A 133,205-nucleotide genomic window follows, 5' to 3' on the forward strand; every position below is an offset into this window, starting at 1 on the left:
GTTCAAAGCCCTGGACTTGCCTGGTCAAGGCACATATGGGAGTTGATGCTTCCTGCTCTTACCCCTTCTCTTCCTCTCTCTCTCTCTCCTTCTCTCTCCTCTCTAAAATGAATAAATAAGGATATATATATATATATATATATATAATTTACAGAGACAGAGAGAGGGATAGATAGGGACAGACGGGAATGGAGAGAGATGAGAAATATCAATCATTAGTTTTTCGTTGCGACACCTTAGTTGTTCATTGATTGCTTTCTCATATGTGCCTTGACCGTGGGGCTACAGCAGACAGAGTAACCTCTTGCTTGAGCCAGTGACCTTGGGTCCAAGCTGGTGAGCTCTGCTCAAACCAAATGAGCCCGCGCTCAAGCTGGCGACCTTGGGGTCTCGAACCTGGGTCCTCCGCATCCCAGTCCAACGCTCTATCCACTGAGCCACCATCTAGTCAGGCTCTTAAAAATATTTTTAAAAAATAAAGTAGTTTAGACCTGACCTGTAGTGGCGCAGTGGATAAAGTGTCGACCTGGAAATGCTGAGGTCGCCGGTTCGAAACCCTGGGCTTGCCTGCCTGCTCAAGGCACGTATGGGAGTTGATGCTTCCAGCTCCTCCCCCTTCTCTCTCTCTGTCTCTCCCTCTCCTCTCTAAAATGAATAAATTAAAAAAAATTAAAAAAAATAAATAAAGTAGTTTTTGGTCCTAGCCAGTTGGTTCAGAAGTTCAATTCCTGGTCAGGGCACACAGGAGAAGTGTCCATCTGCTCCTCCCCCTCTGCTCCCTCTTGCTTCTCTCTGTCTCTCTCTCTTCTCCTTTTGCAGCCATGGCTCTATTGGAGCAAGTTGGCCCCGGTTGCTGAGGATGGCTCTATGGCCTCCACCTCAAGCACTAACAAGAGCTCAGTTGATGAGCAACTGAGCAATGCCCCAGATGGGCAGAACATTGCCCCCTAGTGGGCTTACTGGGTGGATACTGGTCAGGATTCATGTGGGAGTCTGTCTCTGCCTTCTCTCCTTTCACGTAATAATAAATAAATAAATAAATTTAAAATTAGGGTATGTACATTGTTATTTTAGATATAATACCATTGCACACTTAGATTACAATATAGTGTAAAAAACTTTTTGAGAGAGAAAGAGAGGGAGAAGAAGGGAGAGAGAGAGAAGGAGGAAAGAGATAGAAGCATCAATTCATAGTTGCTTAACTTAAGTTGTTCATTGATTACTTCTCCTACATGCCTTGACAGGGTGGCGATGCTCAAAGCAGATCCACTGACTCCTTGCTCAAGCCAGCCACTTTGGGCATCAATCCAGTGGCCTTTGGGCTCAAGCCAGTACAGCGACCTTGGGGTCATTTTGATGATCTTGCACTCAAGCTGGTGAGCCTGCGCTTATGCTGGAGGAGCCCACGTTCAAGCCAGCAACCTCGGGGTTTCCAACCCGTGACCTCAGTGTCCCAGATTGATGCTCTATCCACTGTACCACCACCAGTTAGGGTAAACATAACTTGTATATGCATTGGGAAACCAAGAAATTACTGTATCTGCTTTATTGAGATATTGACTTCATTGTGGTGGTCTGGAATCAACCCACAATAATATCTCTGTGGTATGCAAGTTGTTTTTTGTGTGTGACAGAAACAGAGAGAGAAGAAGAGAGAGGGACAGATAGGGACAAACAGACAGGAGGGGAGAGAGATGAAAAGCATCAATTCTTTCCCCCTCCCCCACCCCCAATGCCCGACCTTCCGAGTGTCTAGAAGTGCCCATGGCATGAGCCTACTGAGGCTGTGCTCATTCCTCTGGGTAAATCTTCTAAGGTGCTCTGGTCCACAAGCGAAACCTCGCAGGCCACAGGCCGACCAGCAGGGATTAGGATGGACCAAGCATCAATTCTTTGTTGCAGCACCTTAGTTGTTCATTGCTTTCTCATAAGTGCCCTGACAGTGGGGCTACAGCAGATCGAGTGACTCTTGCTCAAGCTGGTGAATTTGGGCTCAAGCTGGTGAGCCTTGCTCAAAACAGATGAGCCTGTGCTCAAGCTGGCGGCCTCGGGGTTTCGAACCTGGGTCCTCTGCATCCCCGTCCGACACTCTATCCACTGTGCCACCGCCTGGTGAGGCTGCAAGTATTTTTAATAAGGTGATATGTGTTAAAGAGAAAAATAAACCTGGGAAGGGGGTCAGGGAGTGGAAGGAGAATGTGAGATTAAATAGGGTGGTCAGAGAAGGCCTTGCTGAGGCAATGACATTCAAACAAACACTTGAAGGAGGTGAGTGAGGGAACTATTGGAATATTTTAGGGAAGGGTGTTCCAGGCAGAAGGAACAACCAGTGCAAAAGCCTTGTGGTGGAAGATGCTTGGGGAAATAGCAGAGCCCAATGGGTAGAATAAGTGAAGGGCCCTTGGCCAGATAGCTCGGTTGGTTAGAGCAGTGGTCCCCAACCTTTTTTGGGCCACGGACTGGTTTAATGTCAGAAAATATTTTCACAGACCGGCCTTTAGGGTGGGACGGATAAATGTATCATGTGACCGAGACAAGCGTCAAGAGTGAGTCTTAGACGATGTAACAGAGGGAATCTGGTCACTTTTTAAAAATAAAACATTGTTCAGACTTAAATAGAAGTAAAATGGAAATAATGTAAGTTATTTATTCTTTCTCTGCAGACCGGTACCAAATGGCCCACGGACCGGTACCAGTCTGCGGCCCGGGGGTTGGGGACCACTGGGTTAGAGCATCATCCCGAAGCACAGATGTTTCCAGTTCAGTCTCCACTCAGGGCACATACAAGAACGGATTGATGTTCCTGTCTTCCCCCCCCCCTTCTCTCTAAAATCAATAAAATAAATATATATAAAAAAAGAGTAAGTGAAGGGAAAAGACAGACTAAAGATGAGGTCTGGGAGGTAATGAGAGCCAGATCACTCAGAGTATAATGAATCATGGTGAGAACTGTGGCCTTTACCCTGAGTGGGATGGGAAACATGGAGTGTTCTGAGCGGAGAAGGGTCATGATCTGATTTACAGAAAATACTCTTACTTCTGGCTCCTTCTCCAACATTCCAGCCTCAAAAGCAAATTATATCAGCCATTGGGACCAAAATCTCAGACTTTCAATTAGGCTGGCCTGGGTTCAAATCTATACAAGTTAGACATGTGATCTTGGCCTTTGCCATTCTGTGTATCTGTATCCCTGTCCATAGATGATGGTGATCTCTATCTCACAAGGTATGGGGTATAAAGTGGTAGATACAGTGCATGGCACAAAGCAAGTGCACAAGTATTGTTGTAAATAAATAAAAATTCCCATTATAACCTGGTGAGGAAATTATTATTGCTATTTCTTTTTTACAGATGAGGAAACTGAGGCTGAGGAAACAAGTCTGTTGGATCCAGGATTTGGCTAGGTATCCTAGCTTCAGAGTTAAGGTCCTGGCTGCTTTGCCTCTCATCTAACTGTAAGGTTTGGGTTCAGGGTGCCTTTAAATCCAGAGCCCCCACTGTGAGGTTGTAGTTAATTGGCTTGCTATTCTCTCATTTAATGGCTTCCTGGCCTTCACTTTGAAATGTAGCAAAAAGTTTATCTGCAGAAAAGTCAGGAAAAGCTTACATTGGGAAGGGACCTGACCATTAGGGGAGTTTAAATCACAATAGTTGTTTATAAAAGCCTAGCCTCAGGCCCAGAGGCTCTGTCTTCTGATAGATCAGCCCCCTCCCCATTCCAAGGGCAGTGCAAACCAGTGGGAGGAGGAGGATACTGGCAATTTGAAGCCTCAGCCGGTCTGGCCTGCCCGGTACCTTTTGAACTAGCCCAGGACTCCTTTAGACTGTTGAGCCGGGAGATAAATAATTTGGAGAAGCTGTGGCACCACTGCAATCCACAAACAAAAAAATATTACTTTGTACCTATAGAGTCAGAGACAAGGCAGTGACGTCAGCCGCCTTTCCCAAGACCTCTGCCTAACTTATAAAAACCCTACTCCAACCCTCCCCATTGCCAACATGGCTTCGGTTTGTCTTGGTATGCTTGCACCCAAGGGTTTTAAATAAATTTTCCTTTGGAACATACTAGCCTTGTGTTTTCAGGAAGGGGTTTAGCCTGTCAGCTATCTCATATGGGATAAGGCAGTCCATTGGAGTTCTCTGCAGGTTTGACCTGGTTTGGGGTTTATACCAACCTGCCAGATGTCAAAGGAGACTGACAATAGGCTTTCCCCTTCCCCAGTGCACACTGGCCACCCAGCTTCAACCTTTCACTACCCTCCCTTTGACAAATACTTTCACTGCTCTGGGCCTCACAATTTCCCTTTTGATAGAGTGCTTGGCTTTTGTGGCAATGAATACATAAAAAGATTTTATTTGTTTTAGAGAGGGGAAGAGAAAGAGAGAGCGAGAAAGAGAGAGGGAGAGAGAGAGAGAGAAAGAGAGAGAGAGAGGTAGAAGCAGGAAGCAGCCCGGAATTTTGAACTGGCGATCTCAGCATTCCAGGTCCACACTTGCTTTATCCACTGCACCACCACAGGTCAGGCCAAACACACATTTTTCAAAAAGAATTAACTAATATTATGTATCTTCATTTTATAGGTGACAAAACTGAGCCCGGGTAGGAAGCATAAGTCACTCACTCAAGGTAACACAGCTAGGAAGTGGCATAAGTGACTCTCGAACTCACATCCCTGAGATTCTCAAGTCTTTGGAACACAATGCCTAGGGTGTGAAGAAAGGGCACGCTGGCTGGACTGGTCTCCGAGAGTCATAGTGACGCTAAATTGGTCACTTGAGAGTGTAGAGAAGTTAGGTTAGTTGTGGGGATCCAGGGAGGGGCCCCACTGGCCAGCAAATAGGACCTCAGGGGGCTCAGACCCAAACCGGATACGAGCCGGGCGTCGGGACCGGCGTTGGGAACCCAGCCCCTCGGGGTAAGGGAGGAGGGCGGACAGGCAAGGCCCGTCCCCTTTACGCCACGTCCTGTGGGGCGGGGCCTCGGGGTTTTCTCCGGGAGGGGGAGTATCGGTTAACCACTGCGTGGCCTGACTGGCTGGAGATCCGCGGGCCGGAACCGCGAGTCGGGGCTCCCCAGCCACACCCCTCGTGGGATTTAAAGGGCCAGGAGGGGCTGGGTTGGGCCGAAGGCCGAACCAAGGGAGCGGGCATGAGACGCTGCCCGTGCCGGGGAAGTCTGAACGAGGCCGAGGCCCGGGCGCTGCCGGGGGCGGCCCGCATGGGGCTGGAGGCACAGCGAGGGGGGCGGCGGCGACAGCCGGGGCAGCAGCGACCTGGTCCTGGCGCCGGGGGCCAGGCGGGTCGGCCGGAGGGGGGCGGGTCCCCGACCCGGACCAAGGAGTCCTGCCTCCACTCAGAACAGGAGAGGGCCGGCCTCGGGCCTGAACCGCGGACAGACAGACAGGCTGAGCCTGAAGCAGCTGGCCTCGGAGCGGAGATAGAGCAGCCCAGCCAAAAGACGGAGCCTGACAGGTCCAGCCTCCGGACACATCCTGAAAGGAGACTCCACTGGTCAGAGCTGGAGACAGATGGTCTCTGGACGGAGACTGGAACAGATGGATTTTGTACTGATCCACGTAGGTCCGAACTCCAGTCTGAGTCAGAGAGGGTCAGACTCTGGACCCAGCCAGGCGTTGATGGGCCCTGGACAGAGTTAGAAATACGTGGGTCACAAACGCAGCCAGAGAAGTCCCAGCCCTGGGCTGATAACCTCTGGAACCACCAGAAGAGGCCCAGCTTTAGGACTCAGCTGGAGGGGACCTGTCCCTCAACAGAGCCAACTGTTGATGGCTCCTGTAAAGAACTATACATTGATGGCTCCAGGACACAACAGGATATTGAAGGGCCCTGGACAGAGCCTCACACTGATGGCTGCCAGATCCAACAGGATACTGAAACGGCCTGGCAACCGGTTGGCACTAATGGTTTCCCAACACCACAAGCTACTGATGGCTCTTGGACACAGCCTGACACTGATGGTGCACAGACACAAGATACTAATGGACAAGAGTCTGTGATGGACTACCTTTTGGGGGAGTCCAACCAAGATGGCCCATTAGTGGAACCGGAACCTGGGGAGTTGGTGACTCACCTGTACTCTCACCTGGAGTATAACTCCCAGACTCCTGTACCCCGCCTCATCATCACTCCAGAAACCCCTGAGCCTGAGGCTCAGCCAGTAGGACTTTCCTCCCGGGTTGAGGGGGGCAGTGGCGGCTTCTCGTCGGCCTCCTCTTTCGACGAGTCTGAGGATGATGTTGTGGCCGGGGGTGGAGGTGCCAGCGAACCTGAGGAAAGGTCTAGGGTGAGTGGGACCCATCCCGCCCTTAAGCCACACACCCCTACCCCTTATTCTCCTGCCTTTGCTTTGAGAAGTTCTCTAGCACCTACCAGCAATTTCATCTACAGGCACCTCTTCCGTCCACTTACCTCCTCCCTCTGACAGCTGGGTTACTAACCCACTGCAGGCATCCTCCTCCTGGGCCTCTTACCTCTTCACCCACTGCCTCCCTTTCCCCCTCACTGGTTGCCTCCAGTCCTGGAGTCTCAAATTGATGGCCACTGGCCGACTCCATGATGCTCAGGAATCATATGATAGTGTAAATCTGTGCGTGTATACCCAGATTTTTAAAATTTTATTTTACTGATTTTAGAGAGAAAAAGAGAGAGAAAGAGAGACAGAAAGACCCATCTGTTTCTGTATGTGCCCTGACTGGGGGACTGAACCAGTAATATTTGCATATCAGGTTGATGCGCTTACCCAACCTGGCTATCCAGCCAGGGCATGCACAGATATTTTCCAGCAAAGGTCTGTGACTTCTGTTGGATCTTCTGGACCATGATATGTGACCCCAAAACCTGAAGATCACTAGTATAGGGGGACAGAAAAGGTGTACTTCATACCCCAAATTTCTTAGGTCCTGAACCTTCACCACCATTAGCCCATTCATTTTTGTAGAGAGTGAGCCCTAAGCTTTTATCATTCAAAAAGGGCTGTGTAAACCCAAAATGCTAAGCCCCCAACCTAGCCACGGATCCTCCAGTCTCCCCACTGTCCCCCAGCTCCCCTCGGGGTGCCTGCAGACTCTTGTTTACATCCTCCAGTCTCACCCCCCAGCTCGGGCGCGGTTCTCCCTTGGTGAATCAGGAGGGTTGGCAGGACAGGTTTGGGAGGGAGTCATCAAAGAAGCAGGTGTGAGAGCCTCCTGTGGGTCCACCAACTGGATCCTCCAATTGTTCTAGATTCCCCTGCTGGAGTCCACCCTGAGCCCCCCTCACCACACGATCCTCCCTTCGGTACGTGCTCACACATGTGCCCACAGATTTGAGAGACAGGCCTGCCTCAACCTGTCTATGCCAGAGCAAGGGAGTTGACCCATGGGCTGTCTGCCATTGCTGTTCCCTCTGCCTACTCTCTCACCTCCCTGGCATCTTAGAACAGCTAAGCTGGAAGTGGGTGAAAAAACACACTCATTTCCAGTCCTGTGTTGTTTCTTGCACGTATTGACTCATTTAATTCTCAGAGCAGCCTGACCTATGGTGGCGCAGTGGATAAAGCGTCGACCTAGAAATGCTGAGGTCACCGGTTCGAAACCCTGGGCTTGCCTGGTCAAGGCATATATGGGAGTTGATGCTTCCAGCTCCCCCCCCCCTCTCTCTCTCTGTCTCTCCTCTCTGTCTCTCCCTCTCCTCTCTAAAATGAATAAAAAAAAAATCATTAGTAATTCTCAGAGCAGCCCTAGGAGGTAGATACTATTATCTCATTTTATAGACAAGGAAACTGAGGCACAGAGAGGTCAAGACACTCGTTTAAAGTCACACACCTTTGGAAGACAGAGCTGAGATTCAGACCCTTAATACCAGATACTTTTCTTAGGGCTTTGTTTGTGTTAACTCTTTGAATCTCTGTTAACAGCCCTGTGAGATGAGATTATTATTATTTCCATTTTACAGATGAGGAAACAGGCGTAGAGAAGTGAAGTCACTTGCTTAGGGTTGGCCAAGTCTGGTTCAAGCCAGAACTGAGGATTCTAACTCAGTTCTGGCTGAGTTTAAGACCTAGTTATTTTAATGGCAGTGGTGTGTGGTTCCATCCCTAACTTACTTTCCTCCTGGGTCTCCCTGCCTCCAGTTTTATTCTTATTTTTCCAGAATCTTCCTCCATGGCCCACCTTTGTTCAACTTTTGAACTTTGCCGCTCCAGCACCTCTCATGGCTCCCAGGCCCTTCCTGATAGCGATCAGGAGTTTAGTTCTGTGTTCAGAGCTTCCTGTCTCCAGGCTCCTTCCCATGTCAGCTTCCCTTCTCCCCCCACCACCCTGCTGTAACAAAACCAAAGTACATGCTGTACCTTGAACACCCTGACGCCATCCTGCCTCCACTCATTGCTCAAGCTGCTCCCCCTGCACAGAATACCCTTGCTTCCTCCTCTCTTCACTTTGGAAACCCATCTGACCTTAAAGTTCCAATTACTTTCTTTTCCTCCCTTCTTTCTCACATCCATTCTGTCCTCCTAATCAGATAACAGACAGTACATAGCCCCTACTATGTGTCTGGCCCTGTGTTGGCTTTGCTGGGGACACGGCTGTTATCGAGATAGTGCCCTCCTGGAGCTTCTAGGGCCGTGGAGGAGACAGACCCATCACTAGGCTGTGACAGCTCAGAGTGGTCAGGACAGGGATGGAAGAAGCCCAGGGTGTTATGGGAGTCCAGAGGAGGTGACCAGCCAGACCTGGGGTATCAGAGAGGGCTTCCTGGAGGAGGGTGCATGTGAGCTGAGACTATCATGAAACCATCTGAGAAAGCCCAGATTAACCATCAGATCTAAGAAAAAAGAGAGAAGATACTGAATCTGTTTATAACTTAAAAAAGATGGTTTTAACCAATCTCCTTTAATCCATGCAGTATTTTTGGAGCACCTATTGTGTGCCAGGCCGTTGGCTGGGACACAGTCATAAAATCATGACAACCCTAGTCCCTGCCCTTAGAGCTTGTCTCTAGCAGGGGTGTAGTAAGTAATAAGTAAGCCCAGGTCAGGGGGTCAGACCAGAGGTGGAATGGTGTGATTTAGGCAAGTGACTTAAGCTGACTAAGCCTCTGTTTCTTCCTGTGTAACAGTCAACAATTCTCCTGGGGTTGTGTGTTTAGGATTAAGTAGGTTATGGCACACAGAGTCTTTGTCATTATGCATGGAATGTTCCAGGTGCTTAGTAAACAGGAACCTTTATTAATCACCTCCTCTCCACTCCCAGCAGCTGAAGAGAGTAGAATAGCTCTTCCTGAATCCTGCAGTCTAACACCCTGATTCTGCTTGACGTTCCCACTTCAATTAGAGATCTCCTAGGTAGCTGGGTTCTGAGAAGTTTGGAAAGAGCATGGCTTTGACCTTGGGATTGTGGGGGGTATGGGGGATGAGCAACATAGCTTCCTTTTCTAGAGATGACCCATTCTCTCAATACTTGCTAAGAGCCTGCTGTGTTCTTGGAGAAAAGAATGTATTCGTGTGTGTGTGTGTGTGGGGGTGGTATGTGCACGTGCGCGTACACACGTGAATCTGATTGTAGTCTCTAGAAGCTCTTGGTGGTTGAGTCAACACATACAACTAAATCCTTATTCTCTCTTTGCTTCTCAGGTTTCCTATTGGTCTCTTTCTTTAGTTCTCTACTTGTATTATCTTCAATTTTTTTCTCTTTTGATAACTCTATCTGTTATTTGGAATAGGTCAGGATTTGCTATAGTAACAAATAACCTCCAAAACTTAATGATTTAGAATAACAAAGGATTATTTTTGTTCATATTTCACATTGACCATGGTCAGTGGTGGGTGAAGGGGCTGAGGAAGCCTTTCTTTCTCTTTCTGCCCTTTCTACAATAGGGAAAAGAACATGAAAGTCACGTGCTGGTTTTAAGGCTTCCACCCTAAAGTGATACTTCTGTTCATATTTCATTGGCCACAGCGAGTCAAGAGGGCAGGGACATATCTATGAGGGGGAGAAGCAGGAGCTATTTGGTAAGCAGTTCTCATAACTGATGCAGTCTCTGTCTTTGCCTATGTCCCTCTGTTTCTGTCATCATGTTGTCATCTATCTCATTTTCTCTCTGTGATTTGGCCTCCATCCATCAACTCCTGCCTCTGTCATTTTCCCCAGAAGGTCTGACTTGGTTTTGGGACAGAGATGAGGCTTCTGGGGTGTGTGTGTGTGTGTGTGTGTGTGTGTGTGTGTGTGATAGAGAGAGAGAGAGAGGGAGGGAGGGAGAGGGGTTTGGAGGTTATAACAAAACCGGGCCTATCTTTACTCGTTGGTGATGGACAGAGAGACACAGATACAAAGGAATTGATGACAGGGAGGAATGAACAGAGGCTCTTCCCTACCTTCGTGGAGACCTTTGATGGATCTTGTGATTGCTGGAGTAAGTGGGCTTGGCTTACCCCAACGAGCTTGGGAGCAGTGATCCCAGGAAAACCCTTGGCCTTGGAGAGGCCCCAGGTCCACCTTCATTCCCTCTCATGGCAATACGGGCATCCCCTTCCCTCCTTAGCCTCAGTCCTGACCCCACCCTGCTCTGCCCCACACAGAACAAACCCTGGAAGAAGCTGAAGACAGTTCTGAAGTATTCGCCCTTCGTGGTCTCCTTCCGAAAACACTACCCTTGGGTCCAGCTGTCCGGACACGCTGGTGAGAGCAGGGGGTGGTGGAGGGCAGGGGACAGGCAGAGTTGGGCAGAGATGCCTAGGCTGGGGATAGAAAGCTACAGAGTTGCTCTCTGTACTTTAGTTTCCCCATCTGTAAAATGGGCTTTGCGACAGCCCCCATTTCATGGGATTGCTATTGGAAATGTTTTGGCCTGGGCTGGGCCATTTATACATCAGGGTTAAGGGCTATTCTCTGTTATCCCAGTGTCAGTGTGTGTGTGTGTGTGTGTGTGTGTGTGTGTGTGTCCGTCCTCAACCCTGGGGACAGTGGGCCTGGGCTTAAATCCTAATTCTGATTTTTAAAAAAAATTCTGCTCTTTATTGGTGGGTGACCTGGGGCAAGTTACTTTATTTCATTGAACATCAGTTTCCTCATTTGTAACATGGAGATAATTGTTCTTCCTTTGCAGAGTTAACTGAAGTGTTAAAATATATATTGAGACCAAGACACAGCCTTCTCATACATTATCATTCCCTGTCCCCACCCCATGTCCAGAGCTTAGTAGGCCCTCAGTAGACAACAGCTGTAATAGTTTCTCCCCAGGGCCTGACATAGTATCTCCAACACATGGTGGCAGAGCCTAACATATATCATTTTTTGTAAAGGGCTAGATAATAAGTAAACTACTCAACTCTGGTAGCAGCATGAGAGTAGCCACAGATATACATAGACATGTGAGTGTCTCTGTGTTCCAATAAGCCTTTATTTACAAAAATGGGCAGTGGGCTGGCCTGACAAACCATGCCTTCCAGCAAAGAAAGAGGAAGGAAACTCATCTTCTTTGTTCATCCTTAGATCTGAGTCAGAAAGGCAAAGCCTCTCTGAAACTGTAAATACAGGCCTGCCATCCACATATGAACTAGTTACTATTGCTGAGTTTGAAAAAAACCCCAAAAAACAGAAAACTCAAAACTTAGTGATAGTTAAAAAACAACAACTTAGTGCCCTGGCCAGAGAGCCTGGTTGGTCAGAGTGTTGTCCCGATATACAAAGGTTGCCTGTTCTATCACTGGTCAGGGCACATGCAGGGACAGATCAATATTTCTTTTTTTTTTTTTTTTTTTTTTTTTTTTTTTTTTTTTTTTTGCATTTTTCTGAAGCTGGAAACAGGGAGAGACAGTCAGACAGACTCCCGCATGCGCCCGACCGGGATCCACCCGGCACGCCCACCAGGGGCGACGCTCTGCCCACCAGGGGGCGATGCTCTGCCCATCCTGGGCGTCGCCATGTTGCGACCCGAGCCACTCTAGCGCCTGGGGCAGAGGCCACAGAGCCATCCCCAGCGCCCGGGCCATCTTTGCTCCAATGGAGCCTTGGCTGCGGGAGGGGAAGAGAGAGACAGAGAGGAAGGCACGGCGGAGGGGTGGAGAAGCAAATGGGCGCTTCTCCTATGTGCCCTGGCCGGGAATCGAACCCGGGTCCTCCGCACGCTAGGCCGACGCTCTACCGCTGAGCCAACCGGCCAGGGCGAGATCAATATTTCTATCTCTTTCCCTCTCCCTTCTTCTCTCTAAAATTAATAAATAAATAAAAAATTAGTGAGCTTTGCCCAGTGGCAGTATCGTAACCAATGAGGTTTATCTGAGGCATGATTATTGCTAATTGAAAACTTTTCCCAATACCCCTTCATGATGACTTGAAATATAGTTGACATTGGCATTTTTGACAGTCTCTATGGAGACTGAATTGAAAAGAAGAAACAACTTAGTGAGATAAAGCTACTGTTTTATTATGCGCACAGGTTTTGGGATTTGGGAATGCAGACAGGGCAGGGCAGGGACGGCTTGTTGCTCCATGGTGTCTGGGAACTCAGCTAGGACTACATGAAGGCTGCAGGCTGGAACTTTTGGAAGGCAATTCACTCACATGCCTGGCAGTTGATACTGACTGTTGGCTGGGTCTCAGTTGGTTCTGCTGGCTGGAAAGCCTATATGTGGCTTCTCCATGTAGCTGCTTGGGCTTCCTCACAGTATGGTGGCCGCAAGTAGCGAGATTTCTTACATGGTACCTCACGACTACAAAGTGTCTCTGCCAACAAAGTGGAAGCTGCATTTCCTTTTATGACCTAGACTATGAGCTCATTGTTGTTGCTTCTGCCATAAGCCTTCCCAGATTCAAACGGAGAAGAATGAGACTCCACTTCTTGCTAGGAAATGGCAAAATTCTAGAAGAGTATGTTGGACAGGAGCATTGTTGTATCATCTTTGGAAAATAAATCTGAAAATTCAGTCTGCCTCAGTAAGAATTGTAATTCTAAGTGCTGGCCAGTTAGCTTGGTTGGTTCGAGCATCATACCGATACACCAAGGTTGTGGGTTTGATCCCTGGTCAGGACACATACAAGATCAACCAAGAAATGCATAAATAAGTGGGACAACAAATTGATGTCTCTCTCTCTTTCTCCCTCTTTCTCTCTCCTCCTCTCTCCCCTCTCTCTAATATCAATACAAATAAATGAAAAAAAGAAAAGAAAAAAGGAATTGTAATTCTAATATATACTAACTATCGGCATAGTCCAGAAAATGCTATATTTGTAAATTAACTTAAATAGGCCCAGTTAGTATTCTGGGACTCCAGGCAGAAGCAAGTGCATATCTCCTTTGGAGAGTCAGGCTTTTGACTCAGATCTTACAAAAATTCCCACAGCTGGTTGTGACTTCACAGTCCAAAATTACAAAACCAAAAAGGACACAATCTGCTATGAAGAGGACTTTATTTTTATTTAAATTTTTTTTATTTATGAATGATTTTAGAGAGAGATAAAGGCAAAGAGAGAGAGAGACATAGATCTGCGTTATTTATGCATTCATTGCAACCAATTCTTATATGTGCCCTGGCTGGGACTCGAACCCACAACTTTGTCATATTGGAATGATGCTCTAACCAACGTAGCTACCCGGCCAGCCTGAAGAGGAACAAAGGGCACAAACAGGCCCTTCCCCTATGACCACTGGCCAAGATTTTGAAAGTTTCAGGGAGAGAGAGAAAGTATTGCAGAAAGGTCAGGTGAAAAGACAGTGGGCAGGATCGGATGCATATAGGAGATGGGGGATTCTCTTGCTAATACAGTTTCTGACCCTCTCATTGACTGCCCTGCTTATAGGGAACTTCCAGGCGGGAGAGGATGGTCGGATTCTAAAGCGTTTCTGTCAGTGTGAGCAGCACAGTCTGGAGCAGCTGATGAGCGATCCTCTGAGGCCTTTTGTGCCAACCTACTATGGCATGGTGCAGAGGGATGGCCAGGCCTTCAACCAGATGGAAGATCTCCTGGCGGACTTTGAGGGCCCCTCCATCATGGACTGCAAGATGGGCAGCAGGTGGGGTCAGGGATAACCATGAGGCAGAGGTGGAGGGTCAGGGGTGGGCTTTTTTGAAAATAGTGCTAAGTCAGTCTTTAAAGTGGTTGTACATACGTTCCCACCAGCACTGTATGAGAGTTTCAGTTGTTCCATTGTCTCATCAACACTTAGTATTACCTGTTTTATTAATTTTAATCATTCTGGTGAGTGATTCATTATGGTTTTATTTCTGTTTCTCTGATGACTAAGTAAGTTGAGCATTGACTGGGCATTTGAAAAGTGCCTGTTTGAATACTTTACCTATTTTTCAATAGTAGGCTTTTTTTCTTTTCTTTTTTTTTTTTTGCAAGAGAGACAGGGACAGACAGGAAGGGAGACAGATGAGAAGCATCAATTCTTTGTTGCAGCACCTTAGTTGTTCATTGATTGCTTTCTCATATGTGCCTTGACCGGGGGCTCCAGCAGACCAAGTGACCCCTTGTTCAAGCCAGCGACTTTTGGGCTTAAGCCAGTGACCATGAGGTCATATCTATGATCCCATGCTTAAGCCAGCAACCCTGCACTCAAGCTGGTGAGCCCACAATCAAGCTGGCGACCTCAGATTTCAACCTGGGTCCTCTGCATCCCAGGGTGATGCTCTACCCACTGCACCACTGCCAGGTCAGGCTGTCTTTTTCTTTTTGACTTGTAATTCTTTATATGTTCTAGATACTAGTCCTTTGTATCCAGAATCTGTGTCCTATACACACACATTCTCCAACCTCCTATTTTTCTTAATATTGTCTTTTGATAATAAGAATACTTTTAATTTAGTCCAGTTTGTCCATTTTTTTCACTATGGTTAGTAGCTCAGTATTTAAGGAATGCCTACATTGTTACATACTCTGTGTGCCAGAACCTACCTGGAGGAGGAGCTTGTGAAGGCTCGAGAACAGCCCCGGCCCCGGAAGGACATGTATGAGAAGATGGTGGCTGTGGACCCTGGGGCCCCCACCCCCGAGGAGCATGCTCAGGGTGCTGTCACCAAGCCTCGCTACATGCAGTGGAGGGAGACTATGAGCTCAACCTCCACCCTGGGCTTCCGGATTGAGGGCATCAAGGTGAGGTCCAGGAGCTATGAGCCTATCACTAGAGGGCTGGACACGAGCCTGTCACTAGAGGGTTGGACACTAGATCTAGGCAGGGCTTCTTGGGGAACATGGGTGTCAGGGAAAACTGAAAAGAAGCAAGATCTGGAGAGAGAGAAGACTGCAGAGGATGAAGAGGTGAAGCTAGGAGAGGTCCTACTTCTCTCACCTCCATATCCATCAGCAGCCAAGGTTTATTTATCTCTCTGCCTAAGCATCTCTTGATTCCATCTTTTTCCCTCCTGGGGGCCCTTCCTAGCCTGGCCCTGTCTTCTGCCCCAGCTTTCTCTGATCTCTTATCCAACACAGCAGCTGGAGGGATCCTTTCTCCCCCTTATGCAGAAAGATTTTCTTTTTTCAGTCCTTCATTTTTTTCTTTTTTAATGATTTTCTTTATTGATTTTAGAGAGAGAGGGAGCAAGATCCTAGTTGTTTCAAGTTATTTATTTATTTATTTATTTATTTTTGAGTGAGAAGAGGGGAGATCGTGAGACAGACTCCTGTGTGCATCCTGACTGGGACCCACCCAGCAATCCCAGTCTTGGGCAGATGCTCAAATCAACCAAGCTATTTTTAGTGGCTGAGGCTGCCGTACTGGAACCAGCCGAGTCACCCTCAGTGCCCCGGCCATGCTCGAACTTTTGAGCCACTAACTGAGAGAGAGGAGGAGGAAGAGAAGGGGGAGTGGGAGGGAGAGAGAAGCATATGGTCACTTCTCTTGTATGCCTTGACTGGGAATTGAACCCAGGATATCCATACGCCAATCCTACTGGCTAGGGCCAGTTGTTTCACTTTAGTTGTTTATTCATTGCTTCTCATATGTGCCTTGCCTGGGCAAGCGCTGTGTTTCAAACTGGTGACCTCATTGTTCTGGGTCGATGCTCTATCCACTGCACCACCACAGGTCAGGCTCACTTCTTTTTTGTGTTTTTTTTTTATATATATATTATTTATTCATTTTAGAGAGGGGGGAGAGAGAGAGAATAAGGGAGGAGCAGGAAGCATCAACTCCCATATGTGCCTTGACCAGGCAAGCCCAGGGTTTTGAACTGGCGACCTCAGCGTTCCAGGTCAACACTTTATCCACTGCACCACCACACAGGTCAGGCAGGCTTTCTTTCTTTTTCTTTCTCTTCTCTTCTTTTGTCCATCCGTTCTCCCCCCCCCCATCCCTCCCTCCCTCCCTCCCTCCCTCGCTCCCTCCCTTTCTTTCTTTCTTCCTACCTTCCTTTTTTCCTTTCTTCCTTTCTCTCTCTCTAAATTAAATCTAATTGTTTGAATAAATATTCAGCCTGACCTGTGGTGGCACAGTGGATAAACTGTTGACCTGGAATGCTGAAGTCGCTGGTTTGAAACCCTGGGCTTGCCCAGTCAAGGCACATATGGGAAGCAACTACTGCGAGTTGATGCTTCCCACTTCTCTCTCCTCTTTTTCTCTCTCAGAGTGTCAACCTGGGACACTGATGACCCAGGTTCAAAACCCCAAGGTTGCTGGCTTGAGTGCAGGCTCATCCGGCTTTACCATGGGATCACAGACATGACCCCATGGTCAGTGGCTTGAACCCAAAGGCTGCTGGCTTGAGCAAGAGGTCATTGGCTCAGCTGGAGCCCCCGCCCCCCAGTCAAGGCACATATGAGAAAGTAATGAATGAACAGCTAAAGCACCACCAGCAACAAGTTGATGCTTCTTATCTCTCTTCCTGTATGTCCCTCTCTCTCTCTAAAAAAAAAGAAAAGTATTCAACTGTTTAAAAGTCAAAATAGCCTGACCTATGGTGGCGCAGTGGATAAAGCATTGACCTGGAAATGCTGAGGTCACCGGTTCGAAACCCTGGGCTTGCCTGGTCAAGGCACATATGGGAGTTGATGCTTCCAGCTCCTCCCCCACTTCTATCTCTCCCTCTCCTCTCTAAAATGAATAAAAAATAAAAATAAAATTAAAAAAAAAAAAAAAGTCAAAATAACATTATAACAGGGTGATAGGAGACATCTGTCCCCACCCCCGCTGCTGTCCTTGTATTCTTTCCACCACCTGCCTGCTCATGAGGAACTACTTTATCAGTTGCTTATATTTTTTCTTGCAAATACAAACAAATGCAATTGCATATCCTAAAACTTCCTCCTTTCCTTACATAAAAGGTTGCATAGTCCTGGAGAGTTTTTCATATCATTCATAGAAAGAGTCTCCTCTTTCAGTTCTTTCTTTTTTAACTGTAATAGCTCTTTGTGGATGTGCTGCAGTCCCCTGTAGATGGCCACCTTTGTTGTGTCCTTTTTTTTTTTTTTTTTTTTTTTTTTTTTGTGAGAGAGAGAGAGGACAGACACAGGAAGGGAGAGAGATGAGAATCCATTTTTTTAAAAAAAATTTTACTTATTGATTTTACAGAGAGAGGAGGGATGGGTAGCAAGAAGGATCAACTTATAGTTGCTTCATTTCAGTTGTTCATTGATTGCTTGTTGTATGTGCCTTGACTGGGCAAGCCCAGGATGTTGAACTGGAGACTTCAGCGTTGCAGGTTAGCGTTTTATCCACTGTGCCACCACAGGCCAGGCAGGCTGTTTCCATTTTTTACCATTACAAACAACACCTTAATGGATCACGTTGTATGCAAGACATTTTGCAGGTTTGAAGGTTTAGCTGTAATTTAAATTCCCAGAAGCAGTACTACTGGGTCAGAGATGGAATGCATTGGGAATGTTGCTAGATATGGTCGAACTGCTTGCCTAGGTGTTACAACACTGTGCATTCTGTCGGTGATGTATAGAGTGCCTGTTTCCCCATGGCCTTGCCAGCATAAGTTGCGTATCCAACTGTGTTGTTTTTTGTTTGAAACCTTTCCATGGCTGCCTAGGACCCTCAAGAGATGTTTCCTGACCTAATGGGCCCTCCAGGGTCTAGCCCTATCTCATCCCTCTTTTCCTCTTTGCTGACCTTCAGGTCATAGTGAAGCACTTCATTGTCTTGAAAGGGTCCTGTTCCCCTGCCACAGAGCCTCTGCACATGGTGTTCCCTCTGACAGGACTGTTCTTCCCTGTACTGTTCCCCTGGTTGGCATTTATTTTCCTGTCTCCTTTTAAATTTCACTTCCTCCAGGAGGCCCTTCCTGCTAGATCAGAGCTCTCTTTTACCTCCTTATAACTCTCTATATTCCTTCATTATTCTTATTCCCCTTTGTGATGCTCTTATTCAATATCTGTCCCCCTTATCTGACTGTGTTTGTCCTGTTACCTCCATGTTAGCATTGCCCACCAGGCACATCATGGCAGTACGACTCTCTCATGGCAGGTGGCTCTCTCAGAGATAAAAAATAACAGTCTCATTTATCAAATGCTTGCTTACTACATGTCAGGCACTGTGCTATGTGTCCTACATACCCGATCTCCTCTAATCCTTACACCAGCTTTAGCATGGGGATACGAACACAATTTCTATTTTCCAGATGAGGAAATTGAGGTTGAAACAGGTAAAGTGATTTGCTTAAAGCTGTCCAGCTTGGAAGTAGCAGAGTCACCATCCAGAGCCAGATTTACCCTCCTACCAGATTTACCTGGCTAGACTGGCTCAACCAGGGGGTTCAAAGTTATACGTGAAAGGACTAGCTGCTCAGGAGTGTGACTTGGAGCTGAGTTGGTCTGAGCTGGGCAGGTGAGCTGACTTCTGCTGAATAGCAAGTGAATGTAGAGGCAGACAGGTGGCCCTAGGAAGTGCCAGAGGCTGGTTGGTGTTGGGTGTAGAAAGGAAAGGTGTGACACTGTGTCTTCAACCTTTGCCCTGCAGAAAGCTGATGGAACCTGCAACACCAACTTCAAGAAGACACAGGAGCTAGAGCAGGTGACAAAGGTGTTGGAGGACTTTGTAGATGGTAATCATGGAATCCTGGTGAGTAAGACACCATGCCCCAAATTTAGCAGTTTAGGTCCACCACCATCATTGTTGTCCCATCAATGGTCTTTTGCTAAGGGCCAAAATTGGCTGATACTGGCTGGTGATCTGTGGCCAGCAGGTGGGTTGGTCTGGGATGGCTGGTCTAAGATGGCCCCGCTCACATGTCTGGTGGTCTCAGATCATGACTTGGCCACTAGTGTCTCATGATCCATCAGGCTAGCCTGGACTTGTTCTCATGGTGGAAGCAGGTCTCCACAGAACAAATGAAAATGCAAGGCCTTTTGATGGCTAAGCCACCATCATTTCTGCCATGTTCTATTGGCCAGAGAAAGTAATGACCAAGCTCACAGATTAAAGGGAAGCAGACTCCACTTCTCTTTTTGAGCGAGAGAGAGAGAGAGAGAGAGAGAGAGAGAAGAAGAAGAAGAAGAAGGAGGAGGAGGAGGAGGGGGGGGAGGAGGAGAAGGAGGAGGAGGAGGAGGAGGAGGAGGAGGAGGAGGAGGAGGAGGAGGAGGAATAATAATAAAAGAATCAACTTGTAGTTGCTTCACTTTAGTTGTTCATTACTCATGTGCCTTGACCAGGAGGGGCAAGCTGAGCTAGTGACCCCTTGCTCAAGACAGCAACCTTGGGCTCAAGCCAGTGACCCTGTGCCCAAGCTGGCAAGCCCATGCTCTAGCCAGTGACCTCAGGGTTTTGAACAGGGACCTCAGTGTTCCAGGTCGATGCTCTGTCCACTGCACCACCACAGGTAGGGTAGACTCCACCTCTTGATGGGAGGAGCTGCTAGGAGTTATGGTTATTCATATAATCTACTAACCTACATTGTCTGTGCCACCCAACGTATCCAGCCTCCTCTCCCCTTTTCTCCACAACTCCTTTATTTCATCCTGGCCAGGTCTGGGATGAGGTCAGATCTCATGATGGGTAAGAATCCACAGAGTCCCTATGCTAACCAAGAAACTCCCTCTCAAACAGGGAAAGTATGTGGCACGCCTAGAAGAACTTCGTGAAGCTCTGGAGAACTCCCCCTTCTTCAAGACCCATGAGGTATGAGCCCTGGCCATCATGGGAGCAGAGGGCCCTGTGTGTGTGTGAGGTGAGGGTGGGTTGGGGTCCAGGTTTCACTGAGGAGAAATCACGAACAGAATTAAGGCTAAAGCAATTTTTTTTTTATTTTTGGAGAGAGAAAGAGCGAAAGAGGGACAGACAGGGACAGACAGACAGGAAAGGAGAGAGATGAGAAACATCAACTCATAGTTGTGGCACCTTAGTTGTTCATTGACTGCTTTCTCACATGTGCCTTGACTGGGGGGATCCAGCTGAGCAAGTGATCCCTTGCTTGAGCTAGTGACCTTGGGCTTCAAGCCAGTGACCATGGGGTCATGTCTATGACCCCACACTCAAGCCGGCAACCCCGTGCTCAAGCTGGTGAGCCTGCACTCAAGCCACTGTCTGCACTACCACCTGGTCAGGCTTTTTGTTTTATTGACTTTTTTTTAGAGAGTGGAAAGAGCAGGGAGAAGTGGGATGCATCAACTCGTAGTAGTTGCTTCCTGTATGTGCCTTGACAGGGCTAGCCCAGGGATTTGAACTGGCTACCTCAGCCTTCCATCCACTGTGCCACCACGGGTCAAGGCTAAAGCAATTAAAAGAGATCCCATGTTTTGGGGTTTGCTTTCTTAGGGTAGGCAGCACAGGGGATTTTATTTTATTTTATTTTATTTTATTTTTTTACAGAGGCAGAGATAGACAGGGACAGACAGGAACGGAGAGAGATGAGAAGCATCAATCATTAGTTTTTCATTGCGCGTTGCGACTTCTTAGTTGTTCATTGATTGCTTTCTCATATGTGCCTTGACCACGGGCCTTCAGCAGACCGAGTAACCCCTTGCTGGAGCCAGCAACCTTGGGTCCAAGCTGGTGAGCTTTTCACTCAAGCCAGATGAGCCCGCGCTCAAGCTGGCGACCTCGGGGTCTCGAACCTGGGTCCTTCCGCATCCCAGTCCGATGCTCTATCCACTGCGCCACCACCTGGTTAGGCAGCACAGGGGATTTTAGGGAGGTGGAACAGTTACGAGCATGAACTTAAGCCAGAAGCTTGGGATAAAGCTGGCTCAGCTATGTTACCTCTCAGACCCTGGTTCCTTCCTAAGGTAGGAAGAACAGTAATACCTTCCTTACCGGGCTGCTGAGGTGTGAGATGTGCAAATGTCAACTGCCATTTCGAGCTTGGAAGTGCATTTGACTCCTAGCTCTTAAAAATTATAATTATTTACAATTATTATCTGCATTCCTTGTTCAGTGGCTCTCTCCTTCCACCTCCCTCCCTTCTGCAGCCCGTCTCTTTGGAAACATTCATCTCTCTGGGGCTGTCTCAGAAGGTCTGGGAAGTAGTGACAACACTGTTTGGATCCTCTCCTCCCCTTCTCTGTCCAAACTCTCCCCGCTACCTCCACCCCAAGTCCTCTCACCTCCTTCTCCTGCTATCCCTGGCCTCTGGGACAGCCCTGGTCTGGGAGTCCGGCCAGCCTGGGTTTGGACCCCAGCTCTGCAGGCATGTCTGCTGTCCGCAGGGCGTGATAATGGAGCTCCTGCCTCCTGGGTGACGTGATGGTTCAGTGGATTAATGTAGGAAAAGTGCAGCCCATAGTACACCTTCAGTATGTACCAGCTGTTACTGTCATGTTTCTTATTAAACATCACAGGTTGTGAAGACGAGGCCTGGGGAACCCATCTCAGATGTTCTTGTGATGGTTTCACTTGCTTGGTGACTTAACATTTTAAAAGATGAATTGCCAACATTTAAAATGTGAGACTTCACACCAAAATTGGGATTTCTAGTTTCCCTTGTCACATTGGAAGATGTGGTAACATTGTGCCGCTTGCCAAATGACAACAAGCCGTATAGAGTGGGATGGCATCTGCCTCTTCTCACAGGCACCCACTCGCCTGCCTCATCACCTGGGTTCCCTGGGGACAGTGCGGTTTGAAGCCTGGTTAGGAAAAAGGAGGGATATACAAGCATGGAGTTAGTTGAAGGCAAGGAGACCACTATTTCTTTCTTTCTTTTTTTTTTTTAAAGATTTTATTTATTGATTCTACAGAGAGAGGAGAGAGAGGACAGGGAGCGAGAAGTATCAACTCATAGTTGCTTCACTTTAGTTGTTCATTGCTTGCTTGTTGCTTGTCGTATATGCCTTGACTGGACAAGCCAAGGGTTTCAAACTGGTGACCTCAACGTTCCAGTTCAAGGCTCTAGCTCTACACCAGCACAGGCCAGCTGGAAACTACTATAGGAGGTCTTCAGGTTACGACACAGTTCCATTCCTACAACAGTGATGTAACCTGAATTTTGGTGTAATTTAAAACACAACCTAGCCTAAGTCACTTGTTGTCCCAGTAGAGCCCGAGCTTTACTTTGATCAGGCATCTCTGATTTGACTTCCCCATGCAGTGGGACACTCCTGCTTATCAGCAGGGCTGGCAGCCTCTTCGAGAGGCGGCTATGAGGATTCTACTTATTAGTATTGAGACCAATTGTCACCGGAGGAAAGACATGACTGACACACAGGAATCACACAGGCAGTTTATTACTTACAAATCCTTATGGTGTGCCTGGGTACAGGTTAATGGGGCCCCGTCGGCGTGTTCCTCTCCACTGTCCTTGATCAGAGCAGCTTGGAGACAGTCCACATTCAACGTTGGAGTCTGGGCGACTACTACAGCAGGGAGGCCCTTTTTCTGGCATAGGCCTTCTAACAGGTGTTAATCTATGGGATTATCACGTCAAACTATTTTGGGAGTTCCTAGCAGGGAGCCCTTTTTATGTTAATCTACAGAGTTGTCACATCAAGCCACTTTTAACCTATATATAATTTAACACACACACTAACTGGGCCCTGTGCAAAAGCATAGTCTGCCTATCACATCTGTACACACTAGATTACTTCCCACCCAGAGAGTGTATCCTTAATCACTTGCCTTAATGGCTTTGTGTGTGTGTGTGTGTGTGTGTGTGTGTGTGTGTGTGTGTGGCAGAGACAGAGAGAGGGACAGACAGACAGGGAGAGAGATAAGAAGCATCAATTCTTTGTTGTGGCACCTTAGTTGTTCATTGATTGCTTTCTCATGTGCCTTGACCAAGGGGTTGCACCAGAACGAGTGACCCCTTGCTCAAGCTGGTGACCTTGGACTCAAGCTGGTGGGCCTTGCTTAAACCAGATGAGCCCGTGCTCAAGCTGGTGACCTTGGGGTTTCAAACCTGGGTCCTTTGTGTCCCAGTCCAACGCTCTATCCACTGCGCCACTATCTGGTCAGGCTGCCTTAATGGCTTTTAATATTATATCCTAACTTATTTCTACATATCTTCTATATTTTTCTATATTCCTGTATATTTAATTACTATAACATTATATTACTGTAACATTCCACTCCTTGATTCCGGTGAGCTATATGCTTGCTGGGATCATTACAAAACCATTTTTTATTATCTGGGAAATTCTCTGGGGTGGATTTTCTAAATCTCTATAATTTGGCTGTCTGTGTGGATTATAAATGGCTGTTTTAGCTAAATTCAGGTAGTATTGTGTATATAACAATCCTTGTTCTAGTGGTCCTCCGCTTGGTAGATGTTCTATCTACCATTGATTGGATGCTGTTGAGGGTACAATGTAATTTGTTCTCTGCAGGCCCCGGTCAGAATTTGTGGTCAAGCCTTTTCTGCATTCAAATTCTGATCATTTTTGTGCAGGAGGCACCAGGGGGTATGTATTGGGTCTGGATAGTACCTATAGGTCCTCCACCAATGTGGAGCAATTAAAGTTGGACTTACTTGCTTTTTTTTATTTTGTACCCTTATGGGTGTTTTGGTGGTAAGGGTAAATCCCCTAGATCTGAATCTACACTTTTTGGAGTTTCCTCCGATATTGATGGCAATTCTGATTCAAAATGTAAATTGGTATTAAATGGTTCCCTAAATTGTGGCCACTCTTCTTTCATTAATTTAAATACGCATTTCTCAAATGTTGTTGGTGATAATGGCTCATCAGAATCCCAGTATCGTGTGAAGTCCGATTTAAAAGCCGGGGATTTTGGTTCTGAATTCAAAAAAAATGACAAAATTTTAATCCTGATTTTGTTTTGCTTTCTGGGTTCATTCATATACGAATATCTTCCCAGTGGCAATCCAAGTCTCCCATTAGATATGAATCCCATAAATATTTTCTAATTTCATTCTTTAGTTTTGGTGGTTCTGTTGCCGGGACGTCTATTTGTTCTCCTGTTTTCTCCAGCTATATATCTTCTATATTTTTCTATATTTCTACATATTTAATCACTATAACATTATATTACTGTAACACTTACCTATCCTAACACAGTTGTAAAATCATAATCTAGAACATAAAAACACAAACATGCGTGTTACTGCGTCTTCTTCTGTCATGCAACCAAACTAGCTCACCCATGTAATCTGTTAAGTACCACATTAAGGGCATAGGCTGAAACACTCATGTCTCAATTTTTTCAAGTTTTTATGGGAGTGAGTGTCATAAACTTGAAATATCATATGTCGAGACTGTCATAACCTGAGGACCCCCTTTATTTCTAATTAGAAAAATAAGACCAGCATATCTGAGGGCTGCATGCCAAGCCCCACAGTCACTTGATGAGTGTGTGGCCATTGATAACAGGAGGTAGAACTGTGATCATCACCTCCATTCTACAGATGAGGAAACGTAGGCCTGGAGAAAGGAAGCCACTGGCCCACGGTCAGCAGCAGCAATCCCCCAGCGCTGTGTAGTGGCTGCCCCTTTCCATGGGGAAGATGTGATTCACTTCCTTAGTTCCCCCCAGGCTCTCCGGACCCATTCAGCATCCAGCAGGCATTTGAGTTTGTATTTCAGCTTGAAAAAGGATACCAGTTGACATCTATTGTGTATTTGATATACTGGCAACTGTTTTAAGTGCTTTGTATGGATTAATTCATACATATAATATGCATAGCAACCTCTGCAGTAAATGGTACCATTATTCCCACTTTGTATGTCAAGAGCCAGAGAGGTTAAGTCACCTGCCCAAGGCATAACAGCCAAAATTTGAACAGGCATCCTGGCTCTTAGAGTTCATGCTGTCAACTACCCTGCTCAGATGCCCCTTGGGGAGGGGACCTTGACCAGTACTGCTTTGCTCCAACTTTCTGCCTATCTCCCTGCAGGTCGTGGGCAGCTCTCTTCTTTTTGTGCATGACCACACCGGCCTGGCCAAAGTTTGGATGATTGACTTCGGCAAGACAGTGGCTCTGCCTGACCACCAGACACTCAGCCACCGGCTTCCCTGGGCTGAGGGTAACCGTGAGGACGGCTACCTTTGGGGCCTGGACAATATGATTCACCTTCTTCAGGGGCTGGCCCAGAGCTGATCCACTTGCCTGCTGCCAGGTTTATTTATTGGATGGTACTCAGCTGGCTGGAGGAGCCCCTAGGTGTGTGGGGGGCTTGAGTTCAGCCATGAAGGTGCCGACCTCCTGGACAGGAGAGGTTGTGTTGTACACCACCTAAACCTTGTGTAGAAGATTTTAAGGGTGTGGAGACCGGGTAGTGCCCAGCCTTTTCATGATACAGGGGTTTTAAGGACTGGAGGAGACATGATATGGCTGGGTCCCACTGAGATTCAGAACCGGACTGGGTCTTCCGACTAGCCAGGAAGGTTCCTGAGGGACTGCTGGAGACCACAACTAAACCACACACCCTGAAAGAACACCATTCAGATGCTATAGGGTTAAGCCTGACACATGCCTATCACCATATGAATCCTCCTTGTCAGCATCCTCAGGCTGCAAGCTGGCTTCTGGCTGGGGACCAACTTCCTGTGGTGCCCCAAGGACCAGACCTCATTTGTGAACAAACGTGGAGCAGCCTGGGAATGTTTGGCCCCCTATCTTCATCTGTGGGCCTTCAAATGCTGACTTAGGCTCTGAGGAGGGTGTGACACCAGGGGACTGGCCTGAGAGCTGACACTGCTGAGCGCTCTGTTTGCCCTGTCCTGCCCTCTAATGGCCTGTTGGGATCCTCTCTGCTCCTGAGAGAACGCTGCTGACCCCTGCGGACCAACACCACAGCCACACCCCGTGCCAGCACTATGACCTGCACAACTTCATTCCTCTCCTCCAGCACTTTATTTAGCCTTGGGACTTCCACCTTTGACCCTCTTAAGTCCCTTTCCTCCTAGCTGATGGAGGTGGCAAGAAGGGTTTTCAGGGTCAGAGAAGCCAGCATGGGAATCAGAGCTGCCTTCTTTGGGTGTCCCCGTCCCACTCAGGGCTCTTGCCGTGAGAACAGCCAGGCTTGAGCCAGAGGTTCAGGGTGGGTGGGGCTGCTGGCCTTGACCCTGGGCTCACAACCTGGTCCAGACCAAAGACCCTAGCACCCTGATGTGAGTGGTGCCCCTCTTTCCCTTCCTCCTGTACCTGTAACTGGCTTTCTGGCCCACAGGGCTGGGCTAGAGGACGACAGGCATCTCCCTCTTTCTAAGTCAAAGCTGAGGTTGTCTTCTAAAGCTCAGGAGGCATGCTCCTTTTCTGTTGACTTTTATACTTATTTATATAAGACAGGTAGTTGTTAGATGGGGCAGCAATGGGGGCAACATCACTTCCCTGCCTTCCCTCCCATGATAATCCCTGAATAAACAACATTCAAAGCCAACTTGACAGAATTTTGTTTGCATCTGGGGTATACAGGCTCAAAGCTCATAATTTTGAACATTAGTCTGGGGTGGGCTAACAGAACAGTGACCAGTTTGGGGTAGAGTTGCTTCTCTCATGCTTGGCTCTGCAGGATAAGGAGTGTGACAGTGACTAAGTGTTGAGCAAACAAGTGTGTTAGGCTTCTTCGCCTGTACCTTGCCTGACTGGTGCATGACGTCTGTATAGTCTACTTAAGGCTGCAGGTGCTAGCCCTCAGGGAGGCAGACTGTAGATTGCTGGTTGCCTGCCACCATAAGGAGGGGCTATTGTTTGTTGGAAAAGGAGTTCCCCAGCTGCCTGCTATTTATTAGCCCTGTGAGAGAAGCAGTTTTCCCTGCCTGCTTGCTTGTGGACCATGACTTTAATAAACAAAATGGCCCACCACTTTCTGGCTCCACAGTTCCTTTACCATCTGCCCAAATCCAACGTGAACCTGCATGGCCATGACTACCGGCCTTATACCAAGACAGTACCAAGCTCTCCCAGGACAGGGCACCAGATAAGAGTGCCAACCACTAGCAGGGCTGGGAGGTGGAGGTGCAGCTGGAGGGGTCAGGGAAGAGATGGAGGACTCCACATTTCTGGTTAAAAATACTATACTAAAAGAAAAATGAAGCCTGGCCTGTGGTGGCACAGTGGATAGAGCGCTGACCTGAATGCTGAGGTCACCAGATCAAAACCCTGGGCTTGCCCGGTGTAAGGCTGGTGGGCCATGGCCAAACAGGTTCACATCAGGTTAGGAAGACAGTAAGGGATGAGCAAACAGGCAGGGGGGGAAAACCCTCTCTGGCAAACAATAGCAAAAATGGCCCCTCCATAGGTGGCAGACAACCCACAATCTATAATCTGCCGCCCTGAGGGCAAGCACCGGCAGCCTACATAGACTATACACAAGAGTTGCTGCCCCGTGCTCAGGCACCAATCAGGCAAAGTACAAGTGAGCAAGCCTAACTCACTTGTTTGCCAACACCTGGTCAAAGCACCTACAACCAATGAAAAGCTAGAGTGAAGCAACTACTTTTTGCTCGGTGCCCTGCCCTTCCCCCTGTAAAACCTTAGGGAAAACACATTATACTGTAGTATCTCTTAAGTCCCTTTGCACGGGTGACATAGCTGTGACCTAGACAGACTTGTTCCCTCCCCTTTCAGAAGGGAGGCAACTGGTATTCACTAAACTAATCTCTGTATATTATCTATGTATCTAGTTAGTTATATCTGGGTAGATACTAACTGCTAAGTTTGAAACCTGACCCTGCCACTAGCCAAGCCATGAGACCTCAGGCCAGTGACTGCATAGCTCCAAGCCTGTCTCCCCATTTGTAAAATAGGGAGGACCTATGTCCTTACAGGATTTGAAGACTTAAGTTAACACAGGTAAAGATGATGGCACATTTAACTGCTCTCAGACCTATTTTCCTTAAAAAAAAAAAAAAAATTCAGAAAACACAGGTTGGGGAGGGGCCTAGCCTGGGCTGAGGGAACCTTCCCTGAGGAAATAAGTCAAACTGGTATAGGATTTTAGAACAAGTCACCCCAAAATAGGCCTCTGTGGTACGTGGATTATAGTAAGGTGAGCAACTTTTTTTACAATGAAAAGGAGGACAAAAATAAATTGAAAACAGTATCGTAAATAAAAGAAACATTTTATTCATTGCAATAATAATAAACTATGATAAATGCATAATAAAAACATCTATAGCCTGACCTGTGGTGGCGCAGTGGGATAAAGCCTCGACCTGGAAATGCTGAGGTCGCCGGTTCGAAACCCTGGGCTTGCCTGGTCAAGGCACATATGGGAGTTGATGCTTCCAGCTCCTCCCCCCCTTCTCTCTCTCTGTCTCTCCTCTCTCTCTCTCCCTCTCCTCTCTAAAAAACAAAACAAAAAACAAACAAACAAACAAAAAAACATCTATAATATTTTATATTGTAATTATGCTTACATGATGTAAAGCCAGTAGCCATGGCCACCATCACACCTGCCTGGCCCATACAGGTTCGCATTTGATTTGGACAGATGGTAATGAAACAACGAAGCCAAGAACTGGTGGCCATTACCTTGAATCCTAGCTCGCACCCAGAGGGCGAGAAAACACTTGGGCTCTGAAAGCCACTGACTCATCCGAGTATTCCTTAGAATCAAAGGTCCCACCAACCTTATTCACCTCTGTTCCCCATCTTCTTCTTTCTGTACCAATAGCTTCTCCTTCAGCACTCTGCCATCCTGGCTGCCTCTCCTCTGCAATGCTGATGGCAGGAACGGAGCGAGAGCCCCCGGTCTGCTTCATTTTATAGTGTGGAAATTAAAGCCTTTAAGCCAGTATACATATAAGGAAGTCTCTGATACAAAGCCACTTATCTGAGGCATAAATGGGATTCCTCATAAGAGTGCACCACCTCCCATCATGCAACTGTCAAGGGTGTGGGGAAAAGTTTAGTTTTGAGAAGATCTTAGTATTAGAAGGATTTGAAATGATCTTAGTATTAAAAGGGTGGGAAATAGCTGGTAGGCTATAAAGACCCTGCCAACTTACTGCCTGTCTTCCACACCCAATGCAAACTATAAGTGAGCAAACATAAACTTCATATTTGCAAACTTATTTTACCTACACATGCCTATTAATTTTTAATAATAATTATAAGAAAACAGTACTCATTTAGCAAAACTAAATATCAAGCAAAACCACTAATTTGGAGTGATATTCAGGTGTGTATCATTTTCTAACTAAAAAACATGTTTTATACAACTATAAATATTTAATCAAAATGCGTTATTTATATGGCTTAAGGTTAGATTTCTACTTTAAAACTCGAATTTTGGGAAAATACTTATAAATAAAATTACACACATTTGTAAATTACTAGATAATGAATAAAACGTAAATTGTGCTTACCTATGATTGAATATTCATTGAGAAAGAAATAATCGTGAGTGTACAATGTCGTATGTGCTGTGTTGTATTTCAGTAAGAAGTACACAAAGCCATTTGTGTGCTCGGTATATTACGCGCTCTCTCAAGGTCTCCTGTGCGGAGTGCATGCGTCTCATAATCGCATCTTGCCCCACTGTACTGATCCTTGATGAATCGTCATGTCAAATAGAAATACGTCACATCGCACACAATGGATTGACCCTGCATCGATCAAATACGGACATTTACAGATTAGTCTTCCAATATCAAAAAAGGACAATTGATCACCTTACAGTGAACTAGGACAACCAAGATTGCAGGCTGAGTAAAACCTCCCTCCTCCCTTAACTATAGTGCCTAGAATAACTTGAACTAGGGGCCTTGCCCATAATGAGATTACCAGAGATAACCTATCTGTAGGCCAGGGGAAACTATATAACCTATCTGTAGGCCAGGGGAAACTAATTGCTCTTATCATCTTGCAATAATCCTCCTCCGTCTGAAGCCCCAAGGTGATTTCTTAGCTCAGAATGTCAGATACGTCATTTTCCATCTTGGAACCTCTCATGTATGTGTGCTTCCCTTGTGCTTGTATATATTAAATTTGGTTCTTTTCTCATTAGCCTGTCTCATATAGAATTATTAGACCAAATGAAAGAAACTTGAGGGGAAAGTTTCTTCCTCTCCCACACTAGAAAAGTTAAGGAGTTACCATCAGCAGAGGGCTGCAGTGGGGTCCACCTGAAAGGCCAGACTGGCTGGTGGCAGGAAGTGTGTGAAGCCAGTTGCCATGGCCACCATCACAGCAGCCTGGCCCATGCAGGTTTGCATTAGATTCAGACAGTCGGTAAAGAAACAATGGAGCCAAAAACTGGTGGGCCATCTTTAATCCTAGCTTGCACCCGGCAGGCAAGTAAAAACACACACTGGGCTCCAAAACCCACTCACATTCAGTGCTCACAAAGCTACCGACTTATCAGTCTCCTAGAATTAAATGTTTCTAGCTCACCAGACTTATTCACCTCTGTTCCCCATCTCCTTCCTTCCTCCCTGCACAAACTGGCTTCTCTTTCAGCACTCCACCATCTTGGCTGCTTCTCTAATGCTAATCTCAGGAACTGAGAGAGCAAGCTCCCGTTCTGCTCCCATTTTATAGTGTAGAAATCAAAACCTTCAATCCAACATACAAAATATGGAAGTCTCTGATACAAAGTCACTTACCTGAGGCATGATGGGATTGTACCACCCCACATCAAAAAGGGTGGGAAAGGCTTAATCCTAAAACCAAGCCCCAGGCTACAAGGATCCTGCCTGCCCACAGCCCACCCCCAACACACATTAATATCACCTGGGTGACAGGCTTCCCTGTGGGCAGCGCCATCTTTAACAAAGTGAGCATAATATATTTTATCTGCCCAAGAAAATGTAAGTAAGAACAGCCTGGGAAAAAGAGGTGAGCTGGGCTGGGAGTTTAGTTCCTATTCTGTGACCAACAAGGAGTTGTTTAGAGGCTTCTGTAGAGGGTTATGAAGAGACCAAGCTTGTTTTGTTTTTTTGGCCCCCTCAGCCCTAACTCCATGTGAACAGAATGGGGTGCAGAAGGGGATCCAGTGAGGAGGCTCTTGCAGACAAAAGATAATGGTTCAGAGAGTAACCACAAGAGAAATGGATGGATGCAACATTCGAATGGTTGGAAAAAACACAGGGTCTGAGCTGTTATCAGACTCTTTGCTAGGAGAGGGAGCTTGTCTGTCTAGCTTCTGGCTCTAACTTCAGAGCATACAGTAGATAATACTGAGGGAGTAGGCTTGGGCATGGGGCAGTTAGGATAATGTCCAGGCTTGAGAATGAATGGACTGTGGGGGGTAGAGGTCCTTAAGAGATCCAGCCCAAACCCTTCAGTGGTCTCACAAAGGGAAAAGCTGGAGTGTGGGTTCCATCACCCCAGTCTAGGGCTGCAGCAGGCTAGTGGCTGGAGTCCTAAGGCCTGAGGAGTAGGGCCTGGCCACAGAGGCCAGCCTGTAGCCCACCAGCAGGGACCACATATTCCCGGCCATCAGCAGCCCGAGTGGGTGAGAAGTCCGTCAGCTGCAGGTTGCTATCCCGGACTTGGTTGTAGTCCCACAACTGGTAGTGCCAACTCTTGCCCTGCTTGGAGAGAAGGTAGACTGCTCCCAGTGAGCCTTCCTCTGGCAGGGATGGAGGCTGGCGAGACATGCCAGGCACGGGGTGGAACAGGCCTGGCAGCTCGGGGTCTTCAATATAGCCAGGGCTTGGCACACCATGCACACCCAACAGGACCCCTGTGAGGAGAGGGGGAAGATGTAAGCAGAGGCCGAGCCCTGAGGAGGTGCTAGGGCTCAATGAATTTCCCCTACAGCCCTCCAGGGAAGGTGCTGCTGAGTCCTCATGGTATAGGGACAGTGGGCACACAGCTAGGCTGGGATTTGAAGCCATGGTGTCTGGCTCCAGAGCTGCAGGCATTTTAAGTCCTGCCTCCTACACAGCCTGTCAGCACTGGGAGATGGAGAGGTGACATTAAACAGAGCAAACATTGTCACCCAGTTATTTCTAGTTGTCTAGAAGGGAGATGTTGGGAGTGGAGCCCTGAAGGCCAGAGCCAGGAGAATGCTGAGCAGAGCCTTGATCCAGGCCAACCAAAGCGCACAAATCCATCCTTCCTCCAGACAGGTGGAATGATGACAGTGCTGATCACACTTACTGAGATGTGCAACGTGCCAGACACCACTGTTCTAAGAATTTTCCATGCTCGCCAATGAGGCAGCCTTATGCGGTGGGTACTACTGTCACCTTGATTTCCAAATAGGCACATGGAAGCCCTGAGTCAGAGCCTGGAAGTGGCAGAACTGGACCTGGAGTCCAGAATGTTTGTTCTAAAAGTCTGCACTCTGAGCTTGTTTGTAGAAACCCCAATTGGCAGACACTGAGACACCTGATGCCTGCCAGGTCTCTGTCACGTACCCTGTGGGGACAGGGAAGGCCCAGCCCTGGTCCATGCCTCCAGAGTACTGGGGGAAGGGTGCAGTGCAAGGGTGAGAATGCTGAGGAGGGAGAATGTTGGCGGGGGTCAGGGCATAGGGCCACAAGAAGGGTGACTCACCTGTGCTCACTGCCCAATGGGCCTTGTGGCCTTTCCTCTGACATGGCTCATGGTTGAAGTCTTCATCATAGCTGACGCTGGGGTTAAGGCCAAAGCTGTAATGTGGCCCTAGGGCCTACCTTTCTCTATCCAACCCTATTCCCTTCCTGCCCTGGGATACGGGATGAGCAAGGGATGTCCAGCGACAAGGTGCTGCAGCACACGGTCTCTGTTGGGACCTCCCAGGCCGCCCCGGAGCAGCTCAGCCCGGCAGCCCAGCACTTCTTCAGCCAGCCTGCCCATGTCCGCCACTGTAACAGAGCAGACGCAGCCAAGGATCACTGTGTGTTTGGCACCATGTCAAGAGCTTGCTGGGGATCAACGCCTCTAATTCTTACTGCGATTATCACCTTTGCACAAATGCAGAAAATGAAACAGAGAGGGTAAGCTGCTTGTCCAGGGCCACATAGCAGGAGGTGGCCTCACTGGGCTAGAAACCCAGGAAGCCTTGTTCCAGTCTACCTTACAACAATGAGTGGGATGGAACAGCTTGAGGAATGAAACAAGGTCATCCACACACTTGGCAATGTCCTTCCAAGCCTCTCCAGACCATTTCTGGTAAAGATCACCAAGCTTGTGAGACTTCTGCTGCACCCAACTCACCGGAGAACATTTCTCCCTGTGCTGTGTAGCCTCTCTCCATGGCCATCTTGATGAGTCTCTCCAGGGGGATGCCGCTGGGGGGTACCAGCAGAGTGCCTGCCATCCACAGGGCCACCAGCCCACACCTGGGAGAGACAGGCTCAGCCCTCAACCCGTAAGTCCAGGGCCCCCTATTCCCTGGAAGCTGGAGTGTGGGGAATGGGCTGGCTGCTCTAGGGTGAGTTCCCCTCCCCTCTCCCTGGCTGGCTGAGGAGACCTAATACCCCCTAGAGGCAGAGAGGTTGGCCAAGTACTGAGGATGAGGGGAAGGGTGAGTGGGAGACATGTCACCTGGGCTTTCAGAATGAGTAGCTGTCAAAGTGGAGTTAGAGATGATAGACTAGGTTCATTTGTTCACTCACTTGCTCACTGATTCCAACTGTTTATTGGGCATGCACCCTGGACCCTGACTTGGTTTAAGTTCCCTCCCTCCCTCCTCTCTCCTCATCCTCCCCAGGCTGCTGGTTGACATGAACCCACTCACTCCTCCCACCCTCCTGGGTCAATCCTCATGAAGCACAGCAAAAGCACAGACTTGGGACACAGGGCTGCCAAGAGGTTGGGGTTCCAGATCAGGGCACGTACTGAGGGCCTTCTTGGATGAGGGAGGGCAGGTCTGCACAGAAGAGGATCCACTGCAAGTCACTTCTGAAACTGAATCAGAGCTGAAATCAGGTCACTTGGGAACCAGCTCCTTGAGTAACCCTGGAGGTCTGGCTGGGAGAAGTGAAGGGGAGGATTAAAGGCCCTGCAGTCCTGAGGTCTGAGCATGGCTACCTGGCAGAGCACTTTTTATGCCCGGCCTGTTTCCTCTGCTCAGTGGGAATGGTCCTTCCACCTGCTGCTCCCAGATCCTTCTCTTAAGTTACTGAAAGGGCAAAGAGCAGGTGTGCAAAAGCTTTGCAACTAGGAGCCTGACCTGTGGTGGCACAGTGGATAAAGTGTTGACCTGGAAATGCTGAGGTCGCCGGTTTGAAACCCTGGGCTTGTCTGGTCAAGGAACATATGGGAGTTGATGCTTCCAGCCCCTTCTTTCTCTCTCTCTCTCCTCTCTCTCTCTTAAAAAAAAAAAAAAAAGCTTTGGAACTAGGAGTCAGAGTGATTTATTAGTGAAACTTTCTTGAAGGAGTGTTGCTATACCCAAACTCTCTGATTTCCCCATCTCAAGCCTGTTTCTCGTGATGTTAAATAAAAGGTGGAAAATCCCTTAATTCAGCCTTGACTAAATCCAGGTAACATACTCCAGGCCTAGAGGTCACCTTGATAATGAGCCCCTGTACAGGCTACCCAGCCCTACCCTCCAGAAGGCCACTCAGTTGTGATCCTAATCAATTCTTCCACCCCCCAGGCACAGGGGCATCAGGGAGGTTGTACTTAATTTCTACGCTAAGGCCAGTGAGGGCGAGTGTGCGTGCGTGTGTGTGTTGGGGGGCACCCTCCTGATGACATTACACCACGGTGGTTAAAAGCTTGGAGCCCTACTGCCAGAGTTCAAACTGGGCTCTTCCTCTGCTAAGCACTGTGGCTAAGTGACTTCACTCCTCTGAATCTCAGTTTCCTCATCTGGAAATAGTTCCTACCTCATGGAGTTGCTGAGAGGATTAAGTACTTAAGAACACAGGACTGGATATATGCTAGAAGACGTATAATAACGGGTGTTTTAATCTGCATTAAATCTATCTCACTGTGGTTGGGGCAAGCCATCAACTTGCCTAGAAAGCTGAAGTGTTAAGTAGGATAGGCAGTTATCAGGGAAGAAAAAGGGGAGAGGGAAAAGGGGGTTTTATTTCATCCACTGAATGAGGAGTCAGCAGTCTTAAATCTGCCGAAACAAAATGACCAGATGTTCAAATGGTCTTGACACCTTGTATGTTAGTTCTGCTAACAGAGAAACAAAGCTTTGAAGCTAAGAGAAGACCCAAACAGGTGAGGCACTCAGACTAGCTGAGTTTGCCCATGTGAGTGTATAGCTGAGTTTGCCTTGTGCCGAGTGTATAGCTTTGCTTAATAAACTGCTTGCTTGAATGCTGCACCCCATCTCTCGTCTGAATTTCTTCTTGTGAATGTGAAAAGAACTGAGGAAAAGCCCCGAGGACTTGGGTCGTCTCCAGGGACAGAGGTTTCTTATGAGTCCAGACTAGTCACTTCTCCCTCTTCCCCTTAGCCAGGCAATTGCTTCGTGTGTGCGCGCGCGCGCGCGCGCGCCACAGAGATAGAGGGATAGACAGGCAGGAAGGGAGAGAGGGGAAGCATCAATTCTTCCTTACGGCTCCTTAGCTGTTCATTGATTGCTTTCTCATTTGTACCTTGATGGGGTGTGTGGGGGGGCTACAGCAGAGCGAGGGACCCCTTGCTTAAGCCAGCGAGCTTGGGCTCAAGCCAGCAACCATGGGGTCATGTCTGTGATCCCACACTCAAGCCGGCGACCTCCGGGCTTCAAATCTGGGTCCTCCGCATCCCAGTCTGAGGCTCTATCCACTGTGCTACTGCCTGGCCAGGCCAGCCAGGCAATTGTTAAACCGGGTCCCCACAGCCCAGTTAGGTCTAGCCACCTCCCTGCCTGCTCAGGGCCTTCCTTGGGTGCTCCAGTTTTCTCCTTGACGCCCAGACCCCAGTCTCACTACCTCCACTCCTGGTAGGTAGCCTTCTTCTCTGTACAAAGCCCTCCCAGAGCTCCCCAGCAACCACGGGAGAGTCACCTTCCTTCACATGGCCCTCCATGCCCTACTCACCTGTGAAACCCATGCTTGCTACTTCCCCGTACTGTTACAAGAAATATTTGCCAGGTCTTAAAAATAACGTATCTTGCCTGACCAGGCGGTGGTGCAGTGGATAGAGCGTTGGACTGGGATGCAGAGGACCCAGGTTCGAGACCGCGACGTCGCCAGCTTGAGCGCGGGCTCATCTGGTTTGAGCAAAAAAATCCCACCAGCTTGAGCCCAAGGTCACTGGCTCCAGCAGGGGGTTACTCGGTCTGCTGAAGGCCCACGGTCAAGGCACATATGAGAAAGCAATCAATGAACAACTAAGGTGTTGCAACACACAATGAAAAACTAATTGTTGGGCAGATAAAATGTATTATGCTCACTTTGTTAAAGTGGCGCTGCCCACGTGGAGGCCGTTGCCCAGGTGATATTAATGTGTCTCTGTGGACAGGCAGAATCCTTGTAGCCTGGGGCTTGGTTTTGGGATTAAGCCTTTCTTACCCTTTTCGATGTGGGGTGGTACAATCCTATCATGCCTCAGAAGGTAACTTTTTAGTAGAGACTTCCCTATTTTGTATATTGGATTAACGGTTTGGATTTCTACACTATAAAATGGGGGCAGAACGAGAGCTTGCTCTCTTGGTTCCTGGGATGATTAGCATGAGAGCAGAGGGAGCAGAGCAGAGAGCAGAAAGAGGCCATGTGGCCAGGAGAAGCAGCCAAGATGGCGGAGTGCTGAGTGAGATGCCAGTTTGTGTAGTTTGTGCAGGGAGAAGGAAGGAGATGGGGAACCGAGGAGAATAAGGCTGGTGAGCTAGAAACCTTTGATTCTAGGAAACTCGGATAAGTCAGTGGCTTTCTGAGCCCTGAATGTGAGTGGGTTTTGGAGCCCAGTGTATATTTTTACTTGCCTGCCGGGTGCAAGCTAGAATTAAAGAAAATGGCCTATCAGTTTTTGGCTCCATTGTTTCTTTACTGACTGTCCGAATCCAATGTGAACCTGCATGGGCCAGGCTGCTGTGATGGTAGCCCTGGCTGCTGGCTTTACACTAATGATTGATGCTTCTCATCTCTCTCTGTTCCTGTCTGTCTGTCCCTCTCTCTGACTCATTCTCTGTCTCTGTAAAAAATAAGTAAATTAAAAAAAAATAACGTATCTTCGTTTCATTCTGGGTCTCTGCACAAACTGCTTCCTCTCATCACAGTCCTGATGACTTGCTTGCTCAATAGCATTCAGGGGTCCACCTCCCTAGGCAGGCCTCACTGACCCCCAGCCTGGGCTGGGCACTCTGGGCTCCCTCATCACTCTCTGCTCACTCTGGACTGTCACCGTCTGGTGGAAGGAAGGATATGTCTATCTCACTGCACTAGGTGCTTGTGAGGGCAGGATCTTTCTTTATGGCTGAAGGTGCACCACGAAAGGAAGGAGCTGAAGCAATCAGGCTGTTTGACCTTGAGGAAATGGGAAACCCCAAGGGAGAGGGAGGATGCAATTTGGGGACAGGTGGTTTGGTGAGACCCTGGGTTGTGCATGGAGACCTTACCGGTCCTTGTGAAGCTTCAGGAGCCTCTTCACGTCTTCTCTGCTCCTGGGGGCTGGGCTGGCCTTCTCCAAGGCTTCTTTCAGAAGCTGGCTCTTCTCCAGCCCAAAGACATGAGGGGGAGCGGTACGCACGGCAAGGGGTGGAGGTGGCGGTGGTGGGGGAACAGGGGCCTGGTGACTTGAGGAGGGTGGAAAGGCGAAGTCCAGAAGATGTGGGGGTTGGGGAGGAGGTGGAATGATGGGGCCCTGGGATGACCGGGTTATTGCAGGGACCGGGGGCTCCAGAGAAGAGCATGAAGAAATCATTTTGGAATCTATGACACAGGCTGGAAAAATGGAAAAGAGCAAAAAAAAAAAAAAGTTTTAGACTGGAGTTCCAGAACTGAGGGGCTGAGCAATGGGATTGAAAGGACTGGCGCTAAAATTTGGAACTATGGTAACAAAAATTGGGGCTGACTCAAATCAGGAGGGTTCTGAGGGGTAACCGGGGTGGGGCGGCCCTTTAATATGGAACCAGATTTGTGGTATGCAGTTAGGTTGCAAGGCTGAAAAAGATTTAGTAGGAATTAACTTATTATTCGGGGCTAGATTTGGAAAATTTGGCGTCAATTTCAGGACATAAAGGTTGATAGCTGGGGTGAGGCGCATAAGGGTGGGCTATAGAAACCCAGGGCTAACGACCAGGTAAGAATTTAGGCAGCTTCCCCCCCCCCCCCCCCCCCCGTCACATCCCAGGCTCAGAGCTGGAACCTTCGAGCTGACCTTCGAGTCAGAGGTCAAAGGGACACTCGGCAAGAAAAATGGCCTAGTGTGAAGGTCCTGAAAAAACAGCGCAACAGGGACAAAGAAGGCTCAGAGGTCGGACACCGCCGGGACCTACGATGCAGCTGAGATAAGGAGTGGAGTCAGAGTAAAACGCACCTCCCCTACCGCAAAATGGCGGCCGCAGCTCACAACCTTTCCCATCTCACGTAGTGGACCTCGCGCGCGTGCCCACCCCTCTAACGCTCACGTGACAGAGAACCCGGGGCGGTGGCGGAGACGGCGGTAGACTACAGCGCGAGCAAGGGGCACACTCTTCAGTGATTGGTTCATAGTCCCACTCCGCAGAAGGCTGAGCGCTTACAAGGGGTGGGCGGGGCTTTCCCCCTGAGGCGGGAACCCAGGCGGACTTTCCATTGGCAACTTCTGGGTCGACCATGATGGCAACCTCTGGCCCAAAATTTGATTGGCAATGTTGGGCGAGACAACCTGATTGGTCAAGCTACTAAATTTCCGCGCGAGGATTGGCTTGCAAGATGATAAAGGCGGAGTCAAGACAGGAAGATTCGTGCTCCGCTCTTAGAAAACGCTTGAGGAGCTGCTTGAGGGATCTTTAGCTCTGTTGGTGAGTAAGTGGGGCGCGCGAGGCTATGGTGTCGGGTGAGCCGAGCGTCTGACGGCCGGGTCTTCCCGCGCCTCCTGTGGGGAAACTCTCTTACCGCTGCGCGTGGCCAGGGCCCCGTAAAGTCGCCCCTCCTGCTTTACCTGGAGCGTACATCCGGGTTCTTTTTCCCGGGCTGCTTTGTGAGTACGTGGGTCAATTGAAATCACCAGTCAGTACGCTCCGCCTATTAAGTTCGTAGAGCATCCTGGGACTCGTAGTAAACCTCTCGAGATTTCCCTCATCACGCGGGGGAAGTGGTGTGCGGCGTTCGTTTTCCTTTTCGAACTGTGCACCCTTCTTTTCTCCTCCCTGCCTTGTCTGACTTCCTCTTGGAAGGAAGAGCCCTGAACAGCCCGTTAAACCCTCATTCAGACAAAGGACTTCGATAAACCCAGGGCTGAAGTTGTCTTTTTCCCTTCTTTCAGCCCTACCTAGGCACCATCCTCCATGGCAGTTCCTGAGACCCGCCCTAACCACACTATTTATATCAACAACCTCAATGAGAAGATCAAGAAGGATGGTGAGTTCTCGAGGGAGTTCAGACCCCAGGTTGTCTGCACGAGCCGGCCTGCTCTTTCACGACAACATCTACTTCTTTTCTCACCCATCTCTTCAGGCAAAACGGTCTTTTGCATATGCAGATTCCTCTGGCTTTAACATTCTTCCAGTTCATCTTACACTCTGCGGGTTAACCCGGTCACTCACAGGGTTTTGGCTCACAGGACCCCTCCCCCACGGGGCCTTCCCATCTCCTTTACCCTCAGGTGTCTGTCTGATTTCCCATAGGTCTAGCTTCCCCACTTCCCCTCCCCCCAGTCCTGATGGTTCTCTTTCTGGCCTGTAATCCCATGAAGGCAAGAACTGGACTGGCTTGGCCCTGGCCGGATGGCTCAGCGGTAGAGCGTTGGCCTGGCGTGCGGGGGACCGGGGTTCGATTCCCAGCCAGGGCACACAGGAGAAGCGCCCATTTGTTTCTCCACCCCTCCCCCTCTCCTTCCTCTCTGTCTCTCTCTTCCCCTCCCGCAGCCAAGGCTCCATTGGAGCAAGGATGGCCCGGGCGCTGGGGATGGCTCCTTGGCCTCTGCCCCGGGCGCTAGAGTGGCTCTGGTCGCGGCAGAGCGACGTCCCGGAGGGGCCGAGCATCGCCCCCTGGTGGGCGTGCCGGGTGGATCCCGGTCGGGAGCATGTGGGAGTCTGTCTGACTGTCTCTCCCCGTTTCCAGCTTCAGATATTTAGGGGGAAAAAAAAAAAAAAAAAGAACTGGACTGGCCTGATCAGTGTAGTGTTTTCAGTGATCAGCCCACAGTAAAAATATTTAATTTCAAAATGAAATAAATAACGATGATAAGTAACACTTAATACCAGAGGCTGACATATTAAGTCTTAATTACATTTAATTTCCACAACAACCCAGCACTAAATAGCTATTGTTCTCATTTCTCAGATTTGGAAATTGAAATACAGAGGTGATGTGACTTTCTCAAGGACACATAACAAAAGTGGTTGAGGTCACCAGTGTGGAGTTCTGCTTAAGACCCGGATTTTTTTTTTCCAGTTTATTTTTGGAGAGGGGGGAGAGAGAGAGGGAGAATAAGAAAGAGGGGAGAGAAGTGAGAAGCATCTACTCAAAATAGTTGCTTCCTATATGTGCCTTGACCAGGCAAGCCCAGGCTTTAGAACTGGCAACCTCTGCGTTCCAGGTCAGGCAAGGACCTAAATTTTGATATCAAACATACTTTTTTATTTTTTCCAAGTTATCACCTTTATTGAACCTCATTTTCGATATTTAAAAAGTTGGCAAAATTGTAGTACCTTCTTTGCATGTGTGTTTTGGGGATAAAGTTAGCTAAGCCTTCATGCATAAAATGTTTTTATGGTACCCAACATTTAGGGCGAGATAAATGTTAGGTCTGATTATCACCTTAGGAAAATAGTGGAAAGAACTAAAGGAAATTGCTGGGATTAAGTTTGAGGTTACCAATAACCTTGCTGTTGAAAGTAAAGTAGGCTGTATAAATCGTCCATGTGCTTTTAGAGCTTCGTGCTCAGGTAGTTCTTTTTGGTACCAGGGACAGACACACTGGTGACTGGGACAGTTCTGGTCCTGCCTTGATGCACATGTCCACTGATGACCCAGAGTAGCCAAGGTTGTGATTGGGGTAACACAGTGCTGGAATTGGGCACCGAGAAAGAGTAATTCATTGAATTTTATGGGAAAGGACATACTTAGGAAAAGCTTTCCGCGTAGAGAAAGCAGTACAGTTGGCCTTTGAACAACACATGTTAGGGGCACGGACCCACCCACACAGTACAAAATCCACATATATTCTAAGTTGGTTTTCCATATATAGGGAGTCCTAGGTACAGATGAAAAATAGTATTTATGGTATAATGGGGAAAAGTGTTTCTAATCTGAACTAGCATGTGCGAATGTCTAAGACAGGGGCAGTCAACCTTTTTATACCTACCGCCCACTTTTGTATCTCTGTTAGTAAAATTTTCTAACCGCCCACGGGTTCTACAGTAATGGTAATTTATAAAGTAGGGAAGTAAGTTTATTTTATAAAATTTATAAAGCAGAGTTACAGCAAGTTAAAGCATATAATAATAATTACTTACCAAGTGCTTTGTGTCGGATTTTCGCTAAGTTTGGCAGAATAAATCTTTATAAAACAACTTACTATAATTAAATCTATCTTTTTTTAAAAAATTTTTTAATTTTAATTTATTTATTTTTAGATTTTTATTAATTTTAGAGAGAGGAGTCAGAGAGAGAGAGAGAGAGAGAGAGAGAGAAGGGAGGGAGGAGCAGAAAGCATCAACTCCCATATGTGCCTTGACCAGGGAAGCCCGGGGTTTTGAAGCAGCAACCTCAGTGTTCCAAGTTGATGCTTTTACCCATTGAGCCACCACAGGTCAGGCAATCTATCTTTTTATTTATACTTTGGTTGCTCCGCTACCGCCCACCATGAAAGCTGGAACGCCTACTGGTGGGCGGTAGGGACCAGGTTGACTATCACTGGTCTAAGACAAAAGAACCTGGGACTTCTGGGAACTACAGGTGATCGTGTGTGTGCCTGAGGACTAGTAGCCTGTGGCTTACAGAGAAGATTCCAGTGAGCGGTGCACTGATGGCTCATGGGGCTTTGTGGGCAGGATGAGGCATTGCACTGTGTCTTGAGGGCATAGGGAACCAGGCAAGGAACTCAGTTGTAAAAGGTCTTCCCAGCAGTGGGCTAGATTGGGGAACGACTGAGGCCCAAACTGGGTTCATGGGGATGGAGGATGGAAACAAAACCCAGAAATATCATCAGAATTTTTGGTTATTTGCCTCAAAATACTTTTGCTTCCCATCTATTCCTCCTACACACACATTTTCTTTTTCTTTCCCAGTATCTTTTTCACCAAGCCTATTTATTTATTTATTTTATTTTTTGTAAGAGAGACAGAGACAGAGAAAGGAACAGATGGGGACAGACAGGCAGGAAGAGAGAGAGATGAGAAGCAGCAATTCTTTGTTGTGGCAGCTTAGTTGTTCATTGATTGCTTTCTCGTATGTGCCTTGACTGGGAGACTGCAGCAGAGTGAGTGAACTCTTGCTCAAGCCAGCGACCTTGGACTCAAGCCAGTGACCTTGGGCTTCAAACCAGTGACCCTGAGCTCAGCCTGGTGAGCTTGTGCTCAAGCTGGCGACCTCAGGATTTTGAACCTGGGTCCTCTGTATCCCTGTCCGACACTATCCACTGCACTGCCACCTTGTCAGGCTTACCAAGCATCTTAAGCTCAGATACCTTCTTTGCATAAGATTGGTACCCTGTTCCAGCTGTCAAGTACGACAGTATGCTAGTGAGGTGTGGTCATACTGGGATCAGATGCACTTGGGTCCCTGTTCTGGCTATACAGGATCTTGCCAGACAGAACCCTTAGACACTTCTGGGCCAGTGACAAGTTCTCTGAAAACTTGTTTCCATGTTAGCCGAATTGGGACAGTTCTAGTTATTACCTCATGGGGTGGTTGTGGAAATGTAGTGACTTCCTTGTTTTATAAAATCAAGAAATTTTATTTTTTAAAAATCTGGAGTTTTCACTTGCTAAAGAGACAACAGATCCAAAATGAAATCATCAGTGACATTTTTTCATAACACAATGGTATTTTTTATTCATGCAAATATTTTTGGAGAAGTTTTTGTGCAGGAGTCTAGACTGAGCATGGAGATACCATGGTGAACAAATGCTTCCCTTCAGAAAGAGCTAGACAGCAAATAAGCAAAACTGATGTCAGGAGTTGGAAAATGTCCTGAAGGAAAGCAAGGAGAGGGGAGAGCTACATGAGGGGGCACTTCATTATTATTTTTAGATTTTTATTTTATTGATTTTATAGAGGGGAGTGGGTAGCGAGAAGTATCGACTCATAGTTGCTTGACTTTAGTGGTTTATTGCTTGCTTGTTCCTCGTGTGTGTGCTGACTGGGCAAGCCCAGTGCTTTGAATTGGTGACCCTGGCGTTCCAGGTTGAGGATCCATCCACTGTGCTACCACAGGCCAGGCTTATTTTTTATTATTTTTTGAGAGGGTGAGAGAGAGAGAGAGAGAAAGAGACAGGAAGGGAAAGAGAGGATGAGAAGCATTAACTCAGTTGCTTTCACTTTACTTGTGAGTTGATTTCTTCTGAGAGAGAATTGAGAGGGAGGGAGGGAGAAACATGAACTCCTGTTTGCTTTAACTTTAGTTGTATGTTCAGCTTCTTTTATGTGCCTTGACTGGGGTCGTGCCAGTGGCCTCTTGCTCAAGACAGTGACCTTGAGTTTGAGCCGGTAAGCTTTGGGATCGTGGATGATTTCCCAGCTCAAGCCAGCGAGCCTGCCCTTAGAGCCAACTATGCCACCACTGGTCAGGCCTTTTCTCTTTCTCTTTTTTGATATTTTTTAAGTTTTTATTTATTTTAGTGAGAAAGGAAAGGTGGAGCGAGAGAGAGACAGGAATATCTACGTGTTCCTGTTTGTGCCCTGACTGGGGATTGAACTGGCAACCTCTGCACTTTGGGGTGACGCTCCAAGCAATGGAGCTATCCAGCCAGGGTGAGGGGGCATTTCTTTAGACAGGGTGGTTAGGGAAGGCCTTGAAACCTGGGTGTCTAGAAGGAGGCAGCCATGCACACATTAGGAGAAAGGTGTTCCTGGTAGAGGGAGCAGCCAGTGCCAAGCAGTGCAAAGATCCTGAGGCAGAATTGGTATACCAGGCAAGGAAAGGGTTGGGAGGCTGGTGTGGTTGGAGACATGAGTGAGGTGGAATATAGGGAGAGAGGTTGGAGGAATTGGCTAGTCTCTAGAGCCACATTGCACAGGCCTGGTTAGTCAAGGTGCTAGTGACAAGGAAACAAAGTGCTAGCATTTCTGTATGTCCTTTGTAGGTAGGACTTGTCCTCATACAGCCACCCTGTGGGTTGGTACTGTTACTGTTGACCCTTTGAAGAGGCATGCACACAGCCACTTGAGTGGAACTTGGTTGCTACTGTTATTGCTGCTCTTGAAGGATTGCTGGCCCCTGGTATTCTGGGTACTCTGTTAGTTGATTGATGTTTCCCTTCTGGGCTGCACTTTCCTCTGAAAAGGGGAGCTTAAGACCTACCTAAGACCTAGGTATGGTACCAAGGCCTCTAGTAACCATGAATCTTTCCTTCCTCTACTGCAGAGCTGAAAAAGTCCCTGTATGCCATCTTCTCCCAGTTTGGCCAGATCCTGGATATCCTGGTGTCACGGAGCCTGAAGATGAGGGGCCAAGCCTTTGTCATCTTTAAGGAGGTCAGCAGTGCCACCAATGCTCTGCGCTCCATGCAGGGTTTCCCCTTCTACGACAAGCCCATGGTGAGTACTGTGGATATGGAGGATGTATAAATGCACTTGTGTGCGAGGTGCTATAGGAGACCAGATGGGCAGGGACCTCTCTGTCAGGAGTTTCTTGCTGTTCCTTAGTGTAAGGCCAAGTGGCCGCAGCCATGGCCATGAAAGTTCACATTGGATTTGGGCAGATGGTAAAGGAACGTGGAGCCAGAAAATGGTGGGCCATTCCGTTTATTAAAGTCTCAAGGGCGAACAAGCAAACAGGCAGGGAGTACCGCTTCCTTTTCTCTTTCTGAACTTACCCGGACTCAGAGGCCCCCCACCAGCCTCAGCAGGGCTCCTCAGCCCCTTGGCTCTGGTTCCACATCCTGGACTCATTCTCCCTCTCTGCACTCTGTCTCTCTGCACTTTCTGCAAAACCGGCTGAAGGAAAATACCCTTCTGTAGCAAACAATAGCAAACAACGACCCTCCCAAGCAGGAAGGCAATCCACAATTTGCAATCTGCCGCCATGAAGGCAAGCACTGCAGCCTTTCACAGACCACACACGTGGTGCTGCCCCAATACAAGTGAGCAAACATAAAAACATTTGTTTACCCAACACTTAGCATTTGCTGTTAATTATTCTGGGGTGTGGGACACATAATGACCAAGGGAGCCCCCAGCCCTTCCCTCTGGGACCCACAGTGCTGTAGGAGAGACAATCCTGTCACCAGATGATGAAAACTTGGGGGTCAGAGCAGGATGGGGGAATTGCACAGAGCTGGGTGAGCTTAGCGGGGGCACCTCACCTAGGTTGGGGTAAGGGAAGGCTTTCTAGATGAGGTGAGGCTTGAAGGGAAAGAGATAGCTGGGGAAGAAGAAGGAGAAAGTGTTAGGCAGAGGGACCATGTATACTAGGGCCCAGAGATAACCAGCAGCATATGTAGTTGCGGAAGCAGGTCAAGTTCATTTGGCTGGAGGGCAGGGTGGTTGGGAAGTGGTAGGGAGGACATTGTCTGGAAAGCATGTCCACAAAGTCAGCCTAAGGGGCTAGAGTTTGTCCTAAAAGTGGACTTAACTCCAAGGGTGCTGTGGAGCCATGGAAGGGTTTAGAGAGATGCCTGCGGCTGTTGGATAGAGTGGATTAGAGTAGGGAATTCAGGGTGCAGTTTTCTGAAGGAGAGGTTCGGTCAAGTTCCTGAGTTGGAGGGGTTGGGCCAGGACCAGGACAGAGGGCATGGATGGGAGAAAGGGGGTGGGTTGCAGATGTTCACAAGGCCAGCGGATGGCCTAGATAGATGGCTGCGTCTGGTACATAAAGAAGTGGATTGAGCCCTGGCTGAATAATAACTCAGTTGGTTAGAGCATTGTTCCAAAGCGCAGAGGTGGCCAGTGCGCTTCCTGGTCAGGGCACATACAGAGCAGCTTGAAATTCCTCTCTTTCACTTTCTCTCCCCCTTTCCCTCATCCTCCCTCTTTCTCTCATGTTAAAAAAAAAAAAGTGGCTTGAAGTCCCTGCCCTGAACTGCAACTCCTGCCAGACTGCTGGGAGACATCTTTGGTTTTTTAGTAAGTTTTCCAGTTTGACCTGGTTGAAATGTACTGCCCCAGTTTCCTTGGGGAGGTGACAGCCAGTGTCAGTGCCTGCAGATGACCTCAGTGGAGGAGGTGGGTCATGTGGAAGTGTGGGCCCTGGGGCAGCAGAGTAGCCTGGAGTAGCCATTTCAACTCCATTGCTTTGTCTCGGCTGTTACCACTTCTGGGTCTGCAGGCTCAGGGTTGCCACATCTGCAGATTACCTTTCTAAAGCAGCTAGTAATTAGCTTTTGAGGTATAAAAACCATAACACTTTTTGCATTGACCCTCCCCCACTTCTTCCCAAGTTACTGCTTGGGACATATCAAGCACTTAGGTGTGTGTGAGTTTTGTCACGGAATCCTGCCAATTCTATCTTCAAAATGCCCACCAGCGGCCTGACCTTTGGTGGCACAGTGGATAAAGTGTTGACCTGGGAATGCTGAGGTCGCCAGTTTGAAACCCTGGGCTTGCCTGGTCAAGGCACATATGGGAGTTGATGCTTCCCCCTCGTCCCCCCTTCTCTCTCTTTCTCTCTCTCTGTCTCCTCTCTCTAAAAAAAAAACAAAACTGAATAACATTTAAAATATATATATATATAACTAAAAAAACCCCCCCAAAAATCCCACCCACCAGCTGCCCACTTCTCACTCCTGCCTTGCCACTGACCTGGTCCCAGCCTCCGCCACCTCTTGTCAGGATGGTGGCATTGGCCTGCCTGTGGTTCTCCCTGCTTCATGCCCTGCTCCCCACAGGCTGTACTCTGTACCGCAGCCCCAGCACTCCTTGTTAAACACTCCCCTGCTTATAGATTCCGTAGTTCCTGTCTTAGGAAAATACAGAGTCCTCCTCATGGTCCTCAGGGTCCTTGTTGCTTCTGTGATGTTATCTCTTCCCTCCTCATCCACACTACTCCCCTGTGTTCCTTGAACACCCCATGCATACCTTAGGTCTTTGGTGGCCGTTCTCTTTGCTGGAATGCTCTTCCTTAGATGTCCTCCTGCAAGGTTCCCTCTCTCCCTTTATCTCTACAACTAGTGTCACCTTAGGCCTTTCCTGGATATCCTTTCTGAATATTTCAATTCTTCTCAGCACTTTTCCAGTTCACTTCTTAATCTGCATTGTTTTCTCTTCCACACTGAAGAGGCTCCATGAGGGCAGGGCTTTTAGAGGCTCCACAAACAGCTGAGTGAATGAGATGTAGTTTTGGGGGTGCTAAATGCAAGGGGTGGCTGAAACCCCTGTAGTGTGTTCTCGTACTGGCCTTCTGGCCTGGGACTTCTCCTTTTGGCCTGATGCTCAGGGCTGTCCCATGTTCCCTTCAAAATTCCGACAACCCACTGAGGGCTAACTATGTGTCAGGTACTATTCAGAGCGCTTGAACTCATGAGGTCCTCACAGTCATTCTTTGAGGTGGGATACATGGCAACCCCTTTTTACAGATGAGGATGTTGAAGCCCAGTGATGTCTTTTTTTTTCTTCTGAAGAACAGTATCTAAGTTTATTTACTGGTAAAAGACAGGTGTTCAAAGGTGATTCAACTTCTATTGTTGCCTTCAATAATTAAATGCTAGCCAGCAATGAATTCAGTGAGAAATTTATTCTATACAGATATACCATATTTTTTGCTCTATAAGACACACTTTTTTCCCCCAAAAGTGGAGGGGAAAATGCCCATGTGTCTTATGGAATGAAAAATACAGTATTTTACTAAATTTTTTTTTTTTGTATTTTTCTGAAGCTAGAAACGGGGAGAGACAGTCAGACAGACTCCTGCATGCGCCCGACTGGGGGCAGAGGCCAAGGAGCCATCCCCAGCGCCCGGGCCATCTTTGCTCCAATGGAGCCTCTGCTGTGGGAGGGGAAGAGAGAGACAGAGAGGAAGGAGAGGGGGAGGGGTGGAGAAGCAGATGGGCGCTTCTCCTGTGTGCCCTGGCCCCAAACGAACCCGGGACTCCTGCACGCCAGGCCGACGCTCTACCACTGAGTCATCCGGCCAGGGCCTTTACTAAATATTTTAACACACCATTTGGTTCAGAATATTTTTTTTCTTATTTTCCTCCTTAAAATCCTAGGTGTGTCTTATGGTTAGGTGCATCTTATGAGCGAAAAATACGGTAGGTAGGTTTCACAAACCTTTTGGTTTGAAATCCTAAAAGTAGAACCTTTAGCTAAATGATAACTTTCCTAATATTTTTCCAATTTTACAAACCTAGACAGATAAATACACTCAAGTGTGTGTGAAGCATAAGGCCAAACTGGAAAGTGGGCATGCGACCCCTTCCCACCTGCTCCACTCCCCTGATATGCACTGCTGGGTCTGCTGACTGCTCCTTGTTGAAAAGCAGCAATCCATTTTCCTCAGACTCTTCATTAACATTTAACACTTACTCCTGAACTTGCATCTTTAAAACAGTATTTTAGGATTTGGGATCTTCTGGGACCATAGCTTTAACCCAGCCTTCCATAACAGTTTTTTCACTTTCTCTTAGAAAACACGACACAGCAATAACAGCAATGAACTGCTTCACCCTTTTCACTTCTGCAGAAGCTAAAACAACTTCTCCAACATATAAAGGGGCTGGGAAGTTAATTTCCTGGGAAAGAAATACACAGCCAGGCCCTGGCATTTTAGTACCCAGGAGAGCTGAAATAAGTCCATTGATCAAAACTCCATGTACAATTGTCTTTCCAAACTTGGTATGTTTTGCAAAATCTTCATTTAAATGCAAAGGATTGACATCCCCTGTTAATTCTGAGAAGGCAACCACATCCCTCTGTGTGAAAGCCCTGCTGAGTTCAGCCCGGTCTCCAACTCTGATGTGCACACGCTGAAAGCGCTGCCTGTTCAGCCTCCCCCACCAAAGACAACGGCTGGTAACTACTGGGAACATCTTCAGCTCCTCACATTCCATCAATAGGAGCTCTTAGCTTGCTTCAGTCTTCAAACATGTTGGCACCAAAAAGTACTTTGGAGAGCAGAGGATTGTTTCTGAAATTGAAGACGATTCAATCCAATACTAGTTTCCTACTATTACCAGATAATGAAAGGAGAAAGGGAGAAACCTAAATCACTCTGAAAGCACATTTCTTGCCTTTGTAGGATCCTAACAGGGTCAAAGCACTCCACAATTTGACAAGACCACTGTTACATATTCTCAAAATGGCCGACAAGGTTTTCTCTTCATAGGTTAGGATGTCCAAGGGTAAGGCAGCACCAACCTCCCCAAACAGGTCCTTCAGGGCTGAAATAACCAGCTGTTTGAACTGGGCAGCATTCAGTCCAACCCCATGATCTTGAAATTCTAGGCAGACTTTCATGTAGTGGTGCTGAGAGGGATTTTTGTAAAGTATTCTTTCATAGCTGGCAACTGGGGCTGGCATCTCTTCCAGTGCTGACTATACCTTAGGTCACATCTTCAAAATGATCCTCCGGCCGCCCCGCGCCGCAGGACGTTGTTCCCGCCGTCGCTCCCGCCTTGCGCGTGTGGCCTGGGTCGCGCCTGCTCCGTCACCCGCGTGGCCCACCGAGCCTGCTCCCGGAAACAGCGGTTCTGCTGTGGTCTTCCACCTGCCCGCTCTCTGTGGGACTAGCCTGGCGCCTCCCTGACTCCGGTTTGCTGCAAGAGTCCGCTAAGGGCCAGAGCGCCCCTCCAGAAGCCCAAGCCGCCCGGGAAACTCCTGGGGTGTTTATGTTTGGCTTCCCTCTGCTCCGTCCCCGGATCGTCCCCAGTGATGTCTTTAAAGTTACTCACCAAGCTCCTGGTAGGGTCTGCTTTTGCACCCAGGCAATTGGCTCTGAAGTCCACTTTTAACCCTTCGGCTTTCTGTTGGCAGCGCATCCAGTATGCCAAGACTGACTCGGATATCATTGCCAAGATGAAGGGTACCTTTGTGGAGCGGGACCGTAAGCGGGAGAAGAGGAAACCCAAGAGCCAGGAGACCCCAGCTGCCAAGAAGGCTGTGCAGGGCGGGGCAGCTGCCCCGGTAGTGGGGGCTGTCCCAGGGCCTGTCCCGGTAAGCGAGGGCTTTCTCATCGCTAGGCCTTTCTCTGCTACATGGCCTGGCTGGGGAGCAGGGTGAGAAGGTGTCTCCATTTCTCTCCACTTGTGAATTCAGACCCCCCCTTCTATTTCCTTATATAGATTTTATGCCTGACTCTGGATGATGGTGTCTACACTCAGAAATGCATGTCCCTGCTTGCCAGACTCTTCTTTAGGATCTTCCTTTCTCTGTGTCTCAGTCTCTTGGTTTCTCTTTTCATGACCTATATCAGCGGTTCTCAACCTGTGGGTTGCGACACCAGCGGGGGTCGAACGACCAAAACACAGGGGTCGCCTACCCTGTGTTTTGGTCGTTCGACCCCCGCTGGGGTCGCGACCCACAGGTTGAGAACCGCTGACCTAGATGTTGGTTCACCATGTAGAAGATGCAAAGGAAACTACTAACCAATAGTTAGAATTAATATTTGAATTTAGCCTGACCATGCGGTGGTGCAGTAGATAGAGCATTGGCCTGGGACACTGAGGACCCATGTTTGAAACCCTGAGGTTGCTGGCTTAGAATGGGCTCACCAGCTTGAGCGTGGATTTGCTGGCTTGAACATGGGATCATAGACATGACCCCATGGTTGCTGGCTTGAGTAGGGGATCGCTGGCTTGCCTGGAGCCCCCACCCCGCCCCCTGCTGCCTGGTCAAGGCACAGATGAGAAAGCAATCAATGAAGAATTAAGGTGCCACAACTATGAGTTGATGCTTCTTATCTCTCTCCCTTCCTATCTATCTCTGTCTCTTGCTTGCTTAACAAAATTGTTTATTGATTAATTTCAGAGAAAGGGAGAGAGGGGGAAGCATTTGTTTTTCCAGTTACTGTACTCATTGGTTGCTTCTTACATGCAAGGATTGAACCTACAACCTTGGTGTTTTGAGATGATGCTCTGACTGAACTAACTGCTCAGGACGAGTGTTATTTCTGTATGCTAGCCACACACAAGTAGACTTGAACCTGAAAAATAGCTCTAAGGAGTCAATCCAACAAAGGGTGTAAACCCCTTCGCGATGCATATATACACACACAAACTACAGAATGCTGCTGAGAGGAATTGGAGACAGTCTCAGCAGATGGCTGGAGAAACTCCCCATTGTTCAGATGTCAGTTCTTCCCAGATCTAAAAGTCAATACAATTCCAGTGAGAACGCCAACAGAAATTCTGGGGGATACTGACAGCCTGTTTCTCAATGTCTGGAAAAGCAAAGCAAGATAGGTGAAGATAATAAAGCTGGGTGTGGGGGACCTGCTACAGGGGTCAGATTGGTGGGGTATTGGCATAAGGGTAGGAAGGTGGACTAGTGGGACAGAGTCGAGTCCAGACATAGGTCTGCACATACGGTTACTTAATGTATGAAGCTAACGCTGCAGTCCAGTGGTAAAGGGACTTTTTTCTCTAGTAAGTGATGCTGGACCAATCAGATATCAGTAAGGGAAAACTAACTCTATCTCAACTAGATATAAGTTAATTTGAGATGAATCATAGATGTGAATGTGATGGCTAAAACAGTCAAGGTTCTAGAAGAAAACAGGAAAACGTCTTCATGAACTTTGTGAGGACATGAAAAGTAGGAGCATCCTGTTTTCCAAACAGGATACAGAAGCACATAGCACGGAAGAAAAAAATGGATGAATTGCAACCACTCAAGGCTCTCATGTCCGCTTTCCTGGTGGTCATGCTGTTTTTGTCCTCTGCGCACCGATGCCAGCTCATTCTTTGGCATCAGGAACGGTGTCTGTGTTGTTGTCCAGGTTCCTCACTCTTACCTTGTTCTCTTTTCTGTCCACCTGTGACTATGGACAGGAGTGGTTCCTTCTCCGGCAGCCTTGTCACCTCAGTGCATGTGCTGTGTGCCATCAGCCTGTCTCCTCTCTTCTCCTTGCCACCCCTCTCATTTCTTTTGGCACCGGCCTTGACTATCCCTGTCTATCTCTGCCTTCTGTTGTTTTTCTCTGTAGGTCTCCGGATCTATTATGGTTTTTCCTTAAAGTTAATTTTAGAAGCAAAAGTACAGCATTCTCCTCATAGTATTTATTTCCATTCCTTCTAGTTAGCAATCGTTAATATTTTGAGTTTTTCCAGTTTTTCTTTCTCCACTCATATATTTCTGGAATAAGGGGAAGTGTTTTTGTTTTTTAGGTTTTATTTATTCATTTTAGAGAGAGAAGGAGGGGGAGGAGCAGAAAGCATCAACTCCCATATGTGCCTTGACCAGGCAAGCCCAGGGTTTCAAACCTGTAACCTCAGCATTCCAGGTCAACACTATCCACTGCACCACCACAAGTTAGGCTCATATATTTTTATAAACAAAGGTCACACTGGCTAATTTTTAGGTAATAAAAAAGTAAATTTTTAAAACGTTTTGTTTTGATGTCCCCTTGGCCCCGAGTCTGTTTTGTTCCATCTGTTTCTCTTGGTATCCTTTGTCTCTTTGAGTGTCTTTTTTTTTTTACCTCTTCCCAAGTCTGGGCCTTTCTCCATGTCTCACACCTGGGTTTCCTCTAATAACCTTTCTCCTCGGTGCCTTCTAGTGACATCAAAAGCAATTTTCCTCCCACCTGCTAGGTGCCCCACTCAGTCCAGCCCTCCCTCTCTCCACAGGGCATGCCACCAATGACTCAGACGCCCCGCATCATGCATCACATGCCAGGCCAGCCTCCTTACATGCCGCCCCCTGGCATGATCCCACCTCCAGGCCTTGCGCCCGGCCAGATCCCACCAGGGGCCATGCCCCCACAGCAGCTTATGCCAGGCCAGATGCCACCTGCTCAGCCTGTAAGTGTCAATTGCTCCTGGGGTCTCATATAAATAGTTGGAAATAGACTGGTGGGGGTGCTGTTTTAGGGTGGGTGGTCTGGGCAGGCCCCTAGAGGAGGTGCAGTTGGAAGTTGAGGATGATTCCTGGAGCAACGGGATTGGCATGTTTGTTGGAGGAGCTTTGGATGGTCAGGGTGAGGGGTGGAGAAGTGGTCAGCACCTAGATTTATTCAGTGATCTTCTGCCAAGCAGTGCTTCTGGATGTAGCAATACTCTCATGTTGCTCAAGTCTAGAGGTGGCAAAGTGGGTAGATAGGCAGCAACACAGCATGAAGCGCTAGAAAGGATTTAAGCAGGGTTGGGGCATGGAGACCAGGAAGGCAGCGGATCCCCCACTAGACTCATGGGCTCCCGTCTTTTCCCACAGCTTTCAGAAAACCCACCAAATCACATCTTGTTCCTTACCAACCTGCCGGAGGAGACCAATGAGCTTATGTTGTCTATGCTTTTCAACCAGTAAGTGGGGCCTGTGGCTGGGCAGGGGCCAGAGAGTGATGGCCAGGTGGTGGCACCATGGGGACAGGCCTCAGAATTGTGCTGGTGTAGCCCTGAAGCTGCTTAAGCTTTTCAGGCAGAAAAGGAGGAGGCTGAGGCAATGGGGTGTGGTGATGATGAGGCCAGGGCATGTGTGCCATCCTCCACCTTCTTGGGGGTGGGAGTGGAAAGGTTCTGGGTCTCATCTTTCTGGCCTGTAGGTTACAAGGTACATGTAAAAGAATAGTGAGACATCACTGAACATTGGCCAGGCTGGCAAAAATCAGCATGCTGAAACAGGCATGAAAGGTGGGGAGATTTGATCCCCATGCCCTGCTGATGGTTTGTAGACCCTATGACTACTGCACAGGGTAACGATTCACTGCTTAGTGAAGTTAGGGGGTGTGCCCTCACCTTCTGGCTCTACTTCTGATTGTATGTATTGTACAGTAGAACTTTATTCTTTTTGACAGAAACAGAGTCAGAGAGGAGGACAGATAGGGACAGACAGACAGGAAGGGAGAGAGATGAGAAGCATCAATTCTTTGTTGTAGCTCCTTAGTTATTCAGTATTGCTTTCTCATATGTGCCTTAACTGGGGGGCTACAGCAGAGCCAAGTGAGCCCTTGCTCAAGCCAGCAACCCTGTGCTCAAGCTGGATGAGCCGGCGCTCAAGCCGTCGACCTCAAGGTTTCGAGCCTGGGTCTTCTGTGTCCCAGTCTGACCGTCTATCCTCTGTGCCACCAGGTCAGGCACCAGGTGCTGCTTGTGTCTTCTCTTTTCTGGAGAGAGATGAAGGAGATCTTTAACGAAAGGCATATTGTCATGGGAAGATTGTCACTATCAGAAAAGCTCTGAAGAAATTCTGATTGATTTATTTTAGAGAGGAAGGGATATATAGAGAGGAACATTGATCTGTTTTTCCACTTGTATTTGTTGTTTGGTTCTTATATGTGTGCTGATAGGAATCCAACCTGCAACCTTGGTGTGTGGGACAATACTCTTAACCAACTGAAGCTACCTGTCCAGGGCTCTAATACCAAAGGGGTATAGATGGGACATTTCTCCCAGTCTGTGTGTCAGTTAAAAGGAACAGAGAGTGCAGTGGGCATGGTTCTTGATAGTGCTGAGAGGAAATTTTGAGAAACTGTATAAAACAGAAACAATACCACATGTTTACTATGGCCACACAACAAAAGATATTTTGTAAGAATACTGATGGGAAAAAGGATACCCAGTCAATACCAGGATGGTAGCCTAATGGGGAAGGAAGTAGGGATTGAGAAGTGGAAATGAAAGAAATGGCAAATCCTAAAAGTGAGGGTAGTAGTTATTTCTGGAGTGGGGGTAGGTGTGTTATGATTGGGGAAGAAGGTGGTGGGGAGGACAGTGTTTGTTGGCTGGATGTAAGTTATGATCACGTGGGTGTTCATGTTAAAATTTCTCATTAAATATGTTCCCGTTGTATGCACTTGTTTATGTTAGGGTTTCTCAATTTAGCACTATATACATTTTGGGCCGTGTAATTCTTTGTTATTATGGCCGTCCTGTGCATTGTAGGATGTTTAGCAACATCCTGGCTTTTGCCTACCAGGTGTCAAAGTGTTAGGGTGAAATGCTGACTCTAGATCCCTGAGGTCTGTCCACCTTCTCTCAGGTTCCCTGGCTTCAAGGAGGTCCGACTGGTCCCTGGGCGGCATGACATCGCCTTCGTGGAGTTTGACAATGAGGTTCAGGCAGGGGCCGCTCGCGATGCCCTACAGGGCTTCAAGATCACCCAGAACAATGCCATGAAGATCTCCTTTGCTAAGAAGTAGTGCCTTTTCCCCATGCCTGCCCATATCCCCTGTTTGGGGGCCACCCCTCATCCCCTTGGTTCAACCCCCTGAAGGTAAGTCCCCCTCGGGGGCCTTCTTGGAGCTGCATGTGTGAGTGAATGGTCACACAGCATTGTACCCAGAGTCTGTCCCCAGACATTGCACCTGGCGCTGTTAGGCTGGAATTAAAGTGTTTTTGATGTTTGATTTTCTACAACGATTTGTTTTTATTTCTCCGTCTTCTATGGTTCCCTTTTCTGCATATCAGAATAACCTGAATTTTTGGACCTCTCATTTGCAATGTTGGAAGACTGTTTTGTCCAATCTGAAGTCACCTTTACTACTCTGGCAGATTTCTTTTTTTTCTCAGTCAGCAGTCAGTGCAGGAAATGGAAACCCAGGCTGCCATGTTCAGGTGGGCAGGTTCTTTTCAAACATGATAACCTTCACAAAAGTGCCTTCTGTTATAGCAGCAGTCCCACAGGAACCACTCTAGGTACTCCAGGAGGAAAGATGGGGATTGGGTGCTCATGAAATCATTGGAAGGACAGTAGGAATAGCACTCTGAGATTGAAACACTTGAGTTCAAGTTTGTAACCCATGATTGAACTTCATTCTAGAGTTCAGGAAGATGCCACTACTAATTAATAGGAGGCCCGTACTGACTTGATCACACATGGGAAGCTACTGACCAGACTCTGGTACAGAGAATGTGGCCACTTCAAACATAGCTTGCTTTGCTGGCTGTTCAGCTGCCGGCAGCCAGAAGACCCAAATTCCTCTCCATTGCCTTAGCTGCAGGGGAGTCTGGGAAATGTCGTTTCTGGCTAGACAATCATGTTTGCAGCTGAAGCTGTCGATAAGGGAAGATGGAATGGAGGACCTTCATTAACTGTCACAAACCTAATCTGGAGAATTTTATATTGGCTCAAAAAAAAGTGCTTAAGACCCTTTCTCATACCATATAGATGGGGAAGTGAGATTATTACCAGAAATAGAAAACCGCAAAAATAAATACCGTAAAGCATAGTGTTATTATAATCTCTGGATATTTTTTCCTGCCACAGTTAAGCCCAAGCCTGCCCCTGCTCTGCTCTTTCCATTAAAGAGGAACATCAATGATGAGACTTATAATACCAGATTTAGACTTTCTGTAAGAGCTGAAAGATTGGTAGGAGAAAGGGATTTACCTCTTCACTAAAGGACACTGTTATTGCAGAAACATTTTGCCCACTATACTGGTTCTGTGGTCAGCAGATCCTGGTCTCTCTGTCTGCATAGGGGACTCCCTAGCTGTTTTTCACATTCTGAGAGTCTTCTTGTGTAAAGAGGAATCTATGTTCATACTCTGGTATTTGTACCGTCACCCCCCACCCCCAGCATACCCCTCCACTGCCAGGCACTCACGAGTACTGAGTAAATTCAGCAGATACTTGCGAGTACATTTTATGTGTTAAATACTGTTCTTGGCATGGAATGTACATTGGTGAATAAAATAGACAAAATACTTCAAATACTGTGTTTTGATATAAGCAAAACAAACATGGAGTAATGAGAAGGTAAGGCTGGGTGTACAGCAGTGACTGGGTGATCTAGGAAGGTCCCTTGGAGGAGTTGACATTTGGGTAGAGCTGTTTAATCTCATGGTACTTGATGCTGGGTGTTGGTTATGTAAAGATGGCTTACATGCCCCTTATAAATCCTTCCCCACTCCAAGTCTATGTTTATTCATCATCTCCTAAAAAATTTTTTTTATTTATTTATTCATTTTAGAGAGGAGAGGGAGAGACAGAGAGAGAGAGAGAGAGAGGAGAGAGGGAGAGAGAGAAGGGGGGAGGAGCTGGAAGCATCAACTCCCATATGTGCCTTGACCAGGCAAGCCCAGGGTTTCGAACCGGCGACCTCAGCATTTCCAGGTTGACGCTTTATCCACTGCGCCACCACAGGTCAGGCCTTCCTAAAAAAAATTTGAACTTGTCATCCCAGAGGTGAGAATGCCTAGGGAAAGATGCTCAGCAGAATGATCTCCATGTGTGGCTCTCCATTTGAAGCACTGTTTTAGAAATGATATTTGAATTCAAATTCTCTACTGTCTCATTCTGATCTCGGGCAGCTGAACCCCAAGCTCAGTATGGGCCTAGAGCGAAATCTAGCCCTTCCTCCAAAAACCAAATTAAAAAAACCCAAAATGACTAAAAGCAAACCTAGCCCCTCCACTTCCTGGATTGTATCCTTGGACAACTTCCTTAAGACTCTGGGCTTCCATTTCCACATAAAATGGGGTTATAATAGAGACCCTCTTGTGGTGATGCAGATTGTTCATTTTAGTTAATAAAATAAAAAATAAACCCTGGCCGGTTGGCTCAGCGGTAGAGCGTCAGCCTGGCGTGTGGGGGACCTGGGTTCAATTCCCGGCCAGGGCATATAGGAGAAGCGCCCATTTGCTTCTCCACCTGCCCCCCTCCCTCTCGGTCTCTCTCTTCCCCTCCCGCAGCCAAGGCTCCATTGGAGCAAAGATGGCCCGGGCGCTGGGGATGGCTCCTTGGCCTCTGCCCCAGGCGCTAGAGTGGCTCTGGTCGCAACAGAGCCACACCCCGGAGGGGCAGAGCATCGCCCCCTGGTGGGCAGAGCGTGGCCCCTGGTGGGCGTGCCGGGTGGATTCTGGTCGGGCGCATGTGGGAGGCTGTCTGACTGTCTCTCCCTGTTTCCAGCTTCAGAAAAATACAAAATAAATAAATAAATGAATAAATAAATAATAAAAATTGCCTGACTGGTGGCACAGTGGGTAAAGCATCAACCTGGGACCCTGAGGTTGCCAGTTTGAAACCCCAGACTTGCCTGGTCAAGGCACATACGGGAGTTGATGCTTTTTGCATCTCACGCCTTCCTTCTCTCTCCCCTCCTCTCTCCCACCTCTAAAATGAATAAATTAATAAAAAATAAAAATAGTTAATGCTCTATAACCGTTAGCTTTTATTATCCTTAACTTTACATACAAGAAGGTGAGCCTCCTAAAGGAGAATATAGCTTAGCCCAGTCACTCAGGAAATGACTGGTGAGGATAAACAGTGGTTATGGCAGTGTATCACCTAGCCTAAGGTCTAACATGATATTCACTCAGTACTTGAATGCTGGGGCTGTTCAAAGGGCTGCCTGTTCTGTTCCTCAGCGCAGGAAATTCCAAGCCAGATACCCAAGCTGACTTGAAAAGATGGAACTGAATATCTTAGCCTGCCTGTCTGGGCCTCTGATTATTGAAGGGGTAGCTGTCACTTGGAGTGGTCTGGGCTGCTTTAGGTGTATCTGGGCATTTCCTTTGGTGGGCGGCCCTCACCCTGTCCTTGAAATGGTTCAGGCTGGGTAGAAGCCTCTAGATGGTGTGGGTGATATTTAGGACTGGTTCAGGGCGGGGACTAGACTGAGAACACAAGTTTCCTTGTATTACTGGAGAGAGGGAGGGCCCAAGGAAATTGGAGACCCCATTTTCCCCTTAGTCACTCTTCTGTTCGTAGTCCATGATGACTTGGTCCAGGGTGTTCTTTGGTGTCATCATCTTGCTGTCTGCCTTCCCAGGGCCTACTATCGGGGGGCGCCTCATGCCCAAGCTGGCTGACCGGAAGCTGTGTGCTGATGAGGAATGCAGCCGTAAGAGTCCAGGGTTGCAGGGGTTGAGGGTTTGGGTTGCTAGCCTGTGCGGAGTGTACTGTTATTCCCTTCTATTCCTTCCCTAGACCCCATCTCCATGGCTGTGGCCCTTCAGGACTATGTGGCACCCGACTGCCGTTTCCTGACCATACAGAGGGGCCAAGTTGTATATGTCTTCTCCAAGCTGAAAGGCCGGGGTCGGCTCTTCTGGGGAGGCAGCGTGAGTCTTGGGAGAACAGAAAAGGAAAGAGTATGGGGCTGGGGTAGGAGTGCACCCTCATTTTCCATGTAAAGGGAAAATTTGAGGGGGTGAACTGAAATAGAGTTTGGGGGTGCTGTTGTGATTTATTTTTACCTTGTTTAGCAATAATTACAGGGTACCTCCTATGGTGCAAAGTTCTGTTCTAAACACTGAAGATACAATAGTGAATAATCCCTTTTATTCTAATGGAAGAAGACAAGCCATCAAAGATACAGCAAATGTGCTACTTTGAAAATTAATGTAGAGTGACTGGGTGACTACATCAGGTGGTCACGGAAACCTCTGCACAAGTGATAAGCTGAAACCTGATTGACAAGGATGGAGCCAGCCATGTGGAGATCAGAGAGAAGAGCTAGTGCAAAGGTCTTAAGCAGGCAAGAGCTTGCCATCTTCCCAGACCCAGCTTTTAACCCCTTTTTCCCAGGTTCAGGGAGATTACTATGGAGACCTGGCTGCTCGCCTGGGCTTTTTCCCCAGTAGTATAGTACGGGAGGACCAGACCCTGAAACCTGGCAAAATCGATGTGAAGACAGATGTGAGTGTGTTGGGGGCTGGCTGGGATCTGGAGGGAGGACACTTGGGTTTTGATAAGGGTAGGCTTTCTTACCTCAGCCTAGCTGTGTGCATTGGGAAAGGTTCCCTGCCTCAATTTTCTCATCTGCAAAATGGGGCATGATTTTTAAAATCTGGTGCAGTTGAGTGGTGCAAGATTAGAGGGTTCTGGGCAATTTTGCCTAGCACTTGTTGGCCAAACCTGCCTGTGGCTGCAGCCTTTGATAAAACCACTAGAGCCTTTGTGGTGTAAATGCTGGTTTTGTTCCACTGTTTTCCCTTTCTCTTTTCCAGAAATGGGATTTCTACTGCCAGTGAGCTCATCCTACCGCTGTCTCTGCTGTTTTTTCTCCCGGCCTTATGCAAATATATCAGCCAAGTGCAAAATGCGAGTCTCTGTGGTCTTTGTAGTGGAGATCTATAAAGAAAATGGGTCCCGGCTCCAGAATCTAACCAATCAACCCATTGACTGTGGTAACGTTAGTGGTTGCTAGGCAGAGTTTCACTGACCAAAGCCCGTTGCTCCACGCTGGGTGCTGGGAGGTGGGCTTCTCAAGATTTAGGTATCACACACAAGTGAATGGAAAGACGGAATAATCTGAACAGCCAATAGAGGGTTGTAGTGTCCTCTACTGGAGGGGAATGGAACTATTGGGGATGAACCAGTTGGATCATGAGGAAGACTCAAATCGCACAGCATTGGATTTTTTGGAAGATTACTGCAAAGGGAGGTGGGAGGAAGTGGTTAATCTGCACATATCCCCACACTTTTTATCCTTCCTGTTTTTGAGGTCAGAAATCGCAGTCATTTAGGCTCTTTTTTTTATCAGTCCTGCCCATACCCCCTTCTTTGCATCCATATTCCTGCCCCAATTCTGCTACTACCCAATGTGGAGTTGGACTCTGCCCCAGGATTTATGACCAAATCCGTTTCTCTGTTCGGTTAAGTGCCTCTGAACCGCCCCTTCCCACTTGTTCGCCATTCGTTCCCCTTGGTCCTGCGCTTTTGGCTCGTCTCTTACACAGCCAATCCACTTAATTGTCCCGCCCTGTGGCCGTCGAGACTGCCAATCCCTGCCTTTGGGAAGTGTGGTAGGGTATCCCGTAGTCCTAGCGGGTTGCGCCCGAGGCGGGTGGAGGCGGAAGTGGCGGCGCCGGGTCGGGGAGTAGGAAGGAGCCGGGGCTGCAGCTGGAGCAGCTGGAGCGGAGGGGCTGCCAGCCGAGGAGGAGGTGCGGCCGTGGCGCCATATTGCGGCCCTAAGCGGCCGTAACCGAGTCATGGCCGAGACCTACGGTGAGTGGTGGGCCGAAGATGGGGTCTGGGGTCTGGGCTCAGAAAGAATATGGCCTGTGGGAATGGGGCGGGGCTTTGTGCCAGGAGGCGGGGTCTGGTATTATGGGGCAGGGCCTAGTGGGTGCTGAGAGGGGTTTAGTGGGTCTGAGGCTGAGCTTAATCGATTTGGGCGGAGCCTGAGGGTCTGGTCTGGGTTGAATAGCTTGGGGCGGGATTTGGGGTAGCCAGTCATGATGGATCAGGATAGGTATTGAGGGAGAGGGTAAACCTTAATATGTCAGGGTGGAGCCAGCGTGGATGGGGCGGGCCTGATTGGCAGGGGTCGAGTTTGATAGGTTACACAGGATGCCTGATGGGATGCTCTGGACCCTGGAACTGATCTGGCTTGAAAGGTCTGGAATGGGGTTGGAGTTGTCCTTGAATTAGGGGGTGGGGCTTAAGCTTGAGAATAGGGGCAGGGCCTTGGGTAGAGGAAGAAGGAGGGAGTTAGAATTTGAAAATCAGGATGGATGACTCAGGAGGTGGGAGGACAGGGTGGGGTAGAAAGACCACTGGTTTAGGAGTCAGAGGGAGCTGCATTCATTCAACAAATAAGAGAATGGCATTGGGAACAAGTGCAAAGACCCTGAGATGGGAACCAGCTTGTCATCTTCAGGGAGTAGACTGAAAGCCAGAGGCTAGAATGGAGTCAATGAATCAGAGAGTGATAGGAGGTGAAGTCGTGAGGGGCAAGGGCAAGACTGTAGTCTTTTATAAAAGAGGCCTTAGCAATATAATAGCTAAGATCTTGGACTCTGGAGCCAGTTGGCTTGAGTTTGAATACCAGCTCTGCCTACCTTTGCAGTCTTGGGCAAGTCAGTTAACCTTTCTGGCTTTAGTTTCCTTATCTGAAAAATGGGATAATTATTAGTACACCTTCCTCATAAGAGTTTTCCTGAGGATTAAGTGAACTGTTGATGTAGGTAAAGAACTTTAGAACCATGTCTGGTACATAGAAAGTATACTGCTCACAAAAATTAGGGGATATTTCAAAACTAATATGAAGCTTAAATATCCCCTAACTTTTGTGAGCAGTATATTTTATAAGAAATTATCTGTTACTGTTGTTATCTACGGCTCTGTTTCTGTTTGTCTTTTTCTCTCCCTGTAACTGATGGCCTCTTGGTTTCCATATTTTCTCCTGCAACTTTCTCTTTGTCCGGGTTTTCCTGATTTTGGCTCCATCTTTTCAGACTTCCTCTTCAAATTCCTGGTGATTGGCAGTGCAGGAACTGGAAAATCATGTCTCCTTCATCAGTTCATTGAGAATAAATGTAAGTGTCTGAGAGTGGTCCTAGGAGCACTGAACTGTGGGAATGGGCATAGCATGGGCAGTGGTTAGGGTGAGCAGGGGCAAGGCTGGCCATAGGTACAACTCTAGTGCTGGCCGCCTGGTCCTTTCTGTGTTGTATGCTCTTTGCTAGGTCTTCCTTGAGCCTTAGTTGTCCCAGCAATGAGAATGGGTTTGTACAGGTTGAGAAGTCTTAGAGGACAGGGAATCCTCTGAACCCCTGCACTGCCTCTTTTCGCCCTCCCACTCCCAGTCAAACAGGACTCCAACCACACGATCGGTGTGGAATTCGGATCTCGGGTAGTCAGTGTGGGCGGGAAGACTGTGAAACTACAGATTTGGGACACGGCTGGCCAGGAGCGGTTTCGGTAAGTGGGCTGGGCTCCGAAGGAGGGGTTGGGGAAAGGAGGAGAAAGGAGAGAAAATGGGAGAGAGGTGTGCAGAGAGACTTGGAGATACAACAATAGAAGCAAGGAGACACTGAGAGGGCGGGCAAAGCAGAGGAAGAGAGACAGACTGAGTAGCAGGTACATACAGCTAAAGAAAGAAGGAATCCTGGAGAGAGGATGACAGACAGTGAGAGAAAAAGAGGCTGAGAAAGAAGCATAACAAAAAGTGAGAGCCAGGGAGAGACCAACAGGCCATAGAGAGACTATGGGGAATTGTGCCCAAGGAGAGACCGTGCCCGAAGAGAAAGTCACGCTTGGAGTGCGTATGAGAGGGTAGAGATGGAAAGAAGAGTGACTAAAACAGAAAGACAAAGGGACACTTGAAAGAGACACACTGAGAGGGAGAGAGAAAGACAGACAGAGAAGGTGAGACACGGAACTGACACGGAGGGGAGAGAAGTGTAGCAGAGAAATGGAGAAAACTCTCTGTTCTGGGGGGAGAGAGAAGCAAGTAGGGCTCAGCACACAGTATGTCTTCAGGAAATGTCTGCAGAAAAGGTGATAGACACATTGAAACCCTGAGTCTGAGAAATAGGCAGATGAGAAACGAGGGAATAGAGTCCATGAAGAGCTGCTAAGTTAATAGTCGTGTGTTAGTTCACTGTGTGAGGTACAAAGAAGCCAGAGACCGAGAGGGTGGAGAAAAGACAGGTGTGTGACATGAACTGGGTTTGCAGTAAGTTTAATAAATGCTTGTGGAATGATTGCATGAGTTCCAGAGGAACCCAGACTGGTGACACAGGGAGGTGTAGACAGTTGGCCACACTGGGAAGGGGGCCTCCCCCAGGCAAAGCAGGAGAGGGACAAGCAGATATGTTTGCACAGCATCTGGCCAAGACTGGGCAAAGGAGAAATGACAGAAAATGTTGAATGAATGAATGAGAAAGCAAGATTGAAGATGAGAGAGCCAGAGCCAGACAGAGACAGAAATAGAGATTTAAAGACATTTACACATAAGGGAGACAGAAAGAAAGACCAGTGAAGAAAAACAGAATGTCAGGGACACAGGCAAAGAGACAAAGAGCAAAGTGAGATAGAGATTGAGGGAGACAGAGACTGAGACAGAGAGAGGCATTGTAGTGAGACCAGACCGTTGCCAGAATTGGGGGGATGGGCCAGCAGTGAAGGGGGGCTTCCGAACCTTCAGTCTCTTTCCGCAGAGGGGGGAAGTCTTGGGGCAGACCCTGGCCTCCGGAGTGACTGGGTCCCCCTGGCCCCACAGGTCAGTGACACGGAGTTACTACCGAGGGGCAGCTGGAGCCCTGTTGGTGTACGACATCACCAGGTGGGTGTACGAAATGGGTGGGGTGGGACCTGGGTGGTCCCTCTCCTGCACCCATCTCCCTCTGTTTTTCTTCTCTACAGCCGGGAGACTTACAACTCGCTGGCTGCCTGGCTGACGGATGCCCGTACACTGGCCAGCCCCAACATTGTGGTCATCCTCTGTGGCAACAAGAAGGACCTGGATCCTGAGCGGGAAGTCACTTTCCTGGAGGCCTCCCGCTTTGCCCAGGAGAATGGTGAGAGTCATATGGCGGGCTGGCGAGGATGGGGGACAGTCCACTGGGGCCGTGGGCTTCCTGTCTCTCTATGGCTGTGCCCAGCAGGGGAATGTGGAAGTTTAGAGGTGTGGCTTCAAATCTGAGTGTTGCCCCATGTGCACCATGTGACTGCTCTGGTCCTCAGTTTCCTCATCTAGATAGTGGGGCTCATAATATTTCTGTATCGAATCCTGCATGATGGTAAAGGGACATGGTTCATGGAAAGCCTTCAGCACCACCTGGATGGAGCAGGTACTTGATAATGTTGGCTGCTAAGATGGTTTCAACCACCATGGCGAGGATACAGGGTATTGGTGTCAGGTAGAGACAGGAAATTCCAATGGCCCTAGGGGACAGGCATGTTTTTGAATAAAATAGATAGGACAGGGTTGGCCCCACATTAGTAGGCACTAGCATAGGAGAGTGGACAAGACTGGCAGCCATGTTAGAAGATATGAAAGTACAAACTCACTTGAAAACTTTGTGTTGGCCAAACATCTGCTGGCTTAGGGTCTGTCCCCATTCAGTTTGTATACTCCAGGTTTAGAGGAGCTTTGCCCTCAGAAAGATGTGGGTTTTAATCCTGGCTCTTAACTTACTGTACGGCCTTCTCACATGACTGATGGGTGGACTATGGTGGACTTGGACCTTGCTAGATGGTGGTTGGGACACACTGATGAAGATAACCTTGGGCCCAGCTCTCAGTTCACTGTGGGGGTAGGTGTGCAGGCAGGCCCATGGCCATATACTGACAGCCAGAGGAATCGGTGCCAGGCTAGAGGAGACATGAGCCCATGAGAGCCCAGAGGAGGCACATGACCCATCCTGGGAGGTCAGGGAGGACTTTCTGGAGGAGGACATGTGTGAGCTGAGCTCTAAAGGAAGAGCTAAGTAGGTACCTAGGGAGGAGGGCATTCATGGCAGAGGAATGGTATGTACAAAGGCTGGGAGTGAGGGCAAAGATGGTATGTTTGAGGAACAGAATGAGAGGCAGCAGGTCAGTGTCAGAGTGGAGGATGGGGACTGACTGAGGCCCTGACCTTCTGAGCGTCTGCCCCCAGAGCTAATGTTCCTGGAAACCAGTGCTCTCACAGGGGAGAACGTGGAGGAGGCTTTCCTGAAGTGCGCCCGCACCATCCTTAACAAGATTGACTCAGGTGAGTCTCGGACTGCCTCAAGTGGGAGTGGAAGGTTGGAGCCAGAGGTTTCCAAGGGACCAGTCCTGACCTCTCCCCTTGTCTGCAGGTGAGCTTGACCCTGAGAGGATGGGCTCAGGCATTCAGTATGGTGATGCTTCTCTTCGCCAGCTGCGACAGCCTCGGAATACCCAGGCCATTGCCCCTCAGCCCTGTGGCTGCTGAGACCTGCAGAGTCAGGTGGGATACTGGGGACTGCAGGGCTAGTCTTCTGGTAAGGAGGAGTATGGAGCAGAGACAGAGACACAGAAAAGGAGAGGTGACAAAATAAACAGGGAATAAGAAAAATGCAAAAGCACTTGAATTAAAGGAGCCATGTTCCCAGCCATGGGGAAGTCCTTTCTATCCCATTGCCAGCTCTCAGCCCTGGATCTCTGATCTTTCGCTTCATAATTCATCAAATATTTATTGAGCACCTACTATGTGCCAGGCTCTGTTCAAATCACTGGTGAAACAGAGAAAAATCCCTGCTCTCATGGAGGAGACCGACAATAAACAAGATACATAAATACATTACATAGTTGTTAGGGAGATAGCTGTGCAGGGTAAGGAGGGGTAAGGAGGAATGGAATTTTGAATAAGATGGTGAAGCAAGGTCTCTGAGAAGATGACATTTGAACAAAGACTCAAAGGAGCTAAGGAAGGAGGGTCATGTGAGGACCTGGGGGAAGAGTGTTCTAGGTAGAGAAAACAGCCAGTGCATAGGCCCTGAGGCAGGGTCATGCCTCACATGAGTGAGAAAGACCAAAGAGGCTAATGTGACTGGAGTGAAGTGCGTGTGCGTGTGCATGTGCACATGCATGTGCATGTGTGTTGAGGGTGGTACAGTAGGGAATGAGATCAGAAGTGGAGGGAAGCAGATCAATTAGGGCCTTGTGGGCCACAGGGAGGACTCTGGCTTATACTCTGGGTGTGATGGGAGCCATAGGAGGGTTCTGAGCAGAGGAAGGATGCAATCTGACTTAGGTGTTCATAGGGTCCCTCTGACTATATATTGGGGTATTGTGGGGAGCAGGAGTGGTTGTTAGGAGACTAATGAGGAGGCTACCTCAAAGTCAAAGTGAGAGACAGTGGTAGACAGGACCATGGTGGGGGCAGATAAGGTGCTGAGATGTACATTCTGTATCCTCCCTAGTCTGTTTCCAGTCTTGTCCCCTCTTGATGTAGCCACTGGGTCTTTCTGAAGCACATCTGATCCTGTCCCCTCCCTGCTTAAAACCATTCACGGCCCCCAGGGTCCATGGGACACAGCTGAGGCTCCTCAGCCTGATGTTTGACTCTGTAGGGGCTGGCTCCTGCCAACCTTAGCTGCCTCAACTTGCATCTCTCCTCACCTTTCAGGCCACTGTAGCCACACTGAAGTTCTTTCTCGGGGTCTTTGCTCATTCTGTGCCCTCTGCCAGGAACACCATTCCTTCCCTATCTTCCCTGCTAACCTTCTTTCCCTCCTTCAGGAAGCCTGTTTGTTCCAAACTCCTTGCAAGATCCTACAGGATTTGGTCCCATCCCTACCTCTCTGGGGGTATGAATGTCTGCCCAGTTCTCCCCTCTGTGCTTCATGCCCACCTCCCCTCCCAGCTATTGGCAGCTCCAGAGTGGCTGCGGGGAAAAGGAATTATACTGGATATGCTTTGAAGGCAGAGCCAAAATGATGTACTCATGATTGAGTATGGAATTTGAGAGAGACAGTCCATGGTAAGTTCTTCGGGCAGTGCTTTTTTCCCTTCGAGACTTTTCCATCTGCTATGTGTTGGCTGGGTGCACCTGTCCTCCCACTGCCTTTCTTATTCCAACTCCCGTTTATCTTCTGGTCTCTGCTAATGTGATCATCCTGCAGGAATGTTTATCCCAGATGGGGTCACTCCCTCCAGCTGGTGATCTTACAACTTATTATTTGTACAGTCTTTGTCTTCTCCATCTGAGAGGGAAAGGAGGTGACAGATCACAGACTCCAGAGCAGGGCTTTCTGCAGTTAAGCTCTGACTCTGTCACTTTGTAGCTAGGTGACTCTGGGCAAATAGTTTAACCTTTCTGGGCCTTGGTTTTCTCACTTAACACTACCTGCCTCATGTTGGTGCTGAGAAGATTGTTAATTCATGTAAAGTGCTTAGACTAGGGATTGACACTTAAAGACTCATAAACAAGGGCTGTTTATTATTTATCTTTTTATCCATTCAAAGAGTCTGGCTGTGCAGCAATGGATGGGTATGTACTTTTCACCCCAGGGCTTAGCACACAGTCTGTTTTAGGGTTTACCCTCAGGGAATCAAATATAGTAAGATGATGCTTTTTCAAATTTTGTTGACTGCAGTCTGCAGGAGGAAATATATGTTGACATAATGTAGTCATACACACATAAAACTAAAACATGTTTTTCTGGCACTAATACTTTTTTTTAAAAAAAAACTGAGGTGGCCCTGGCTGGATGGCTTGGTTGGTTAGAGCTTCATCCCAAAGTGTAGAGGTTCCAGTTCGATCCCTGGTCAGGGCACATACAGGAACAGATCTATGTTCCTTTTTCACTTTCTCTCTCCCCCTTTCTCTCTCTAAAATCAATAAAAAAAAATTTTTTTTAAAAAAAATATGGAGGTGATGCCTGACCTGTGGTGGCACAGTGAATATAGCATCAACCTGGGATGCTAAGGTGGCCAGTTCAAAACCCTGCGTTTGCCTAGTCAGGGCACATACTACCAGTTAATGCTTCCTGCTCCTCCTCCCCTTCTCTCTCTTTTTTTTCTAAAATCAATAAATAAAATCTTTTAAAAAATACTTTAAAAAATAAAACCTGAGGTGATATTCACATAAAATAAATCTAGCCATTTAAAAATGTATCATTTAGTGGCATTTAGTACTTTCACAAGATTATGCAACCACCACTTCTGTCTAGTTCCAGAACATGTTGCTTGAAAAGGAAACCTCATACCCATTAAGCAGTCAGTCTTTATTTCCCCCAGCTTCTGGCACCCACTCATTTGCTTTTATCTCCATGAACCAATATTGTTACATATGATGCACTCTTGATATTTTCTATGTATTCCAATATATATATATTAGTGAGAGAGACAGAGAGAGGGACAGACAGGCAGGAAGGGAGAGAGATGAGAAGTATCAGTTCTTTATTGTGGCACCTTAGTTGTTCATTGATTGCTTTCTCATATGTGCCTTGACCTGGGGGCTGCAGCTGAGCCAGTGACCTCTTGCTCAAGCCAGTTGACCTTGGACTCAAGCCAGCGACCGTGGGGGTCCTGTCTATGATGCCCCGCTCAAGCCGGTGACCCTGTGCTCAAGCTGGTGACCTCAAGGTTTTGAACCTGGATCCTCTGTGTACCAGGCCGATGTTCTATCCACTGTGCCAGTGCCTGGTCAGGCCATTTTATTGTTTTTCAATAAAAGATTGGTCAAGGCCCACTGAACAGATTTCCTACCCCACTTAACTTAGTGCTGTACATTGGAATCACCTGGAGAGCTTTAAAAGTTACTGATGCCTGGGCCTTACCCCAGGAATTCTCAGATGATTTCAGGATTTCTGGAACCTTTCAGGTAATGCTATCTACAGCAAAGCAAGAACCACATAACTCAATGTGTCTTCTCAGTTTGGAAAACCCTGGAATGAGACCAGGAGCCAGGGTGATCCAGGACTGTAGAAGGACACAGATACAAAGGTGGGGACTTGAAATTTAAACACTGAACTACCTCTCTAGAGACTGAAGGAGACAGCTCTCTGAAGCAGAGAGAAACCCTTAAAGAGTGTGCCATAAATTCTATCCAGACAAGAAATAGAAAGTCAGACAGACAGAGTATAGGAACCCTGGGAAAAAGAAAGATATGGAGAGACTGGCACAGATAAGAGGGCAGAAAGGATACCTAGAAATGAGATAGACAAACTAGCTGGACAGAACCAGAATCCTTCCAGTTCACCTCACGCTTTTCTTTCAGCTCACCTGTTCTCTAGGACCAGCCCTGTCTTTCTACCTGGGGCTCAGCCCCAGCCCCCAGAGGCCGAGCCCCTCATCTGCCCTGGCCCCAGAGAAGCTGCCCTGCCATCTGTCCCCCATCCCTGGCCTGTTGGGGCCTGGCTGAGGGCAAGACTGAGCCATGGGGGAAAGGGGAATTCGTACCTGCTGCTGCATCCTCTGTCTTGGCTACCCCTTGTCCCCCCTGAACCCCTAACCATTCTCAAAGAGTTTCCAAAGCCTGAGACCAGGGCCATTTGGCCCCAGCTCCCCTGGCCCTGCCATTGCAAGTACAAGTTATTTATTACCTGAAGGCCTGCCCTCCCACCCCCATAAAGCATTGTTTATACCTGTGTCTTGGCCTCCATCATTTTGGGGTGGCAGAGAGGGAGGGGAGGTAGAAGAGGTACTTGATGGAAGAAGTGAGTGTTATATTTGGGGCTGTGTTTCTGGATCGGACATGGTGTGAGGGTGCCTGTTGTAGAGGGAGGTTGTCACTATGTGCACATTTTGTGACTGTGTGGGAGGGCCACATATGTAGCACTGATGTCCCATGCCATGATTGATGGTATCTGTAGGAATGTGTCCTGCTTGTGTGTGTGACACTGTTGTGAAGACTCTGTGTCCTCAGTGATTGTATTCATGAGACTTCTGTTTGAGACACCAACATGAATAAGAATTCAGGCCTGTGGTGATGCCTATGCATGTCTGATGCCTGAAGGTCTGAGGCAGTGTCTAACTTGTATGTGTGACTGTGTGCCCCTGAGGTCTCTGTGCTTTGATGTGAATTTGGCTCTGATACACCTGTCTGTGTACCTGTGCACTATGTGGGTCTTTGTGTAACCCGGACTCATGTGCATACTGGAGTCTGGTATGTTATCTTGTGGCCAGGTGAACCAAGGACAACTGCATGCTCTGCCAGGGACAGGTGAAGTCCCAACTGCTCTGCTCAGCCTAGGTGAGGCTTAGGGGGTGGGGCCTTAAATGACCTTATCTGCGTATTCCTCCCAGGCCCAGTCACTCAAAATAGTTTTAAAAAGACATGACGAGACTGTCGTCATGTAAATATATTCTCTACATAGCATTCCTAGGTTGCTTTATTTTGACTCCCACAGTTGTCCCGAGGGGACAGGGCGGAGTGGTTCCTAGATTGCTTTATTTTGACTCCCACAGTTGTCCCGAGGGGACAGGGCGGAGTGGGTCATGAGACCTAGTCTGCTCTTCCTCCTCTCAAGGACGTTCCGCTCTTTTTTCCTCCGTTATAAAAAGGCCTTATGTAAATTATCACGTGTTAATTTACATACATTTCCCAACTACCTACACCGACATTTCTCAGTATCTCAGTCATCCCTATTCTTGAACAGTGAGAAGGCGGAGCCGTCCACGTAAATACCACATCCCGACCCAGCCACTATTCCGCAGCGTTCTAGGTTTTGGGAGGATTGACAAGTCCATGTAATTAGCCTTGTTTGCATACCCCTCCCTTGCAATTTGCGTAATACTTGCAGAAAGCCCCCCTTCCCTTGATTCAGCCTTTTCCAATAGAGCTCCGCCTCCCCACGGAGGGGTGGAGCCTAGAATGCAAATAAGCCTTGTATCGCCTGGCCCACCTGTTTCGAGTGGGGCTGTTCAGAACGTCCTCACCCCGCCCCGCGCTGATCGCGCCTGCGCACTGTCACCTTCGCCCGGGCGCGGTCACGTACCCGCCCGGAGAGGCGGGGGCGAAGCGTCGCGGGTGGTGGGGGCGGGGTATGGCGCGCTGTGCGGCGCTGGGCGGCTGGCACAAACGGCGGCGCCGGGGTCGAAGGAAAAAGCTCGGTGAGGAGAGCTCGGGGAAGGAAGGGAGCGGGGTGGAGAGGGTGTTCGAGCCGGGCACTGGCGCGAGCCGGGCAGGGTGTGGGGGCCGCGCCGGACCCGCGGTAGCGGAGCCTGGCGACCCTGGGGAGGGGAAGTGGGGGTGGGGCGTGGGGGAGGGATCATCCGACAGGCACGTTTAGTGCCGGCTGTCGCGAGGGTTGGGGTGGCAGCGAGGAACGCGAGCCTGACGGAGGGGGAGGGGAGGGGGCAGAGGTCCTAGCGGCCCCTAGGCTCTGCCTCCGTCGCCAGCTGCGCCCCGACGGACCCTCAGTGCCCGCTCCAAAGGGAGTTGGGAAGGGGCACTTTTTTCCCTAGTCCTGTCCGCGAGCGCATGAACCCTTCTCCCTCTGTGTCTCTTTGGATCCTCCCCCCGCGTCTCCTTTCCGTCCGTCTGTCTCAGGACCTCCCTTCCGTCTGGGTGTGTGTCATCCCCCAACAAGCTTTCTCCGGTTGGGGAAGGGTCGACCCCTCTACCCCAGTCTATCTCGCTGTCTCAGGCCCTCCTTTCCAGCTTTTCTCCGGTTTGTTTTTCTGTCTCTGTCCCCACCCCACCCCCACAACTCCTCCTGTTCTCTTTGTCTTTGGATTCCCTATTTTCCTGTCTGTGGACCCCCACATTCCCTGTGACTCTCCGGAACCCCCAGGCAGATCACCTTACTTGTTCTACCCCCCCCCCCCTTCAGCGTTCCTTTTCTACTTAAGATCCTCCCTCTTTTTTGTTTGTCTCTCAATGTGTGGATGCTCTCTCCCCCAGCCCCCACCACAGCTCTCTGTTTTGGATCATCTACCCAGCCTTACTTCTACAGCTGTCCCCCTCACAGACTTATGTCTGTCAGTTATTTCCCCTCAAAACTCCCAGGGTCTTCTCTCCCGATTTGGCTCAGGTTTGGGGGTTTCAGTAGCCAACTTTGTCTGCCTTTCTGTTGCCCCTCCATTGCTTCCCTTCCCCTAGCCAATTTGAGTCTAGCTCCTTGAACATCCTTCCTCCCCTCTCTTTCTCCAGTCACCCTGACAGGTCCCTTCCCAGGCCCCTAGGGACAGCAGAGGACTTGGGGACCAGCGAGTACTCCCAGGGCAGAAGAACCGCTGCCACTTGCCCTGCCTCACCCTACCCCACGCCAGGCCCGGCCTCCCTGGCCCCCCGGCTGCATCAATTGGAGGAGGAGGCGGCAGCGGAGGAGGGTGGCACCATGGGCCCGGGCCGTGCCCTCCATGCCCGGGGGATGAAGACGTTGCTGCCATGGACAGCCCATGCCAGCCGCAGCCCCTGAGTCAGGCTCTCCCTCAGTTGCTGGGTTCTGTGTCAGAGCCCTTAGAGCCTGGCCGGTCCAGGATGGGGGTGGAGAGGTACCTGCCATGTCCCCTGCTACCCTCCTACCACCGTCCAGGAGTACCTGCTGAAGCCTCGGCAGGGAGTGGGATTCCCAGAGCCACAGCCACTTCCACCACAGTCAGCCCCCTGCCAGAGGGCTTTGGTGGGCAGGATGGTGGTGAGCTGCGACCACTGCAGAGTGAGGGTGCTGCAGCACTGGTCTCCAAGGGGTGTCAGCGACTGGCAGCTCAGGGTGCTCAGCCTGAGGCCCCTAAGCGGAAATGGGCAGAGGATGGTGGGGATGCCCCAGCACCCAGCAAGCGGCCCTGGGCGAGGCAGGAGAACCAGGAGGAGGAAGGCGAGGGTGGTATGGGGTGCAGTAGTGGCCGTGGTGAGGCCCGTGGTGGCCTGAGGGAGGAGGAGCTGCCCACTGCAACTGAGCGCCTGGCCCTGGACTATATTGTGCCCTGCATGCGGTACTATGGCATCTGTGTCAAGGACAGCTTCCTGGGGGCAGCACTGGGTGGCCGTGTGTTGGCTGAGGTAGAAGCCCTAAAGCGGGGTGGGCGCCTGCGTGATGGGCAGCTAGTGAGCCAGCGGGCTATCCCGCCACGCAGCATTCGTGGGGACCAGATCGCCTGGGTAGAAGGCCACGAGCCAGGCTGTCGAAGCATCGGGGCTCTCATGGCCCACGTGGACACTGTGATTCGGCACTGTGCTGGGCGGCTGGGCGGCTACGTCATCAATGGGCGCACCAAGGTAAGGCAGCCCTGCACTCATTTGTTGGATGCCTTATGCTCTGAGCACCAGTGGGTTTGGAGATGCTTCTAGGGGTCACAGAAGGGTTTAGGCAGCTCACATGGAGGAAGTATTGGAATTCACTTTGGGCTCTCATTTCCTGTTGGGACTCTGGGGAGTCTGTGTGCTTTCTTCCTGTGGGCTGTAGTTTGTGCACCTATAAACCAGGGGTTTGTTTGGCCTGTAGCTACAGTGCTTCTTGATCTTGCCAGTGATCCTCCTGAAGAACCCAAGGAAAGGTGCTGATGTCCATACCTCTACATCTGTACGTGGTTTACAGTCTTCTGATGTGTTCATGGGCCCCAGACCCATGAAACATAGGCACACATTTTGCTTTTGTCTATCCACTCTTGTCCGTCCCTGTTTTCATTCTTTCCGCTTCCCCTATGCTTTCATTCATCCCTGTTTGCTGGTTTGTCTTTCAAGTCCATCCTGTCCTCCATCTGTCTGTGGTCTGTCCGTTGTCTCCCAGGCAGAAGAACCAGGAGGTGGAGGGGGGAGAGTAGCAGTAGTGAAGCCAGTGCCAGGCTGAGGAAGGAGGTGCTGCCCACTATCCTGGTGCTCTGTGTACCATCCTATGGTGTCTGTGTCAAGGACAGCTTCCTGGGGGTGGCACTGGGTGGTGGCTGTGTGCTGACTAGGATAGAGGTCCTGTCCACCTTTCTTACTCTTCCCCACCCTAGTCCTTGTTCTCCATTCTTTTTGTCCATTATTTCATCTCTGTCTGACTCTCATCTGTTCTCTTGATCCCCAGTCTTTGTGTCTCTTGGTCCCTTTTTCTTTAGAGCAGTGATTGGCAAACTGTGGCTCGCAAGCCACATGTGGCTCAATCAGATTGAGGATGCTTTTAGCAAAGGCCAGTTTAGGAGTTCCCTAATTAAGTTAATAACAATGTACCTACTTGTATAGTTTAAATTTTAAAAGTTTGGCTCTCAAAAGAAATTTCAATTGTTGTACTGTTGATATTTGGCTCTATTGACTAATGAGTTTGATGACCACTGCTTTAGAATAATATTAATAGTTACTCATCTGTTTTAGGGCCCTGGGCCTTTTTGAGAATCTGACATTTTATATTATTTTTTTAAGAAAAATGCTGATTTGATTGGAGTCTCTGGGCAGTTGTCAGGGCCTCCAGGTGCACATTCAAGAACCTGGGCCAGGAGCTCTGCACAGGACAGTGGTCCATAGGGCCTCTCTGGCCTGCTGACACGTTATCTTCATGGAGGGGGGTGAGAGATCTTGAGTCCAAGGATTGGTGGTGTTTGGAAAATGCTGTGTAGAGAGTGCCCACTGCACAACATCAGTGATGCCTGGCTGATGGTACTGGCTATATTCTACCCTTCGGGCATGAGATTGTGCTCCTGATGTCCCCACCCTCCTTTCTCAGAACCCGTCTCAGGTTATACCTCTGTACAGCTTCCTTCTCAGGCTGGAGCTGGCTCAGGGACCAGGGCTCCCCTGGGCCTAGGCCAGTATCCTCCCCACCCCAGTTGGAACTTGTCCTACTTCCCTCTCCCTCCTACTACTTGATAGCTGCAGAGCCAGGGGCCACCACTCCCTGTGCTGGGCTCCTGCTCAGGCTGGAGAGATGACTGGGAGTTTCTGTGGCTACAGGGTGCTCAGCAGCTTCACCCGAGGGTCCCCAATCCTTGCAGGAGGGAAGTTGGTGGTAGACCACAAGAGCTGAATGGCCCTGGGCAGGACACTACTCTGAACCTTTGCTCATCCACAGGATAGGAAAACCAGGTTAAGTCCCCAGTAGTCTGGTGATTTAGGAGGGGAGTGGGAGAGGTTAGAAGGAGCAGATCTCTTCCCCTTTGGTGCCTTGGATGTGGCTGGGATTAGGTCCCTGGCTAGGATTGGGAGGGTACTTTTTTAGCCCTAGGTAACTCCTATTGCCCTGGAGGTAAGTCAGACTGGTCTGAGAAGGGAGGGGAGGAACCAACCCAATCACTGGAGTTTGTCTCAGACCTTCCCCTGCCCCAGTGAGACAGCAACTCCAGGCTTCTCACCTCTAAAGGGTAACACCTGGGTTCCCTCCCCTAGCTCTGCAGTAAGACAGTGTGGGTTGCTGGGTTGGGTGGCCACAGTGGTGGTGGGGCACTGATCACCAGTATGGTTAGGGTCAGCAACAGCTTGCTGTCTTTCTGAATGGAGCTCCTTTTTCTTTTGTCTTCCCTCCTCTTCCTCTCTGGTCCCTCTGCTCAGTTGGCCTGTAAGTAGGAGAGAGTTGATTCCTGCTGGCCTCAGGGACTACCATAGGGGACCCCAGGGAAGACCTGATAGGCTTGGTTTGCCCCTTTAAGAGTAGCTTTGGGGGTGGGGCCTGCTGGCATTGGCTCAGTCTCTAGCTTCTGATTTGGGTGTGTGTTTGTGGTGGGGCTCTGGGGGGCATTGTCACCAATAGCCTTTAACTCTTCAGTTTCCTGGCTCTGATCCCAGCTGTCTCTTTCCTGAGGTGGAAGGGTGAGGAACAAGTTTCCACGTTTCCATGTCACTTTGCTTGTTGTCCCTTTCGTTTGTGGGGGAGGAAGTAGATGCTTCTCTGGGGCCAGAGTATACTTCCAACCTCCACTCCCCATGGTGTGAGTATGTAGGGGGAAGGGTGAGCCTTAAAGGGCCTATTTCTGTGCCTAGCCTTCGTGTAGCAGTCCTGTTCCATGCCGGACTCCAGAGGGTGTCCCTGCTTCACGGTGGGAGACACTCTGTGAGGGTGCACAGGGCAGGGTGGAATGGAGGCTCTGAGGAGTGCTTTTAGTTAGCTACCTCCTGGGCATTAGGGAGACAGGCCTGGCCCCAGGGGCTTCCATGGGGCTGCTTTCTGGGCCAATACTAAGTAAACACGTACCTAGTTGATTACACACTGAGAGTGGGAAGTCAGTGTAGGTGCCTTTAGCTAGAGTACTCAAGATGCCCCTTGACCTGAGACATGAATACCAAGAGTACAGGAGAAGAATGTTCCAGGCAGGCGCAAAGGTCTTGGGAATGAGGTTGGCCTGGTTAGAAAGAACAGTAAGGAGGCCTGAGAAGCTGGAGCAGAGTGACAGGGATAGGCGATGAGGTTGGTAACCTTGGAGACTGTGGTCAGTAGTTTGTATTTTTTCGGGATGCACTGGATACTTGATGGGATTTGAATGATGAAGAGCTGGAGTAAAAGGTCTTTGGCAGCTGTGGGGATGGATTGTGGAGGGAGAAGCTGCAGCACTGGACCCTTTTTCCCACCCCCTCCTTGTGCACAACCAACAAAATCTCTACTTGGAGTCTAACTTGGGAGTCTTCGCCATCCGTAATCAGTGACTCACTGATTCTGGGCCACCTGGGCCACAGGGTGTTCTTTTCTCCTGGTGAGGTGCTTGCTCAGAGTACTGATCCATGCGCAGGGAGTGAGCAGTGCAAAGAAAATGCTCCTTCTGAACTGGGGAGCAGCTGCAGCGTCTTCATGTCAGTACGTCCTTATTTGCCTCATCTAGTCCTATCAGTGGCTTTGGGCAGAGGGTACGACTGGGACTCTTTTCTTTTTTTTAATGTTATTTCAACCTGTACTGTGCTTTGGTTTTTCCATTATGTGGCAGGCACCATGCTGGGTGCCTTCCCATTTATGTCTTGTTCAGTTCCCACAACCTATGAAGTAGCTGTCAGCTCCATGTCATGGATGAGGAACCTGAGACAGGAAGTTGTGTCCTTTTCCCACCCCTTCCCCCAACATCACAGTTTGTGTAGCAGCTCTGAAATGAATCCAGTATTAGGTCTGTAGGGACACCTTGATGAGAAACAGGCCTTGAGTGGGTAGGCCCAGGCCTCAGCTTAGTCAGTGCTGCCCAGGGCAGTGGCAGCCATCAGAGAGAGGAGGCAAGAACCTTGTGGCTAGACCTGTACACACAGAGGCCAAGGCCTTGAATGAGTCCTATTATATCTCTGTGTTGCCCGGCCTGTTGGCAGCGCATTGGATAACGTGTCGACCTGGAATGCTGAGGTCATAAGTTCGAAACCCAGGGCTTACTCTGTCAAGGCACATAATGGGAGTTGAGCTTCCTCCTCCCCCCCTCCTCTCTAAAATGAATAAGATCTTTAAAAAAAATCTGTGTGGTCAGGAACCTCCAAAGTTAGGTTCTTGGAGGGGTTAATGCCACTGCCCTAAACAGCAGGTATTATTAGTACTGCTAATACTAATGAGGAAGTTAAGGCCTTTTCAGATGATGGGACTGCCCAGGGTTACTCAACAAGTTATCCTTGGAGTTGGGATTAGATCTCAGGTTTTAGTCATAGTCTAGGTTTTAGCACCTGTTCAAATGTGTAGGAGACATAATTTACTTAGCAGGGATTCTTTGTGGTCAGGGGAAGTGGTTCTAAACATTACTGTGCATTAGAATTACCTTAGGAACCTTTAAAATTCCATGCTCCACCTTAGAATAAGTATGTGAGAATGTCTATGGTGGGCCTGGGCATCAGTGTCCCAGGTGGTTCCACTCCGCAGCCAAGGGCGAGAAGCCCTGGTGGAGAGCTCACATCACTGCACACAAGGACACATTTACATTGGTTTTATTCTGCTGAAATGTCTGAGGTGGGGTTGGGTTATCTTTAAAAAGTGAAACGTTCAGTTGCTCTTTGAACCCCGTCTGGGTGCTGGCTTTAGGTTTGTGTGTATGTGGGGGGTGGGGTGAGGGTAGTAGGCTATTGAGGCCCTGGAGCTGAGGTTTCTGGTAGATGGGCACTTGGCTAAAAGTGCAAGTTTTGGGGCTGGAGCCCTTAGAGTTCAGGACACCTGAGGAGTCAGAGATGAGGGGGCATGGAGGGGTGAGGAAGAGGAGGTAATGGCTACTTCCCCAATGTCTCTGCCTAACTCCAGTAAACCACTTCCATCTGTCTCTGCCAGGCCATGGTGGCGTGTTACCCAGGCAACGGGCTGGGGTATGTGAGGCATGTTGACAATCCCCACGGAGATGGGCGCTGCATCACATGTATCTATTACCTGAATCAGAACTGGGACATCAAGGTAGGGGGTGGGGATGTGGTGGGGTGGTATGCATCCACTCCATTTTCCACTTTCAGCTCAGCTTCTAGCATTCTCTGGTTCCTCTTCTCAACCCACTCGGGAGCGGGGCACCTCCTCTCCAGCTGACTGTGTGGTGGCAGAGTCCCATCCTTCGGGAAATGATGCAGTCTGCCCAGCCCCTGGCCTAATGGACCTTCCCCTCTATTTCCTTTTTTCTTTATTAGCTTCTTGCCCATCTCCATGGTAATGCAGACTCTGGGTTGTCATGTTAGGAGGCTGAGAGGTGGGAGGAAGTTATATGTGCAGCTGCTACACTTTTAGTGGCTCCTGCCTCATCCTCTGGTATGCCCTCAGGTGCATGGCGGCCTGCTGCAGATCTTCCCTGAGGGCCGGCCTGTGGTTGCCAACATCGAGCCACTTTTTGATCGGCTGCTCATTTTCTGGTCTGACCGGCGGAACCCCCATGAGGTGAAACCAGCCTATGCCACCAGGTATGACCCATACTTCTGGGATATGCCCAGGTGCTCCCTGAATGCCTAGGCTGTGAGGGAGGTACTGAGAGGGGGCTTAGGTGGGAACAGACTGGGCTCAGGGTGAACTCTAATGTCACTGGATATGGTGGCTGGAGTTGAAGAAAAGCGATCTCTAACTCCCTGTGGTGCTGCTCTGGTCCCCAGGTACGCCATCACTGTCTGGTATTTTGATGCCAAGGAGCGAGCAGCAGCCAAAAACAAGTATCAGCTAGGTACCTGCCTCCCAAATGGTATCCCTTCCCTCAAGTCCTTCTTGTTCCATGACCTCACCAGGCCTTGAGCCACCTCATCCACGTCATCTGTGTATTACTAAATCCTGCCACATTTTCACCTCTGGTCTACTTCCCTACACAACAACTCTCCTGGTGTCCCCAGCATGAGCCCCATATTTTCTAGTCCTCTCCCCTACTTTCCTAGCTTTTCTGTGGCCTCTTTGTTTTCCTGATGACTCACTATCTCCTGTCCCTCTCTGCCTCCCACGTGCCCCAGCATCAGGACAGAAAAGTGTCCAAGTACCTGTATCTCAGCCGACTACGCCCACCTAGTGGCCAGCCCAAGAGCTGCATGGACAGACAGCTTGCCCCGACTTTGGAAGAGCGCCGGGCCGGAGCTGCCTGGCCAGCAGCCCACAAGTCTCCGTGCCTGCTCCTTCCTCACCATTGCTGCTGCTTCCGACTTTGCCTCTGTTCTGCCTGGTGTGGAGGGTTCCCTCAGTCTCTGAGGACCATGAAGGAGAGATCTCTGCTGCCCTGTGGTGGGGGCTGGGGTTGTGACCTGGGCAGGGGCCACTGTTGGGAGCTACCATTACTGGAGCTGGGGGCCTGTGTCCTGCCCTGTCTGGCTGTGCCCCTCTCAGGTGTGGAGAGCCGGAAGGGGGCATTGCCACTACCCACCAGGATGCAGGATTTGGGGTTGAGGTGAGTCATGGCCTCTTGCTGGCAAAGGCTTGTGAGGGGAGTAATCCCTCACTCCTCCAGCCTGGAATGTGAAGTGACTCCCAATCCCCTTGGCCCTGGCACCTTTGGACTAGACTGCTGCCGCATTGGCAGGGTAAAAGGTGCTGGGAGGAGCATGGGTGAAAGTCCTGTCAGCCAAGAAATAAATAAAAGTTTACCTCAGAGCTCCACACATCTCTCTCCCCCTCTTTCTTTTCTTGGCAAGGGGACACCTCCATCTGCAATTCGGGGTCTTTATTAAACCAAAGAGGTAAGGAGGTCTGAAAGTCAGTGAACAGAGTGGCTAAGCCTGCCCCCAGTAGTGGAACCGGAAAGCTGAGGGGATGCTGCCCAGGCCAGCGCTCTGCTGGGTGAGGTCTGTGTTGGTGCGCTTCCCACAGGAGCAGGTAGAACCACTGCAGGGTGGTGGTGAAGATCTCTGGGCCAGGTCTGCACCCAAACACATCTACTGTTGGGGATACAGAGATTTAGGGTGAGAACCCCAAAGCATGCACAAGCTAGTCCCCTCCCTGCCATGCCCAGACCTGGGACAAAGGCATGAAGGAACTGGCCCTTGTCCAGAAGGTGGTAGGGTTGAATTGGGTAGGGTCCTGGTATACAGACACAAGCAGAGGCATTATGAAGATGCCCTAGGGGGATGTGTGTTACCCATGAATTTGGCGAGACTGCTTTTCATCTGAGACCCATTTAGAAGCCACTGGGACAGTGGGGCCTTATTGTTTCCAGGGCTGTGCACATGCTCATGTCTGCTGATCTTGGTTAACTTGTTTCCAGCCCCATGGACAATCACCAGGCCTGGTGGACACCTTGGGCAGAAAGTGGCTGCACAGGTGGGCATTGCAGGTAAGGGAATGTGACAGTCCTAGGGACCTCACTGTGTTGAAGCACTGCATCTCCTGCAGTACCCTGTTGGTGCAGGGCAGGCCTCGTCCTCCAGATTTAGGAGGTGTGCTTGACCTACCATGGTGTCCAGCTCTTTGTACCTTGGCTGGGACCAAAGAAGTGTGTGAGCCATACACATTTCACCCTCAGCCATCCCCAAACTCTGGTTTGCTCAACTTGGGCTCTCCTGATGGCAAACATGCCACCTCTGGGAAGTTGAATAGAATGAGGAGCCCATAGCCCAGGTTGGTTCTCATGGTCTCGGTGTGGCCAAAGGAAAGGTTATGTGTGGTCACTACCAAAGTTTCCTCCTGGAAGTGATTCGGGGTCTTTCTGTTCCTATGGACAGAGGAGAGAGGTGCTGCTGAATGACAGGCGTCTCCTTAAGGCGGCATGGATGGAGTTGAGGATAGCAGGGGCCTGTACTTATCCATTTGATCTAGGAAGCAATTGATGAAATCATGGGGCTCCCAAGGCTGCTGTGTCTCTGTGTCCGAGTGCTGCTAGATTTGCTCAGAAATGAAGACGAAGCTCCACGAAGTTTGGTGATGCAGCCCCAGGATCCAGTTCAGGAGGATGGGGAAAATGTACATTTGGGGGAACAATTTCAGTAGGACCTTAAAACAACCTAGTTGTTTTTTTTTTTTTTTTTTTTTTTTTTTTTTAGCACTTTATTCATGTTAGAGAGAGAGAGAGAAGGGATGGGGAGGAGCAGGAAGCATCAACTCCCATATGTGCCTTGACCGGGTAAGCCCAGGGTTTTGAACCAGGGATCTCAGCATTCCAGGTCGACACTTGATCCACTGCACCACCACAGGTCAGGCCAAGATAACTTAGTTTCTGTACGGAGAAATTGGATCTTGATGTTCCAATTTCTAGAACTACCCCATTCCAAGATTCTAAGTCCCATCTTAATGATCCACTCTAGGTAGGTCTATGCATTCAGGATTTGGCACAGGTTGGGCTGATGAGGAGGGATTAGGGCCAGCCCTCTCAATTTGCCGCATTTGAAACAAAGTATAAGCTGTCATTGAGGTTCGGGAACTTCAGGAACTCTGGATCCATGTAGATACAGCGGTCCCCTGAGACCACGGAACAGATAACATTGGATACTACGTTATCTAGTAGCTGCCGGGGGTGGAACGGGGCTCCTGGGAGAGGGAACACAAAGTCCTAACGTTATGGCTCAGCCTCAGGTTAGCTGTTGGACTTACTGCCTTCCTTCCACACAGCCAATTTCCTGAGGTCCCTTCGGTCCGTGGGCCACACCCACACCAGCTCTTTCGCCTCTCCGAACAGGCCGCACCAATGGTGCCTTGAAATTCACCAAGAAGACAAACTGCCTCCTCCAGGACGCACTCCTCCCTCACCCGCATACCCAATCCGAACTCCTTAAGCGCTCTCGGTGCAAAATTTATCAGCTTCTACCAGCATAGCCCGTTAGAAAACGATGCTTGGGGGTGGGGTGAAGGGAACAGACCGAGACTGGCTCCACCCCTCCGGGGAGAAGTGCCCCCGCCAAGCGACTCCCTTGCAACCCTTCGCTCAGCTTCTTTTCCAGACCTCTGGGTTGCCATTCCAGCCTTCCCGGCTCTCTCCACACACTGGCCTTCACCTCTGATGGTCCCGATCCCTGACCAGCGCTTGCTCTCTTTGGCTCTCATATTGGGGCTCAAGGAAGGAACCAGCTTGGGACCTCGATTCTACACTTTAGCTCCGCCCCACCCTCTCACCATTTGTGCTCTTTAGCGTTATTAGGCCCCACCCCATTTCCAGGTCGGGCCCTTGATTGCCTTGATGGGATGGATGCCCAGGCCTGCTTTTTCGCCTCCCGGGCTCCCCGTTTTTCGTGTGTGAGGCATTCAAAGATTGCCATAGCCTAGCAGCCATGGAGGGTATCCGTGTGCAGCATTAATGCGTCCCGCAGCGATGTGTAGCCACTCGGCACTACTGCGGGGCGCAGGCCCAGCCGCACTGTGAACACCGGGGTCCAGCGGCAGCCGGAGAGCTACGGGGGGTGGGGAGGTGGGGGAGTACCAGACTCCCTCTTCCACCTGAGACCCCAGAGCCCCGCCCACAGCTCCCTCCTCCTTCAAATCGAGGAGTTCCTGTCCCAACCCCTCATTCTGGGCTTAGGAGTTCATATTGCCAGTTTCCAACCCCAGATCCTGACGTCTAGGCTCCCTCTTTCTTTTTCCCCTCAGAATCTAGAAGGCTGGGTCCCCAGCCCTTTGCATCTACAGATCTAGGCATCTGGACCCTCAGTATTCCTCCTCTGTTGGGCAAACAAGTGTGTTAGGTTTGCTTGTCTTGTACTTTGCCTGATTGGTGCATGAGCACAGGGCAGCATCTCCTGTGTATAGTCTATGTAAGGCTGCAGGTGCTTGCCCTCAGGGTGGCGGGTTGCATATCTCCCCTGCTTGTTTGGGAGTTCAGGAAGAGAGAAAGAGGGAAGCGGTTTTCTCTGCCTGCTTGCTTGTCCACCATTGGGAGACTCTAATAAATGGAATGGCCCACCATCCTCCAACTTCACCGTTCCTTCACTGTCTGCCCACACCCAGTGGGAACCTGCATGGCCACAGTCACCAGCCTTACATTTGGCGCAGCTGACAGGATTCAGATCCGATTGGTATGGAGCCACCAACACCCTTGAAGGGTGGGCTAGAGGAGTGGTTGCTGTTTTCCAGTGTGTAGTTCCCCTTGGCTGTCCTTTTGGGGGCCATGGGCTGGCTGTTTTTTACCCTGCAAGAGGAAACCAGGAGTTCTGTGTGAGAAGCTCTTCAAGGTCAAAAGCTCCAGGATAAGCTGCACACTGAGTGGCAACAATGGCTTGAACTGGAGTGAGCACTGGAGAAGGAGGCTGACCAGGTTTGAGAGCTGCAGTGGGTGAGATGCAGGCAGAGCACCAATGGTGTCTCTGGAGAAGGAATTATGGGTTCATGAGTTACACTGGAAGAAGAACGTTGGCAGCAACAGCTGTTGGAGAAACAACTGCAGGTTCAAGAGTTCAAGTCTCTGCTTCAGGCTGAGAGCTGGCAGCCACAGGAGTCAAAATGGTCGCTAAAGCATCATCCATGCTGGCAGAATGACCTTGAGTCAGTGGGAGCAGACATTTCCAACTCCTCCTGTTCTGAGGATAAGGAGGTTTGGGCTGAAGCTGCCATCCACAGACTCAGAGCCTGGCCAGTGGTTGCCCAGAAGGTAAAATCTCAGCAGCCAAGAGTCCCTCAGGGGCAGCCGTAGCCCCCTCCACTGACAGTGGAGCACTCTGTGGTCTGGTCCTATACCTAGGCAGAGCTGATGGAGTTGGGAGCATAATTCAGGCAGAAACCCACCAAGTCTCTGGTAGCCTGGTTGCTGTGGTTGTGGGACACAGGAGTGGATGGTATCATGCTCTCCAGAACAGAGGGGGGGGGGGGGAAAGAAATAGATGGCATGTCTAATAAAGCCCTGTTAGAGCTTTAGTGGCAACTTAAGTCACAACAAAGGTCCTAGCCACTGAAAAAGTGGGGAAAGTGGGTGGCCTGGCAGCTGCCAAGGAAATGGCTGGCATTAGGATTGCTCTGTTGCAGGATTATATGATGGAGACAGCTGAAGGAGAGGAAAACCCTCAAGACCTGCTTTAAATAGAGGGAAGACCAAGGGACCCATCTAACAGGGATGGGCAGGGACCGGAGGCCCCATGTGGAACTGGCAGTCCACTGGTCCCCTTCTAATGTGCAGCGGGTGTTGGCATTAGAAGGTAATAGGTGTGGATTTTTTTTTTCTTTTCTTTTTTTTCTTTTCTTTTTTTTTGCAGCAACAACAGATAAGAGAACTATCAAGGTGGCATAGGCCTTGAATGTGTTTGACCCTGCCAGGCCCTTTAGGCTTGCTGAGAAGTTTGGATGAAGCTTGTGGTAATGGACAGAATGCTTATGGAAAGGCGCTGAGGTCCATTAATAAAGAGCTGTATGCCTAGTTGCCTGTAATGGACCTTTACCTTGATGATTTGCACAGATAGCTGGGCTGTCTATTGTGGACTGATCATTGAGCAGTGTAATGGACTCTTGGATGGCAACCAGAGTGAGGGCACTGGCTCCCTTGTTGGATGGATGTGTTTGGACAGTATGAGGGACCCTGAAGGGGGTGGGTCCAGCTCCAGAGGAAGCCCTCCTGCACTGGGAAACTGCTCTCATCCAGTTGCAGACGCACCAAGGACACTTTATGATCCCCATAGACACAGACCTGGACTACGACGATCATCCCACCTACCATGGGGTAGGGGGCTAGGGGTAGGCCTTCAGTAAGTGCCTTGGGCAGGGTCTCAGGGAGATATTGTAAAGGGCACTTTTGTAATTATTGTAATTGTATAACGTGCTGTTGCTATAGTCTGGTTTTCTTTTTCTTTCAGAGTCAGAGAGAGGGATAGATAGGGACAGACAGACAGGAATGGAGAGAGATGAAAAGCATCAATTATTAGTTTTTTATTGCGACACTTTAGTTGTTCATTGATTGCTTTTTTATATGTGCCTTGATGTGGGGGGGCTACAACAGACCGAGTGACCCCTTGCTCAAGCCAGCGACCTTGGATCCAAGCTGGTGAGCTTTGCTCAAACCAGATGAGCCCGCGCTCAAGCTGGCGAGCTTGGGGTCTCGAACCTGGGTCCTCTGCATCCCAGTCCAACGCTCTATCCACTGTGCCACTGCCTGGTCAGGGTGTAGTCTGTTTGTTTATGTAATGTACTTCACTCATCACACAAGGACAATTGTGGAAGATACCTGTCATGTAGATTGTGAAGCAAGCAACCCTAAAGGGGTGGAATGTTGGGCAAACAAGTAAGTGTGTTACAAGTGTGTTAGGCTTGCTTGCCTTTTACTTTCCCTGATTGGTGCAGGAGCACAGGGCAGCTTCTCGTGTGTATAATCTATGTCAGGCTGTGGGTGCTTGCCCTCAGGGTGGCTGGTTGCAAATTGCAGTTTGCCTGCCTGCTTGGGAGGGGACATTATTTGCTATTGTTTGCCAGAACCCCCCCACCTTTGCCTGATTTTGTTTGGGAGTCCAGGGAGAGAGAGGGAAGTGGTTTTTTCTGCCTGCTTGCTTGTCTGCTGTTGTGAGACTCGAATAAATGGAATGACCCACCATCCTCTGGCTCCACAGTTCCTTTACTGTCTGCTCGAATCCAATGGGAACTGTATGGCCACAGCCAATGGCCTTACACCCTTCCAGTCTTGAACCAGGAGAACAGCCCCTCTGCTCCCTTCTCTTCCACCGGACTTTCTACTTTAGGCTTCTTCCTCAGGACCCAGGAATGGAGATTGTGATAAGGTAGTGCGACTCCGCCTTTAACCAGAAGCCCACTGTCCCTCTTCCCTCCAGATCTGACTCCACCCCATTCCACCCCCTCCTCTTCCTAAACAACCAGAAATTTAGGCCCCAGCTTCCTGCTCCAATCAGTCTCCTCTACCAGAAAGCAAGACTCCATGCCCCTCAACCTCCCTCAGGACTCATGTAGCCCTCAGCCCTCAGCCCTACCTTCAGAATTCTTTACCCCTACTCACTGTCCAGACTACCTTCACAAATGCACTGGTCTGGGCTCCAGCAGCAGCAAGTTCCCCAGGAGGGGGACAGGTGTGGGCTGCCGGGTAGGTTGAGTTCCTGCTCTTCAACCCCACTTGCCTAGCACCAGTTGCAGGAGCAGCAACAGCAACTCAGTGATTCTTGTGGTCATTCACGCCCTCGATCTTTGATACTTGCGTCCATTTGCCTCTATTTGATTCCCTTTAGGTCTTGCTGGGGGTGGGAGGGGCGGAGTGGGAGGGTTGGGCATCTGTGGCCACTCATTCCCCAGATTCCCCAACCCAAGTTCACTCCACCTTTCAGCCAAACACTGCTGTGCGTGGCTACACCTGATTTGTTTGTACAAGTTTCAGCCTGTCAACTTTCATGCACCAGCATTTTCATGTCATTACGCTTGGCCAAGAGGTGCACCTTCCTGAGCCCCTAGCACTTTTGGGTCCATCTTATTTGGCCTGTAAGAGTGCATTCTTGAATCTCTCTGGGCCTATGACCCCTGAAAACTGTACCCGGTACAGTCATGCACTGAATAATAACGTTTAGGTCAACGACAGACCACATATACAGTAGTGGTCACACAAGATTATAATGGAGCTGGAAATTTTCTATTACCTAGTGATGTTATAGCTGTGGGTGACATTGTGGCGCCATCCATTGCTCACGTTTGTGGTGGTGTTGGTGTAAACAAATCTGTGCTGTAGTTGTGTAAAAGTATAGCGCAGTCCCTGGCCAGTTGGTTCAGTGGTAGAACTTCAACCTGGTGTGTGGAAGTCCCAGGTTCAATTCCTGGCCAGGGCACACAGAAGAAGCACCCATCTGCTTCTCCACCCTTCCCCCGTTCCGTCCTCTCTACCTCTCTCTTCCCTTCCCGCAGCCAAGACTCCATGGAGCAAAGTTGGCCGAGGCACTGAGGATGGCTTTGTGGCCTCTGCCTCAGGAGCTAGAATGGCTTAGGTTGCAATGGAGCAATGCCACAGATGGTCAGAGCATTGCCCCCTAGCGGGCTTGCTGTGTGGATCCCAGTAGGGTACATGTGGGAGTCTGTCTCTCTGGCTCCTTGCTTCTTACTTCAGAAAAAATACAATAAATAAATAAATAAATAAATAAATAAATAAATGTATAGCACATACAATTGTGTATAGTACAGAATACTAGATGATGGCAATAAATGACCATGTTACTGCTTTATGTGTTTACTATACTACACATTTTTATCATTAGTTAGAATGCATGCTTTTTACTTTTGAAAAAAGGGTTGCTGTAAAACAGTATGCCATCATACATTTTCATGTTTAACATGAAGGACTCTTGATCAAGTCCTTTTCTCTTGTGCTTGATTTAATCTTGTGGTTTTTTTTTACAATGACATGCTGTATAGGCTTGTAGCCTAGGGGAATAGGCTGTACCATACGGCCTAGTAATGTAGTAGGCTGCACTATCTAGGTTTGTGTAAGTGCCCTCTATGATGTTGGCATGATGACAGAATTGCTGAATATCACATCTCCCAGAATGTATCCTGCTGTTAAGAGGTGTATGACTGTACTTCAGATTCCTAAATACACTCTTGACTCCTAAATACACTTATGCAAACATGCTTGGTGATGTGCCTATTAGCCTGGCACTCTGTGGCCTGTGACTGTGATTCCTAGGGACTCGCACCTGAGCCCTAGTCACTTCCATGCCCTTGGAGCCCTGCTCTTGGAGCCCTGTATGCTGTACCTTTCTCCCTGGTGCTCACTGAGTTTTCTAGCCTCTGGTTCCCATCAGCCTGAAACTTCTGTGCCTATCCTAATGACTCCTTTATGTGTTCCCACATGTTGGCCTCTTGCATCCCCATAGTTATGTCCTGCCCTGAACTCCCACCATTTCTGTTTCCAAAGGTTCCGCTCACAGATGCTCCCAAATATCCTATACTCATGCTGATGCACTCTCTTGTCATCAGTCGCCCAAGCCCCTCAGTGGGAACCCCCACCCTAAGGCCAGACCATTATGGCAGACAAATTTATATATCATTCCCATTGACTCTGGGGGTGTGGGCTAGAGGGGGCGGACCCAGGCCTGGATTGGCCCGTGGTAGGAATATGGCTGAATCAGTACTTGGAACAGACTGTTCAGAAATGTGGCCCACCTGCCTGCCTGCCCCTGCCTTGCCAGATCTGCCTTCTGCCAGGTGCCTGGAGCAGGACCCAGATCTGTGGTGGGGGGCTGTGCAGAGTCTAGGACTAGGCTTGTCTCTGGAAGTGCCTCTCAGGGTCTTTATCTCTCTATATTGATTCTCATTTCCTCTCTCAATGTCTCCTTTTCTTTTATTATTGGTGTTTCTCTGTTTCTGTTCATCTCTTTTGTTGTCCATCACTGTTTTATTCTCAGTGTCTATCTCTATTCTTGTCTGTTTTTTTTCTTATTTATTTATTTATTTATTAAGTTGAGAGGTTGGGGAGGTAGATGCCGACTCCTGCATTCACCCTGACCAGGATCCACCTGGCAAGCCCCCTACGGATGATGCTCTGCCCATCTGGGCGTTGCTCCATTGCTCAGCAACTGAGCTATTCTTAGCACCTGAGGTGGAGATCACAGAGCCATCCTCAGCACCCAGGGCCAACTCACTGAAGCTAATTGAGCCATGACTACAGGAGGGGAAGAGAGAGAGACAGAAACAAGAGGGGGAGGGGTGGAGAAGCAGATGGTCCCTTCTCCTGTGTGTCCTGTTCGGAAATCAAATCCAGGACATCCACATGCCATGCTCTCGCTCTACCACTGAGCCAACTGGCCAAGGCTCCACTAATTTTTGTGAGCAATATAATTTGTCTTTACCTTAATCTTCCAGTCTGTGCTTTCCTGTCTCCCTGCCTCTGTCTCTGTCTCTGTCTCTGTCCCTATTGTGGGTTTTCCTACGTGTCAATCTTTCTCTGTCTAGAAACCTAGTGATTGGAAGGGGCTGTAGGCCAGGCACCGACTCCATAGACAGCAGGGACATGGTGGGGTATGCCCTCCCTTGACTCCAAGCATGCCCTCCCTTGACTCCACCCCATCGTACTCTGTCTGGGTCTCTAATGAATCCTTTATATTAGGATGTCTTCAAGAGCAGGCACTTTGGGTTTAATTCTGTATCCCCTGCACCTAAAATAGTGCTCAGCACACAGTGAGCACTCAGTGAATGTTTGTTGGATGAATGCATGACTTTCATTGTCCCAATTTCTGTCTCTGTGTCTAACTCAGACTCTATTTCTCTCAGTCTCTGTCTTTTACTCAATCCTTGTGACTGTCTCTTTTTCTGTCTGTCTTTGTGACTCATCTCTTGAGGCTTCTGTCTCTCAATACCCCTTTTTATTTTTCTCTCTGTTTCTCTTTATCTCTGTTTATTCTTAATTTCTCTCTGTTTTAGGATCTCCTTGTCTGTCTTCTTTCTCCCTGGGCATCTCTTCCCCTCCCTTTCTCTCAGCGCTTCTCTCCTTCTCTGTCTCTCTGTCTGTCTCACTCCCAGTGTTTGGTTTTCAGGATCTCTTTCTGCTGTCTCTATGTATCTCTCTGTCTTTTCGTGTCTCTCTTCATCTCTCTCTCGGTCTCTTTCTCAATATCTCTATTTATTTCTCTTCACCACCTCTCCATCTTTCTCAGGACCTTCGAGTCTCTTCCTCTTTCCTTCCACCTCTGCAACAATGGCTGGGCCCTGGTGGACTCTGCGGTTGACCTGTGGTGGGCACACTATGGGGACTAGAGAGAGGATGCCCCTTGTGGGAACCACTCATATGCTTCACCCAGCGGGCCCCATGTTCAGCAGAGCATGTCCTACCTTCTGGATATCCCTGGGGAGACCCTGTTCAGGGTATGGCCTCCCAGGCCACCTCTGCCCGTGGCTGGGGGCCAGCCCCACTCCATCTGACCCTGGCTCAATGAAGCCCATTGAGGAAAGCTGTCAGCAGGATGTTAGGGTGTCAAATCCAGTCTCAGGGTGGGAGGCTCCAGGCCTGGGACAGCTATCCCAGCCCCAAAGGGAGTGATCGCCAGCCAAAGGAATAATCCAAGGAGAGGGGTGAGAAATGGGGGACAGTTTTAGTCTTCTGGTGCCTCACTTCCCCGTTCATTGCCCTTCCTCTCTTTCTCTGGTCATTTGTTCCTTTCCTTGTCTCTGTCTTCTATCGTCTTTGCCTCCCCACTTCTCAGTCTGTGTATCTCTGTGTATCTCAATCTGCTTTCCTCTGTGTCTCTGCATTACGGGATTGAGAGGAGCAATGTTGGAGCCAAAGGGTCTGCATTCCAATCCCAGTCTGCCCATTTCTGGTTGTGTTATCTTGGGTAAGTCACTTTACCTGAGACTCAGTTTGTTCACCTGTAAAAATGTATAACGATATTGCTTTGCATCATAGGGAGGTTAAATGAGGGATTTAGAACAGTGTGTGAATAGAAAACAGTATGTGAGTTTTAGTAATAGTGATTTCTCAGTCCCTGTCTGTTTATATCTCCCCATCTCTCACTTTCTCCCTGCTTACATTTCCAGCTTTGTACAATGCTCTGCATCTCTTGTAGACCTGTTCGGCATCTCTCTGGGTGCTGTCCTTTTCTTTGCCTTGGTTTCTCTGCTTCTATAGTCCAGCTTATCTCCAGGTAACAATTTTTCTCAATGTCTAGCCGCCTCAACCCTGGGGATGGTACTAGTCACAGTTAGGTGTCTTTTCTCTGCAGCCAGACCTTCCTTCTCCTTATCCTAGGGGACTGGCCTCCTTCCTTTAATTCAGTCATGGCAGGTTTGAATTTATTGTAATTTACTAAGAAATGACACCCCCCCCCCCAAGTGTGCGTAATAGTGCAAGTTCTGTGCACCTCGCCTTCCCCATGTCTTTCTCTGCCTCTGGGGGCGCGGATCTAGTCAAAATGGGCGGATGAGGAATGGGCATGTGTTAGGCACAAAGTGGGGGAGCAAGTGTGACAGCGATAGGGATGGGGGCACAGTGGACCGAGAAGAGGGACAGAGCAGCCTCTAGAGGTGGGCCTCATCGCCCGCAGGGGAATCTGGAAGGGCCTGGGCGTCAACGCACGCGACGTACAGCTGGGAGAGCCGCCGCCGATTGCGAGACCCGAGCTGAGCCGGGTCAAATCAATGTCCGATGTCCTTCGGCTACCCCAGCGGCAGCAGCAAGAAGCTCAGCAGGGAGGTGGTGAGGTACAGGAAGAGCTCCAAGCTTGCCAACGCCTCGCCCAGGCACAGTAGGCGTCCTGGGGAGATGAGGGAGGGGGAGCGATGACATAAGAGGCACTCCAGCCTTAAATTTCCAGAGGAAAACATATGAGGATAACGTTTGGAGCCATCACACACCCACCCATCTAAAAGTCTAGGAAAGATATTTTAAGTAGGTCTTGGACCAGAAAGGCCTGACTGATACAAACGCAACTTAATGGGTTAGAATCCCAGCTCTGCCAACAACTATTTTTGTGATCTTGGGCATGCCACAGTTTCTGGTTATTTCAAATGAGGATGATAATAGTGCTGTAATAGGTTGTCGTGAATGGTAAATGCAGATAAAACAGTGAGAAGAATATAATGCCTATGTAGGTCTTACTATGTGCCATGCAGAACTCTAAGCACTCTTCAGCTATTAATTAATTCAATCCTCCTAACAACTCCAAAAGGTGGGCCTTATTATTATCTCCATTTTATAGATGTGGATATTGAGGTACAGAAGTGAAGTAATATATCCAATGCCTTGGAAATGACAGAGCTGGGAGTCTGGCTACAAAATCAAGCTCTTAGCCACCACTCTTTTTAATTTTTTAAAAACAGTTTTATGTATTGATCTTTAGAGAGGAGAGAGAGAAGCATCAACATATAGTTGCTTCACTTTAGTTTACTGATTACTTTTCATGTGTGCCTTGGCCCGGAAGTTTTGAACTGGCAACCTCAGTATTTCTGGTCAATGTTCCATCCACTGCGCCACCACTGGTCAGGCATTTAGCAACTACTCAGAGCCCCTGGCACACAGTATGCAATGTGCTAAGTTATGTATTAGTATCTCCTACCACTCCCCCCCACCCCTTTCTAATGCTGAGTTACACAGGAAAGATTTTTTTCAACAGGGTCAAGACAGAAGCCAAGAAAAACTAGAATCATTTTATCTGCACCACCTAGTGGAGAGACCAACAGTGACATCTTCCAAGTTAAGTTATTCTGCCTCATCACCTCCCTCCACAAGATTTCAGTCATTATCTGCTTGTAGAAGCTGAGCTGGGAGGGAGAGTGGATGTCTTTGCACATTCAAAGCTGATGATGGGTGGGGTGGAGTGAGAGGGTTTGGAGGACTGTGCAATGTAGGTGGGAATAAAGGGTGTGGATAACTGGCTCTTGTCCCCACCACGCTCCTGCTGAGAAAGGCAAGAAGGCAGGGCTTTTCTTGAAGGACTGACTGACATTGTGAAAATGCTCAGGGTTGAATTCCTGGGATGTGAGAAACTAGCTGGGGTCATAGTGGACTATATGTTAAGGATGGTGATGGTGTCCGTTTCCTGTGTGTGTGGGAGGCAGAATCAGTTGTGCAGAAGTTCCTCAACTAGGATTTCTATTCTACAGGGCTTGGGGTCCTGAGAACTTGATAAGGGGCTGGAGGTTGTATAGCACAGGACTCCATCAAGGATCCAGAAAATGTGTTTGGGGTTCCCAGTGATGGATGCTGGAAGCTGTGTTGTTAGGGTCTGAAGCAGGGACGTAGGGTACCCCCTTACGGGAACAGATTTGGAGTTTCTGGGGAGGAAACGGGTCTCTGAGAACAGTGTTTAGGCATAGGAGATTTCCAGGACGAAGTCTCAGATCCTGGAGATTCTGGAAAGGGGTTCTAGGAAAGGGATCTCTTGTGAGGTTGAGGTCTGGGGTTTAGGACAAGGACAAGGTCCAGAGTCCACTATGGTGCAGAATGGGGTCCGGGGCAGAGGCTGAAGTTCTGAATTTAAGGGCCTCAGATGTCTGTTGGTAGGCCTTGCTGAGGATGCTAGTTCAAGAGCCTGGGATGCCTCCTTTTAGGATGTCAAATGTTGTTTTCCAGATGCCCAGCACACTTTGGGTAGCAGGAAGCCGCAAAAGGTGGTGTCCTGAATGATGCGGTGTAGCAAGTTCATGGGAATGACGTCTGCGAAGTGCTGCACCTCATAGATCCTAGCATCTGCGTAAGGCATGTCCATTTGGTTCCCCAGAGCTGGCAGCAGCTCATGTCTGACCCCTCGATCGATCTCCTCTCGTAAGCGAGCTGGCAAGGGATGGGGGAGTGTAGTCGAGAGTATGAAATATCCATTTCTGTCTCTGGTTACCTTTGTTGTCTTGAAGTCAGCATTGTCAGAAATGAGTATGGCTACACCTGCTTTTCTTTTTTGCATTTTTAAAGACTTTATTTAGCCTGACCAGGTGGTGGTGCAGTGGTTAGAGTGTTGGCCTGGGATGCTGAGGACCTAGCTTCAAAACCTAAGGTCTCTGGCTTGAGCGCAGACTCATCCGGCTTGAGTGCAGGCTCATCAGCTTGAGTGCGGGATGGCTGGCTTGAGCGTAGGATGATAGACATGACCTCATGGTCACTGGCTTGAGCCTAAAGGTCGCTGGTTTGAAGCTCAAGTTTTCTGGCTTGTGTCCAAGGTCACTGGCTTGAGAAAGGGGTCACTAGCTCTGCTGTAGCTCCCCCCACCCCCCAATCAAGGCAGATATGAGAAAGCAATCAATGAACAACTAAGATGCTGTAATGAAGAATTGATGCTTCTCATTTCTTTCCCTTTCTGTCTGTCTTTCCCTGTCTGTTCCTCTCTCTCTCACTAAAAAAAAGACTTTGTTCATTTTTTAGAAGAGAGAGAGAAAGAAGTGGGGGAGGAGCAGGAAACACCAACTCCCATATGTGCCTTGACTAGGCAAAGCCCTGGGCTTCGAACCTCAGCATTCCAGGTCAACACTTTATTCACTGCACCACCACAGGTCAGGTTATACCTGCTTTCCTTTGGGTATTATTTGCTTGAAGAATCGTTTTTCAACCTTTCACCTTGAGTCTACTTTTATCCTTAAAGCTTAGATGTGTCTCCTGAAAGTAGCATATGGTTTGTTTTTGCTTTTTGACCCAATCTGCTATGCTGTCCCTCTTTATTGGTGAGTTCAGGCCATTTACATTTAGGGTAATTATTGACACTTGAGGATTACTTATAGCCATTTATGTTTTGTTTTCTGGTAATTCAGTGTCTCATTTGGTTCTACTCTTTTGTGTTTCTGTCATTTTTTGTTTGATGGTATTCCATACTTCTTTTCCTTGTCCCCCCCTCCCCTTTTAAGCTGTGTGTTTCAGTAGTGGCTTTTTCGTGGGTGGTTACCATTAGATTATTAAGAGAAAAATTGTCATATGTATAAAAGTCCTTTGTCTTATGAGTGCTTCTTCACTCTGTCCTCTTCTTTGCTACTGCAGATCTTTATACTCTCCCCTTTTATGTTATTGTTATCACAGATTATTCTTGGGTTTTTTTTTGTGACCTTGTTGGAGCTCTTACTTGTAGTTTTGATCTCAACTCCTACTTGTAGTTTTGATTCGTTTTGTTCTTTGTATCTGGCTGAATAACCTCTTTGAGTATTCCCTGCAGTGGAGGTTTTCTGTGATAAATTCCCTCAGCTTCTGTATGTCTGCAAAAGTTTTTATTTCTTCTTCATATTTGAAGTGATGTTACATAGCAATCTTGGCTGGTAAATCCTCTCTTTCACCACTTTGAATGTCTGGATCCACTCTCTTCTGGCTTGTAGAATTCTGCTGAGAAGTCTGATGATAACTTACTGGACTTTTTTTTTTTTTTTTTGTATTTTTCTGAAGCTGGAAATGGGGAGAGACAGTCAGACAGACTCCTGCATGCGCCTGACCGGGATCCACCTGGCACGCCCACCAGGGGGCGACGCTCTGCCCATCCGGGGCGTCGCTATGTCGCGACCAGAGCCACTCTAGCGCCTGAGGCAGAGGCCACAGAGCCATCCCCAGCGCCCGGGCCATCTTTGCTCCAATGGAGCCTTGGCTGCAGGAGGGGAAGAGAGAGACACAGAGGAAGGAGAGGGGGAGGGGTGGAGAAGCAGATGGGCGCTTCTCCTGTGTGCCCTGGCTGGGAATCAAACCCGGGACTTCTGCACGCCAGGCCAATGCTCTACCACTGAGCCAACCGGCCAGGGCCTACTGGACTTTTTTTTATATGCTATGTTCTTCTTTTCCCTAGCTGCTTTTTTATTGATTTTTGACAATTTTATTATGATGTGCCTTGAAGTAGGTCTGTGTGCCCTGACCATTGAACCCGGGACATCCACATGTGAGGACGATGCTTTACCACTGAGCCAACCAGCCAGGGCCCCCATTATTCTTACATTGCTCTTTCTGATGGCATCAGACAATCCTTGTAGAGCTCTCTTATTTTTTTATATTAATGAGTCTCTCTCTTCTTCTCTCTATAGCATCTCTACTCACCTGTCTTTGATATCATTGATTCTTTTCTCTATCTGGCCTGTTCTATTGGCTAAAATTGCTACCTCAGTTTTCAATTCATGTATTGAGTTCTTTATCTCTGTTTTTAAAGTGTCAATCTTATTGGTGAGGTTTTCATTTTATTTTCTGAGCTCATTAAGTTGCCTATTGGTGTTTACTCACACCCTGTTGAATATTTTCAAAACATCAATCTTGAATTCTCTGTAATTTAACTCCAAGGTTTCCATATGATTGAGATTTTTTTTCTAGAGACTTTTTATTTTCTTTCTGAACAATATATCTTGTCTTTTTTTTTGTGACACAGAGAGAGAGGCAGGGAGAGAGACAGACAGGGATAGACAGGAAGGGAGAGAGAAGAGAAGCATCAAGTCTTTGTTGTGACACCTTAGTTGCTCATTGATTGCTTTCTCATATGTGTCTTGACTGAGGGGCTACGGCAGAACAAGTGACCCCTTGCTCAAGCCAGTGACCTTGAGCTCAAGCCAGCAACCTTTGGGCTCAAGCTGGTGACCATGGGGTCATGTCTATGGTCTCATGTTCAAGCCAGAAATTATGCACTTAAGCTGATGAACCCATGCTCAAGCCAGATGAGCCTGTAGTCAAGCCAGTGACCTCAGGATTTTGAACCTGAGTCCTCTGCATCACAGTCTGATGCTGTGCTACCACCTGGCAGGCCATCTCTATCTTGTGTAGCTTGGCATTTGATTTCTTCTTCCTTGATGGCATATGAGAGTGGTATTGTTAAGAACTCTAACAAAAAAAAACTAAAAGAATGAAAAATAAGAAATTGAAAAAAATACAGTAAAAATTAAAAATTTAAAAAATAATGACAAGTAAAAAAGAAAAGCCAATGAAAACAAAGAATGAAAACCCAAAAATCAAAAATAAAGCAAACACCCACAAAAATAACAATAAAAATATAAAAATGAAAGAAAATGAAATTCAAAAGAGATAAAGAAAAAGGAAAAAAGGGAAAAAATGAAAAAAAATTCAGTTTTGAGTTACTCTTTTCTTCTAGTAGGTGTTGCTGTATTATAAGCATTAGCTCTGTGAAATTCTTGGGCTGACCTTGGCTGAGATGTTGCTATTGCAATGGTGTTCACGGAGTTGCAGTCATGTTGGGGTGTGTGTGTACTGTAAGGGCTTTAACAATGGCAGTCTCAGGCCTCCAGGCCCTCCTCCCCACATCTCAACAGACTAGGGGGAAAGATTCAGAGCACCTCTGTTCTTCAGGGGAGAGAGTGGCTCTAGAGAGTTAGCTGTGGGTCTGTCTCCACCACTCTCTGAACCCACAAGGTATTGGAGGTGGGATCTGGCAGGCTGGGGGGGTCACACTTTGGTTTTCTAAGTTTCTGTGCCCAGTGCGGGCTGTGGGCAGACCATGGGAATGCTGGCTAGACCCCTTGTTTTGCTGCCACTTTGGTTTAGTATCTCCTTCTCTGCTATCAGTCTGTGTGCTCCTCCCATCAGAAGGAGGCCCAGTCACTCTAGGCTTTCTTCTATGTATCCCCTGAAGACAAAACCCAGTCACTTCCGGTTTCCCTCCTTCCGGTAGTCCTGGAGGAGAAAACAAACAAACAAACCTGAGTAACTCTGGACTTCTCTCCAGAGCATAAAGGAGTGTGTTTTATCTTCTGTCCCCCCTTTTAATCCTCCCACCTTTAGTCCTTTAGGTGTATGAATGTGTGTGGATCTTTCAGACACACTTGTGAGCCCAGCTGGGGCTCCTTTGCTGTGTTAGAGTTGTTCAATTTGTTGAAATTTCAAGGGGAGAGGTCAGGATAGTGGTAGAATTTAGCTGGTTCACACTGGTTCAGCAGAACTTATACCTAATTTTCTGTTGAGTTCAGCAACTGATTGTTAAAATGGCACTTGTAATCAGGGTTCTTTCTAAGGTGGGCACTTGGGAAGCTGCCCAATATGGAAATCACAAATTTACATTCCTTACTCTTTTTTAATGTTCATCTGTGCAACAGCATATTCTAAGTGCCCTAGTAATGTTCATTCTATTCATATGTGAAAAAAAACTGCAAGTGAGGGTGCCAATCAAGAAACAGTATGGAAATATCTTAAATTAACAGTTTTGTTTTTTGTTAGGTATTATTTAATATTTTTTCATTAATATTTTAAAACTCTTTCTTATAACATAATCTAGTTTTGTGTACCTCATTTATTGTTTTTATTTAAGTATTAAGTGCATGAAATAATAAACTACCTTGTAGTGTATTTTTTTTTATACTTAAAATAGCCGTTAGGGCAGAGAACTGGTTATTAAATTATTTGAATCCCACCACTGTATCAGGAGAATATCTCATGCCACCATTACTCTCTATTGTTCAGTTTTTAAATGGTATTTTCTTTTTGTAGAAACTTATTGTATCAGTTTTCTAAGACTGCCATAACAAATTAGCACAAACTGGGTGGCTTAAAACAACAAAAATATACTCACAGTTCTGGAGGCCAGAAGTCTGAAATCAAGGCTTAACTCTTTCCCAAAGTCACCATTCAACCACTGCACTTATCATACAAACAAATAACGTGTATAAAATATATATTAATTGTTTCAAGAAAGGAAAATGAACACTCACCAAAACTAAGAAATAAAATTTTATTAATACTTGAGAAACCCACCTTGTCTAGCCTTTTCCAGTATATTCCCTGCCTCCCTCAAAACAATTTCTATTCTGAATTTTCTATTTATCGTTCTCTTGTTTTTCTTCAGTTTTATCTAATGTAAATCATTCTTAAAAAATACGTTGTTATATTACATTAGTTTTCCCTGTTTTAAGCTTTATATAAATGTAATAAAAAGAAATCATTTATATATAAAAGAAGAATTGTTCTTACTTAGTTTTGTTTTTATCTCACTCAATATTATGTTTCTGCAATTATCCATATTAATATATATGACTGTAATTTATTTTTATTCATGGATGAATATATCATGTGAATAAACCATTTATGAAAGCACCACAGTCTATTTATCCACTGTATTGTTGGTGGACATTTTGGGTCATTTCATGACATTTTAATGTTCTCTAGTGTAAACTTACACAAATATGTTCAAGGTATACACATTCAAGAGGGATCTTGCCAAGTCAAATTCACTCAGTAAAACAAGATTTTTCAACTATATCACATAATTTATAGTTCTATAATCAGTGGGAATAGTTTCTTTTGGACCACATCCTCTCTATCAGTTGCTATTGTCAGATATTTTTAGATTTTTCTGATTTTGTGGGTATCAAAATGGTGTCTCAATTTGATGTAATATGCAATTCCCTGAATACTAGTGAGGTTAAGTATCTTTCACATATTATTTGTCATTTATATATATTTTTTTGTGAAATTACTATTTGCAGGTTTTGCCCATCCTAATCCTGCTTTGTTTTTTTTTGTTATCATTTATTCTAAAGTTATTTATTTATAAAGTATTGATCCTTTGTCAATCCTATGGTTAGATTGTTTAACATTTAACTTTAAGCCATCCAGACTTCCTAGAGCCAATATTCATTCACCTATTACTCGTAGTTCGAAGGTGGAAACTTCTTTATATTTCCAGTTTCTCTCTCAGCCCCTGATATCTTTCTGCCCATCTACTTAGGATCAGCAGAAAAGGCATAAAGACAGTGTAAAGCCAGCAGCCAGGGCCAGCACTACAGGAGCCGCCTGGCCAATGCAGGTTTGCATTGCATTCAGACAGTCGGTAAAGAAACAACGGAGCCAAGAACTGGTGGGCCATTACCTTTAATCCTAGCTTGCACCCGGCAGGCAAGTAAAACACACACTGGGCTCCAAAACTCACTCACATTCAGTGCTCACAAAGCTACCGACTTTTCCGAGTTTCCTAGAATCAAAGGTTTCTAGCTCACCAGACTTATTCACCTCTGTTCCCCATCTCCTTTCTTCTCCCTGTACAAACTCTGCACTAACTGGCTTCTCATTCAACACTCTGCCATCTTGGCTGCTTCTCCTGGCCTACTCCAAGTGGCCTTTCTCTGCTCTCCTCTCTGCTCTCTCCTCTAATGATAATCTCAGGAACCAAGAGTGCAAGCTTCTGCTCTGCCCCTATTTTATAGTGTAGAAATCGAATCCTTTAATCCAATATACAAAATAGGGAAGTCTCTAATACAAAGTCACTTATCTGGGGCATGATGGGATTGTACCACCCCACATCAAAAAGGGTGGGAAAGGCTTAATCTCAAAACCAAGCCCCAGGCTACAAGGATTTTGCCTGCCCACAGCCCACAGAGACACATATTAATATCACCTGGGCAACAGCCTCCACATGGGCAGCGCCATCTTTAACAAAGTGAGCATAATACATTTTATCTGCCCAAGAGACAGAGAGAGATAAAATGACTTTGCTAATCCTCAAATTACAGGGAGTACATTGTATGCATTTTCCAAAGAATCCAAGGTCCCCACTCTCTGACTTTCTTTAAAACTAAAGTAGACTCAGTTGAACTATGGCCAGAATCTGTTGAAATTCTCAAATGTAAGCAAAGTACAAAAGACACTAAATGGAGTCCAAACTCCTTAAGCGAGGCCAAAGCCATGCTGTCCTCAGAAATGAGTTATGTAGTTTATTTATGGATTAAAGTTGAGTGAATGTATCATTAGCAAAATGAGCTTTACACAAACTAATTTCACTCAAACTAGCCTCTTATTCTTTCTCTTAATATTTACAACACCTTACTTGGTAGACCACAATATTGTAGTGATTAAGAGATATAGCTTTGTAAACAGACAGACTTAGATTTCAGTATTCCACAGTTTCCTAGTTGTAATCTCATTTGTAAGCTGTAAATAACATATGTCACAGAGCTGTTGGGAAAATTAAAAAAGATAATGAATGGAGACCTTCAGCATAATTCTTGGCACATGGCAGTCAATAGACCATTAGCTATAATATAAGTATAATCATTTTTATCAGATGGCCATTTATTTTCTTCCTGCTTCTGTTGCCCCCTCCCAGAGTAGCAAGTAGGTTCCTGGGCAGAATGTCTCTGACTTAAATTCAGAATGTAAACTCCATAGGGTCAGAGACTGGACCATCTTAGTGACTGCTATATTCTCAATGCTTGGAACAGTAGGTGTTCTATAAATATTTGCTTAATAAACAGAAGATGGCAGTGGAGTATGCAGATGCACAGACTCCCAGTTCACACCATCAAACTGGATTAAAAATTAATTTAGGAATAATCAGCATGAAAAATCAACTCTGGACTACAAGAACAGCTCTCAAAAATCAAGGAGCAAAGAAGAAGCCACACTGAGCCTGGTAGTGAGTGCTGAGGAGCGGTGGTCTCCCCTGCTTACAGAAATGAAGGGGAGGGGTGAGGCTGAGTGCCCAAAAGGAAAAGAGTAGAAAATATTGTTCACAGCCACTTGCCTGGGGACCTGGGAATGAGGTGTTTTTGAAAGGGCTGGCTTATCTTCCAAAAGGAAAAGGGGGAGAGAGATACAGACTGTGAGGGGCAGAGCAATGCATAGGACGACTTGAGCAGCTGACTCATTCAGTGTTGGAGGCAGCCATAGCTTCAGGAGAGGTTGATCCTTCCACATAACACAAGACTAAAGTGGTTCCAGGTCACCCATCTCAAGATATCTTTTCAGTTCCAATCAGTGCAACAAGACACAGCTGAAAACAAGAAGTGGGGAAGAGGGGCAGTAATTCAGGTCTCCATGGAGATCTGAGATACACCTCCCCCTACTGAAGCAGAGAAAGCACCCTGCTCCCAGAAAGAGTGACTGGCAGATCAGGCCTTCAGAGTCTCAAGTTACACCCACAGCATTCCTGGATACAGTTTCAAATAAGCCCCCTGCTGAGATCAGTAAACAAGACTACCACAAGATAAGATAACTGAGAAGAAAACAAACAAATACACAGACATAATGAGAAGACAGAGAAATGCAATCCAAATGAAACCACAAGAGAAACCTCCAGAAAAGGAACTGAGTGATATGGAAATAACCAAACTACCAGATGCAGAGTTTAAAATAATGATTGTTAAGATGCTTAGGGATCTTAGAACAACAATGGATGGTCATTATGAACACCTAAATAAAGAGAAAGCAAGTATAAAAAAAGACATTAAAATATTAAAAAAGAATCAGTCGGAGGTGACAAATACAAGATCAGAAGTGAAGACCACAATGGAAGGAATTAAAAGCAAGATGGATGAAGCTGAGGATCGAATCAGCGAGTGGGAGGACAAGATGAATGAAGGCATGGAAGCAGAGCAGAAAAAAGAAAAGAGACTCAAAAAGTCTGAGGAAACTCTTAGAGAGCTCTGTGACAACATGAAGAGAAATAACATCTGCATCATAGGGGTTCCTGAAGAAGAGGAGAAAGAACAAGGGATAGAAACTTTATTCAATCAAATCATAGCTGAAAACTTCTCTAAATTGATGCAAGGAAGGGTCTCACTAGTTCAAGAAGCACAGAGAACTCCATTAAAGAGAAATCCCAAAAAAACCTACACCAAGAGACATCATAATTAAAATACCAAAGATAAGCAATAAAGAGAAAATATTAAAAGCTGCTAGAGAAAAAATGGCTATCACCTACAAAGGAGCCCCTATAAGGATGACATCCGACTTCTCAACAGAAACACTTGAGGCAAGAAGGGAATGGCAAGAAATATTCAAAGTAATGCAGAAAAAGAGCCTACAACTAAGACTATTTTATCCAGCAAGGCTATCATTTAAAATTGAAGGAGAAATAAAAAGCTTCCCAGACCAAAAAAAAAAAAAAAAAAAACAACAAAAAACTCAAGGAATTCATTACAACCAAACCAATGCTGCAGAAAATGTTAAGGGGCCTGTTGTAAACAGATCAAAGTGGGAAAAGAATATAGCAAAAGAGGAATAAAGCTTTAAAGAATAAAATGGCAATAAACAACTATATATCAATAATAACCTTAAATGTAAATGGATTAAATGATCCAATGAAAAGACATAGGTTAGCTGCATGGATAAGAAAACAGGACCCATACATATGCTGTCTACAAGAGCACACCTTAAAACAAAAGATGCACATAGACTGAAGGTAAAAGGATGGAAAAAAACATTTCATGCAAATGGAAATAAAAAAAAAAGCTGGGGTAGCAATACTTATATCAGACAAAATGGACTTTAAAACCAAGGCTATAGTAAGAGATAAAGAAGGCCACTACATAATGATAAAGGGAGCAATCATAACCATCATAAATATCTACGCACATAATATAGGGGCACCTAAATATGTAAAGTAGACTTTAATGGATATAAAGGGTGAGATCAACAGCAATACTATAATTGTAGAAGATTTCAATACCCTACAAACCTCACTAGATAGATCCTCAAGAAAAAAAATTAACAAAGAAACAGCAGACCTAAAGGAAACACTAGATCAACTCAATTTAATAGATATCATTAGAACTTTTCTCCCTAAAGCAGCAGAATATACATTCTTTTCAAGTGCTCATGGTACATTCTCTAGGATAGACCACATGTTAGGACACAAAAGCAGTCTCAAAAAATTTAAGAAGACTGAAATCATATCAAGCATTTTCTCTGATCACAATGCATGGAACTAGAAATCAACCACAACAAAAAAACTGAAAAATACTCAAACACATGGAAACTAAATAGCATGTTATTAAATAACAAATGGGTTAACAATGAAATCAAAGAAGAAATAAAAAAATTCCTAGAAACAAATGATAATGAATATACAACAACTCAAAATTTATGGGACACAGCAAAAGCAGTCCAGAGAGGGAAGTTCATAGCACTATAGGCACTCCTTAAGAAGCTTGAAAAAGCTCAAATAAACAACCTAAACCTTCATCCAAAAGAACTAGAAAAAGAACAGCAAGTAAGGCCCAGAGGTAGTAGAAGGAAGGAAATAATAAAGAGCAGAGCGGAAATAAATGACATAGAGTCTAAAGAAACAATACAGAGGATCAATGAAACCAAGAGCTGGTTCTCTGAAAAGATAAACAAGATCGATTAACCTTTAATGAGACTCACCAAGAAAAGAAGAGAGAGGACTCAAATAAATAAAATTAGAAATGAGAGTGGAGCCTGACCAGGCGGTGGCACAGTGGATAGAGTGTCAGACTGGGATGCGGAAGACCCAGGTTCGAGACCCCAAGGTCGCCAGCTTGAGCGTGGGCTCATCTGGTTTGAGCAAGAATTCACCAGCTTGGACCCAAGGTCGCTGGCTCAAGCAAGGGGTTACTCGGTCCGCTGAAGGCCCATGGTCAAGGCACATATGAGAAAGCAATCAATGAACAACTAAGGTGTCGCAACAAAAAACTAATGATTGATGCTTCTCATCTCTCTGTTCCTGTCTGTCTGTCCCTGTCTATCCCTCACTCTGATTCTCTCTCTGTCTCTGTAAAAAAAAAAAAAAAAGAAATAAGAATGGAGAAATAACAACTGACACAACAGAAATATAAAATATTGTAAGAAAATATTATGAAGAACTGTATGCCAAAAAATTAACCTAGGTGAAATGGATAATTTTCTTGAAACATAATCTTCCAAAAATCAATCTGGAAGAATTAGAAAACCTAAACAGACCAATTACAACAAAAGAGATCGAAACAGTTATTAAAAAGCTCTCAAAAAACAAAACTCCTGGGCCTGATGGCTTCACTGGTGAATTCTACCAAATATTCAAAGAAAAACTAACTCCTATCCTTCTCAAGCTATTTCAAAAAATTCAAGAGGAAGGAACACTTCCAAGTTCCTTTTATAAGGTGAGCATAATTCTGGTTCCAAAACCAGGAAAGAAAACACAAAAAAAGAAAATTATAGGCCAATATCCTTGATGAATTTAGATGCTAAAATCCTCAACAAAATATTAGCAAACCGGATCCAGCAATACATGAAAAAAAAAAAATCATACATCATGATTAAGTGGGATTTATTCTGGGGAGGCAAGGATGGTACTATATTCGTAAATCAATTAATGTGATTCACCACATAAACAAAAGGAAGGAGAAAAATCACATGATAATTTCAATAGATGCAGAAAAAGCATTTGATAAAATCCAGCACCCATTTATGATCAAAACTCTTAGCAAAGTGGGAATATAGAGAACATACCTCAACATGATAAAGGCCATCTATGACAAACCCACAGCCAACATCATAATTAATAGACAAAAATTAAAAGCAATTCTTCTAAAATCAGGAACAAAGCAGGGGTGCCCCCTTTCACCACTCTTATTCATCATAGTACTGGGAGTTCTAGCTACAGCAATCAGACAAGAAGAAGAAATAAAAGGCATTCACATTGGAAAAGAAGACATAAAACTATCATTATTTGCAGATGATATCATACTGTATATAGAAAACCCTAAAGTCTCAGTCAAAAAACTACTGGACCTATAAACGAATTCAGCAAGGTGGTAAGATATAAAATTAATACACAGAAATCAGAGGCATTTTTATACACAAACAATGAACTGTCAGAAAGAGAAATTATGGAAACAATGTCCTTCACTATTGCAACAAAAACAAAATAAAGTACCTAGGAGTAAACTTAACTAAGGAGGTTAAAAACTTGTACTCAGCCTGACCTGTGGTGGTGCAGTGGATAAAGCGTCGACCTGGAATGCTGAGGTTGCCGGTTCAAAACCCCGGCCTTGCCCGGTCAAGGCACATATGGGAGTTGAAGCTTTCTGCTCCTCCCCCCTTCTCTCTCTCTCTCTCTCTCTCCCCTCTAAAATAAATAAATACATAAATAAAAAAACACAAAAAAACCTTGTACTCAGAAAATTATAAAACATTGATAAAAGAAATCAAGGAAGACACAAACAAATGGAAGCATATACCGTGCTCATGGTTAGGAAGAATAAACATCATTAAAATGTCTATATTACCCAAAGCAATTTATAAATTCAATGCAATACCAATTAAAATACCAATGACATACTTCAAAGATATAGAACACATATTCCAAAAATTTATATGGAACCAAAAAAGAACAGAAATAGCCTCAGCAATCTTAAAAAAGAAGAATAAAGGGGGAGGTATCACACTTCCTGATACCAAGCTATACTACAAGGCCATTGTACTCAAAACAGCTTGTTACTAGCATAAGAACAGGCATATAGATCAATGGAACAGAACAGAGAACCCAGAAATAAACCCACATCTTTATGGACAATTGATATTTGACAAAAGAGGTAAGAGCATACAGTGGAGTAAAGACAATTTCTTTAACAAATGGTGTTGGGAAAACTGGACATCTACCTGCAAAAAAAAAAAAAAAAAGAAAAAAAGAAAAAAAAAAAGAAACTAGACCACCAACTTACACCATTCACAAAAATAAACTCAAAATGGAAAAAGGACTTAAATGTAAATCGTGAAACCATAAGCATCCTACAAGAAAACATAGGCAGTAAGCTCACCGACATCTATTGCAGCAATATATTTGCTGATTTATCTCCACAGGCAAATGAAATAAAAGACAGGATAAACAAATGGGGCTATATCAAACTAAAAAGCTTTTGCATAGCTAAAGACAGTATGAGCAGAATAAAAAGACAAACCACACAATGGGAGAACATATTTGACAATACATCTGATAAGGGGTTAATAACCAAAACTTATAAAGAACTTGTAAAACTCAACACCAGGAAGACAAACAATCTAATCAAAAATAGGCACAAGAAATGAATAGACACTTCTCCAAAGCGGACATATGGATGGCCAATAGACAGATGAACAAATGTTCAACATCACCAATCATTATAGAAATGCAAATTAAAGGCACAATGAGATACCACCTCACACCAGTCAGAATGGCGCTCATTAACAAAACAACTCATGATAGGTGCTGGTGAGGATGTGGAGAAAGGGGAACCCTCCTGCAATGCTGATGGGAATGCAGACTGGTGCAGCCACTGTCGAAAACAGTATGGAGATTCCTCAAAAAAATTAGAAATGAAACTGCCCTTTGACCCAGCCATCCCACTGATAGGAATATATCTCAAGGACACCATATCACCGAGTGAAAAAAAGAAATGCACCCCATGTTTATGGCAGCATTGTTCACAATAGCGAAGATCTGGAAACAGCCCAAGTGTCCGTCAGTGGATGAGTGGATTAAAAAGCTGTGGTACATATATACAATGGAATACTTTGGGTATATGAAAAAGAAGGAAATATTACCTTTTGCAACAATATGGAGGGACCTGGAAACTATTATGTTGAGTGAAATAAGCCAGGCAGAGGAAGAAAAATATCATATGACCTCACTCATTTGAGGAATCCAAGGAATAATGAGAACTGAGGAACAGAATTGAGGCAGAGGAGGGATCAAAGGGAGCAGAGGAAAGGAGGACAGAGGGAAAGGGGATGATAGGATGGGATAAACCTGAAGGGAAGGGGGGAGGGTGCTCTAGGGAGGGGGGCAAGAGAGATGTTGAGGGGAATATAGGGGAGGGGGGATGCATTTGGGGTGACCCTAGAATCTATGTAAACACAATTAATTAAATAAAAAATAAATATAAAAAAATATTTGCTTAGCCCTGGCCAGTTGGCTCAGTGGTAGAGTGTCGGCCTGGCGTGCAGAAGTCCCGGGTTCGATTCCCGGCCAGGGCACACAGGAGAAGCGCCCATCTGCTTCTCCACCCCTCCCCCTCTCCTTCCTCTCTGTCTCTCTCTTCCCCTCCAGTAGCGAGGCTCCATTGGAGCAAAGATGGCACAGGTGCTGGGGATGGCTCCTTGGCCTCTGCCCCAGGCTCTAGAATGGCTCTGGTCACGACAGAGCGACGCCCCAGAGGGGCAGAGCATCACCCCCTGGTGGGCAGAGCGTCGCCCCCTGGTGGGCGTGCCGGGTGGATCCCGGTGGGGCGCATGTGGGAGTCTGTCTGACTGTCTCTCCCCGTTTCCAGCTTCAGAAAAATACAAAAAAAAATTTTGCTTAATAAATGAAACTCTTGTCCCAATTTCCTCTCCATTTTCCAGTCCCATTCAGAATAACCTCTCCTTTCGAGATCACAGCATTCCCCAACCCTCTCTCCAGTAAAGGTTACTCATTCAGTCATTACCAATGGGCTTCAGGGTCAGAAGTTAGGGTCAATACCTCTTGTTTCTCAATACCATTTCAACATTTTTATGTATAGATATGGTAGGTGCTTTAAAAAAGTTGCCAGCTAAATTCCAACATCAGGGCCATGCCACGTTATCTTCATACATTTTTTCTTTTGAATACGGTCATATTTCCTATACCTTCATATGCCTAGAAATTGTGGATTCTATCCAAGATATTACAAGCAATACCTTGTAGAGTCTCTGGATCTGTTATGTTCTTTTGAAGAATATTGATTTTTGTGTGATTTGGTTTGGTTTCAGGGAGCAGTTTCCTTGGCTAAGCTTAAATGCTCAACTCTAAAATCTCATTTCAGTTCTTTTGGCCTTACTGGGCACGTTGGAGTCTTCTAGCATATAAGTAGTTTAATTATCAGTAAGAAATTTGGACAGACTTTATACATAGAAATTTGGGCTCCCCTTTTATGGCTCTTTTCTTTTTGAGATTCTACCACCACTACCACTATGTGCCATAATCACCCTAAACTCTGTCCTCTGGTTCTTCAAAGCAGAAAACCACAGTTTTCACCTGGGGTTTAGCCACCCCTGAGGGCAGCCCAAGTCAAAAGCTATAATGATAGATATGTGAATTTACCAGGAATTCCAAACTGCCCTCTTGATGTTTCGCTTATCTGTCAGACCTCACCCTTACTTACTGGACTATCGCCACTGAGACAGAGGAATTCCAAGAAGCTGGCAAGCCGCCCTAAGGAGGAGCATTCCAGACATACCAGGACTTTTGATTCAATACCCACTTGCTCGAGACTCTTGCTTCTCCTATAAAATTCGTCCCCCTAGCTTGTACTGGTGTCCTTTTCCCCAGAGAAGTACCTGGCAGGGTTTCTTTCTTCCTTTCAATAAAGCCTGTTACTCTGGTCTTTTCGGACTCCCATGGATTCCAACATATAATAACTAAGAAATTCCCTTCTCTTAACCTCCTTCAGTATCTGCTTGATTTTGTTCATTTTCCAGTGATTTTAGGGAATTGCAGTTTCAAAAAATATTTTATTCTGAATTTATGTTTGTTATTTACAGGATACTTGATTCAATAGGAGTTACTCAACCATTACCAGAATCAGAAACTCTTCAACCACTGTAAAGCCAGTAGCCAGGGCTACCATCACAGCAGCCTGGCCCATGCAGGTTTGCGTTGGATTCGGACAGTCGGTAAAGAAACAACGGAGCCAAAAACTGATGGGCCTTCATCTTTAATTCTAGCTTGCACCCAACGGGCAAATAAAAACACACACTGGGCTCCAAAACCCACTCACATTCAGTGCTCACAAAGCTACTGACTTTTCCGAGTTTCCTAGAATCAAAGGTTTCTAGCTCACCAGACTTATTCACCTCTGTTCCCCATCTCCTTCCTTCTCCCTGCACAAACTCTGCACTAACTGGCCTCTCACTCAACACTCCGCCATCTTGGCTGCTTCTCCTGGCCTCCTCCACGTGGTCTCTCTCTGCTCTCTGCTTTGCTCTCTCCTCTAATGATAATCTCAGGAACCAAGAGCCCAAGCTCCTATTCTGTCCCCATTTTATAGTGTAGAAATCCAAACCTTTAATCCAATATACAAAATAGGGAGTCTCTAATACAAAGTCACCTATCTGGGGCATGATGGGATTGTACCAGCCCACATCAAAAAGGGTGGGAAAGGCTTAATCTCAAAACCAAGCCCCAGGCTACAAGGATTCTGCCTGCCCACAGCCCACAGAGACACACATTAATATCATCTGGGCAACGGCCTCCACGTGGGCAGCGCCATCTTTAACAAAGTGAGCATAATACATTTTATCTGCCCAACAATCCACCCCTATGTTCACTTTACTACCCACAATCTACATCATCAGTATGCCTGTGCAAAGAAATTAGGCACATTACACAAATTACAACAGCACAAATCATACAGTTTCAACAAACACAAAGGTACACTTCACCAGTCTCTGAGCACTTTGCCAAAAGTGCAAAATGTCCTCGGCCTTCTTTCTAGCCATGGGAAAAGCTTCCCGGGGCAGGGGAAGGGCCTCCTGCAAAGCCACCCCCCACCCCCATCAGGGTATTTCATTGTCCAAAATCCGTAAGTCCATCCAACAAAGGAGTCAGTGCCCACTCCGGTCGTAGTCCAGGAATCAGTCCACGCACATGGGGCGTCAGCCACCCCCCTCATCCCTGCCATCCTGGCAGGTCTTACACTGTCCCAAAAAGGAGCACGTGGCAATGGCAGTCAGCATTTCCATCTCTGCTCCAGAGAGCATGACAGTGTCCAACCCTATGTCCCCAAATCGCAGACCTACCAGGGCCATAGTAGGTGCTGCTTCCAGCTGGGCTTTCATCTTATGGAGACTGCGGATTGCAACTCCAGCCTGATTCTCTTCATCCTCCAAAGAGGAACTGAAAACACCAGCTCCCGCTGCCAGGCTCAAGCCCCGGGCTGCTGCCACCTTCTGCTCCGCAGACCTTACAGCTACGGACCCGGCCTCAGCTTCAGCCTCAGCCTCAGCCTCAGCCCTGGCCTCCTGCCACTACTGGCTCTCCACAAAGTCCAGGGCAATCTGCAACTCACGAACCAGTGAATCCTCCTCCATCAGCTGCTCCATTTCCAGGCAAATCTCGCAAACCTGGTCAGGCTCCTCCTCCTCCAGCGCTTCCTCTATTTCTCCCACGTTTGCTCCAGCTCCTTCCACTGCTTGGTTGGCAGGTCCAGGGCAGCCTCTTCCACAGAGCTCTCAGTTTCCTCACACATGGCTGTAAAAGTCAGCCAGCCTATGGTCCCCAAAAGGACAGCCATGGGGAACCATAACAGCAGCCAGTCCTCTACTCCACCACTCAAGGTGGTGGTTGCTTCATACTGAAATGTATCGAATCCTGCCACAGACTACGCCAAATGTAAAGCCAGCAGCCCGGCCCATGCAGGTTTGCATTAGATTCGGACAGTCGGTAAAGAAACAACGGAGCCAAAAACTGATGAGCCTTCATCTTTAATCCTAGCTTGCACCCGGCGGGCAAGTAAAAACACACACTGGGCTCCAAAACCCACTCACATTCAGTGCTCACAAAGCTACTGACTTTTCCGAGTTTCCTAGAATCAAAGGTTTCTAGCTCACCAGACTTATTCACCTCTGTTCCCCATCTCCTTCCTTCTCCCTGCACAAACTCTGCACTAACTGGCCTCTCACTCAACACTCCGCCATCTTGGCTGCTTCTCCTGGCCTCCTCCACGTGGTCTCTCTCTGCTCTCTGCTCTGCTCTCTCCTCTAATGATAATCTCAGGAACCAAGAGCCCAAGCTCCTATTCTGTCCCCATTTTATAGTGTAGAAATCCAAACCTTTAATCCAATATACAAAATAGGGAGTCTCTAATACAAAGTCATCTATCTGGGGCATGATGGGATTGTACCACCCTACATCAAAAAGAGTGGGAAAGGCTTAATCCCAAAACCAAGCCCCAGGCTACAAGGATTCTGCCTTCCCACAGCCCACAGAAACACACATTAATATCACCTGGGCAACGGCCTCCACATGGGCAGCGCCATCTTTAACAAAGTGAGCATAATACATTTTATCTGCCCAACAACCACCTTGTAGAGTATGACCCCTCCACTATCATACAAAAGTCCTTTCTCCTTTCAGTCTGTCTCCTTCACCCCTGTTATCTACTAAACTTTTACCCAAGTCCCACCCTTTTCCTGGGAAAGAGGCACTTCAGGGGCCATGGACACAAACTGTCCAAACAATTAGAAAGTACCCTGACTTTCTTCTCTTTGGCTTTCTCCTTCACTCCATTTCAGCCACCACTCCAATAGCCCCACTGTCAGGCAGATAAAATGTATTATGCTCACTTTGTAAAAGATAACATTGCCCACATGGAGGCTGTTGCCCAGGTGATATTAATGTGTGTTGAGAATCCTTGTAGCCTGGGCCTTGGTTTTGGGATTAAGCCTTTCCCACCCTTTTTTGATGTGGGGTGGTACAATCCCATCATGCCTCAGAGAAGTGACTTTGTATTAGAGACTTCCCTATTTTGTATATTGGATTAAGAGTTTGGATTTCTACACTATAAAATAGGGAAGGAGCGGGAGCTGGCGCTCTTGGTTCCTGATATTATCATTAGAAGAGAGCAGAGGAGAGCAGAGAAAGGCCACGTGGAGGAGGCCAGGAGAAGCAGCCAAGATGGTGGAGTGCTGAGTGAGATGCCAGTTTGTGTAGAGTTTGTATTTGGGATAAGGAAGGAGATGGGGAACAGAGGTGAATAAGTCTGGTGAGCTAGAAACCTTTGATTCTAGGAAACTCAGATAAATCAGTGGCTTTGTGAGCACTGAATGTGAGTGGGTTTTGGAGCCCAGTGTATATTTTTACTTGCCCGCCGGGTGCAAGCTAGAATTAAAGAAAATGGCCTATCAGTTTTTGGCTCCGTTGTTTCTTTACTGACTGTCCGAATCCAATGCAAACCTGCATGTGAATGGCCACGATGGTGGCTCCTGGCTTTACACCCACCCTAATCCTATTCACCCTGAAATCTGAAAGACAAACATTTCACGGTGGCCAAGATCTCTCAAGCTCTCATTCTCCGGGATCACTCATCACCTCACTGCCAGTGGCCTGGGTATTAGCACTGGTTAACCAAGTCCTTAGTTAATGTTCCTGGAAACGCAGAAATGATAGGTCAAGTCTGCTTAAGACTTAAAGAAAAATCACATTGGAATCTTTTGCTTTAGGGTTACGGGAAGCTTTGCAATAACAACAGCATGTCAGGGACAGTTTCCTGATGTTTCATGAAGAAAAGTGAGTGTTGGGAGTGCAGGGTGTGAAAAGCATGAAATTCAGTCACAAAAGGACATTTTCAGGCTTTAGCTTTAGCTGTGGAACCCAAAGCAAGTTATTTTCCATTCCTTGGACCCTATGTAACTCTTTTGGAAAATAGAAATGATAACGAGCCTCATAGACTTGCTGTGAGGAGGTTAATGAGATCATGTTCATTAAATGCTTCACATAATGAGCATCCGCGGGGTCCCTGGCCAGAAGGTGGAAGGACTGGGCGAGCCCAGCATCAGCCGAGCCCCGTGACCCCCCAGTGCCTGAGCTGCTGGCGCCTTGGCCCTGGGGCCGCTATGATTCAACTGGAGCACGCTGCTCCTGTGCGCAGTATAAAGAGAACCAGGAGCAGACTGACCAGGAGGTAAGGCAATGTATAAAGCATTGGCATGGGATGCAGAGACCCAGTTTGAAGACCCAAGTTTATGGCTTGAGTGTGGGATCATAGACATGATCCCATGGTTACTGGCTTGAAGCCCAAGGTCACTCGCTGGTTTAAGCAAGGGGTCACTGGCCGGCTGTAGCTCTCTGGTCAAGGCACATATGCAAAAGCAATCAATGAACAACTAACGTGTTGCAACAAAGAACTGATGCTTCTCATCTCTCTCCCTTCTTGTCTGTCTGTCCCTCTCTGTCTCTGTCTCTCTCACTAAGAAAAAAGAAAGAAAGGAAGAAAGGAGAGAACCAGGAGCACACAATAAGGTAGAAGGGCAGGCTGACTTGCAGGGAAGGAGGAAGAAAAAGAAACAAGGGGATTGAGATAGAGAAGGATAGAGGGACAATGTTTTGTGCAGGGCTCTGTGCCCATCCAGGACACTCCGAGGCCCTACCCATGACCCACACTTCTTCAGAAACTGCCTGATCTACAATCCCTCCAGGAGGCCAACCAGAAAGATCAGTTTCTTATTCAGACTCAGCTGCATTGAGATAAAAATGGGAAAGAGGTTCCCACACAACTTTCTCTCTGTGCCTCCTTTGCCAAAGAAAAAGCGGGAAATTTTAGACCAGATAATGTAAAAGCCAGAAGGGTGGTTAGCAAAGCTCTCATCAATCTCCTTCATCTCATGGATTAATAACAAGAACAACTAATATTTACTGAGTATTTACTGCTTGCTATGTATATTACATGCATTAACCCATTGACTCCTCACCAAAATTGCCAGAGAGGTGGTGGTACTGTCATTGACCCCATAAACTCAGAGAGATTAGGTTACTTGTTCAAGGTCACACAACAAAGAAAAGATAAGGCTAAGATTGCAATCCATGTGTTAAACCTGCTCTTACCTTGAACCATCCTCAGACAGGGAAACTGACAGCCAGTGAGGGGAAGAGATTTGTCTGGATTCAGCACTAGATCTTTCCTGAAGCCTATCCTGGGCCACTGCACACTGGTGTGTGCCCTGCCTCAGGGAGGTAAGGCATGTGATCTCTCATTCCATATTCCTGGATCAGAGACAAGGCCAAACTTGACCTCAAGTAATTCTCCCAGTCTTAGCCCCTCCACCCTCCACACCCCCTCATGTAAGGTTGTATAAACCTTCAGGGACCATCCTGATGCCAACTTCACTGAGAAACAAACTACCAAAGTCCTACCTGCCTTCTTTTCAATAAACAAATGAAAAAAGAGTCTAGGCTTGCAGGCAGCCCAGGTGTAGGGATGGAAACTAGACTTATGGTGGTAAACATGCAATAGGGTATACAAATACTTAATTATAATGTTGAACACATGAAAGTTATATAATGTTGTTAGCCAGGGTTACCTCATTAAAAAGAGAGAGAGAGATTACTGGATTGCTACTGGACAAGCCTGTGCTAATAATCCTCCTTCCCTCCTCTTTACCTCCCCAAACCAACAAACAGCTTTTTTTTCTCTCTGCTTTATTTTCTATCCTTTGCTCCCTCCCTATAGGTCTCAGAGCTCAGGGGCATAGAGTTTTCTGAGCAAGATGCCAGTCCTGGGAGTGCCAACCTCACCCAAATGCACTCACCAAAGATTAGAGGTGGCACCTGAGCAGGGTGACCCAAATGTCAGAGCTGCGGCCCCTCTCAGGCCCACATAGGATCAATCTCAACACTCACTTGGTGCTCATGCTAGAGCCTGCTGGGACCAACCTCAAAGCCTACATGGTGCCTGCCTTATGCCTTCTGGAAGCCAGCCTCAAGGGGTAACTGGATTTACTCTCAGAGACCTTTTGACACAGATGTGGCTCTATTTTTTTTTTTTTTTCATTTTTCCGAAGCTGGAAACAGGGAGGCAGTCAGACAAACTCCCGCATGCACCCGACCGGGATCCACCCAGCATGCCCACTGGGGGCGATGTTCTGTTCATCTGGGGCGTCGCTCTGTTGCATCCAGAGCCATTCTAGTGCCTGAGGCAGAGGCCACAGAGCCATCCCCAGTGCCCGGGCCATCTTTGCTCCAATGGAGCCTTGGCTGCGGGAGGGGAAGAGAGAGACAGAGAGGAAGGAGAGGGGGAGGAGTGGAGAAGCAGATGGGCGCTTCTCCTGTGTGCCCTGGCCGGGAATCGAACCCGGGACTCCTGCACGCCAGGCCGACGCTCTACCACTGAGCCAACCGGCCAGGGCCAAATGTGGCTCTATTACTGTTTTCATGGTATCAAGCTCACTGTCAACTTATTTTCAATCGTAGTGTCTACCTGGAGACAGCTTAATGCCCATGTAACACACTTCTCTCCCTAGGGCTACCCGATGCCAATAGCAAAATCTGCCGATGCTGATGACAATTTCAGCTCCCACCTGCTGTTACACTTGGTCTCCACTTGGCGACTATGGTGAGCTAGACTAGTCAATGGAGAAAGTAGGAGAGAGGATTCAAAGCCTAGCTCCATCACCTATTACATATGACCTCCAGCAAGTGGCTTTATGGAGTCTTAGTCTTCTTAACTGCAAAGTAAGGATGACTAGTTAAGAATAACCCAGTCTCATTGTTTTAAAGATCGGTAAAATCTTGCATACAGACTCAGTCTCCACAAATAGTATTCACCACGAGTAGCTGTCTTTATTATTAAGAATGTCAGTGAGGGAAGGACAGCAGGTTCACGCATCCTTTCTCTACTTCCTCCCATAGCACCTCAAGACCCACTTCCATTCCGACACTGGAGCTTACCCAAATCTCTCCCATTATAGTTCCCTCTGCCTGCTGATAGCAGTCCTGACAAGCCAGAAATTGCCCCAAAAGTGACTTCATGCACCTTCGCATATGACCTTTCTATTGGTATGAAACTCAATCCCAGAAAGGGCAAATAAAAATACAGAACAAGGGAGACATGCATATCCCCTGCCCACTCTCTGTTTTCTGACCACAGTTTACCCATATATAAAATGAGAAACCTTATCACAATAACAATAGAAATGATACAGTCAACTTAGTGGGATTCCCGAAGGATCTGGGTAGAAAACCAGTGTGGCTTTCTGTAAATTATAATTCCTCAGACCATTGGGATATATGTTTGTAATGTATGTTGGTTGTCATTATGATTTTCCAAGTCCGGGTCCATCCTCCTGTCATCTAGACCATGAGTTACCTTTCTCCAGTTCTGTGGCAGGTTGCACTGAAATGCCACTCTGGTCTTCTATTCCATTCTCTATCATAGACAGACAGTTGTTGACTTCCCAGCCCAACCTTGCTTTGACATTCCAATGAAGATTCTGGGAATCAAGAAGAAGTACTGTGTCCAAAACAAAAGCAAGTCAAGATCTGGGGTCATGAGCTGATTCTACAATCCAGCTGGATTGTTCATATATTTCTCCTCCCTGGAAACCTACATTTACTGCTTGGGTGCTTTTCACTTCAAGCCCCTCAAATCCATTCCCTCGAATCTTCCATTCTGAGACCTTGAAACCTATGTCTCTCTTAAGTAAAAGACCTCCAAGTCCACAGCTTCACAACCTATCTCATTTCAATGCCCTTAAATCATTGATTCTTCTCTACTGAAATCCCAAAATCCACAACTTTCGGATCTCTTCTTTATATATATATAATTGATTTTTAGAGAGAGAGGAGTGAGAGAGAGAGAGACATTGAGAGAGAGAGAGAGAGAGAAGGGGGAGGAGCAAGAAGCAGCAACTCCCATATGTCCTTTGACCAGGCAAGCCCAAGGTTTCGAACCGGCAACCTCAGTGTTCCAGGTTGACACTTTATTCCACTGTGCCACCACAGGTCAGGCTGGATCTCTTCTTAAACACCATATCCCAAGCTCAGGGGCTCACTTCTATAAATATTCCAGAATCTTCAGTTCTGAAATTTGTCTACTATTCTTCCAAGTCCACAGTCCTGAACTAGCTCCTCGGGAGAGGCCACAAATTCAGTCCTGGGCCCACTTCCTACTCATCTGCCCTGGAGTCTCTTCTTCCTCTGTTGCTGGCTACATCTCAAGGTGGGTGTGAGCAAGGCTGATGGTATAATTGGGAGGTGAAATAGACACTTATATAATCAGGACTATTACATAATCAGGTGAAATGAGACAGTTACAAAATCTGCCCTTTGCTTCCAAGTAGTATAAAAGCAAACCATTCCAGCAATCACCATCCGACCATCACTGTTAGTACCATCATGATGGTCTCAGGGCTGCTTCTGGTGGCTTTGCTGGCCTGCCTGACTATTATGGTCTTGATGGCTGTCTGGCGGCAAAAGACGTTCTGGGGAAAGCTGCCTCCCGGTCCCCCTGCATTGCCCTTCATTGGGAACTACCTGCAGCTGAACACAGAGCAGATGTACAACTCCCTCATGAAGGTAATACAAAGCATAGAGATGGGTGGTAAGGTGGCTAGATCATTGTGGCAAGGTCTTGGCAAGGTTGGACGGAAATCTTAGTTAGGGGGAGAGTTGAAGTTTTAGCGTCAGGCTCTTAGCCAAGAGAAATCAAATCTTAGGATGTTCAGTCCATCGATTGTCAGAGTCTGGGAAAAGTGAATCCCAGTCCGAGAGGTCTGAGTACAGAGCCAGTTCAGAGTTGGGGCTGCTCCCTCTAACCACCTCCACCTCCTCCATCAGATCAGTGAATGCTATGGTCCAGTGTTCACGGTTTACCTGGGCCGACGGCCAGTTGTGGTGCTGTGTGGATATGAGGCTGTGAAGGAGGCTCTGTTGGACCAGGCAGAGGAATTCAGTGGGCGAGGCATGCAGGCCACCTTTGACTGGCTCTTCAAAGAACATGGTGAGGAGAACCCTGGGTAGGAGAATGTTGTCAAGCATACTTGATGGCCTCAGTTTCCCCAGCATTCATCTCCCAACTCACCTACTCACTCAAGGTTGTGGAGAGGTCCTTCCTCGGTCTCCTCTGTCCCCATCCCTGTTTACCCCTTGTCCTCTTTAGCTTGTCTTAGTGTTTCTGCATCTCCCTGCTTCACTCTGCCTATCTCCCAGTTCTCTCTCGCTAGACATCTCTTCTTTCTTTACATCTCTTAGAAGCTCTTGGGATTTTTGCTTTGGTGCCCTTTTCCTCTATCTCCATGTGTCTTTTTGTCTTTTTCTCTTTCTCAGCTTCTGTACTTCCCATGTTTCTCTCTCCCTTTCCCTGCCTTTCATTTTTCTCTGTCTTAGAATCTCACATTGTTTCTGCTTCAAAATCCCTATGCCACCATCTCCTGGTAACAGTACTCCTCTCTACAGACCCTCTTTGTGTATCTGTATGTATTTTCTCTTTTCTCCTGCTCTGTTTAAAAATCCTCCATTTTTACTTCTATCTCCTAGATCTCTACATATCTCTCTCGCCTCCTTCCCTCCTCTATCTCTTTCTCTCTTTCTTCATGTGAGTGTTCCTGCATCTCTGCTTCTCTGTGCATCTGTCTTGATCCTTTCCTTCTGATTTTCTTTCAACTGTTCTCTATTTCTTTCTGTATTTATCTAATTCTGAGTGTCTTCTCCATCTCTTTGTCTCTCTCTCTCTCTTCAAGTCTACTCCCTCTCGACCTGCCCCTCTCTGCTCATTCTCAACACTCCTACACTCCTTCCCCAGGTGTGGTGTTCAGCAGTGGGGAGCGTGCTAAGCAGCTCCGTCGGTTCTCCATAGCCACGCTGTGGGAATTTGGCATGGGCAAGCGAGGCATCCAGGAACACATCCAGGAGGAAGCAGGCTTCCTCATTGAGGCCCTTCAGGGCACACGTGGTGAGCTGGGGACTCCAGAGTAGAGAGCAGGAAAACACCCTGTATTCAAATGTGCATTCTGGTGTGGGAAGGAAACTAGGCTGTGGAAAGGTGTTCATAGAATGCTCAAACTGCCATCAGACCACCAAGTTTCCCTCAAATCCCCTCTCTCCTCTACCCACCCAAATCCCAGGTGACTACATTGATCCTACCTTCTTCTTGAGCCGAACCGTCTCCAATGTCATCAGCTCCATTGTGTTTGGAGATTACTTTGACTATGAGGACAAAGAGTTCCTGTCAATGCTGAGCATGATGCTGGGAAGCTTCCAGTTCACAGCTACACCCACAGGACAGGTAACCGATCCCAACATGGCTCCACTGTGACCTTGCCACAACTGCTCCCCTGCACAGACACAGGTGCCCCAAACTCCTATCTTCCTCCACACAGAGTCTCTTAAAAACCAGCTTTCTCATTTGGGCAACTCAGCAGTTGTGCAGGAACCCAAGACAGGTGCCCAATATCCAGGCTCCAATACCTAAATATCTCAACTAAAACTCCCACTACAGAAAAAGAAAGGGAAGGAAGGGAAAGGAAAGGGAGGTAAAGAAAAGGAAGGGAATGGAAAGGAAAAGAAGAGAAAGGCAAGGAAGGGAAGAGAAATAAAGGAAAAAGAAGGGAAGGGAAAGGAAAGAAAGGAAATAAACAAATCTGGATAGGTGTCCCAATCCATCTCATCTAATTGGACTGGGGCCCTCATACTTAACTCATGAAAACTAAGACATCTGTTTCCATACAGACCCATCTAAATACTTAAACACCTGGTCCAGTGCTTCCCTTGACTGAGACAGGTCCCACTCCCATCAGGTGATGTCCACCAACAGCTGTCCTCTTCCCTTCTTCTCTCCCACCCTCAGCTCTATGAGATGTTCTACTATGTGATGAAACACTTGCCAGGACCACAGCAACAGGCATTTAAGGAGCTGAAGGGACTGGAGGACTTTATAACCAAGAAGGTGGAGCAGAATCAATGTACACTGGATCCCAACTCCCCTCGGAACTTCATTGACTCTTTCCTCATCCACATGCAGGAGGTACATGTCAGCAGCCAGTGCAGAGAGGTCTCAGGCCAAGAAGAGGGAAATCGTGCTGGAAGTAGGGAAGAACAGAGGCTCATTCAGATTACTCCTTTCCTTCATATTAATCCTCACAACCTAAATTATAATTAACCATCAGTGTTGTCTCTACTAAGCCCTTACCCATGGGCAGGACTTGTGTGTACAAATCATAATAACAAGCACATCTATAACACTACTGAGTAGCAGGCACTATTTTAGGAACTTTACCATAATCACGTATTTAAAACTCACACCAGCTCTTGGAGGAGGCTCTACTATGACTTCAATTTTAACAATGAGGAAACTGAGGCCAAGAGTGTATAACAGCTATGCCTGAGGTCACACAGTGAGAAAGCAGTTGAACCTAGCTCAGACACAGGTCTCTCAGACTCTAAGGCCAGTACATTCAGCCACCATGCTCTTACCTTTCATATCAGAAATGCCAGTGTGAACAGGTGACCTGGATTTACTATATGACCTTGGAGGGTCCCTGTCCAAATCTGGATGTGGATCTCCTTTCTGTGAAGAAAGGAGATGGAGCTTTACAAAATATGAAGTTCAAGGTAAAAGGATCATGAATTGGCTTCAACAAGATTTTTACTGAAAAATTGGATGCTGTTTCTTAACATTCTCTCTGTGTGTCAGAAAATATGTCTCTCTTCAGCTCTCTGACATATTCTATCATGTTCTCTCTGTCCTTCGCACTCACTGTCTCTCTCTCTGTTCCTCCGCTTCTAAGTATTTCCACAATGAAAAAGTGAAACTAAGCTGATAATGAAAGGATAGATAATCTGCTGGGTAAAGAATATGAAAAGACCATTTGGTACAGAGCCAGAAGCCTGGGCAAAGGCCTGACAGAATTAGGTACCTCTTCCTACTTTTGATCTGGTCTACAGGAGATGGGTCCAAAGGGAAAACCCCAGAAAGACCCTGAGAGCATGGGGGAGTGGGCTTGGCCTGAAGCAGTCTCTCCTTGCAGGAACAGAAGAACCCCAACACAGAGTTCAATGTGAAGAACCTGGTGATGACAGCACTTGGCCTTTTATTTGGGGGTACCGAGACAGTCAGTACAACCCTGCGTTATGGCTTCCTGCTGCTCATGAAGCACCCAGATGTGGAGGGTAAGGCTAGAGGGAGCAAGGAAGTGAGGGCCACAGACCCTCAAAGTTCCCCTGAGCCACTGCAATGTTCGCACTTCTCTCAAATCCCTGGACCCTCAGACACACACTGCTAACCAGAGCTGAGGTGATGATATTCAGCTAACAGGCACCAGCCAAGTTTCATCAGCTGTTAAAATATTGAAGATATCTGAACTGACTGGTAAATGACTACTGCATTGAGCCCACTGGGTGCCTATTACATGCCCCTCCACTCCTCCCTCAGAACTTCCCCGCAAATCTGGTGCAACCAGGTTAACAGGACCCTGCACCAACAATGCTTAGGACCAAACTGTTTTGAATGACCTACAGTATGTCACACATGGATGTCATGCATGTAATACATCCAGTTATACTTATTTGGAATATTATCCTTGCGCCAAGACCCCTACATTTCTAAAAATATGCTCTTTTATTCCCCAGCCAAGGTCCATGAGGAGATTGACCGGGTGATTGGCAAGAACCGTCAGCCCAAGTTTGAAGACCGCGCCAAGATGCCATACACAGAGGCGGTGATCCATGAGATCCAAAGATTCGGAGACATAATCCCCATGGGATTCGCCCGCAGAGTCACCAAGGACACCAGGTTTCGGGATTTCCTCCTCCCCAAGGTGCTGCTTTTGCTCAACTTAGCTGGACCTCTAACCTGCTCCCTGTTACCCAGCACCCCATCTTACTGAGAATCTTCCCAGCCCCTGTCCCACTACCCCAACCAAAGACTTACTCCATCATGTGTCCCTTCAGAGACACTCAAAATTCATACCTTCCCAAGGCCCCTTACCTCAGGGAATATGAACCCTATGTCCCCCAAAACTCCTGTCTCAAGAGACATGAACCTGTACGTTCCTCCCTCAGAGAGGACCCTGCCTCTCCTGCCTCCCACTTCTCCTCACCTAGAGCATCCGAATCCTCCCTTTAAACCTGTGCACTTTCAGCGTACCCTTTCTCCCTCCACTGTATCAAATGCCCTTTCTTCTCCCCAACAGGGCATTGAAGTGTTTCCTATGCTGGGCTCCGTACTAAAAGACCCCAAGTTTTTCTCCAGTCCTAGAGATTTCAACCCTCAGCATTTTCTAGATGAGAAGAGGCAGTTTAAGAAGAATGATGCTTTTGTGCCCTTCTCCATTGGTAAGAGACCACTGTCTGTTGCCAAGTCACCCGTCACACCAACAAGGACCTCCATCATCCCAGCTCCTCTCTCTGAGGTTTAGCGTAGTATCTTCCTCCAACTTGAAAGTCCCTCTAATGATCCACCCTACAGCCAACCAACTGCAATTCCCACAACTACTAAGGTTTTAATCCTAGTAAAAAAGAAGAGGAGTGACTGTACCCATTTCAGGGATGGTAAAAATCAAGGCCCATAATGAGTCAGAGACTTGTCAAAGGTCACTTAAATTTTTCGGATTCCTGAGAAGGAGATGATAGCACAGCGGCCGTATTGGGGTGTTTGGGAGAAAGGGTCATCTAACATTCCCATTGCTACAGCCTGGTATGGTATTCCCCTTCATCCCATGTACAAGGGAAACTGACGCTCAGAGAGGATTAAAGACTTCTCTGAAAATCTCTCAAGCCACCATATTCCACCCCCTCCTCCCTGGGAGAATACAGCTGGGCATCGGGAGAGGAGACAGGTGGCGGTGAGAGCAAGCCTCACCCTGTGTTTCTCGCCCTGTCTTTTCAGGAAAGCGCTACTGCTTCGGAGAAGGCATGGCTAGAAAGGAACTCTTTCTCTTCCTCACTGTCATCATGCAGAACTTCCGCTTCAAGTCCCCTCAGTCACCCCAGGACATCGATGTGTCTCCCAAACACGTGGGCTTTGGCACCATCCCACTAAGCTACACCATGAGCTTCCTGCCCCGCTGAACCAGAGCTGCCACAGCGCAGAGCTAGTGGGAGGAGCAAATGGGGAGGGAGGAGCCTTAGCGGGGCAGGAGGGAGAGGCTCGAAGGAGCAGTGGAGCTAAGGATGGGGCTGGGTTGGAGGAAAGAAAAGTGCAAGGTGAATAGAAGAGGAAGGAGAAACAGAAGGGCTGTGTGTTTACCTTATTAGAGAGATAAATCCTTCATAGCTGGGAGGAGGGGAAGAGAAATCTTACACTATACTGTGAATGATAATAATAGTAGGAGCTATTTTTTATTGAGAAAATACTCTGTGTCAGCTTTTTGCTAAAAGCGTTGCACTTTCACCTCCTGTAATGCTTATAACCTATGTGAACAGAATGGTGTTCGTAAGCATTTTACTGGTTACACAGCTGAGAGTTAGAAAGTTTAAGTCTCTATCTGGGATCCCACAGAACACAGTAAGCGCCACCACCATGGCTGGTTAGCTCAGTGGATAGAGCGTCAGCTCAGCCTATGGACGTCCTGTGTTGGATTCCCAGTCAGGGCACGCAAGAGAGACAACCATCGCTTCTCTCCTACTTTCTCTTCTCCTTCTCTCCCTCTTCTCTTTCCGCAGCCAGTGGCTGGATTTGTTCAAGAGTGGCCCGTGCTCTGAGGATAGCTGGGTTGGTCTGAGTGTCAGCCTCAGACACTAAAAATGGCTCCATTGAGTATGGCCCCAGACAGGGATTACCTGGTTGACCCCAATCTGGGTGTATGCAGGAGTTTGTCTCACTATCTTCCCTCCGCTCACTTAAAAAGAAAAAAAAAAGCTCATCAAATACTGAACACAGGAATGGCTGTACTTAGCCCATTGTCTTTTGAGTAGATTCATAAAAGGTATCCATTTCTCGAGGAAAAACTTATTATATTATTATACAATATGAACAGCGCTGTCCAAGAATTTTTCCAGAGTCATGGCAGGCAGCTGAGCTGGCTTCACTACATAGACTTGCCCATTTATTCACACTTCAAATGCCAGGGCATCCATCATGTCCCCACCAAATAAGATGGGATCTGATCAGAATGAGATGGAGAAGAGTAGTCAGACCTTTTAGTGAACTGGGCGTGGGAGAGAAACACTTCAGTGAATGCTGGGAGAACTTTGGTCATGTCACAGCCATGTACAAGTGTGTGTGTGCACATGCAAGTACATGATTGTGATTGTATGTCCTTTTAATTTAATTTGATTTAACTTAATTTAATTTTATTTATTTATTTACTTTTTAAGAACTTATTTATTCATTTTTTTAGAGAGAGAGGGGAAAGAGAGAGGGAGAGATAGAGAGAGAACAGGGGGAGGAGCAGGAAGCATCAACTTCCATATGTGCCTTGACCAGGCAAGCTCAGGGTTTTGAACCGGCGACCTCAGCATTCCAGGTCGACGCTTTAACCAGTGCGCCACCACAGGTCAGGCTGTATGTCCTCTTGACTGAATTCATGAAATCACTTACTATGAATTTCTAAAGGTTTGTCTCTGTCTGGTGAATCAGGGGTTTGCTGTAAGACCCAGCTGAGAGTCTCAATCGCTTGCTTACTCTCAGATAAGTCAGTATATGTTCCATTTAGATAGGCATCCTCAAGCAGTGCACAATCTGACCATTCAGACACATCAGTCTTAGATTTGTGTTTCTGATGCTACACAGACCCCTCCCACCTACCAATAAGATTGCTACACTTGGAGGACCAGTGATTGAGATCAAGTGAGGGAAAAAATCTGGTCCTCTGTATCCTGCAACTTTTGTAACAGGCTATGATTCTTGTTTCCCAATTTCCATTGTCCTAAGTTTAAGAACTTAGGTTTCGTGAATTGGCTGTTTCTTGCTTATTGGAAAAGGATAGGAATATATAGGGTCACACCCTGTATTATTATAAACACACTTTTTAACAATCCAGTGTCAAAACCAAACTTCATCCTTCCACGTGCATGTCACTTTAAGAGGCTTCTAGAAACTTCGACTAGAGAAATCTTAGAATGGTGGCATAACAAACTGTTGAATTTTAGAACTGCAGAGTCCACAATTCACAATCTTGGAATATCATATACCCAGAATGTGAGAATCAAGAGTATTTGACACTGGTTTCAAGTGCCCAATTCTACAACAAATCCCTGTACACACCCCAGTAAAATTCAATTTATACATACATACATACATACATAATATTTTGAAAGTGATTCTTGGAACTCTTTATTTATTTATTTATTTAAAAATTTAAAAAAATTTTTATTTATTCATTTTAGAGAGGAGAGAGAGAGAGGGAGAGAGAGACAGAGAGAGAGACATAGAGAGAGAAGAAGGGAGGAGCTGGAAGCATCAACTCCCATATGTGCCTTGACCAGGCAAGCCCAGGGTTTTGAACCGGCGACCTCAGCGTTCCAGGTCGACGCTTTATCCACTGCGCCACCACAGGTCAGGCTCTTGGAACTCTTGATGCTCAGAATCTTAGTATCAGAAGTTCTCCAGCCACATCTTTGTGAACCACATTCCTAGCCCCTCTGTTGGCAGATATCACTGCTCTAGGCTCAATATTCCTTCTAAGAAAGAGTCAAGAGAATAGTGTAGGAGCTGGAGCTACTTGGATTCTGTCAATGAAACACTTCTCCAGCAGAAGAGAGAATGACTAACAAGTCTTTGCCCTGTAAAAAAAGAGAGGAGAAGGAAGAGATAACACATATTAATCCTCACAATACTCAAACATGCAACTGGAAAGGAGCAGGAGTCCATTAAGACATTACAAAAGATGCCAAGACAAGTCACAATCTAGCCAGCAATGCCTGGATCACCTTTGTTTAGATGGGACACTCAGCTTTGGTACTCTGAAAGGACCATCTACACAACAAAGAGAGAACTGGGGCTGAGGTGAGAACAGGAGGCTTGGGTTCTGGTCTAGGCTCTGCTGCTAACTCCTTGAAACATCTATATATCTAGATTTTAAATTTATTTATTGATTTTAGAGGGAGAGGGAGAGAGAAAGAGAGAGAGAGAGACAGCAACATCGATCTGTTCTTGCACATACCCTGACTAGGGGTCAGGCCTGCACTGCTCACACACAAAATTCTATGAACTGGATGTCTTAAAATAACAGAAATATTATGTCTCACAGTTCTGGAAGCTACATCCAAAATCAAGGTATGAGCAAGGCTGCACTCCCTCTGCAACCTGTAAGGGAATCAATCTTTCCTTGACTCCTGTTGCCTTCTGGTGATTTACTAACAATCTTTGGAGTTCTTGGACTGGCAGCTGTATAATTTCAAACTCTGCCTTTGTCATCACATGACATTCTCCCTGTTTGTGTCACCACTTAGACAGCCATCTTCCTATAAGGATACCAGTCATATTTCAGGATGACTTCATATTAACTAATTATGTCTACAAGGACTGTTTTCAAATAAGATCACATTCTGAGAAACAGTGGTTTAGGATTTCAGCATATCTTCTTGGAGGGGACACAAGTTCAACCCATAAAACCCCTTATGCATTAACTTAATTAGCTCTACAAAGCACCTTGTGAGGTGAGCCTATAAGGACTCCATGTTAAAATGAGCACACAGATTTAGAGTAAGGTTAAAGAACCTGCCCAAAGTCACACAACTAGGACATGGCAAAGGACATATTTGGATGCAGAACAGTTGTGCCTCTCTTGAAATTTCAGGGCTAAATCAGTAGGAGCCTCTGCCCCCAGAAGCACTCTGAAGGAGGTGGTGATTTTCAGAAGCAGCATTTTGGAGAAAGGTGGTAGAAGGATGGAAATTCAGATGCCCCAACACCACTGAATCAAACACATAATGTTCCAAGTTCAGTTGCTTCCAAGACTTGTGCAAATTTGTGCATGCACAGATACACACAAATACTGTACATGTATGGTGAATCAGTGCTTTTTGTATACATTAGAGGCACTCTGATATTTTTTTATTCTCTTCTTTTTTATTCCTTAAAAAATGAAAGCTAGTTGTGACCCTCTGAGTTGCACCATGATTTATAAAAGTGTTGTTAACATTGTCTAGAACAGTGGTCCCCAACCCCCGGGCCGTGGAAGGGTACTGGTCCTTGGGCCATTTGGTACCAGTCCGCAGAGAAAAAATAAATAATTTACATTATTTCCATTTTATTTATATTTAAGTTTGAATGATGTTTTATTTTTAAAAAATGACCAGATTTCCTGTTATATCCATCTAAGACTCACTCTTGACGCTTGTCTTAGTCACGTGATACATTTATCCGTCCCACCCAAAAGGCTGGTCTGTGAAAATATTTTCTGACATTAAACCGGTCCGTGGCCCAAAAAAGCTTGGGGCCCACTGGTCTAGAATGTCTTTCCTGCCCTTTTTCCTGAGATGAAGGACTGTTGTGATGGCAATACTGACAAAAATAACAAGCAAACAAAAAGAAAAGTTTCTTGTCCCTTTTTCAAGGTTTCATTCTCTCTTTAATAATCCAGCAAGATCCAGCAAGAAATAAAGGACAATGGTTTGCAGGGTTCCTCTGAAAGTATTGCAAAGCAAACTAACAGAAAGTTGGCTTCAAAGCTTAATACCTAACACAGTGTATACTGGCTACTTATCATCCTCTTCAGAATCTCTTCCTGGAAATAGAAAATAAGAAAACACTTCTTAACTTATTTTAAGAGGTCAGTATTTTCCTATTGCCAAAATAAAACAATGATAGCACAAAAAACAAAGCTCCAGACCAATTTCTCTCATAAATGTGAATAGAAACATTATCAATATTAGCAATTGAACCTGCAAGATACATATAAAGGTAATACACCAAATGGGTTTTATTCCCAGGAAAAAATTAATGATAGATGAATTCTAATTTGTCTAAAGAAAAGACACCTTGATGACATCAGAGTAATGGCTGCGTGAGAAATACCTTTGACCTCTCCCCTTGAAATTTTAAAAAAATGAACAGTTATAACGCAGCAAAAGAAACCTAGGTGAGTTGGCAGTTTTGCCTGAAAGATCTGCACACTGAATAGACTAAAGGTGGGAACCATTGAGAACAGGGATGCAAGATAAGATAAAACGTACTTGTGGTCACTCTGGAGAGGAGAGAGGCCTAGACTTTCTGGGTTTTTGTTCACTGGGACTCTGGAGAGGAGGGAAGCCCAGATTTTTCCAGATTTTTGTCTGCTCGAGCTCCTAAAAGTAAGAAGGCTTGGACTGTCTGGGTATTTGTCTGCTGAAGCTACTGAGAGTAAGAAAGCCCTGATTGTCTTGGTTGTTGTCTGCAGGGGTTCCAAAGAGGGGAGAAACCCAGATGACTGGGTCTCCTTCCTCCAGGAGGAATGGTAAGATTGAGGAGCAGAGAGGAAGACACTAAGCCAAAACAGTGGCAGAAGGAGGAGTCACAGACAATGTTCCTGCAGTCTGCTGGCAACCAGCTCTCAGCACACAGAGAGAAATCCAAGTGCAGCCTCCCTGCCTTCAAGATCCCACCTCCCTCACCTTACGGGGTACAAAGAGGAGCAGAGACAAACCGCACAGTTAACTCTCCAGAGCCATTCTCTCCCCTGAAGAACAGAGGTGCTCTGTGTCTGGTCCCCTGGTCTATTGAGACATGGGGAGAACTGCCCAGAAACCTAAGATCACCATTACTAAAGCCATAAAGCCCTCACAACAAGCCTCACCCACCGATATGACTGTAGCCCCACCTACATCATTGGCACAGCAACATCTCAGTGGAGGCCAGTGCAGGAATTTCACAGAGCTAAAACTTGTAATACAGTGCCACCTAATGGAATAAAATAGAACAACCTCACAATAATTTTTTCCCTTTTTTTCTCTTTTGAATTTCATTTTCTTTAATTTTTATCCTTTTCTTATTCTTGTGGGTTTTTGTTTTCTTTTGATTATTGTTTTGTTTTGATATTTGGTTTTTCTGGTTTTTAATTTTTTTTCTTGTCATTATTTTTTAAACTTTTTACATTTTTTAATTTAGAAAATTAAATTTAATGAGGTGACATTGATCAATGAAAATACATAGGTTTCAGGTAAACAACTCTATAGGATTTGATCTGTTGATTGTGTTGTGTACTCACCACTCATGTCAGATCACTCTTTGTTACCACATACTTGTCCCTCTATACTCCCCTTCCCAATCCTCTCTCCCACAACCATCTCCCCCTGGTAACCACTTCACTTTTATCTATGTCCATGAATATTAGTTTTATATCCCATCTATTTGTAAAATCACATAGTTCTTGGCTTTTTCTGATTTACTTATTTCACCCAGTACAATGTTCTCAAGGTCCATGTATGTTGTTGTAAATGGCAATATGTCATCATTTCTTATGGCTGAGTAGTATTCCATTGTATATATGTACCACTTCTTTTTTATTCAATCCTCTATTGAGGGACACTTTGGTTGTATCCATGTCTTGGCCACTGTGAGTAATGCTGCGATAAATATGGGGGTACATATGTTTTTATGTACCAATGTTTTCAATTTTAAAGATAGATACACATAAGAGGGAATGCTGGGTCATATGGTAGTTTTATTCTTAAATTTTTGAGGAACCACCATATTATTTTTCATAATGGTTGTACCAGTTTACATTCCCACCAGCAGTGAATAAGGGTTCCCTTTTCTCCACAGCCTCTCCAACACTTGTTACTACCTGTCTTGTTGATAACAGCCAATCTAAAAGGTATGAGGTATAATCTCATTGTAGTTTTGATTTGCATTTCTCAAAAAGCTAGCGTAGATGTGCATCTTTTCACATATCTGTTGGGCATTTGTATGTTTTCTTGGGAGAAGTGTTTGTTCAGGTCCTCTTCTCATTTTTATTTTTTGTGACAGAGACAGAGAGAGACAGAAAGAGGAATAGACAGAGAGAAAGGGAGAGAGATGAGAAGCATCAATTCTTTGTTGTGGCACCTTAGTTGTTCATTGATTGCTTTCTCATATGTGCCTTGAGTGGGGGGCGACAGGAATCCGAGTGACTTTTTGCTCAAGCTAGCGACCTTGGGTGAGCCTTGCTCAAACCAGATGAGCCCACGCTTAAGCCAGCAACTTTGGGGTTTCAAACTTGGGTCCTCTGCGTCCCAGTCTGATGCTTTATCTACTGCACCACCACCTGGTCAGGCCCTCTCCCCATTTTTTAATTGGATTATTTGCTTGTTTGTTGCTGAGCTTTGTGAGTTTTTTTTCTTGCAATTAATTGAGAGGCAGGGAAGCAGAGAGACAGACTCCCGCATGCATCCCGATTGGGATCCACTGGGCAACCCCTATCTCGGCCTGATGTTCTACCCATTTGGGGCCACTGCTCTGTTTTCAGCAACTGAGCTATTTTAGCACCTGAGGTGAGGCCATGGTGCCATACTCACTGCCCAGGGTCAACTTGCTTATTCGAGACATGGCTGTGGGAGGAGAAGAGAGAGGAGGAAAGGGAGAGGTGGCGGGGGGGAGAAGTAGATGGCCGCTTCTCCTGTGTGCTTGACAGAATTGAATTTGGGACTCCCACAGGCTGGGCTGATGCTCTTCCACTGAGCCAACCAGCCAGGGCCTTGAGTTCTTATATATTTTGTATATTAACTCCTTATTAGAGCTGTTGTTTGCAAGTACTATTTCCCATTTGGTTGACTGCCTTTTTGTTATCAGTTTCTTTTGCTGTGGAGAAACTTTTTAGCTTGATATAATCCCATAAATTTACTTTTGCCTTTACTTCCCTTTTCTTTGGGGTCAAATTTATAAATTGTTTTCTTCAACCAAGGTCTATGAGTTTAGTACCTATGTTTTCTGCTATGTAATTTATTATTTCAGATCTTATATTTAGGTCTTTGGTCCATTTTGAATTAATTCTTGTGTGGAGGGACAAACTAGTGAAATTTCATTCTATTGCATGTGGCTTTCCAATTTTCCTAGCACCATTTATTGAAGAGGTTTACTTTATTCCATTGCATATTTTTGGCTCTTGTGTCAAATATTATTTGTCCATATGTATGTGGTTATATTTCTGGGATCTTGATTCTGTCCCATTAGACTGTGTATTTTTTGCCAATAACATGCTGTTTTGATGATTGTGGCTCTGTAGTATAATTTGAAGTCAGGTATTGAGATACTTCCAGCTTCATTCTTTTTTCTCAGGATTGCTTTGGCAATGTGGAGCTTTTATGGTTTTATACATACCTGGTGATATTTTGTGCTGTTTCTTTAAAAAACAGTATTGAAATTTTCATGAGGATTGCACTAAATTGGTATATAGTTTTGGGTAATGTGGCCATTTTAACTATGTTGATTCTTCCAATCCATGAACATGGAATATTTTTCCATTTCATTGTGTCTTTTTCAATTCTTTCAAATAATGTTTTATACTTTTCATTATATAGGTCATTCACATCCTTTGTTAAGATTATTTCTAGGCATTTAATTTTTGTTATTGCAATTGTAAAAGGATTTGTTTTTTGGAGTTCATTTTCTTTTTTTTTTTTTTTTTTTTTTTTTTTTTTTTTTTTAGCGTTATCAGTTTTCAGTTGTTGAAATTCTTTTTTTTTTTTTTTTTTTTTTTTTACAGAGGCAGAGATAGACAGGGACAGACAGACAGGAACAGAGAGAGATGAGAAGCATCAATCATCAGTTTCTCGTTGCGCGTTGCGACTTCTTAGTTGTTCATTGATTGCTTTCTCACATGTGCCTTGACCGTGGGCCTTCAGCAGACCGAGTAACCCCTTGCTGGAGCCAGCGACCTTGGGTCCAAGCTGGCGAGCTCTTTGCTCAAGCCAGATGAGCCCGTGCGCGACCTCGGAGTCTCGAACCTGGGTACTTCCGCATCCCAGTCCGACACTCTATCCACTGCGCCACCGCCTGGTCAGGCTGGAGTTCATTTTCTGAAGTTTCATTGTTGGTGTATAGGAAAGCAGTATACTTTTGTATATAGATTTTGTATTCTGTAACTTGACTGTATTGGTTTTTTGTAATAGGTTTTTGGCAGAGTTGTTGGGGTTTTTTATATACAGGTTCATGTCTCCTGCAAAAAGTGATATCTTTACTTCTTCTTTCTCAATATGGATGGCTTTTTATTTCTTTCATTTGCCTGATTGCTCTGGCTAAAACTATGTTAAATAAGAGTCAAAAGCATGGGAAGCCTTGTCTTATTCCTGATTTTAGAGGAAAAACCTTTATTTTTTTCAACATTTAATAATACTATCTGATGGCTTGTCATATATGGCCTTTATTATGTTGCTACTTTCCTGCTATACCCTTTAAATTAAGTGTTTTAAATATAAATGGATGTTGTATCTTATTGAATGCCTTTTCTGCATCTATTGATAAGATTGTATGATTTTTGTTCTTTGATTTGTTGATGTGGTGTATTATATTGGTTGATTTATATATGTTGAACCATCTTTGTGCTCCTGTAATAAATCCTAATTGACCATGATATATTATATTTTTAATATGTTATTATATTTGATTTGCTAGTATTTTGTTTAGTAGTTTTGCATCTGTGTTTACTGGAGATATTGGTCTATAGTTTTGTTTTTTTTTGTTGGCCTTTCCTGGGTTTGGTATCAGGGTTATGTTGGCCTTATAAATGTGTTAGGGAATATTACTTTTTTTTCTATTTTTTGAAAAAATTTGAGAAGGATAAGTACCAACTTTTTTTTGAATGTTTAATAGAATTCACTAGTGTAGCTATCTGGTTCTGGATTTTTTTGGGGAAAGTGTTTGATAGTTTAAAAAAATTTTTTTTCAGAGAGAGAGAGAGAGAGAGAGAGAAAGAGAGAGGGATAGATAGGGACCGACAGACAGGAATGGAGAGAGACAAGA

At 47.0% G+C, this 133,205-nt stretch overlaps 7 protein-coding genes, 1 long non-coding RNA gene, 2 other non-coding genes and 1 pseudogene across 16 annotated transcripts; 7 read left to right on the forward strand and 4 right to left on the reverse strand.

The window, feature by feature from the left end:
• Positions 1 to 1,746: 1,746 nt before the first annotated feature.
• Positions 1,747 to 1,881, reverse strand: LOC136313807 (small nucleolar RNA SNORA52). The gene has a single exon (XR_010727237.1). It is a non-coding gene; the product is annotated as a small nucleolar RNA SNORA52 (small nucleolar RNA).
• Positions 1,882 to 4,393: 2,512 nt separating this feature from the next.
• Positions 4,394 to 28,611, forward strand: ITPKC (inositol-trisphosphate 3-kinase C). 2 transcript variants are annotated; one of them, XM_066243849.1, is made up of 8 exons: positions 4,394 to 6,304; positions 10,577 to 10,676; positions 13,797 to 14,010; positions 14,888 to 15,092; positions 18,898 to 18,999; positions 19,984 to 20,055; positions 23,697 to 23,771; positions 25,223 to 25,361. In XM_066243849.1, the coding sequence occupies exons 1-7, from the start codon at positions 5,150 to 5,152 to the stop codon at positions 23,742 to 23,744; spliced, it is 1,896 nt and encodes a 631-aa protein (XP_066099946.1). In that variant the 5' UTR covers positions 4,394 to 5,149; the 3' UTR covers positions 23,745 to 23,771; positions 25,223 to 25,361. The 2 variants fall into 2 exon arrangements, with proteins under 2 accessions (XP_066099946.1, XP_066099945.1); XM_066243848.1 differs by lacking the exon at positions 23,697 to 23,771 and having other exon boundaries at positions 4,414 to 6,304; positions 25,223 to 28,611.
• On the reverse strand, positions 6,231 to 7,256 carry LOC136313475 (uncharacterized). Its single transcript, XR_010727148.1, has 3 exons — positions 7,111 to 7,256; positions 6,492 to 6,605; positions 6,231 to 6,287 (listed from the first exon to the last, which is right to left on the reverse strand). It is a non-coding gene; the product is annotated as an uncharacterized lncRNA (long non-coding RNA).
• On the forward strand, positions 12,236 to 12,375 carry LOC136313726 (U4 spliceosomal RNA). The gene has a single exon (XR_010727176.1). It is a non-coding gene; the product is annotated as a U4 spliceosomal RNA (small nuclear RNA).
• A 1,916-nt stretch (positions 28,612 to 30,527) lies between the features above and the next one.
• On the reverse strand, positions 30,528 to 38,784 carry ACTMAP (actin maturation protease). Of its 3 annotated transcripts, XM_066243858.1 has the most exons (8): positions 38,630 to 38,784; positions 37,710 to 38,034; positions 36,193 to 36,365; positions 34,046 to 34,114; positions 33,422 to 33,546; positions 32,940 to 33,069; positions 32,780 to 32,850; positions 30,528 to 31,961 (listed from the first exon to the last, which is right to left on the reverse strand). In XM_066243858.1, the coding sequence occupies exons 2-8, from the start codon at positions 38,001 to 38,003 to the stop codon at positions 31,639 to 31,641; spliced, it is 1,185 nt and encodes a 394-aa protein (XP_066099955.1). In that variant the 5' UTR covers positions 38,004 to 38,034; positions 38,630 to 38,784; the 3' UTR covers positions 30,528 to 31,638. The 3 variants fall into 3 exon arrangements, with proteins under 3 accessions (XP_066099955.1, XP_066099957.1, XP_066099958.1); XM_066243860.1 differs by lacking the exon at positions 36,193 to 36,365; XM_066243861.1 differs by lacking the exons at positions 36,193 to 36,365; positions 37,710 to 38,034; positions 38,630 to 38,784 and adding an exon at positions 34,380 to 36,152.
• Positions 38,785 to 38,918: 134 nt separating this feature from the next.
• Positions 38,919 to 55,894, forward strand: SNRPA (small nuclear ribonucleoprotein polypeptide A). Of its 2 annotated transcripts, none has more exons than XM_066243862.1 (7): positions 38,919 to 39,095; positions 39,560 to 39,654; positions 44,825 to 44,997; positions 50,368 to 50,547; positions 53,181 to 53,354; positions 53,764 to 53,852; positions 55,528 to 55,894. In XM_066243862.1, exons 2-7 carry the CDS (start codon positions 39,582 to 39,584, stop codon positions 55,685 to 55,687), a joined length of 849 nt encoding a protein of 282 aa, XP_066099959.1. In that variant the 5' UTR covers positions 38,919 to 39,095; positions 39,560 to 39,581; the 3' UTR covers positions 55,688 to 55,894. The 2 variants fall into 2 exon arrangements, with proteins under 2 accessions (XP_066099959.1, XP_066099960.1); XM_066243863.1 differs by lacking the exon at positions 38,919 to 39,095 and adding an exon at positions 39,256 to 39,274.
• LOC136313474 (ribonuclease P protein subunit p14 pseudogene) lies at positions 49,442 to 50,264 on the reverse strand (annotated as a pseudogene).
• A 71-nt stretch (positions 55,895 to 55,965) lies between the features above and the next one.
• MIA (MIA SH3 domain containing) lies at positions 55,966 to 60,537 on the forward strand. Of its 2 annotated transcripts, XM_066243864.1 has the most exons (5): positions 55,966 to 56,102; positions 59,261 to 59,332; positions 59,419 to 59,552; positions 60,019 to 60,129; positions 60,441 to 60,537. In XM_066243864.1, exons 1-5 carry the CDS (start codon positions 55,988 to 55,990, stop codon positions 60,462 to 60,464), a joined length of 456 nt encoding a protein of 151 aa, XP_066099961.1. In that variant the 5' UTR covers positions 55,966 to 55,987; the 3' UTR covers positions 60,465 to 60,537. The 2 variants fall into 2 exon arrangements, with proteins under 2 accessions (XP_066099961.1, XP_066099962.1); XM_066243865.1 differs by lacking the exon at positions 55,966 to 56,102 and having other exon boundaries at positions 57,503 to 59,332.
• Positions 60,538 to 61,249: 712 nt separating this feature from the next.
• On the forward strand, positions 61,250 to 70,264 carry RAB4B (RAB4B, member RAS oncogene family). Of its 2 annotated transcripts, none has more exons than XM_066242963.1 (8): positions 61,250 to 61,440; positions 62,673 to 62,753; positions 63,024 to 63,138; positions 64,442 to 64,504; positions 64,585 to 64,739; positions 65,822 to 65,917; positions 66,006 to 66,136; positions 69,138 to 69,360. In XM_066242963.1, exons 1-7 carry the CDS (start codon positions 61,425 to 61,427, stop codon positions 66,119 to 66,121), a joined length of 642 nt encoding a protein of 213 aa, XP_066099060.1. In that variant the 5' UTR covers positions 61,250 to 61,424; the 3' UTR covers positions 66,122 to 66,136; positions 69,138 to 69,360. The 2 variants fall into 2 exon arrangements, with proteins under 2 accessions (XP_066099060.1, XP_066099059.1); XM_066242962.1 differs by lacking the exon at positions 69,138 to 69,360 and adding an exon at positions 69,893 to 70,264 and having other exon boundaries at positions 61,251 to 61,440.
• Positions 70,265 to 71,626: 1,362 nt separating this feature from the next.
• On the forward strand, positions 71,627 to 80,530 carry EGLN2 (egl-9 family hypoxia inducible factor 2). The gene is made up of 6 exons (XM_066242301.1): positions 71,627 to 71,727; positions 72,770 to 73,837; positions 78,750 to 78,869; positions 79,224 to 79,360; positions 79,547 to 79,614; positions 79,892 to 80,530. The coding sequence occupies exons 2-6, from the start codon at positions 73,007 to 73,009 to the stop codon at positions 79,945 to 79,947; spliced, it is 1,212 nt and encodes a 403-aa protein (XP_066098398.1). The 5' UTR covers positions 71,627 to 71,727; positions 72,770 to 73,006; the 3' UTR covers positions 79,948 to 80,530.
• A 37,204-nt stretch (positions 80,531 to 117,734) lies between these two features.
• On the forward strand, positions 117,735 to 123,655 carry LOC136312773 (cytochrome P450 2A13-like). The gene is made up of 9 exons (XM_066242621.1): positions 117,735 to 117,925; positions 118,187 to 118,349; positions 119,151 to 119,300; positions 119,473 to 119,633; positions 120,195 to 120,371; positions 121,375 to 121,516; positions 121,976 to 122,163; positions 122,539 to 122,680; positions 123,234 to 123,655. The coding sequence occupies exons 1-9, from the start codon at positions 117,746 to 117,748 to the stop codon at positions 123,413 to 123,415; spliced, it is 1,485 nt and encodes a 494-aa protein (XP_066098718.1). The 5' UTR covers positions 117,735 to 117,745; the 3' UTR covers positions 123,416 to 123,655.
• The last annotated feature ends 9,550 nt before the right edge of the window (positions 123,656 to 133,205 follow it).

Source organism: Saccopteryx bilineata, chromosome 9, assembly GCF_036850765.1.
Source record: "Saccopteryx bilineata isolate mSacBil1 chromosome 9, mSacBil1_pri_phased_curated, whole genome shotgun sequence".
NCBI classification, from domain to species: Eukaryota; Metazoa; Chordata; class Mammalia; order Chiroptera; family Emballonuridae; genus Saccopteryx; species Saccopteryx bilineata.

Excerpts from the sequence above, each read along its gene's own strand:
- ITPKC (XM_066243848.1), top strand. The coding sequence starts at position 5,150 with ATGAGACGCTGCCCGTGCCGGGGAAGTCTGAACGAGGCCGAGGCCCGG. Across the intron at positions 6,305-10,576 it reads AACCTGAGGAAAGGTCTAGG|AACAAACCCTGGAAGAAGCT; the intron begins GTGAGTGGGACC and ends TGCCCCACACAG. Across the intron at positions 20,056-25,222 it reads CCTTCTTCAAGACCCATGAG|GTCGTGGGCAGCTCTCTTCT; the intron begins GTATGAGCCCTG and ends ATCTCCCTGCAG.
- ACTMAP (XM_066243858.1), bottom strand. The coding sequence starts at position 38,003 with ATGCTCTTCTCTGGAGCCCCCGGTCCCTGCAATAACCCGGTCATCCCA. Across the intron at positions 33,070-33,421 it reads ACAGGGAGAAATGTTCTCCG|TGGCGGACATGGGCAGGCTG; the intron begins GTGAGTTGGGTG and ends GCTCTGTTACAG. Across the intron at positions 31,962-32,779 it reads CCATTGGGCAGTGAGCACAG|GGGTCCTGTTGGGTGTGCAT; the intron begins GTGAGTCACCCT and ends CTCTCCTCACAG.
- SNRPA (XM_066243862.1), top strand. The coding sequence starts at position 39,582 with ATGGCAGTTCCTGAGACCCGCCCTAACCACACTATTTATATCAACAAC. Across the intron at positions 39,655-44,824 it reads TGAGAAGATCAAGAAGGATG|AGCTGAAAAAGTCCCTGTAT; the intron begins GTGAGTTCTCGA and ends CCTCTACTGCAG. Across the intron at positions 53,355-53,763 it reads AGATGCCACCTGCTCAGCCT|CTTTCAGAAAACCCACCAAA; the intron begins GTAAGTGTCAAT and ends CTTTTCCCACAG.
- MIA (XM_066243864.1), top strand. The coding sequence starts at position 55,988 with ATGTTGGAAGACTGTTTTGTCCAATCTGAAGTCACCTTTACTACTCTG. Across the intron at positions 59,553-60,018 it reads GGCTCTTCTGGGGAGGCAGC|GTTCAGGGAGATTACTATGG; the intron begins GTGAGTCTTGGG and ends CCTTTTTCCCAG. Across the intron at positions 60,130-60,440 it reads AAATCGATGTGAAGACAGAT|AAATGGGATTTCTACTGCCA; the intron begins GTGAGTGTGTTG and ends TCTCTTTTCCAG.
- RAB4B (XM_066242963.1), top strand. Across the intron at positions 64,505-64,584 it reads TTGGTGTACGACATCACCAG|CCGGGAGACTTACAACTCGC; the intron begins GTGGGTGTACGA and ends TCTTCTCTACAG. Across the intron at positions 64,740-65,821 it reads CCGCTTTGCCCAGGAGAATG|AGCTAATGTTCCTGGAAACC; the intron begins GTGAGAGTCATA and ends GTCTGCCCCCAG.
- EGLN2 (XM_066242301.1), top strand. The coding sequence starts at position 73,007 with ATGGACAGCCCATGCCAGCCGCAGCCCCTGAGTCAGGCTCTCCCTCAG. Across the intron at positions 78,870-79,223 it reads ATCAGAACTGGGACATCAAG|GTGCATGGCGGCCTGCTGCA; the intron begins GTAGGGGGTGGG and ends GTATGCCCTCAG. Across the intron at positions 79,615-79,891 it reads CAAAAACAAGTATCAGCTAG|CATCAGGACAGAAAAGTGTC; the intron begins GTACCTGCCTCC and ends CACGTGCCCCAG.
- LOC136312773 (XM_066242621.1), top strand. The coding sequence starts at position 117,746 with ATGATGGTCTCAGGGCTGCTTCTGGTGGCTTTGCTGGCCTGCCTGACT. Across the intron at positions 117,926-118,186 it reads TGTACAACTCCCTCATGAAG|ATCAGTGAATGCTATGGTCC; the intron begins GTAATACAAAGC and ends CTCCTCCATCAG. Across the intron at positions 122,681-123,233 it reads TTTTGTGCCCTTCTCCATTG|GAAAGCGCTACTGCTTCGGA; the intron begins GTAAGAGACCAC and ends CTGTCTTTTCAG.